The 144,179-nt window shown below is 37.4% G+C and overlaps 2 protein-coding genes and 1 long non-coding RNA gene across 3 annotated transcripts in view; all 3 read right to left on the reverse strand.

Annotated features, from left to right (window-relative positions):
* Positions 1 to 24,514: 24,514 nt before the first annotated feature.
* On the reverse strand, positions 24,515 to 29,594 carry LOC149790470 (uncharacterized). Its single transcript, XR_016423614.1, has 4 exons — positions 29,460 to 29,594; positions 26,915 to 27,032; positions 25,688 to 25,816; positions 24,515 to 24,617 (listed from the first exon to the last, which is right to left on the reverse strand). It is a non-coding gene; the product is annotated as an uncharacterized LOC149790470 (long non-coding RNA).
* Positions 29,595 to 39,863: 10,269 nt separating this feature from the next.
* LOC149790471 (uncharacterized) lies at positions 39,864 to 79,463 on the reverse strand. Its single transcript, XM_089973227.1, has 14 exons — positions 79,391 to 79,463; positions 76,155 to 76,438; positions 72,015 to 72,092; positions 70,618 to 70,741; positions 69,892 to 70,063; positions 67,819 to 67,897; positions 51,676 to 51,756; positions 50,256 to 50,398; positions 49,387 to 49,436; positions 47,861 to 47,972; positions 45,525 to 45,680; positions 42,701 to 42,845; positions 40,961 to 41,071; positions 39,864 to 40,151 (listed from the first exon to the last, which is right to left on the reverse strand). Exons 1-14 carry the CDS (start codon positions 79,461 to 79,463, stop codon positions 39,930 to 39,932), a joined length of 1,830 nt encoding a protein of 609 aa, XP_089829353.1. The 3' UTR covers positions 39,864 to 39,929.
* Positions 79,464 to 121,088: 41,625 nt separating this feature from the next.
* LOC149790472 (uncharacterized) overlaps positions 121,089 to 144,179 on the reverse strand; it is a 46,910-nt gene continuing 23,819 nt past the window's right edge. Inside the window, exons 8-18 of the mRNA XM_089972525.1 lie at positions 142,572 to 142,723; positions 141,630 to 141,664; positions 137,843 to 137,948; positions 137,045 to 137,221; positions 136,527 to 136,668; positions 134,030 to 134,149; positions 131,593 to 131,644; positions 128,590 to 128,703; positions 126,506 to 126,643; positions 123,186 to 123,323; positions 121,089 to 121,399 (exon numbers count right to left, since the gene is read on the reverse strand). Of these exons, the coding sequence (XP_089828651.1) occupies positions 121,173 to 121,399; positions 123,186 to 123,323; positions 126,506 to 126,643; positions 128,590 to 128,703; positions 131,593 to 131,644; positions 134,030 to 134,149; positions 136,527 to 136,668; positions 137,045 to 137,221; positions 137,843 to 137,948; positions 141,630 to 141,664; positions 142,572 to 142,723 (1,401 nt within the window). The 3' untranslated portion in view covers positions 121,089 to 121,172. The remainder of the gene's footprint in view (positions 121,400 to 123,185; positions 123,324 to 126,505; positions 126,644 to 128,589; positions 128,704 to 131,592; positions 131,645 to 134,029; positions 134,150 to 136,526; positions 136,669 to 137,044; positions 137,222 to 137,842; positions 137,949 to 141,629; positions 141,665 to 142,571; positions 142,724 to 144,179) is intronic.

Below are 144,179 nucleotides of genomic sequence, written 5' to 3' on the forward strand. Positions count from 1 at the left end.
ATGAATGCAGGCTTGTCCTCTTTTTCGAATGCAGGTTGTTACAATAACTGTGTATGTCTAAATGAATATGTTTACGCTGACGATAAATAACGCCTCATTAGCATTAGAGCATTCTTGAAAATTTAATTACTGTTCACGACAGTTATAATATTGAAAATAATATACATGAATAGTGGCAAGATCTAGAGGTTTCGGTATTCCTATAAAACCCAGTTTTCTCGAATGGAGAACTTTTACACATTGTTCTGAGTGTCAGACACCTTGACCATAAAACTTTCGGCAAACATTTCCAATAAAGATGATATTTGGAATCAGTGCGTACGTTCTAGAGTGTTGATTCGGAAATCATTTAGCGTCCTTAACTACCATATAAAGGTTTTGTTGTTTAAATCTTCCTGTAAAAAAAAAAAAAAAAAAAAAAAAAAAAGTTGCATTGCTCCACGCTCTGTTGTAACTTTTGGAGGTACTGTATTAGTAAATTAGATGTCTGCTATAACAATATTTATGACTGTTTTTTTATTATTATCCCAGATATATATATATATATATATATATATATATATATATATATATATATATATATATATATAGAGAGAGAGAGAGAGAGAGAGAGAGAGAGAGAGAGAGACGGAGAGTGTCATTTCAATTTTGTTTTAAAATGTATGCCCTCTTGTGAAATTTTGAGTAAACAGATATATGTATTTTAGAGTATGAATGTTATCTTCTTGTAATTATAAAATGTTGCACTTGCATATATTTTTAGCGCATCGAATGTCACGATTGATGTAGTACTGGAACAATAAACTGCTTATTTCTTTTTAAGCTAAAGTTGATTCTGCATCGAAACTTGAGTCACATATCATGTTTGAGCTTACATAGTTATGTTGATATTGTCTCTGCAACCTTGTATATATTGTTCTATGGACCATGCGTCTGAATTAAAGCAATTGATTTTATTTCAATAAATACTGAATTGTCTGAGTCAATACCATCCAAAATCAATGGGTAAATCTAAATGCATTGCAAACGAAATCTTTTGCAAAAATGACGTCGTTAGCAATACCCATTTAACCTCAGGTGTTGCAATTATATCTCAGTATATGACACTGCAGGTTCCCCACATCCCTTCGTTCGTCTACCCTCTCTAATTGGCATTATAGCTGACTTGGTATTCAGGCTGTGATGGATATTCAGTGGACGAACTTTCACTCTGAGAAATGACGAGGTCTTATTCATTTATACTCTCTCAAGTTACTTCGGAAATGAACAAAATTTGCAAAAATTACGCATTATATTTCGTGTAGAAATATAATTATGGAAACATCTGATGGAACGATTTTGGAACAGTCCTGGGAGGTACACATCTCGACCCTCAGAAGTTTACGTGGCAAACGAGTTAATCTTGCCCCTTTCAAAACATCGATGACGTACACAGGACAAGCCTGTATGTTCCAGATAGCATGGACCTGAACAAAATACAGACAGAGTAACATGTCCTTAACCTTCCATAGGACTGATGGCAGGTACATTAAAATAAGATTCGTATAGTTATGTATGGTTTGATTTTCGCATGAAATGAACGTTATATATATATATGTATATATATATATATATATATATATATATATATATATATATATATATATATATATATAGAGAGAGAGAGAGAGAGAGAGAGAGAGAGAGAGAGAGAGAGAGATTGTACAAATAATGATATAAATATTAACAACAGCATGTCGCAAATTCATTCTTCTGATGTTCTTTACTATTTTTCTGCATGCGAGAGCGAGAAAGAGAGAGGGGGTGACTTAACAACTTATGGCAAAACGTTCTCTGATTTATGACCAGTTAAAACCCACATGTAAAGTAAATCACATCAAATATCGATAGACGAAAGACAACAAATATAGGCTGCTAAACTTATTTCATATTAGTTTTAGGTAAGTCATCCATCTATATATTTTGACCACACATACAAGTAAATCAAGGAATTTGGAAGAAATTTCAGCATGAAAAAGTGAATTTTGATTATAACAAAATCTGTGCTTAAGCACTTCTCGCCAATATACCCACAAAAATGAAATGAAATGAAATCAGGATGACATGGAAAAAAAAACAGTTCATGTTGAGATTGAGAGAGAATCAAAGGAAGTGGACAATTCCACCAACAATGAATTGGAACATTTACACACATATTCGGGGACAGATTATGTTTATCCATTCCATCTTCATTCTATCTACTGAAAACTCATGCGACTCCATCTATATATGGACTGGGAAGCCATTCATATATCAAGCCATACTTTCATCAGATTCTACACTCATCTTTAAGTTTAATTTATTCTGGGCACTTTTTCTTTCCACTCCTGTAAATCACCTGTCGATTCTCATGACAATGGTATTATGACACGCAGTCTGATTTCTATGTCGAATCTACAGCCTGCTTCAGAAAGATTGCACTTAAAATAGTTTTTAAGCACTCGCTAGCTGTACGATCCTTACTGGTTTCTTTGAATAAACTAGCAGCTGTTAATAAGGATAAATGCTATACAGTACGGAGCAGTTATAGGGTAAGAAAGCGTCTACACGAGTTTGTTTTGCTTTTTTTTCTGCAATACCTGACACTATTTTATGTAGTATTTTAAATAAAATACCCATCGGTTGTAAACTGTCAGTTTCAGTTTAAACTTTTTATTGGTCTAAATATTAACAAAATATATCTACGGCGTAGTCTGGAGAGTTTATTTCGATGGCAGAAGACAGCGTTGGCTCATGAACAGTTATTGTTATCTTAGATTCTTTTCCTGTGATATTTTTTATTCGACGTTGTAATTCCTCATTGATTTCTTCGATTTGATAAGACCTGGTTGGTAACCCAATGACATTCCAGTCTGGTGTACCATCGGGTTTATTTTTATGTGCAAACACAAACGAATTATTCGCTGGCAATCCACCAAACGATTTTGATTTGATATTGGGCCAACTGTGATATACTCGTAATTGTGCTAACGCGATCTCGTCTGCTGAAATCGCAGTTGGAAAATTAATACTGAATTCTGGTTTAGTTGATGTTACTGTGATCATCGAAGTTCTCATATGTTTTGTATTTTCGACTATCTGTTGAAGTAATTCTGACATTGTTATTTATCTTTTGTCGCTTTAAATGACTGGTGTAGTCTTCGTATATCCTAACCATTTGCGCGAATGCGAAATCTGATATTACTGTATCGTCGAGACTTGATGATATCAGCGACGATAATTTCAAGTAGGCGCTCGTGGCCGCATTGTTTAACTTTTCATATTCGTGCAATTTTGTAAGCGCGCATGAGGATATTTTTTTCGCGATAATATTAGCAACGCCTGCAATTGTCGTTGATGTTGAAACTGTAACTGTGATTGCGATTGCAGTTGTCACTGGTGTTAGCGCTGACAATAACACGCCCGTAGATGCAACTATCGTGGATACCGAATACACTATTGTGTCTAGGATGATTACACGCCGCTTGTATTTTTTTTACTTTTATTGTGCATTCGTTAATGGTATTTTTTAACTCTGATTGCCATTTGCGTACTTGATCGTACCTATATTGCTGAGCATCTGTTGACTCTGACGCCATTTATTATTTTACATAGTAACCAATTGAGGTGTTTCAGCTACAAATTCCAAACACCACCAGTAAGATGTTGCGGTTAATTTCTTGACGGCTGATTCCAGTATAAATGTTTCTTCGGTCCCCTTGTTTAATATGATAGTCACAAGAAAACTTGTCAGTTAAATGTCGCCAGGGATATGTTGTGAAAATTTCAAATTTTGCGGCACTGAACACAGTCTATACACTTCAGTGACTGTTGCTGTATATTTGATGGTGTTGTTTTGTTTAGACCATGTTGCAAACCCGGATGATACTGTGTATACTATGTTGGTAATATGCCCGGGGGTAACTCCAGGTGGGATTTTAATCAAACTGGTTTTGTTAACGATCTCAGGAATCCCACTTACGATATCTTGCTGTGTTTGTTTGATCGTGTCAATGTTGGTCTTGATATCAGAAAGTTTTATGTCAACGGTGTGCGTAGTACCAAAGAATTCCTCTCCGGTTTCATAAATTTTTCTAAAGTTTCTGCGAAGATTTGCAAACGCGGTTACGTGAGCATCATACTCGTTCCGCAACGTGGATAATTTACCGTCAACGGTGTCAACAAATTTTTCGTCGCGGCATCTTCCGGGGATGTTGGATCTCTTAACACGGTTATTTTGTCACCGTTCATGCTAAGTTCACCTGTCATTGTATCACCGGTCTTTTATACCCGTTCCCCTGCAGCCTTTTGCGTATCATCTCTTAACGCCGCAATTGATATCAGCGAATCTTTGATTTTTTCCGCTGTCAGCGAACACAGGGATGTTACCCGGAGTAGCTGCAATAACCCTACGAATTATTTCATGCATTTGATATCGCTAGATTTTAGTTTTCCGTGTCGGTCCTGAAAAATAACAACCTCATCTGGGTCTATCCTGGTCAGGCTTAAAAGATTGTCGATTTCATCTTTGGTCGCATATTTTGAAAAATCTATATCGGTGCGCTTCACTTTTCTATTGAGAATAGATCTTCCGTAAATATCAACCATTATTTTTTAACGATTGTTTAAATGTATACTCATGCACGACTTTGTGGGGTGGTTTAATTGATTTTGATATCCAGGTGAGAACATTTAATACTTCACGACCACATATCGGAGGATCGGTCAGTGTTTGTGTTGGTAGCGTTGAGTACCAAACTTTCGATGGGATGTCTTTTGTATATTTTAAAAATTCAACTGGCGGTGCTAACCCATACGAATCAAAATAGTTAATTCCACGTGGATCGATCGCGTAAGCAACCCACTGAGTTCCTGGACCGTTACTGTTATCGAGATTAATAATTCCAGTTTCTGGATTATTCGGTTGTTGTGGTACCTGATCTCTCATAAAGACACCCTTGAAATTTTTTATATTTAATTGTTTAACAGCATCGAGTAAATCAAAATTTGACATTGGTGTAAAACCTAGAACCGTTTTGGGTACCATGAAGGCTGAGTTCCTGGAAGTCTTAACCCGCGTCCCTTTTTTTTTTGGTATCCTTTTCCAGTTGCTTTCTTTAACGCCATTCCAGCAGCTCCTAACGCGGAGGCCTTGGCGACAGCTGGGCAGCAGCAGCTATCAGTGCTGGTATCGCGGCGAGAAGAGGAAATATACCACCGGTTTTAATCATGTCTTTGACGGCCTTTGGAGCAAAACTAAGTTGAACCCCAGTTTTTGCCTGTTTTGCTTTATTGAAATGATTAATTTGTGTTTTAGTCAGTGATAATTTGTTTACGCCGCCAGCATATTGATCATTTTTTAGTGTTATCGTTGCCCCACATGTGCTCGCGTTTTACGATTGTAATTTTTTTCGCCTGACCAGGAGTCAGAGTGACATTAACGTGACTGTATGACATTTTATTTAATACGAGATTGATCTAATTGTCTACACATTGTTAAAATAATGTCTACATGTTTTTGAAAACATTACATGTTTTCCACTGGTGCATCACTGACTCTCATTCGACCACTAGTGCCTTCGAGTAACATGTCCTTGGTACCGCGATTGCTCTATAGGGACCATAAACAATTGGAGGACCATCTGCAATTTTGGGCAATGCACCTACGCGAGCTCTGAAGTGTATATCAACGACAGATTGTTTGGATAAATCAAGATGCTCCAGCGAAAAGTAATAATTCGGGTACAAATTTGTAAAATCAAACTGTGATATTTGCGTCCCAGTATCTATATTTATGTTACGCGACAAAAACGTCAGCCAGCGATTATATGCGCGCTACATGATTATGTGTAAAACTTAATGAAATATCTTCAGATGGTTCTTGTTGCCCGTTTATTCTCAATGAAACTTCGGTGACGTCGAGTTTATCAAATATCATATGCGAATGTTCCTGTTTATCCAGTAGACGATTATCCTGCAGCGCAATAAAAAATATGTCGTGGCGCAGAAACCCCTTGTTGTGATGCTATATGCCAGGTAAATATATCTCTGACGGAACTTTGGATAGCGTCTGTGGTTACTGTTAACCACGATAACAGTGATTTACCGCCTTGATTCATAAAATAGAGTAATCGCGGTTCTTCTATGACCGATGGAGTTAATACCGGCATCCACAATGAAAGTTTTGTTATATTTACCATACCAGCATCAGCAACACCAGCCCCTCGCCAGATCGCATCATTGTCACAACTGTGTGTTTAGCTCCAAAGATGACCTTTCTAACATCTCTGCAAAATCCGAAGATGTGAGAGAATGGAATCGCGCACGAAAAACTGTTATTGTTTCCTGACAACATTGCTCGGCGTGTTGCAAATCCTAAGTTGTGAGTCTCGCTAACACTCATAACTACCGGCCCCATATCTGCGTCATTAGCAGCGTTAGAGGTTTTTTTTTTTTTGTGTTCCTATAATATATTGAATATGATCGGCACTGTCGGTAATATCTTTGGCAAACATCATTGATGGACCAGATGATCTTGTAAAGTCGTCAGAATATCTTGCTAGACCAATTATTGTTGTAGCAACATCGACATCCTTCTGAATCGATTCAATATTTCTTCCATCAATCATGTAGACAGCACTATCAGTAATGCCATAATTCCATTATTGACAGAACCAACTCGTGTATTGAAACCGTATGCAGTATTATCCGCCTTTACAAGTTCACCTTCTACTTCAATAAACGCCTCAGATGGCAAGAAATATCTATTTGTATCATGAACTTGAAGTTCGATACGCCCTCGTTGATTTGGGTTTCGTGCGTCATAGGAATAAAATTGATAATCACGCACTGAGTTATCTCGCTGGACCGCCTCATCTATATTGAATGCTGGGTCGGATATGTATTTGAACATTTTATACTATTGCGTATTTTTCCAAATGGTAATTATCTTCGTCGCACACGAAGTCCACTTCCTGCTATCAAATTTGCTGTAATATTTCTTTGTGCGTCAGATTCCTGATCTATCAACGCTGCTAATTTCTGATTTACAGCCTGATTTATCACCTTACTAACATCCGCGGGCATAATTTCGGTGCTTGGTAATTTCACCGGTGGTGGCGAACCTCTTTGAGGTTTACGCATTAGTCGCGTTAGTCTTTCTTTGATTGCCGAGAGTGCCTTACCAGCAGCACTAACAATTGCACCAGGAGCTGTTTCACCAACAACATTAATGGCTTTCACTGATAACTGTTTTGCAAGAGGACCCACTTTTGGTGCTAACCCAGCACATAAACCCTGAACCACATCGCCAAGTCCGTCTCCATAAGTTGCTGTATAAACTGGTAATCGTGAGTTTACTGCTCTGACCTGCACGGGTATATAGTGTCTGTTGTATATGACCATGTTATGTTATTTACTATTGTTTAATAGCTGTGACTTTAGTCACTATAATCGTCAACGAGTTCATCAATGAGTTCTTGGTAAATACTAGCATCCATAACACCACCTTGAAATAATCGCAGACAAATATCAGCGGCTTCATTAATTATTTATGGTGAGTTGTTTCCAGCGCGTTTTCCTTGTTATGAGAACTTCTAACCGCGAAACGTCATTGAAAATATTATCAGGGCAGGGAATAAAATCACTCCCCAAACCTTTGCCGGATGTTTTTTACATGCTAGTCGGCTGTGTTGTTATCGGTGTTGCTTTTAACGGCGTTGACAGATCTGCGGTCACAACAGGGCTTGCAACGATCCTTGCTTTAACATCTTTCTTAAATTGTTCAAACTCATTATCGTATTTATCCGTGACCCGCTGAATATCTTTATGGGTAGCAAACGCCAACCGTTCCCATTGGTCATACTTTAACGGCGGTGAACCCGGCTCCAGGTAGTTTTCATAATTATTAAATTCACCTACAAGATCAACCGCGTTATCGTAATTTTTCATCTTAATATTTTTTGCTACATCCTCCTTGATTTCTGCCTTACCAGGTTTGTATTCCGGCGGAGCTTCGGCTCCAGGTAGCGTTTCTGACGCATCTACAAAAACTTCTTCGGGTGGCCTTGTTGCAACTCTCCTGATAGCAGTGATCGCCCTAGTAGCTGCTTCAGCGGATCGTACAGCTGCGGATGCTAACCGTCTTGTTGCAACATTTTGTTGTTGAGCAGTACGCGATAATGATGTGGTAACAGGCTTAAACAATAGATCAGTTGATTCTGTAAAACCTTCCTTAGCTTCTTGTTGTAATTGTAAATTTTTTTTGAAATCCTCCTTTACAGGGATATATTTTTTAAGTGCTTCTCGCTCTCTGGCTAGTCTAGCTGTGTAAGATTCCGAGTGTACCATATTATTATATAACAATATTTTAATTTATGACAATAGACGCGCGAATGTTTTTTTTTTCGTACATCGATAAACGCCTTGATTTTCGAAAAGGGACGCAGGAAGCAGCAGAGAGGGCAACGACAACAAAGGGCAGCAACGACAGCGACAATTGCGTTTACATAAAGCATCATCGCGGTTTTATTTCGGCATTTGGAACCTTTAAGATTCGCGGTTTTATAAAGGGCTTATTTCGGCATTTGGAACCTTCTAAAAGTTGTAGGATTCGCCCCCCCCCCCCCCCCCCCCCCGCTGCTCTTGTTTTGAGCAATATTACATAGTTCGTGAAGTAAAGACAACTGTGGTGTCAGAGATAGAGAAGAAACTGGCACTAAGCTGGTTCTCAAGAAACATTTATGATTATGTATTTGTTTAAATGGAGAAATACTACAGATTGATTCTCTATTCCTTGGCTTATGATGACAGTATTCATATTGATATTCACAAAATAATGGCATGAAAATTTTAAATGAATTTGTTTTCATTCTTCAAAATTCTGAAAAATATTTGAACTTGTACCTCTTTTCCGTCCTTACTAAACATGAACATTTTAATTGTAATACCAGTGTCTCTAGATAAAAATCCTACCTAGAACAGATGACCTGACATTGATAATATCTCAGTGATCACAATCACATACATATTATCAATACGTCTAGTATCACTGAGTCAGTGAGTGATACTCCCGTCGAGTCTCTAACCTCGAAAATATATTACACAACAAACGTTGTACAAATATTTTGTAATAAGTTTGGTATAATGAATGACAGTACGTCTGTATAATCCGATTCCTTGGTATAAACGTCTGCCTTTTCATACAATCGTTTTCGTGTGTTTTTAAACCCAAATGTCGTATTGTTGTCATTGTTTACATTTTGTACGTACCCATGTGCCGGGAAGAGTTACCATTCTTGCTGGCATGGGTGACTTTTGAAAAAGTCGTATCGTGGGTTTTCCGCAAATGTTCGCACACATTTTACCATTATTCTCGTAAAAAGAACTACAAAGTATTTAAAAAGTAGGCGTAGGTGAGCGTATATGGTCGTTTATTTAGTTTTCCAGAGTTTTGAAAAATTCGTTTTTCGTTTTTCTTCCCCCGCTGAATACGTTGTAGAAATGGCCCAATGTCATATACGCTAAATATAGACATTTGACCTTTCAACCATGAATACATTCGGATGTAATAATGTGGGCCTTTTACATATTAAAGCGGAGAAAGTACTGGGTGTAATGAAGTTGACATTTTGAGAAAACGTTAATCTTGATCGCCAGTGCCCTCTAGCGGCGTCCACTGTTGCTACTAACTATTGAATAATCAACGCTGATATTTTAAGCTAAACTGCGCGTAGCGTAATAAATTTGGTAGCAATGTTTCGCTCAGGCATTCGACTTCATACTCCTACTAAAACGTTTACGTAGTATTTATAAATTTACGGAATGCCAGACCATTTTCCCACGCTATCGCTCGACATGACCATGATCGCGCCCATTTAATATGCTAGTGCAACGCAAAAAATGGAATACTGTCCCCGTTATAGTCAACTGAAAATCATTTTATACCTAGGTTCAGTACCTCATTTTCAGTCAGCCAATGAGAAGACAGCATTCCATTCTGTGCGGTGCACTTGCATATTAAGTAGGTGCGATCACGGCCGTGTCGAGCTATAGCATGGGGAAAATGGCCTGGCATTCCATAAATGCATAACAGTACGTCAAAGTTTTGTATGCATACAAAGTCGAATGCCTGTCAGAGCAAAACATCGGTACCAAAATTATTATGTTACATGCAGTTTAGCTTAAAAGGTCACGTGAAGTCGCGTGAGAAAGTGCGCAATCCGGTTTATTTGAAGGTCGTGTTTTTTTCGGAAGCACGTACTTGTCATACAAATAGTTCTAACCAATCAAATGGAAGCTAAGAGAAGGGGACTTTTTCCAAGTTTGCGGAGTTTCAAATGTACGATTTTCAAACTTAATTCTGAGGCTGAAGAATGTCTCAACCTTGTATCTGTCTATCACCAAGTTTTCACCTCTAAAAGTCAGCCATATCTCCCAGTGGTATGTTTAAATGAAATAGCCCTTAGCAATTTTTAACTCAAGAAAAAGCCAGCATTTTACCATCCTTTCCTTAAAGTTGGGAAATGATGCTGACAATTTTTTAAAATTCTGCACTATTATGAATCAACATAGACTCAAATGAGGCTGGAACTATGTTTTCTTGAGGTCTCCTGGTTACAATTAGAGCACAATGTCACAGTGTCCCACAACATGCAAGAGGAAATGAGTAACAGTGTCTGTGATGACTCTGTTATCATTAATTCCAACAATTAGTCAAATCCCATTGTAAATCACTGTCAAAACAAATGCTGTCATTTCTATGTCAAGCCCCAATTAGATCCTCTCACTATGACCTGCAAGAAACAGTTCAACCACTATCAGCTGGCCTCATTGATCAAATATAATTATGTCAGTGATTTAAGATGAAATGTTAAGCAATTTATTTTCTGTTCTTGTAATGTATATATAATTTGTATTGTTTGATAGTTTTTTCTCTCCATGTTATAACTGTATTTTGGACATGAAATTGTTCAAAATCAAGTTCATTTATTCTGTAAACAACATAGTACATAGCTGACATTTCTCTTTGAGTGTGGATTAAATATTTAGATCATTATCAATAGAGGTAAGCATATTTGAGTCTGGCTCTAGAATATTGGAGTTTCTCCATGAAAATACTATATTTTAGTAACAGACCTTATCTTGTTGACAACTTAAAATGTCTAAAAATGAACTTTTGACCCTCATCCTGGTTCTGTTTTTCTGTTTTTTTATATATCTTGTTTACTTTAGAAATTACTTATTCTTGCTTCAACATCTTGAGCAGAATCATTCTTATTGTTGTGTTTAGTATTTAATTTCATGATTCAAATTATTATTCACTGGAGACCGCTCCGGTGACCTAGTAGTTAGAGCGTCCGCCTCGGATGCGGGAGTTTGCGGGTTCGAGCCCTGGCCAAGTCATACCAAAGACTTACAAAAATGGTACTAACAACTGCCTCGCTTGGCACTCAGCATTAATAGGTTAGTGTTAGGACTGGTCGGCCTTGTGTCAGGATAATGTGACTGGGTGGGACATCATGCTACATGTCTGCGGCATGATGCCCCAGTGCCAGACTTCACTGTAACTGTTACACTGCAGATATTGTAGTGATATTACCGAAAAATTGTAAAAGTGATATTAAAAATCGAAATCGCACACACACACATTATTCACTGGAAGTACAAAGTGCTCATCAATAATATTCTTGGACTGGAACATTAATTTGGAATGACAGTGGATTCAAACAAGAACATTTTTGGTTTATATTATTGTGAAATATATTTCTTCTCTAAGTCAGAAAAAAACATGACCTTTTACATTTTGACCTCAAAACAACCTATTTTATTATTCCATGTGCAATTCAGACACAAAGTTTGACCTAGACTTGTGACCTAGACTTGTGATGTAGAAATCATGTTATTCTGAAAAACAATTCATATTTATTTAGTTACCTTTACCTTTGACTTTTTCACCTCAAACTGATATTCTTCTGAACCACAATTTGAGGTGATGTATAAAGTTTGGTACTGATGCAGAACCAATGTTACTGTGCATAACCATTTTTTCTCTTAGTCACAATGACCTTAACCTATCGACCTCAATATAAATATGCTTCTTCGTCACCAAAAATGCAAGCTATCCACATATTTTACTCCAGGCAGGTGATGCATAGGTAATTCTAGCATGCAAAGTCATATTCATACTTTAGTAGTATAGATGTTGACTTTTGATCTTTTGCCCTGCGAAAAAAAAAGCTTCTTCCTTATCCCAAGTGAAAGCTGTCCACCAAGACTGGTAACTGTAGTTTGAGACGAACTTTACTTATGGTGCAGAAATGAAACTGATAGTTGGATGCACAGCCAAATGGACAAAATAGTTTCAAATATGACATATAAAGAGAACATTATTTATCCAGATTTAGGCAAGATTTTCATGACAATGAATGAATGTTGATGATATCTGACTAGCAATTGTCTAAAACTTTGGTTAAGCTGGCAAACTGGTGCATACTTCCCAGGCACAATCTACAAAACTTCATTCAAGATACTGGCATCAATTCCAACACTTCTGAAAGCCTTCTCTAGATATCTAAATGTGGCTTGGCTAGCATTCCGCTAAACCCATGCCTGTAGAATCTTAAAACACTGGGTGGGAACATGAGGACTCTCAATTTGTATCTGTTCATTTCTGGCCCATGGGACATCCAGCTCCAGGCCCAACTGAAGAAACTCTTTCCCAATTTTCAGGGAAAGTCGACTGAGGTGCTTCTCTGAGGGAACATGTTCCAACAAATGGAGAGGTAGGCATGAAATAGAACCATCTGAAAAATTACATATATATATATATGTGTGTGTGTGTGTGTGTGTGTGTGTGTGTTATACAAGGAATGTGTCTACAATAATCCAGAATCAGACATTAATGACAATGCAAGTCATGCTAACTTAAAATATTCTTGATTACAAACCATAGTAAATTACTTATATATTACAATAGCATTTCAATACATATTTACAATAGTCCTCATATTATATTCATAACACCATTATATACTACATATCAAATCAATGTTGTAAACTGCACATCATGCAATCTTGGATAGATATACAAAAATGCAATGTATTGACAAAGCAACATCTCTACTCCTTCCTCAGCAACCAGAACAAAATGCTGTAACTGATTAAACATAATCAGATATGAAGAAAACAAAACCCATTATGGCACATTATGTAATCTTAGGATATAAATAAAAACTGCTATGTATCGACAATGCAGTGTCTCTACTCCTTCATCAGTAATGGTTATATGGTGGGGTAAGTTAAGAACACCGTTATCATCATTAAACCATCTCAAACTAAATCCTGAATGGGCAGAAGATTCCTAAATGTAACTTTATCTTGTTAACAAGGGTATAAAAAATTGACCAATCATATCAGTTGGGAATGTTGCCAATCAGATTAAAGATCCAACTTAAATCCATGTCGCTAGTGCTTAATACAAGTGGGGACAACTTATAATACATTAGCAAATGATAATTTAATACAAGTGGGGACAACTTACAATACATTAGCAAATGATAACTTAATACAAGTGGGGACAATTTACAATACATTAGCAAATGATAATTTAATACAAGTGGGGACAACTTATAATACATTAGCAAATGGTAACTTTCACTCTTTTATAATTTATCATGTCAAAATCTTAAACAAACCTTTGTAATAAAAGTTCTATGGAAAATGCTTTATTTGGGGGATCACATGTAACTTTAAAAAACTTGTATTAAACAAGTGGGGACAATTTACAATACATTAGCAAATGGTAACTTTCACTCTTTTATAATTTATCATGTCAAAATCTTAAACAAACCTTTGTAATAAAAGTTCTATAGAAAATGCTTTATTTGGGGGATCACATGTAACTTTAAAAAACTTTAAACTCAAAACTTTAAAAGAAATTAATAACATTGTTAATGATGACAATGTTGTTACAACAGAAAAAGGAATACCTAAAATTTACAATTCACTGACGGGTTAGAATAGAAAGTCTGGAAAAGTTATGTGAATTAGATCTGGTTTGTAAATAATATATGCCTCCCAACTCCACCTTCTTGCAGACCAAACAGTTGGTGAAAGAACTTCCATTTGGGAAAAACTGAAAAAAACTGCAACAATGGAAATAAAATCTAATCTGATCTAAAGAGTTAAAAGGAATACGAAATAACATTTAAAATTGGAATAAATACTAGAAATTCTAATCAAGTTATATACACATGCATACAAACATGCAGGCAAATTTAATTTGCCTATGTTCAGTGGCTTGTGCAAATCTTGCTAACAATCTTCTTTGGATGGACAGGGAGGTGGATGGACAGGTAGGTGGATGGACAAGTAGGTGGACAGACAGGTAGGTGGATGGATAGCGCTAAATCAAGGCGAATGTACAGTTACACAGCAAGCAAAAGGGAGGAAAATAAAAAGGGGAAAATCAGCTGAGCACACTGGATCAAAAACATAAACAAGTTCTACTGGCAGTAGGACAAAATACTGTTTTCAGTGGCTGTCTACCACACCCTAAATTTTAGTAGAAACAACTGTGACAACTGTAAGATAAAAAGCAATTTCGAAAAATGTATTTTTTAGCATTCTATCCACACATCACATACAAGTCATGAATGGAGACTGAAACTATTCCATCAGTGCATCAACCAGACAGCAGTTCGTCTTCCTGACTAATTACGATTAAGATTTGTTACAAAATAGCTGACACGTGTACGCAAGAAGCTGTAAATTGATTACCTTATTATTGTAATTTGGATAGCAAAGACGAAAGGCAAGATATATAATATATTCAGGTGTTATAAGTAATTAAGGAATCAATGGTGGTCCATCATTGCCCATGAGTTTCTGCTAAAAATTAGCTGAACTTTGCAGATATCAGATAAAAAAGAGAGACTAACAAATAATGATGTTGGCAAAAATGTTTGTGAGAGCATTTTGGTGGTTTTTTAAAATACCTTTTAACTGTTACAGTGTTTTTCTAATTTGTTTTAAGTTAAATATTTAATGGAACCTCTTATCTAATGTTTGGTCATTTCATGTTATAAATTTGATGAGTACATTTACTCCCAGATAGATAAAAAAAAATTACCATTTGTAGAGAATTTAAAGGCACTCATGCAAGTTCATTCTATGACATCGGGTTAAATTCTGTTCAGCAGTTTGCTAGAGAAATTAACAATTAATATAATAATGCTCTTTGGTGGATCTCACTCACACACACACACACACACACACACACACACACGCACACTCAGAGTAATCTTTCAGATGAAAATGCAACAATGCCTGGTCTATCTGACAATTAGGCATCATTGTTCATACATCAGAATGCATGATACAGACAAATTATTTCATTCAAATCAATTCTTGTGCCATTGCTGCACAACAAGGCATCTACATTTTGAATCATCTCCAACACATTAGAATCTCCAATAAATTGAAAGGTCGAGAAGTAACATAGAGTTAACATAGAAGAAACATATCCATACCAACTGCATTTTCTCCAGAACAGACCTGTAAAATATGAAATAATTGTATACAAAATCGGAAAATTTTTAAATACTTAAATACTCTATTTTAAGACGTGAAATAATTGTACACGGAATCTGTAAATTGCATGGACTGAAACTCAAAGACTGTGTTTAATAATAATAATAATAATAATAATAATAATGAGGACTTTGTATAGCACCTAATCTTTTCAAGCTCTAAGCGCTTTACATTAGACAACACCTACAAGATATCTAAAAACAAACCAATAAAAAAACCAAACATATAATGATATGATTACAAGCAAAAAAGTTTGTTCTTGCAGTAAAAAAAAAGTGAGTTTTGAGAGCACTCTTCAATGGGATCACTGTGTCTTTGTGTCTAAGTTCAGTGGGCAATTCATTCCACGTTGCTGGGAACTGGTATGCAAAAGAACGCTGTCCATATGAATTTGTTTTCATAGTGGGAATAGTGAGTATACGATTGTCAGAAGAAGAGCATAAGTATCTTGCTGGTGTGTACACGTAGGTGAGGTCAGATAGGTATGTTCGACTAGAGTCCATCAGTGAAACGCAGCACAGGGAACAAATTTTGTATTTGATTCTGGATTGAATGGATAGGCAGTATAGGGTACAGAGCAGCAGGGAGGTGTGCTCTGATCGTGGTACTCTAATATATGTTATGCCTCCAATCCCAACTATAGTTGTGCTTGTAAAATGTCTTTTCAGTAATTTAAGGCTTGTACGTTTTTAGCGAATGCTAGTATGAAGATCTGCAAATTTATTTTTCAGCTATGTTGTTATAAAAAAAGGTAAAATATTCCCAATAGTTCCTAGAGCTCAGTCTTGCAGCTGTAATGAATAAGACCTTACACCTCAAGTAATAATGAATTCATCAAATTACCTCAAGTTGAGTGTTAAACGTAAATTTGTCATCAGCAAACATCATAAGACTTCAATATGATTTGTCGTCATATCCAGCCACTTGCACCTGCTTATGTTACATGAATATGGACCAATCCACCATGCAACAACACCCCCCCCCCCGCCAACCTTTAATATCTGAAATACAGCTACAATCCCTTAATCATTCCACAGTTAGGGTCAAGATATGATACAGCTACAATCCCTTAATCATGCCACAATTAGGGTCAAGATATGATACAGCTATCCCTTAATCATGCCATAGTTAGGGTCAATATATGATACAGCTACAATCCCTTAATCATGCCACAGTTAGGGTCAAGATATGATACAGCTACAATCCTTTAATCATGCCACAGTTAGGGTCAAGATATGATACAGCTACAATCCTTTAATCATGCAACAATTAGGGTCAAGATATGATACAGCTACAATCCCTTAATCATGCCACAGTTAGGGTCAAGATATGATACAGCTACAATCCTTTAATCATGCCACAGTTAGGGTCAAGATATGATACAGCTACAATCCCTTAATCATGCCACAATTAGGGTCAAAATATGAAACAGCTACAATCCCTTAATCATGCCACAGTTAGGGTCAAGATATGATACAGCTACAATCCTTTAATCATGCCACAATTAGGGTCAAGATATGATACAGCTACAATCCTTTAATCATGCCACAATTAGGGTCAATATATGATACAGCTACAATCCCTTAATCATGCCACAATTAGGGTCAAGATATGATACAGCTACAATCCATTAATCATGCCACAGTTAGGGTCAAGATATGATACAGCTACAATCCCTTAATCATGCCACAATTAAGGTCAAGATATGATACAGCTGGTTCATGGTGAGCCTTCAGAATAGTTTTGCACAAGTGGCTAGATATTTTTCAAATAATTATAATTTATATTTCTTTTCTTAAAATATTTCATTTTCTTTCATTTTCACTTACCCCATCCTTGAACCAGAATCTGAGCAGGTCATTTGAAGTGATCACATGACTGTCATCATGGCAATGGCAAGCCAATTCTGCATTCTCAAAAATTTCAGACAGCTTCTCAGTGATAAACTCTCTGATTTTGATACAGACCTTGGCATTTGGTGCTCTCGCTTTACTTCCCAGTCTGGCAATCCTTGCAAAAATGACATACTCCTTAAAGTGCAAGGTCAGTCTGTGCGAAGGGTCAAGATAAAACACGCAACAGCCATAGAAAATCATATTCTCCAACTTCCGTTTGGCAATCGGCCAACAAAGCCAAACAAGCAGCAAGAATCCTGTGGAAAATGGGTGGCGGTAAGAACTTTTCCTTGAAGACGTAACAAAGAACCGATGTACTTGGGGATTTGGTTCTGGGCAGATAACTTCCTTAGGCATTGTCTGCCGAAGCATGCATGGAACGAGGAAGCAGTTTTCAATCTAAAAAGTACATAAGGTGTGATTACTGTATGCACTTCATCACAGACTGGTTGGCAGTTTTAAAGGCATTTTCAGCACCTTTAATAAAATAACACCTAGGCAGCTGGAATGCTATCAAACCAGTGTCCCTTTGATTACATGCAGTAGTTTTTGTTGCCATCAAATCAGATGTGTTATAAGACCTGGTTATGATAGTTATGATCGCGGATCCACATCAACTTGCCGATCAGAAGTATCACAGAAAAAATCAAATCGATTTACGGAGGATTCGGCGCAATATTATTATCTGATGATAAAAAAAATACCGATCGTTCCGATTATACACTGAGGTATCCGCGCTAGCCTGAATCAGATTTTATTTCCGATGAAACATGGAGAAATTTAATCATTGATTACTTCGATGGAGGCGGCGGTAAAGATATTCCTATAACAAACAAACACACCGAGATGTTAAAATTTCACATATGGAGCGACAACGGGTGGTTTAAAATATTTGATAATGAAGATGATTTATCAATCTGACGCTGAAACATGAGATGTTCCATCGATGACTGAGGAAACTTTACATATATATATATATATATATATATATATATATATATATATATATATAAGAATTGTAAAGTTTCCTCATCGACAAAAAACACTCAATAGAATAGTTATTTTGTCGATCTGACATTGAAACATGAGATGTTCCAAGGAGATGATTTTTTTCTGTGATACTTCTGATCGTCAATTATTTTGTGTGTATAAAAGATCCTCATGTCGGGAAATATTCCGTGCCAGTTCTTCATGAGAGTGTTGTACTTGGCAAGCTGATGTGGATCCGCGATCATAACTTCGATGTACATCTTGAGATCTTAACGCGACACCGTTACACATGTTTGTGATAAATCGTCAGGAACAATATCTGATAAATTCAACATAGTTAGGAATTCTCTGATCAGATTGATTTTCTCACGAGGGCTGATTTTATCGGATCTAAATATTTTGTTGTCCACGGCGCGACCTTTGTTAAATTTATCAACGATGACGTGCTGGGCTAGTTTGAGATATTTTGATTTCTTATAAAGTGATTCAATTTCATCCGATGGAAATTTCTCAATGTTGCACTGAAACAGATTGTTGAGATATTTCTTTTATCGCCACGTACGGTTCGAGAATCTGATTAGGATTATATCTGTGGTATTTCCTTGTTGGATTTTTGTTTTCGGTCGAATTATCATCGGCAAGTCCAGATTGTTTTATTCGATCACCGACATTGGTATTCAAAAAATCATCAACGACATGATCGTGATTCATTTTTATATTTTTCTTTGACAACCATACGTCGTAGTTATCATGTGGTTGTTCTATTATTTCATACCCGGAGTTCTTCATCATCTCGATCAATCGTGCCGTAAAGAATTTCTTGGAATTATTTTCCTCGACAATATCAGTTAAGAACGCAACCCCACACGGATCTGATAACTCATCTGAATTTGGAGCTCTATGTAGTTTTATTTCGCTGGTAAGTAATTTTTCACGATCGATTATCAGTCTTCGTACATCTGCACAGGTCAGTGGAAGATTTTCACGGTATGATTTACGCACGAACGAATAATGAATCTCACTGACACATCGAAATCTATGTAGAGCTTGCTTAGTTGCTTCGACAGATCCAAGCTCGTATGAGAAAACAAACATCCTCGTGAATCTCGGATCAGTTATGCTGATACCAACTTCAACAGCGAGATTGAAAAGAACAGCATTACTATCATCGTACGCGTGATTGATGTCGGCGAAATCCTTCTTCTTCTGTGATGGATCGGTATCCACGTGATAATATCGCACACGATATCCATTTGATTGTAATATTTTTGCAAGACCCTCAACGGAATAATCTGTACTCGATTTATAATGTGAAAATATTACAACCTTCTCATCGGGGTGAGATCTCATTTCGTCCAGGAGCAGTATCAGATTGTCCTTGTGCGAGTTCTCAATGATAAATTTTTTATCATGATCTGGTTTATGCTCGTTAATGATAAATTTCATATTCGGCCTGGACAATTTGAATAAATTCAGATCATCGTTGTTCGCGTCGGCATCAAGGACAATTACACGACCCGATGTGTTTAACAGCAATGAAAACTTATTCCAGTAATTTCTGTACGATGATATATTTTTGAAAATCTGTCTGCGGATTCCGTGCCATTCATCGATGATTAATACATCCGGAACACCTACGACCATATGTAAAGATTCGACTTGTACGATTACTCGCCGTGCATCGCCTGGTTTGAACACAATATCACCGACGATGTCAAGGTATGATTCTGCACCATAATCCCATTTTATTTTTCCTGTAAATGTTCTTCTGTAGCTAAAAGCCAAGAAAGATTGTTTTGATTCGACAGATCTCCACGCGGCTTCAGATTTTCCCATACCACATGCTGACCCATCAACGTAGTCACCGTAGATAATTTTACATCCTGAACCACCCTCACGTAACGGTAGTTCAGTATAAATATAATCAGGACTTTTACCAACTAAATGACCGGGATAATTACGGCGACGGAATTTAGTTTCATCAAGTATTTTATATGCTCGACATCTCGCTGTTGCTGCCGTAAACCATTAACAATCTCGGCAATTGCTAGGTTAGTTGATTTACCGTTAATAAAATCGTCAATCTGATCGTTGATGCTGTCACGTGGTATCGTTATTTTTTTCCTGACGATCTGAAACAACCAATCACGAACACATCTGAATGAGCAACAACGAAACAATCAACACATTTTGATTCGATGTAACCATGAATCTCTTTGTATCCGTGGCGGCGTTGACAAATATTACAAAAATGACCGGGTTTCCTCGATATCGTGATGATGTTGTTGCACGATGATACGATCTTCGTTAATTGATCGTGTTGATTTGTCAGCGCATTTGATATTTTGATTATTTCATCTTCGGTAAGAGTGTCATTGATGACCTGTTCGTGTTGTTCTTGAGCACTGACATAATCCTGAATTGATGTTGGACACGATAACAGTTCAGATGGTTTAGATGCGTAGTTTGATATTAATGTATTACACGCTGTTGGAGTTTGTTTACAAGATCACGTCGTGGCCAGCTTGATGCTGTGAAGTCCAGCTTGTCTGTCAACGGCCCAATCAGGATTTTTCTCATCAGCTGCTTTGTTTAGCAATTGTTTGTGCTCATCGAACGTTACACGAGTTGATTTAACGAGTACGTGATATCCACTATTTGTTTCGAATAAATATATTTTATTCCGAGCACAATCGCACAATCGTGAGAAATAATCAATTATCTCATCTGTGTTGAGTTTCTCATCAGATGGTTTATACGATGGTTTATCATGTTTGTACGTCAATACCGCGTTGCGATATTTTGTATCAAGGTCAAAAACAGGATATCTTGTTCTGTCACGCGGAATGATCTCAGTCACGGACGATCTGCCAGCGAATTCATGTGCGACGATATTAAAATATTTATCGTCAGTAAAAACATAAAAATCCGAGAAATGTTGTATTATGATCCCACGCAGCAGATAATCACAATAAACCAACAACTTAATTGCTTCTTGTTTGTTATCAACGCGAACAACCTCGCTGAGTGACGTCATAAACTGCTCGCAGTATTCGTTAAGATGATACCAGCCGAATTGAGCAGCATCACGTAGCTCATCATCGGGAATATTATCAAACATATCCTGGATATAATCATGATCAGGTTGTATATAATCGAAGATGTATTTGTCGTTATTTTTTTTATTAAAATTTTGTCTATTAATATAGTGACCAGCTAAATTGTATGTATCGTTATTTTTTTTTCGTCTATCATTGTGTAATATAGATAAGAATCTATCTAATTAATATTGTAATATATATAATGTCATTTCGAATTGGAAAAAATAAATGTAAATGGCTTCCAGAAGGATCAACTGAACTTTGTAACAGACGATGTCACAGGGAATACTGCGGACCTCACAATCAAAATATCAGAAGAGGAGCGTTGTTAAAACCATGTATTGGATGTGGACGAGGATTACGAGGACACACTGAAATTTGCAACAAATGCAGAGAAAGCGCATATAGAGCGTTAGTGGCGTCTTACAAAAACAGAAAAAATAAATACTTTTCTAAGCGAGAAAAACCACCAACACCGCAGGAATATATACAACGCAACAGACGCGTTACTGAATGATGGTGAAACATCAGATTGATAAAATAACTGTTCTATCGAGTGTTTTTTGTCGATGAGGAAACTCCACATTTCTTATATATATAATATTTATGTAGGGTTTCCACACTTATCGTTCACGTGGATCAAAGCGTCAGATTGACGAAATAATTGTTATATCGAGTATGTCGAATTTCTCCAACACTGCAGGATCGTAATTGTTAGATCCTACACAAATTATATGAAAAACCTCCAGCGGAAAATGGAGTATCACCGTACCGGATAAACACTTCAATATGTGAAATTTCAACTAAGCAGTGATATGATCATACCCAGTATAATCATACTTGATCCTGTGTTTGTAATTCCCATAGATGATAAATGCTCCGTTTGTTTGAGATTTAATGCTGCATATGGAACCCCTAGACATTCAGGACATTCCTCGGGACATTCATGATCACAACAATATGAATCACATCTTGGAACTGTTATACGCGGACGACAGCCAGATCTCCCGTATATATCAACAGTACAGCCTCGCCGTTCTCGTTGCACAATTGTATCATTGCTGCAGTACCACTACAACAATCATGAGCATAATTATATTCATGGAATTTTTCATTCTCAAGGTATTAATCGCGATAAAAAATTCAAATCTAACAACGTTGAACAATCACATATTTTGATTTAATGTCACACAAATACCATCCGTGATCAGGAATTTTAGTTGTGTTTAATGGAGATGTTGCGAAATATTCTGCGGCGGTGACATGGATAAGAAACTTCTTTTCACGAGCGCAAGCTACTCCGCATGGATTTATAACAATAAACTTACACGATCCTAGATCCCGATATCGTATGGGTCTCGATGAAATATTTGGATGAATATCAGCAGGAAGGGCGCGACATCACGTTGACGTAATTGCGTAAAGCGCGTGCATAATAAACTGGAAAAATCACGACCGACAATGGAGTATTGTTAATTAGAAAAATTCCGGAGAGATTTTCTCAGTAAAGTGTCGAAGTTTTATAAATCCATCGACACTTTTTATTTTTCGATCATGCGTAGAAAGGCTCATTTTCGGTTTTGGACGCTCCTACAAAGTGGTCTGTTCACCCTCTCTGCTGCTAAAAGACTTGAACGATTAATAACCTATCTACTTTTAATCAGAATGTATACTAGCTGCTCGGTTGTTTATTCGTTTGTGATTAAATTAATACATAATACTTGTCGCAATAGTCGTCAATTCATAAATTGCTGCTTGCCATGCAGTCAACTTTAAGGGGTACATTACAATGTTCTAGTTTTCTTCAATGATGAAGTTTTCCATCTGGAATGGTTTCACTTTTTGCGAGGTTTTCTACCCCATTTCTTCTGATACTTTATTGTTTTGTCATGTTTTCAGCATCTGTAATGATCTTGTAATTATTATACTACAACATCTATTATGATCTATTAATTGTAATGTTGTCAGTATCCCTAATTGTCATGTTTGCAATATATATCATTATTTAGTAATTACCATGTTTTCGGTATCTATCATTATTTAGTAATTGCCATGTTTTCAGTATCTTTTTTACTTAGTAATTGTCGTGTTTATCAGTATCTCTAATAATGTATTAATTGCAATGTTTTCAGTACCTCTAATTATTTAGTAATTGTCAGGTGCAAAGATTATTAGTATACTCGTAATTAAACAGAATCTAGAGAGACACATAGTATTACATAAAGTACATTAAGTCCATCTTAATTTTCACTTTTACATTTAGCGAGATTTAGCCTTCTCATACAGAAGTCATTAGTTGGGACACAAATGACCTGTCTCCTGTAGAAGACGGTAGGCAGTAATGAGATGACCTAATTCATAATGAAGTCTGGATAGGGTAAACAAATGGCATATCTCCTTCAAAAGTCATTAGATCGTACACAAATGGCCGGCCCATTCCCTATCGAAGTTAATAGATGGTACACAAATGGCCGGCCCATCCCCTATCGAAGTTAATAGATGGTACACAAATGGCCGGCCCATCCCCTATCGAAGTCAATAGATGGTACACAAATGGCAGCCCAATTCCCTACAAGTCAATAGATCGTACACAAATAGCCACCAAATCCCTTACAGAAGTCAATAGATAGAACACAAATGGCCTATCTCATAAAAAGTCAGTACACATTATTTTCACTCATAACATCTAATTTAATTTTTTTCTCTCACTAATGAATTATATTCCATCTGAAGTAATGTCGAATGTTTATCAGTGTGGTACCTTTTTCTAAAGTGTATCCCGTTCTACTGTATGGATTCTTCTATCCGATGTTATATAATGTTCTTTTCTGTTTTAATTGTATCATTTTTGCTTGAACTTTGTGAAGTCTGAATATTCTCTTATTCGATCACACGTTCATTTATAACTGACGCATGTGCTTGCGTTTGTTTTTGTTATTGCTTTTATTCAAAATAAAATTATGTTTTAAAAAGTTACATCAAATCACCATCGTGAAACGAATTGCTGAATGTTTGGTGGCATCTGAAATAGAAAGTTAAAAGAACACCATGTAAAATTTGATAAAGGTTTCAATATAAACAAAACCTAAAATTTCCACCAATATTAATATCATTGCTCTTCTAACACAACCAACATTGGCGCAGTTTATATTGTGAGAAGATTAATGTTACTACTGTTACTATCATCATCACCAAAATCCGTCAATCTACTGCTATACTGATGAGATAATTGTTACTAATAGAATGACCAAAGCTAGGTAACTAGAAGCTGACTTAATGAACTCCTGTTATTGTTATTACCGCGATTACCAATAAATATTACAGCGCAAATTAATCTACACACCGTTCCTCTAACAAAATGTATCTTATACGATTGCCTATAAATGGTTTATATTATTGATGTATAGAAATTGTACACTACTTGTTATTAATAACTATTGCATTTGTTTCCTAATATACCGTTTTCAAACGCCAAGCAAAATTAGCGCGTGTGTGTGTGTGTATGTTTGTGTGTGTGTGTGATTTGGATTCTTGACGCAGCTTTAACAATTTTCCAGCCATATTATTTTGACGCCTGCAGTGTGGCAGTTTATAGTGATGTCTAGGACTGGGGCATCATGCCACATACATGTAGCATGATGTCCCACCCATTCACATTGTCCTGACACCAGGCCACCCAGTCTTAACAATAACCTCTTAATGCTGAGCGCCAAGTGAGGCAGCTGCTAATGCAATTTTTTATTAGTCTTTGGTCTGACCTGGCCGGAGTTCGAACCCGCGACCTCCCACATCCGAGGCGAAGGCTCTAACCACGTAGGGCACCGGAGCAGTCGAAGCAAAATTATCTAGTAAATATATTGCAATTGAAATACTGGAATATCATAATTTTCAGTCTTTTCTCGGAAAATAAATTCCACACATTTGTAAAACCATACACCGGTAATAAGAGGAAGAAATGGTTGAAGGTGAGGGTGCGAGGTGTGTTCCCGTAACTTTGAGCAGACGAGATAATTTTTAACGCGATACAGTATCATCAAATTAAAAGAATAAGTTAGGTGAACGTTTTTATGATACAAAACTGGAAGTATTTACCTAGTGCAGAGTACAGAAGGATGGAACGTGAACCGTTCTCACGACAGGAGGAGTGGACTGCTGCAATCGTTCAGACGATTTCCTTTATCGTCAAAGTACTCATGATGGCATCCACCGCAATAATTCGATCTTAATAATAATAATAATAATAATAATAATAATAATAAAATTACAAATATATTCACCATTACCAATTTACCATCAACATTAATAGTTTCAACATGATCATTATTAGTACAATAACAAGAAGAAGAAATTATTATTATTATTATTATTATTATTATTTATTCAAGTGAAAATAATATTGATTAAATAAACTATAAACGTAATATTATATAAAATAATAAAAAATGGTGTGTATGTGTTGATTTAACGCTGTTTATCAGCGCATTGGCAGGCTGTATATGGTGTCCAGTACATTCTGTCGAGAATGAATAACCAAATATCCACTGGAAGCTACTAGCAATCTTTCTCACATCGCATGCACACGTTTGCCAAGCCTGAGACTCGAACGCAGGCGGACAGAGGTGAGATGTGTGAGTGATATGTAAAGGCAAGTGCCTTAGACCATTCAACAAGTAAAGAATCAGGATGGAAAATTTTACAGAAAGAATACAATGTATAAAAAGTGTAAGTTATATGATATTTTAAATTGCTTATTTACCGAACTGAATTTCATAAATTTTACACTGACATGTGATGTTATCTCTCTGGATATATAAATTGTTTTATCTCACGATGACGGTACAATTAACGTTTTAGCAGACGAGGATATCGAGTATATCCGGTCTTTCGTCTAGTATTCCCACCTTAAGCCTTGATTAGTTTAATTATTAGAGTCTATATTCTATGCATGTTGGTATGCATATAGAATAATTTTAACTTACTGGATATAAAGGACCATAACAAAATGTATCATATGTATTAATCTACAAAACATATATATATATATATATATATATATATATATATATATATATATATATATATATATATATATATATATATATATATATTCAAATAAACCTTTCAGCACCGGCATTCCAATTCTATGCAGTCGGAATGAAATTAAATCTATGAAGATCTCTCTGGGTATCTGCAATTAGTAGTTACATCTAGAAGTTATTTAAACTGAAACAAGACAGTATGTGTGATTATATATATGTGTACGGTAGCTGCAGCAAGGAAAGAACGTACATATAGCTATTAGATGCCGTTAATACGTACACGCAGACTGCATCCGGGTGTTGTGGGCAACTGCTTACTGAGCATGGGTCCACAAAACAGTGCACCACAGATAGAGTCAGACACGGTCTGACGGCGGCCAGGGAGACGCCGCAAGCGACTGAAATGAATGACTACATATGATTTCCATATAATATATATCTATTTAAGAAAACAATAATTATATATCAGTATAAATTATGACAGAAAACACCGGTTTAGTAAGATCAGAATAAATTTGACCACAAGGGAGGGTGGGATTGCCTGCACTACTAAGAAACGTATTGGTTTCTAAACTTGTGTTTACTTTTCACAAAGGACACTTGGTGTTTCTGTTTTCCGTTTTAACCTAGTCCATAACAATATTATTACATAATATAAATAAAACAAGTATTGACGACTTTCTTAACCTATAATAACTCTGTAATTACTCTACAATGCATGTCATTTTAATGTATGAGACCCAACGCTTCTGTTCAAAGAATCCAATGAGGATTATTCAAGTTAGTGGTGGTTTTCAATCTTGGAAGCACATCGTTACATCAAAAGTGCGCAAGAGACGACAACGTGGAGGATGAGTTTAGAAATTTGTTGCAAGTATGGCGTGATATATGATCGGTTTTGCTGTTCAAATGTAGAAGGAGGAACCAACGACGAAGTTGCAAGATCTTCCTGTTGCTAGAAAATCAAGACATCATGTATGTGTCGATAAAAGTTTTTTTTTTTTTTTCTGGATAAACTACCTCTGTCTTCGAAAGTTCGTGGAAATGTTCCAATTCTCTCTCTCTCTCTCTCTCTCTCTCTCTCTCTCTCTCTCTCTCTCTCTCTCTCTCTCTCTCTCCTTAGCGATCACATGCAATGACCTGTCCTTAAAATCAGAATTTTTTTGTCGGGAAGTGGAAAATAGCAGATTTTGTTATAAAGAAAATGTACATTTCTTACAAATCTGTTTATTGACTTGTTGCTTTTCTGGTCAAAATGTATTAACAGCTGAACCTCAACCGAATCATGCCGAAGACATAAAAATGGTACTAACAGCTACCTCGCTAGGCGCTCAGCATAAAGAGGTTAGTGCTAGGACTGGTCGGTCTGGTGTCAGGATAATGCGACTTGGTGTTAGACATCATGCGGCATGATGCCCCAGTGCTAGACATCACTATAAACTGTCACACTGCAGACATATGTAGCGATATTTCAGAAAATGTTTTAAAGCTACGTTAAAAATCCAAATCACACACACACACACACACACACACACATTTTTGACTTTAAGATGTTAAGTTTAGTGCCGCTAGAATAGCAATGTATAGTCTCAGCGAGGTTGCATAACTGCCATTTTTTTCTGCAGCAAAATACTTGTTCTTTGTGTCTCATTAAGTTCAAAATTAAGTTCAAAACCTGCTTTCAGCTCATTAGGCTTAGTATCTAAATGTTGGTAATTAGTGAGTAGAGAGTGGTAGCCTATCTAAAAAATACGTGTCTTGTTTATTATTCAAACATTACTGATTGAACAAAATCAATGCTAAACAAGAGCGGATATTAGCAACTCCGAAGCATAGGAACGTCTTCACGGGAAGCACCCCAAGACGAACCATTTCATCTATTAATTTGGCACTCACTACATGAAGGCGGACGTATGGGGTCTATTCTGCACATGATAGCCAGCGGGAAGGTAGGGATCATTGAAAATAAATCGGTTGTAACACTCCATATACAGAGAAATATGTCTTTTAAAAACAAATCCGGCTGTTTTATACTCACTGTTTACAATTCAGTTCAGTCGCTATGACGTGATTTATACGAATTAACTGGATAAATGCGTGTATATAAACGCTGTGAGCTCTGGTGGAGATTCTTTGTGAAATGAAGCGGTGTTTCTCCAGGTAATTATGATCAAAGAATGTGCTTAGGCAATCGCAAAAGATGTCACGGGAAAGATAAAGAGTGAACAAGAATTATACTAGACTTGATAAATCAATTGCAGTTTACGACCTGCCCTTAGTTGTAATCTCAGGCTTTTTTGTAGGCAAAACCGATACGATCTCAGAAGTAGCAAACTAACCTTTAAGAATATTGTGTTTGATTTGTTGTTGTTGTTGTGGGGTTTAACGCCATTTTTCAGCACACGATAGGCTATGCATGGCGGCCAGTATTAATGGTGGAGGAAGAACCCGGGAAAACCCCTGGAAGAACCACCGACTCTCGAGAAGCTACTGGCATGCTTTCTCACATATCCACATTTGCCGAATCCTGGACTCGAACCCTCGCAGACAGAGGTGAGATGGCAGTGATCCGTAACGGAGAGCGCTTTAGACCACTCGGCCACTCGGGGCCCTGTTTGATTTGTAACAGATAAATGCTCCAACATATCATCAGTGATCATCCTTAAAAAGACCGCAAAGGGCCACTAAAATTTTGTCCTTTTAGGGTTTATTTAAAGGTTACATATGGAACTGCAATTAAGAGGGAGAGTTCTTGCATGGTGCCTTTTATATGCAGGAGATGTTCAAGTTTGGTTCTTGTACACAAATCTAACACATATACTTACCTCCGATAGCAGCACACAGAATTATTGCTGATGTTCCCTTCATTTTCGTAGAGATGATATCTATAGACAGTGGAAGCATAGATGTCAAGCGTTATATAAAATAGATAAGGATGGTCAGTCGATGAGGCTCTTCCGGGGGATGAACAAAGTGGTTAGATGATATCAATTGCCCTGCATTTCAAAGTAAGTATAGCATACAAGCTTGACAAGTCTCTAACCATATATAAATAGGTGTGTGTGTGTGTGTGTGTGTGTGTGTGTACACGCAACAGAATTATATATATATATATATATATATATATATATATATATATATATATATATATATATATATATATATATATATATATATATATATAGCGTGCTGATGTAGCTATCGTTTTATTAAAGAGACTTGCATTTTATTCTAATTCCTAAAGAATATACAAGTTAATAAAATCCTTTTCGGACGGATCTTTGCAGTATAATCTGTCAAGTTGAAACTTTAACAAAAATGAAAAAGTGAAATTCATTTCACCAAAACTCTTGGCAGTACAAGAGGAAAGACATAAAATCCCTTATTGTACGAAGATTTGTGCGGGGAGAAAATCTTAGACTACATTGCTTACATTAGTTTATATTTGATTTCTTTTTGCATTGCCACAAGATCTTTGGCCAAAGTTAAACCTACTCAGATAGAAAAGAAAGAGATCATGCTTTCAAATCGCCGAGAAGAAAAGAAGGAAAAATGGAAATAAATAAATGTGGCACCATGTAGGATATCCATTCAAGGATATCTCCAATCTGTTCAATAATTCTTTCTTACACTTTTGGGTAAAGGTATCCATGCATATATGTTCCGCCTATTGTGTCATTGTCACAGTTTGTCTGTTATTCCCTGTAAGGTGTGTGTGTGTGGGGGGGGGGGGGGGGTAAAACCCAGGCATATTTATTTCCAATAAATAATGGTGTTAGACATAAATGTTATCTTGTCCCCTTTCTCTCTAACATTCATTTCGGTGAAATGCATCAGAGATTCTAAACATCTAATTTAGGTCGTGACAATAATTGTGTGTGTCTGAATCAATGCGGCTATGATGACGGTATGCCTGTAACTCCCCCTACCGTTAGAGCATTCCTTCCTGAAATTTGATTACTGTGTATGACAGTTATGCTACTGAAAATAATATATGGGAATAGTGGTAAGATACGATCTGAACCTGGGGGTATCGGTATTCCTGTAAAACCCAGATTTCTCGAAAGGAGACATTTTGCACATTGTTCTGAGTGTCAGAAACCTTGACCATATAACTTTCTGCAAACATTTCTGATAAAGATGATAGTTGGAACAATAGCGTACGTGCTAGAGTGCTGATACGGAAATTTGGCGTCCATAGCTACCATGTAATGGTTTTGTTATTCAACGTTTCCTGTAAAAACACTCGTTACTCCACGCTCTGTTGTTACTTTTGGAGGTGATGTATTAGTAAATTAACTGTCTGCTACAACAATATGTATGACTGTTTTTTTTTTCTTCATTATTTGCCCAAAGAGAGATATAGATACGGAGAGTGACATTTCAATTTTGTTTTAAAATGTGTCCTTTATTTTGAAATTTGGAGTAAACAGATATATGGATTTTAGAGAATAACTCATCTTCTTGTAATTATAAAATTTTGCACTTTATGTATTGGGGCGCATCAAGTGTCACGATTGATTTATTACTGGAACAGCAACAAAAGTTGATGTGACATCGAAATTCTACTCACAAATCATGTCTGCGCTTGCGTAGTTATGCTGATGTTGTCTCTGTAACCTTGTATATATTTCTGCTTGTACCATATATCTGAATTAAAACATTTAATTGTATTTCAATAAATACATAATGCCACACTCAATCATTGTGTGAGTCATTACGATCCAAAATCAATGGGTACATCTAAACACTGCAAACCAAATCTTTTGCAAAATTACGCTGTAAGCAATACACTTTTAACCTCATTTTTATCTCACCACATGACACTGCAGGTCCTCCCTTCGCTCGTCTACCCTCTGTCATTGATAATTTAGGGGATTTGGTATTTAGGTTGTGATACATATTCAGTGAATGAACTTTCACTATAAGGAATGACGAGAACTTACTCTTACATACTCTTTCAAATCACTTCGGAAAAGTCCAAAATTTACCAAAACCTACGCATTCTATTTCATGCAGAATATAATTTAATACCATATCTGAAGTAAGTACTCATACATATTTTTGAATAGTCCTGGGAGGTACACATGTCGACCCTCAGAACTTTACGTGGCAAACGAGTTAATCTTGCCTGTTCAAAACATCGATGACGTACACAGGACGAGCCTGTATGTTCCAGATAGCATGGACCTGAAAAAAATACAGACAGAGTAACATGTCCTTTACCTTCCCTAGGACTGATGGAAAGTACGTTAAAATGAGATTCGTATAGGTATATGAATTTTTACTTTCGCCTGAAATGAACGATCGTATATATATATATATATATATATATATATATATATATATATATATATATATATATATATATAGAGAGAGAGAGAGAGAGAGAGAGAGAGAGAGAGAGATAGATAGATAGATAGATAGATAGATAGATAGATAGAGACAGAGAGATATTGTACAAATAATAATATAAATATTAATAACATCAAGTCGCATATCAAATCTTCTGATACTTTTTCTTTTTTCTGTATGCGAGAGAGAGAGAGAGAAAGAGAGGAGGCGTGAGCAAACAACTTTGGGCAAAGAGTTCTCTGATTTATGACCAGTTAAGAAATGTAATCCACATGTAATGTAAATCACATTAAATATCCGTAGAAGAAGGACAACAAATATAGGCTGTTAAACTATTTTCATATTATTTTTCTGTAATCCATCCATCTGTATATTTTGACCACACATACAAGTAAATTAAGGAATTCGGAAGAAATTCCAGCATGAAAAAGTGAATTTTGATTATAACTAAATATTTTCTTATGCACTTCCCGTCAATATACCCACAACAATGAAAAGATATCCGGATAATATAGACAAAACAGTGCATGTTGAGAGAGAGAGAGAGAGAGAGAGAGAGAGAGAGAGAGAGAGAATTAATCAAAGAAATTGTGTAATTCCACCAACAATCAATTGGAACATTTACAAACATATTTGTGGCAGAGTGAGGTTATCCAGGGGGAAAAAAAAAAAGCTTTGTAAAAAATTATTAAGTGATGCCTTGATTCTAGCCACAGGAAACGCATACAATTCTATCATAATCATGATTTCGTCCTTCTACATTTGAACAGTGACACCAATCATATGTCAAGCCATACTTTCGTAAACTCATTTTTCAATTTGATTTCTTCTCTGCATTTGTTGCTGTATACTCATGTAATGCACCTGTCGATTCTCATTACAAATATATTACGATACACAGTTTGTTTTGATTTCGAATCGACAGCATGCTTCCGAAACATTGCACTTCCTATTTTGTTTTTAAAGCACGCGCTAACTTGTACGATCCTGACTGGTTTCTTTGAATAAACTAGCAGCTGTTCATATGGAGAAATGCTATGCAGTAAGGAGTAATTATAGGGTAATAAAGCGTGAAAACGAATTTATTTTGCTTTTTGTTGCAATACCTGACAATTATTTTATGTAGTATTTTAAACAAAATATCCATCGTGTGTCAACTGTCAGTTTCTGTTTCTGTTTAAACTTTGTTATTGCTCTAAATATTAACAAAGGGGGTTGGGCTACAAGCTATTGCAACTAGAACAGGCCTTTCCTCTACAATTGATAAGAACTGTACATGGATAGAGGCAGAGAACATGATTTCATACAATAATATGTAAACATACCTGATTCGGGAAAAAAATAGGTCAGAGAGAGAGAGAGAGAGAGAGAGAGAGAGAGAGATGAATACAGTAATGATCGTGACAGATTGGATAAGAGTACATATACCTGAATAAAGACAGTGGCTAAAAGTTAAGACCATTATATCTTTCTTTATGAAAATGGCAATAATTAACTGAGCTGAGAAATCAAATTACGAATAATTCTTAACAACGTAAAGTGTTTCGTGGCTTGAATATATGCTTGGAATAAGTCGAAAAGGCGGCTATTTACGCTAGCTGAAAAAAAAAAAAACCAGGTGATAACGAATTATTGACAGTCGCTCGTACATAGAGAGGATTTAGACTTTGAACCAATTTCCAACGCTGATCAGTATAATATTTACATGTATGTATATTATAACATTCATTTTCGATATGATCACAACATGCACACACAGGATTATCTATCAACTGATTAGAATGTAGGTCAGTATGTAAATTACGACTGCTATGTCTTATTATAGTTATCAAAATAGACACTTTCCTGTGACCAACGAAAAGATGGATGGGCATGCATTTGTGTTGTCTCAGCCTCTATTTTAGTCATGAAGAGATAAAAGTTTCTTTGTCCTTTTACTGAATCTGAACGTGATTTCCAAACATGAATAGAAGTGTAGAAATGACTTTCTACTTATGTTGAATCTGGTATAAATTCGATTATTACTGTTTCTGACATCATACTTGTTTGTCTCAACAACCAGTGATGGTATAAGGATGGAAAATAAGAATAAGAGAAACCTTATAAAATTTTATGAAAGTAACATAACTTTTCAAACTTTCGTCCATCTGCCAAGGTAGATAAGCCAGTTTCTTCATACATCTGACGACACTTAACACTTCTAGTGAGATCAGTCAAAATTATCACTGCTTCTAAATGTGATTTTATTGATTTAAGAGTCTTCAGGCAAAAAAAAATACATGCTATACAACATCAGCATATTCAAGTAAGCGACGGGGTGTAGGTCAAATATATCATTTCAAAATTTATATCTAAGTATTTTCAAGGCAGTTATCATTTTTGAGGTGAACATAAATATGCTCAAATCGATGAACCCATTTTTTTCTCTAAGAAACAGCAAAATATTTTTTACAGATACGCTGTTTCAGGTATCTTATTCATCAGGTAGAAATGTAAGTTATGTTTTCCGTCTTTATCCGCCATTTCCAAAAGAATAACCAGACAAGGCACAGTAGCAATATTCAAACATAACATAATATAGCCACCCATACGTATTCATAAACAAATAGATAATAAAAAATTAACTGTTTTACATTTCTCAAGAAGAAACAACGAAGCCATGTAATTCTGAAGGCCACAAAAAATTTACAAATATCAATCATTGTTACGCCGCTCAAAGTAATATATTGTGCTAAGTATAACCCTTAAATTTGATTTTTCTTAGAGTTCTAAACTAATTTTAATATATCGAATTTGTGTATCATTTGCCCTGGTGGGTCAAGTAGGGCCACGGATCTTGTATGCCAATGTTCTTCCTTTTGGTGTTAGACTCTATATAGATTATGTATTTAACGTGACGGCTATTTACTGACATGTATGCTCTTGATTCATTAGTATCGTCTGTTCCAAATTAAGAAAATTTGCTGCCTAGTAACATCAACTCTGTTGAATACTGTACTTTTTATCCATGCTGAAACGTTGCAGAGAAGGTTCCACCATGAATAAATAGTGCATCATCCATAAACTGTGATATTAAATATCTAGTGATAACAATGTTTAACCCTGTGAACGTCTGTTTTGTTTTCTAATACGAGAACTCAGATTTCTGCTCATAACACATATAGGTATGGGGATACTGTATAACCTTGTTTGCATCCTCTAGTAGTACTAAACAAATGAGAAATAAATCCATCTCAAGCAGCTGGTGAAGATATACATTGAAACGAACTTTGAATGCAGCTTGGTATCGTTGGACCACAGTTAAAAATGAAATGACTATAACCAAATATTTGTAAGAAATATAAATAATATCCTTTTCAATATCAACAAGAAATACTGTTCCATGTACAGTATATCTATATTCAACGTAAAGCATTATACTACATTTAAAGAGCCCGTTTGATCTTCAGAAATCAGGAGAAGAAAAAAAACTAATTTATTGTTGATTCCATTTCTGATGTAACCTGAAATCAGTTTATATACAATAGTTCGAAGGGATATTTGGTATCTATTTCGCTTCAAAACTGTTTTGGTTTATCTTCATAGGTATAAAGGTATTCATTCTTTGTATAAGTATTTAGCGACATGTTCCATTATACTATGCTTTATGAATTGCCCTTATTGACAATTTCCCAAAACCTTTACAAATAAAACATTATAAAAATTTCACCTCTCAAACCATTGGGTCCACGGGTATTACTATTTTCCATTCTCTTCAGACATGATAAAAATGTCTTCTTCCTATTTTCCGTGGCTATGTATTACAAGATAACATATAACTTCTTGACTCGTTCCCTGACCGTACATTACAAAAGAACACATCACCTATTGACTCGTTCTCATAGTTGTACACTGCAAGATAACATGCAAGGTATTGACTCTTTTGCTGACATTCAGTTGTTGTGCATAACACGAGAACATTAACTGCTTTCCTCATTATGCATGGTAGTGCATTGCAAAAGAACACATAACATGTTGATTCTTTCCGTGGCTGTGCATATAAAGAAAAAATATAAGATGTTGGCTCATTCTCCTTGGTTGGGCATTACAAGAGAACATGTTTTCTCACCCATGCGACAGAGAAATCTACTTGTTTTGCTAACCTTACTTTTCCTGTCTCATTCTAGTCATCGCAGACCAGTCATCTCAGTCACGGTGTCCAAGCGCTCAGAACTACTTTTAAATACAAAAAAAATTTGTTGTCTTCTGCTGTGCCTGATATAGTTGTACTAAAATCAAACAAAAACAACAACAGCAACAAATATATAACAAAAAACATAGTAACTTGAGTTAAATCCATCTTTGAGAACACACCATACAAAAATATTTCGAAAGAGACAAAGACAAACGCATATGATGTCGAGCTTTGTGGTATTGTGATTGTTCGTTCCACACAGCATGGTCAATTTTATCCTATATGCCGGCCGAGCTCAGTACATTTTTAAATGAGCGTCATTAAATATAGCTAAAGCTACCTAACTAGTCATAAATACTTCATGTGAAACAAAGTATATACTGTTAGCTACATTTAATGATGTTGAACTGAACATGACTGTGCTACAGATAGGATAAAATTCTCAATGATGTGTGAAATGAACAATATAATAGAAAGCACTGCTCCATGCATATAGGCTATAGACCTATATACTTCATAGCCCCCCAACTCTCTTAACAACTACGGAAAACTTAGTAACAGCCAGAAAAGTGTTATATAAAACATGCTTTTTTCTAATTTTGTTAAGCATCTCCATTATGCCCGGTTGAATCAAAAATATTCCTACAATATTTAATAACAAAGTAATACACTTACCAGCCAGAAGGAATCATTTGTCCGTCAACACATTAATCCATAAGCAAATTTCACTGTAGCACTTGCCATACTTCCAGAACAGAAAAATAAATCTTCAAAGAATCCGTGAACTTGAAAGTTTAGCACATGGTTATCCACTAGAGTCCGTTTTTGGAGGGTCTATTATACACGAGGGTAATTTTACAATCAATATTAAGGACAACACAAGTATGTCACACACAGTTTCACCTCCTCCAAATAAAAGAATAGTTATATACGATAGTGACACAGATCTCAAATTACCCATGACTAATCTAAGGAAAGATGTTACTCTTCGTTACAGCTTGTACTAAGTATAACTACAGTAGAGCTGAGTAGCCAATATCGTTTTATTATTTAGAATATAACTTTTCAAACTTGGAACTGATGAAAATAAAACAGTTTCCTGTAATAATTGTTAATTATTTATTGTCAATTTCATATAGCATCCATATATTAAATTTGATATACCTCATTATTATGCGACATTTTGTTGTTATTTTCTTTGCTGATGCGTATAAACTGTGCATTTCGGACGCAACGGTCACACCACAGCCCCCATTAACATATTTATATTCATGAGCATCATGTAAACATTGTACGTGAATACTAGTACAGAATTCTTTTTACTTCAAAGGAAAATACTGGGTGAAAACAATAATCTACGATGGGGTTTGGACCGAGACAAGGCAATCCCAGTCGCGGGTTTGTATTAAATGTCTCCCCACTAGGGAAAGCCTCGTGAGGAGACAAATAATATAAACCCTTGACTGAGATTCCCTTGTCTCGGTCAAAACCCCAACATAGATTGTATATAACTTCTGGATTCATTACCTATGATTGTACGTTAGAAGAGAACATATAAACTGTATGTATGTATGTATGTATGTATGTATGTATGTATGTATGTATGGTGCATGGATGGATGGATGGATGGATGGATGTATGCATGCATGCATGCATGCATGCATGCATGCATGCATGTATGTATGTATGTATGTATGTATGTATGTATGTATGTATGTATGTATGTATGTATGTATGTATTGTATGTATGCATATCCCAGTGATGTTTATTCAAAGGCTGTGTGATTTTGAGAAAATAGGTTGTCTTTTTTAGATAAGTTGAAAAGTGATGAATATGTCGAAGCAGACCATTAGATCTTTAGATTAAAGTAGACGCACGTATCTTATTTGGGCAAATTAGTGTTTCGTGCACATTAATGATTACTCGTGCTAATTACCCTTCCAAATGCAATTTTGTATTTAAACGTATTGCTTGGTAAAATGTAGCAGGCAATCGTTATTACTGACTTAGACGGCAAATTATATCGTAGATGTTATTTAGCTGAGTTCGGAAACAATTCAAAAATGATAAGTTTTTCTTCAGTGAACGCAATAATATAAATTCTCATGATCGATAGGAAAATGACATTTTACTATCTGGGAATAAACAAAAAACCAATTTTTTCTATTTTGTTTTTGTTCATTAATAGCAAAATATTATGTTTTTAAGTAACATAATGTTGCACTAGAGAATATATATTTCAGTATTGTTAAACTAACTTCATCGTGCTTTAAATTCTTTAGCAATGCAGCAAAGATCACGGAAAAGGAAGGTGAAAATTTAGACAGCAAAACATATACTGCAGTAGATCTTTATTTTACACTGGAAAATGATGACGATTCCCACTGTACAAAAGTACGCTGGTCCTATTATCAATAACGATGACTTTTGAGGACGAAAAAATCATTACAGGGTTGCATCAATGATAAAAGATATATGTAGCAGACATCGCAGATTGTTCTTGGATTCATGATATTCCAAGACCAAATTAAGTCTTCACCGATAGTAAGATCTAATGACGAGAGGGGAGTAATGATCAATTCCCAGAAGAATAGCCGACAGGAAAAGTTTGTTCTATGTTTATTTTAAAAGGGGAAAATAGCTCTTCAGGCATATCTTCAGACGTATTCAGACATATCCTCAGATGTAACTACGCACTGAGTATCCAACTCTCTGTGTATCTACATGCACATATCCACCTACCCACACAAAGTTTAAGGGCCGAAGGAGGCGAAACAGTAGGAAGGTTGGAGAGAAAAGGGAAAGGAAGGGAAGGAAGAAGACGGAAGGACAGAGAACAGCTACAGTGAAATTGGAGGACCAAGAGCTAAGCAGGTTATGCAATTATACAAGGCAACGACTTCGATTGTTCACTCTATCATATGATGAACAAATTCAATCAGTAAACAGATCGGCTATTTTTATAAATACATTTGAGTATTGCAATTCGGTGAAAGATTTATTTTAAAAAAGTGTATCTTCCTAGTGTATTGTATCATCACCATTGTTTATATAATATATTACACTTTTTTGATTTTAATGTACGGGGGCTCGAGTCATTATGTTCTATATATCCGCTCAGATCTCTATTTATTCTACCTATAAGTTTACTCCATCCGGGCAATACAACCGAGGGCGATCATCTCCTAGATAACGAGAACCTCATAAAGCGGACACCTTGAAAGAAGGTACAATTCGCCAATCAACCCACACCCCTTACAAGAAGGGGCGTTACAAAGTTGGCGGGTTTTACAATGTAAAATTGATATTTCCTCAGATATGTTGAAGAAGGAATTTAAAATCGGTCAAAGCTATGATTTCACGTAATTCGTTGCCAATTTCGCAAGTATACAAAATATAAAAATTATCCATGCGTGTTGGCTATTATTATCCGCTACATTGATTCGCTTATTGCCGAGTTGTGATGTAATACTTTGTATTTAGTTTCTTTTAATTTCCTTTCAGCTGATTGATCCCAAATTTCCATTTCTATCAACCCTCTACTATCAGTTGGGTGTGTGTGGTGTGAGTCAAGAATCATCTTATTTCTCAAGAAGATTGTTGAATTGATGCAGTTACGAATAATCCCAATACTTTCGGGGATGTGGAAGCTGAGCCGAGGGGAAAGGTATAAAGCACATGAAACAGGAAAATAGTCAATTTAGAATGATTCTTCTCTTTATTTCTGATTAGAACAAGAGTTCAGCCTTAAGAGTCCATACTCTTTTAATTGAAACAGAAAGTATCTTCGGGCGAGAGAACGCCGGCCGCTGTATCTCGTGTAGTATAAGCAGTTCCGGCGTAGGTACCGACTTTAGATAGTATGACAGGTGCGTCCGCTCCCAAAATAGTCTGGGTCACGTTCACAACGTTCATTGGGTTGATGGTACCGGGTGGGCAAGTTGGCAACAACTCAGAACTATTAACGCACTTCCCTCGGTCACAACGCTATTACATAAATATTCGAAAAGAAACGAAACGGTGTGTGATATAGATTAGTAATGAGATTTACTGTTACGAACATCCTTAGTAGAAACATTACACAGATAAGAAAGAAAGGATTATATAAACAGATGGACAAAATTTGTACCACAAAATGGAGACTGAGATCCGTGGTTCTTTTTACTTCGTCCGAAAAGCAAACAGTTACATCATACATGTAAAAATCCTCAAACAATAACATTTCTGTACAGTGTGTATATTACTTACTCAATAGTGCAAGACATAGATCAAATACAGTTTTTTCTTGAACACACACACACACACACACGATTCAATGAATCAAGTCTTAAAAGCTTTCCAAACGCTTAACAACTATACGGATCCCGTTTCCAAGGCGGTGACAAAACGACACACAACTGCAAATACAAAAATGTAATCAAAATATGCATTTACATACTGCTTTTTTAAAATTCATTTTTGTAAATATAAATTATATATTTACGTATTGTATTTGTTACTATTTTTCCTTTGTGTCGTCCGCCTTGATCGCAACCCATTTATTTCGAAAGCGTTTGGTCAGTGTCACTACGAGAGAGAGAGAGAGAGAGAGAGAGAGTAAAAGAATAGTAATTATTCAAAGAATAGTAATAGAACAGTAATTATTCAAAGAAAGCTGAGAGATATAGGCAAGCTGGAAAACGTTCTTAAGATAGAACCGTATGGTTACACGGGAAGCAAGGGATCCGAAAGAAGCAGGCAACCGTTAGGAAATACGGGAATATATATATAGAACAAAAGCAAATATATGGACATACCATCATGACTCCGCACTGGGAGCTTTGTCTAGGAAAGATCTGATAGCAGTAATTTGGATCATTGGGATTCCAGCACCAGGCTCCTTCAGAACACACTTTGGAATCAAGGGCCTACATGAAGAAAAAAATTCTCTATACAAAAATGTTAGTCAAGAAATTTCTTATTGATGCCTTGATCTGACATCATTCATTGTGTACGTTAGGACGCGTTCTTGCTATTCACATTCCTAATTTTGCCTTCCGGGCTAATTTACGATTCGTTGTTGACACTGTCATAAATCTTTACGGTCAACACAGAAAATATAAATCCGTGTTAAAACTTTCTTTTGGGTGATGTCCTTAAACGTTTTCGGAATAAGAACCAATATAATTTGGGTCAGATATTCCAGAATAAATAACATGCACATTTAATATTGTTTATACTGCTACATCCAATTTAATGCTAGTGTGACCTATTAGTTATTGTTTTTCTCCACAAACAAGATAATATTCGAGCAAGTAATAACCCGACGTTTTTGTGCTCACACCAACTCTTGTAAACAACGAGCCTATATGACTAAATGGTCACTATAAAGATTCTACAATTAAACAACTGGAGCTTTTCTTCCTATATTAACGAAACAACGTACTAATCTTTCTTGTTAGCAAACAGTGAAGGATGTGTATTTTTGTACAGTGCCAAATTACCAATTAGGCAGAGTGGGCACCTGCCTATGGGCCTCACGCCTCTTAGGAGCCCCGCGACAACGGATCGAATAACATATTATAATTTTTGTTTAATTGCATACAATATCAATTTGTTTAATAGCATTAATAGTTGTTAATATTTGTTTTGTGTAATAAAATTGGTTTATTAAGAGTGTTGGTTGGTAAAATTAAAAACGTAATAGGAGATAATTTGCGGGGGGGGGGGAAGATTTCGATTGCATAAGGGCCTCAACAGGGTTTAATCCGGCACTGTTTTTGCAACAGTATTTTATCTCTTTTTGAAGCATTGTTCATATCAGTCATACGATTCCTTAAAATTATTTTCATCCAGGGATGTTTTCTAAGTTTACCTGTCCCTACAACCGGTAGTCACGGTCAACCTTCAGTTTCAAGCAGAGAGAGTTTACCTGTCCATACAGTTGGTAAGCAGCCAGAAACAGTTTACCTGTCAATAAAATCGGTAGGCAGGGACGATCTACAATTTCCAGAGACAGTTTACCTGTCCATACAATCGGTAGGCAGGTTAGACCAACCGTTTCCAGAGACAATCATATATTGCTGACATCAACATGTTTTAGAGACTAGAATGACATCAATACTCCTTTCAAAACCACTAAAACAATTAAGACAAGTAATAGTTTAGTTATATTGCTGCCATATCAAATACTGGGCATAATCAATACAAAATAGTGCGTTCGTTAGCGGTATTATTTTACTGTAGGCTGGCCCCAAATATGTCATCTTTATATACAAATTAAATACTTATTTGCAAGTTATTATTTTTATTTCGACTGGGACGAATACAAATTATTTCTGATTCGACCGATTAACAGAACTGCAATTGCCGTAATGTTGATACGGGGTCTCAGGTTTTTACACATAAAATAAAAATGCGAATGTTTAACGTCTAATTATAATTTTCTTTCTTTATTTCCAACATATCGCTGAAGGCTCCTAAACTTTCAAAGAAAGCAAAACAAAGCAAAACACTGAAATATTGGAGTTTAAGGTTAGGCTAGATTTGAAGCTTACGAAGCATTGCCTAGCTTGATGACTGTTGAATTGGATTTGACACTGGCTGTCGATAGGCAGGAACAATCCAGGGTCCGAGAAGTTCTTATATATCTCCATGAGGGTCGTGTTGAATGTGTTTTCTTGAAGACAATTTACTGCCATACTGAAAAGAACGCAAATTGCTGAACACTAGTTTTATATTCTAATCGCCCTCGATATATCTGGACCCTCAGTAGCACAGCCGGTACAGCGCCGGACTCGTAAACCAATTCTAACTTGTTCTAAAATACCCACCCCAGGCCAGCCTGACTCGGTATGACAATGGCAAACGCACTTAGCTTGTTTTAATCCTAAAGGCAGTTTGTCAGGAGGAAATTATTTTCTTGACGTAAATAACAAACAACGAACACTATTTGCAGACGAAAAAATCTTACTACCATAGTAAAGGTGCAATTGCTTACACTTAAACAGGACAGAAGCAAAATAGAAAAACATAAAACGCTACTCATAATGTGTATATAGAGAGAGTTGGAAGATGTAGTTATTTTTCCCGGACATTCAGTGTAATTAATATTACTCTACACAACAAAGAATACACTAGTTGGATTCACTATGTTGCAATAGAATAGACAAAGTCGAGAAAATTATAAGACAAATTAGAGACACAAGTATGAAAACATGCAAATGTACATACAAATGGTCAAAGAGGGAATGTCTATCTACAGTTTAACGAATAAAATATAGCTGTCAAATATTTGAATCACAGCTTTATAGTTAAAATTTTTAAGAGTTACAATTTCATAGTGTATATCAACGGCTACAACAAGCAATAGTTAGGATTCAATGACCAAAGTTTTACACAAAAATATGCTGAAGATGATTCTGTTTGTGGGCTGTATAAAAACATGTAAGCATATACCTTAATAAAAAGATATACGTCCTACTATAATGGATATTGTTAATGTATGTTACAATATCTATCTCTTCATACTTATGTTCAGGGTAACTTCCTTTTTTTCCAGGCAATTGCTATTACAAGCGGCGATAAAGTGGTACAATTAACATAACCCATATCGGAATTAGAGACGAAGATAAAAAAAATAAAGACAATTATGAAATTCATGTAGAATATATGTAGAATAACATGATACTAGAAATTAAGAGGTTACGGTGACTTAGATTTTCTTTGAACATTGACAAAAAAAAACCACCCAGAAAGAACGACTTCCCACTAGGTCTTTAAATTGATGATGACTTAAACTCCACCACAAAACGATAGGATCAAGTGTTCAAATGTGATGCATCTAAAGAAAAGTATGTACAAAATGAATTAATATTCAGTTACGCTAGAATCTGAATATAATAATTTTAAAGATGTTAAGCACTGGAGACGAAATGTAGTCAATAAATTAACTGTTATTAAACAGCGTTGTCGTGAACAAGTTAATTCAATCTCTGGGCCGCAATAATGAAAAAGATTTTTTTAATTAAACTATGCCTCAAACCCTTCTTACAGCTGTTCTAACTTTGCTAGAAATAACATACAAATGATTAATACTTTATATCAAGAATATTTTTATCCAAACGAAATGTGTAAAGAACAACTACGGTATGTGCAAGTAAAATTTATTTTCATGCCCAAGACGTTGGAGGGGAAATAATTATTGCAGTTGCAAGGGGAATAATCATTGGACACGTCTTGGTGTTTGTATGAAAACAACAACAAAATTATTGAAACACTTTATGGCGAATTTATACTTTATTGTTACCAAAAACCTCTGTTTTATACAGTGATGAAGAGGGGCATCAAACTTATGACTATTGTGGCTACCAAATAATAACATATTTTATATCACTGAACGAAATAAGAACATATCCGGATTGTAAAGACGATATATAATCTTTCCCAGTCAAGAGTTATCATGATTAATACATAAACATCCATTAACATTCATTGACGACCAAACCAGTGGCCAAGTGGTTAGATACGGGATGTCGCGGATTCGAACCCCGACCGAGTCATACTTACACAAAGGGTACTAACATGTGCTTTTCTAGGCGCTCAGCATTAACATGTTGTTATTAGGACTGATCAGCCTGGTGTGAGGATAATGTGATTGGGTGAGACATCATGCTACATTTCTGCGGCATGATGCACCAGTGCTAGACATCAATATAACCTGCCACAATGCAGGCATCGTAGAGATATGACTTAAAAAATTGATAAAGCTACGTTAACAATCCAAATCACACACACACACACACACACGCGCGCGCGCGCGCGAGCGCATTCAGTGACAAAAGACAAATGCGAAAAGTTTGCAAAAAGATATATTATAAAAATCACATTAGAGATGTAGAGAAACTGAGCACTCAACACATTAGGGATTTACTGCGATTGAGCACTCAACATATTATGGGTTTACAAAAATTGAGCACTCAATATATCAGAGATTTATTAAAGAGTGTATACACAACATATTAGGGATTTACAAAGATTGAGTACTCAACATATTAGAGGTCTACAAAGATTGAGCACTAACTGCATTAGGTATTTACTCAAATTGAGCACTCAATACATTAGGGGTTTACTAAGATTGAGCACTCAATACATTTGGGATTTACTGCGATTGAGCACTCAACACAGTATGGATTTACAAAGATTAAGCACTCAACATATTAGGGATTTACAAAGATTGATCACTCAACATATTAGGGTTTTACAAACACTGAATACTCAGTACATCATGGATTTACTAAGATTGAACACTCAACACATTAAGTGTTTTAAGTTTTCCTCTATTTACCAAATACGAACTTATTCATGAATATAACATTTTACCTGTCAATGTAGCTAGAAATTGTTGCAGCTGCGCAACTAGACAAAGTCCAAGGGTTACTCTCTCTCCCGGTCATGTTAACACCCCCTCCATATCTGCTCATGAGGTAAAAATCTCCGTCGTTACACCCTTCGCTTCCGTCATGGGAACTTCCAAGACTAAAAAGTAACGCGTAGAAATTAAATATCTATAATGAAAGGTCAACTACAGGTATAAATGTCACAATAGCAGACCGGTGCATTTTGTTTGTTTTTTTTTGGGGGGGGGGGGGGGGGTTACAATTATAGAATCTCTAGTTGGATTGTTTTGTTGCTGGGGATGCTGTTGTTGATGTAATGGGGGGGGGGGAGTTGTTGCTGTTTCTTTTGTATCATTTTTTAAATAACAGAATTTAGCGGTGCAGTAGTCAAGTTTTCATAGCATTTTTTGTTCTCATTTGCCGTTAGAGAAAAACACCAATTTATTTAGTTTTAATCTCACGATAATACTATTCTCCTTTAAGAAACTATACATTTTTTGCACTTATGCTTTCAATATAAGTAACATTTATTCTTTAAATCAATGTCAAATTTATGAATTTAAATCTAAGGAACATTTATGCTTTAGATCAAAGTCACATTTATTATTTAACTCTAAGTCACATTTATGCTTTAGATCAAAGTCACAATTATGCTTTAAATCAAAGTTACATTTATGCTTTAAATCAAAGTCACATTTATGCTTTAATCAAAGTCACATTTGTGCTCAAATTCTAAATCACGCTTAAACTATAAATTTGATAGTGCGATGGCGTCACGATTGCTGCCTGGGTATAGAGAGTGATTCACAACTTCCTAACACTTCACAAAATATAATATAAATTCATTCTGGAGTTGCTAAATTACCTTACAAAGGATAAAAATAATTGATATTCAGAGTGGAATAAGTGCACTCTTTACGTGAAACAGTACGTGACCAATACAGTATATCAAAGGTCGATCTTACGCTTTATCTCTCAATCGATCGACTGATTTATCGAACGTAAATCAGCATGTAGCTCTTATATGCCGTCAATTTTCTTTTTGCTTTTTGAGTCTATGGATGTATTCAGATTTTCTTTATCCAGTATGAATGATAGATACCTTCTGTACTGATTCACGGCACTAGTGTCATTTATAAGGATTACAATTCATGTCAGCCGTGAGGATCCAATTTATGACGTACCCAACTTTCCACGTTTCTGCAATCGTCATTTTCTTAGCAAATAACGCATTGCACGTGGGCGCGAATTTACCATATAAGGAAGTGGTGAATATTATACTAAACTACGGTCGACAACACTGGATATCAGCCAGTAGCGAGAACGAAAACGACAAAAACTAATTGGACTGTTTTTAAAGTGTATTACAAAAGCTTACATGGCTACTTATACTAGAATGAATCTTGAAACTCTTTGATAATTCCTTTAGACCTCGTCTTGTGAACTTGTGAAAATTCACCAAACAAATAGTAATTGCAATTTTCGACTTTCGTGTTTATTGTTGTTATTGTCTCTGTCTTGTGTGCCTTTGACAAAGATTCAATGGAGTAGAAATATCTAAGGCTAGTTAAAAACTGGTTTAGCACTCTTCTTAGTTTCTTGCACACACACACACACGCACACACAGATATATATATATATATATATATATATATATATATATATATATATATATATATATATATATATATATATATATATATATATATAAGTGTGATCATTAGAACTCAGAAATTTAAAGTTACTGAATTTTTAACATCATGGTGTTTGCATAGTTTTTTTTCTAATGGAACTGAATCGTGCGTACTATAGACCTTATGGGATTGTGGAAAACATGCAAGATTTACTGACCTCCGAGACTGAAGAGCTTGATAACGTGCGACAAACTACGTACATCAGAAACTAAAGATTGGACAACTGCAGTACCACCAAGATTATGGGCTATATTTCGTTTTGCAAACATATGTTCAAACATTTTACGAAGAAATTGACTAGGTACAAAATACAAGGAAGACATATATAAGACTGATTTTTAGCAAGTCATGAAAAGAATATACATTCATGCGCCAAGTGTTTGGATTTCATTTGTTATACTAGTAACATACATATGTGTCCATCGAACATTTAAGCGGAGGGATAATATCCAGAATTGTTTTATGAACCAGATAGCAGAGGTACTTACCTATCGACGACCGTGTATAGTGACATTTGAGGTATATATTCCGTGACGGAAGGCCCGAGAAACTTCAGCATTGTATTCAATGTAGGCTGGATATATTCTAATACAGTTTATTAAGAGTAGTTTTCATTTGCACAAACCTGTGTCCTATTTCATGAGCGCCGGCCCAGTCCAGTAGACCCCAACCAGGGTCTTCAATTATGGAGGTGCTATAGGTAGGTACTTTACACATGGAGCCTTTGAACGCGACTCCTACACATGAACAAAATAGAAACGTTTATATCTCAGCATTTGGAATATTCTCGTCCCATTCCGATGCAATGAAAGAGATTCTGAAGTAGCCGCAGAGTTACTACCTGAGATGGAATTTCTGGCAAACGAACACCTGGCTACATATGCAATGAATAGATTCTTATAAAGTCATAGATGTTAAAATAAATTAACTCCAGACCACATAACTCACGCAGGACGTATTATAACATAGGGAATTTATGACTGGTTATAAAATCAACAATGATGGTGTGGACATTCGAGAAATTTATAGCCAATGCCCAATATGGTCGTTGCCAGATTGAGAAAAAAAAAAAACAACAAGCAAATAAAGACAAATTTTTAGAAAGAAATACCAAAAGGTATATATATATATATATATATATATATATATATATATATATATATATATATATATATATATATATATATATATATATATTCCCCATTCAAAGCATACATTCATCCGATCCCCATTTATAGTCCATATTGTATTCAGTAGCTCTTCGAAAAAGACCTATAAAGTTCTTTGAACTGGCGCATTCTCTGTAAGATAAGACTCTAATATATCAAAGCAACAGACTGAATATTCGTCATTCTTTGTGTTATGAATATATAAAGTCAAAGTCTGTTGAAGGTATTTGTTTGTAGTTCACATTAATGAGTCCTATAAATGGGGTTCAGATATTTTTTAATATTTTTCTTTACCCTCTCTCTCTCTCTCTCTCTCTCTCTCTCTCTCTCTCTCTCTGTTTGTGTGTGTGCGATGATAAATTATATATCTAAATCTCTTTTTCAACATTTGGAAGTAGATATAATAATTTTTGTCTCTTGTACGTAAGCCGTGATGGCTTAATGGTTAGCTTGCTAGACGCACGACCAAATGAGGGTTGGTTCGAATCGTACCATCAGATAAGACTGGGAAAGCTAATGTAGTCTGTCCCTGGACTTTACTCAAACTGACTTGGTACTAAATAACCACTAGTGTTGCAGTGTCGTAAAGCACAAACACAAAACCAAATTCATCCCTTGTAAGAATACAAAGAATGATCAGTATGTCCTAACTGGAAAGCGCTTCAAAAGTTAACCCGGTTTGACACAACATAATATGCAGAACATAATATCTGCGCCTTTCTTCATTTAGAAATTAGAGGCCGGAAAGCAATAATCAGTATGTTGGACCAAATCGCTTATGTACATGAATTACTTCACCATTAATGGAGGCTAGTTCTACGATAACGTCAGACCTAACGGGAAAACGAACCGTATTGAATACATTGGTGATAATGCAGTCAGATACATAATGTTCTACACAAAGCATGGATATTTTACGTAAGATCGTCTCTATAATTAAACGGAAATGCAATAAATAATTCTCTCTCTGTCTCTCTCTCACCTATAGGGTCTGGAATTAGGATACCATTTATCACTGTGCCAAGATCGTGCCTGAAAAATTTAAATACATTCTTTTATTAACAAAGCCTTAGGAACTATTCAGTTTGTTTGGTGAACGAGTGTTTTTTCTTCTTCTGGTTGTGCATATAAATTCAATTCAACTCCATACATCGAAAATTATTATTTGAAACAAATAATCCCAATATTACATTTTGCCGTCTCCGTTTTTATCTAAACTTATATTTATGCTATATCAGGAATAGGTAGAGACTATGGGACAAAATGGATCTTTTCAGCTTACTGCATTTAGTGTACTAAGGACGTTTTAGAAATAGTGTTGCTTGTCGGTATTCCCTAACTGCAGTAAAAAAATATTAGAGATCAAAGCATCCGATAAATCTTATAATATTTTTTTTAATACAACAAATTTATTGGAGGTCACCTATATTTGCATAAAAATCTTATAAAGCTACCTGTATGCATGTCACGTGTCTCTAATAATGACAAATGCAAACCATGCCAATGGGGTCCCGGTGTGCCGAAGGTTCTAACGTGCTCGGCTTTACCAATCACTTCCATCTCACCTTTGTCTGCTCGGGTTCAGGTCTGAGAAAGCTTGCCAGTAGCTCCTTGTAAAAACCGTGCTAAGGAACGTCTATGTAGAGACGAAATATATAGATAGAAATAGGATCTAACTGACGGACATACAAGACGAAATCAAGATCCCACTTTTGCAAGAGTTAAGGCGCAACAATGTTTTGTACTCAAATGAGATTCTAAATCAGTCACTGCGCAACCTGGGCCACCCACATTTCTATGAAAAAAAATTGTATGTTAAAATAATATATTTTTTAGCAAAATGAGATATACCTGGTTACACCCATTACGTGATCATGGGGAGGGAAGAGAGCTCTATTATTAAAAGTCCAGACCGTAAATGCATCAAGAGCTTCATCCGCATCTCTTATTCCGTTCTGCAAGTTGCTATCTGCCCATGGAGAATCGCTCTCCCCCTGTGAAAACACAAAACCATCGTGAAAACATGGCTGTTCAGCGAGAAGCATTCAGTATTCCGAAAGGTTTTAAAGGTTGGTTAACATGCTAATGCTTTGCATTAGTACATAGACATTACGTTTGTTGTTAGAAGGAACAGCATTCTGGAATTAAATTATGCAACGCTCTTTTGATGGTGAAATTCTTAAGGTTATAGAGAGTATATAGTCTTTATTATATGAATGCTAAACCTTAAAGACTGGGGCCCCGAGTGGCCGAGTGGTCTAAAGCGCTCTCCGTTACGGATCACTGCCATCTCACCTCTGTCTGCGTGGGTTCGAATCTCGGATTCGGCCAATGTGGGTATATGAGAAAGCTTGCCAGTAGTGGGTCGGTGGTTCTTTCCGGGGTTTTACCGGGTTCTTCCTCCACCATTAATACTGTTCGCCATGTATAGCCTATCGTGTGCTGAAAAATGGCGTTAAACCCTACAACAACTACAACAACAACCTTAAAGACTTGCGATACTCTAATCATTTGATAAGTAATGTAGGAGTTTGACAAGGCGAAATATTATATCACCTATAGTATTCTTCTGGGTTTTAAATGACCTTCTAAATGGTGTTGGTGCAGCATATTAACCTATAAATGAAGTATCTTCAATAATACACGTTAAACTAAGCGACATAGATTTTAAAGTCATCATTAAAGTGTGCTTCATTCTTATACACTGATGATGATATTATTTGTCCAAGTTACATGAAGAATTGCAAGCTGTACATTCTGAGGCAGAGTAAACTGAGACTTACCTCGTGGTAGATTTGTTATTTATTAAATACAAGACATCAATAAGAGCTAGGAAGGGGAGTAAAGATTGCCCTGAGAGTATGTTTGCCATGGCACAAAAAACCCCAGTGAATGTATAACATAAACCATCTGTTGGTGTGTATCAGTTCTAATCAAGTGTGGAATATCTGATTACTTTTACTGTCAAGCGATATTACAAAGCTAATTAGATTAAGGCTTGCACTACAGTAGATACGTCTGATTTGGGGATTTATCAACAGCGTTAATTTCGTCAACCAAAGATGGTAACAAAGATAGCAGAAAATAAAGACTTAATCTGAATATTCTGTATACATGATGTGAAATTCAGGCGGATTTTCACATCATTTACTGACGCTCGTTTCAGTGTGAGTATCCATGTCATCCAAATTTGAAATAGCAAAGTTGTTTTAACTCACGTGTGTTAGCGGAAGGGTGGAAAGGCTTGAGAATATTCCGACTGTGGCGTTACCTTTGCAGTGACGACACCGTTGATCATGAATTCTAATGACACTCCAGCGAGCTGAAAGAGGCTTTCGTATCTTAAATTCATCTGAAAGATAACAGATCATATTAGTACATGGTTGTGTTTTGTTTGTGCGGTGACCTAGAACAAGTTTCAATTATGTTGCCTGGTAAATCTCATCGTGGTCCTGCGACTGCTTTGGATCGACCAACAAAGTGAATGTATGAGGGGCATATGCTCTTTTTAACAGAGGCGAGATGGTGGAATTGGGAACATCTTCTGATGTAGTTAATGCACTGAATGAAGTTGGCGGATATGATATCGCCATCTCTGTTCCTACTCTATCATTTAAGTAGATGAAGAAAACTATGTATCAAGCTGACATGTCCTTGGCTTCAGCGTTATTATTAAAACCAGATCTTTGTTTACCTTGGGTCACAGTTTACATACTAGGGTCAAAACATAAAACTTATACAAATATAAATCTTGCCCATATCAGCACTAACCAGATTGTACAACTTGTGTTATGTACGCTAATTTGGTGTGAACTAAAACATGTATCATAGCATTTGCGTTATACATATTGCAATAAACGTCTACACAATTAATGAATTATCATATATTCACTTATACGGTAAACATAATATTCTACAACAAAACAAGCCTGTTCGTTTGATATTTTGATATTTGAACCTGACTTGTGTGGCTTCCTTTTTTGAACTTTCACATTTTTTCTTGCGGGAGGCGGGGAGTCGGAAAGGGGTGGCTTTGAAAGTAAACAGCATGAAATTTAAATATGAGAAATGATGTTTTGTGCATTTTCCTATTGTTTTGCCGTGGTTAGAAAAGCAACAACAAAATCATGCAAATAAATACGTGATATATAGTTATTGACAATACATCTAGGAGCAGCAGGGAAGTTCTACAGACCAGACGTTCCAGACCAAATAAGCCTTCCTACGAGAACTTTCTCCGTAGAAGCCTCAGATTTCAAAAATAAGCCTTCCTGCGAGAATTAATTTGCGTAAATTCACTCCCGATTGCAATTTTTGTGTGCAAAAATCATTGATTTTGGACAGCAATTTTAGGGGGGGGGGTAGGAGAAATTTATTCCATCGATGAAGTTTGCAAAGTTTGGCTGCGAGTCTCATAAATAAATTTGATCAAGACCGATTCGATATCTACTACGCGGATCATGAAGATTAATCGTGATAAAACCATGCGGCGTTGCCTGGGCGCGGCTGAAGAAATTTTTAAATTTGTTTATGTCCATATCGCCGTTGCACCAAGTCTGATGAATATTTCTCAACGTGTGAGTATCGACGCCATTGAAAACTGATAAGATATTGCAATTGTCCCTAATTACCTTTGGAATTTGCGTATATCGCTGCGTCACGTAAATAACATCGGTGTTCTTGTGTCGGCCACGCGAGAATATCCTAGCCGGATTAGTTTGCTTATCCAGCATAACATCATCGAATACGACAAGATTATTAACATCGCCATCTAAATTTTCCACTGATGGAGTTTCATTGATGTCTGTGATAAATTCTATCGTGCCTTCGTCGGTATTGTCGCTAAATTCCTTTAGTACTTGATAACAACGCTGATCATCAACGGACGGTGCAACCAAATACAACTTATCCCATTTTAGCCATCGCATTATCAAATTTAGCAACAATTGCGTCTTTCCAGAACCGGACGGGCCAATGATTATCATCCTTATCGAATTCGGTAACACCGCGTTGTGTTTCACCTGCTCGCGTCGCTTCGTGGCTGAAAAATCAATTACATTCATGTTACTAGAATACATGGATCTATATTGTGTTAAGTGTCGCACTCACACAGCTACGATAAATCCAATCGAAATTGTCACACGCAATAACAGGAACGCAATTGCAGGAGAATGCGAAGTTTGTAAGACACGCAAGTTTAAATTTGTAAAAAAAAAAATAGAAGAACCGGAGGAGACATTGCCGCCTCCTTGTCAAATCTACCCGGAACTCCCTGGGCGAAATATCCCGGAGAAAAACATCTGCCAGGATACAATTACTGCGGACCCGGCACAAGGCTCGATATAAGACTCAACGATAATAATCAACCAAATCCCGGCGAAGATCCAGTAAACGCCATCGATAACGCGTGTTACTATCACGATCTTGCGTATCGTAGCGGGGATTTACAACAAAGACATCTCGCTGATATTAGGCTAATTCATGCAATAGACGCGATTCCTGACAAAAGTTTCAAAGAAAAATTGGCAACTTGGTTGATAAAAGGCGCAATGAAAGGTAAATTAGTACTCGGCGCTGGTAAATAATAATGGAGCAAATATATTATTCTCCGCGAGGTTTTTGGCGAGGAAAATCAGCAATAGCCAAACTCGCCAAGGTCGCTAAAGTAAAACAATCCGTTGCTAAATCGTGGTTATCGAAACAGGCAGTCTGGCAAATTTATCTTCCTCCGCCTAAGAAAATACCGTACGCGAGTTTCTCAGTCAGTGTCCCTAATGAAGTTCATCAGGCTGATTTAATGTTTCTTCCTCATGATACCGTCGACGGAGTCACATACAAATACGTGTTAACGGTTGTTGATATCGCTAGCAGATACAAGGAAGCCGAGCCGTTATCGAATAAAACAGCAACGGAGATCGCTAAGGCGTTTAGCGAAATTTATTCACGATCTCCATTAACATGGCCGAAGCTTCTCCAGGTTGATCCAGGTCGAGAATTTCTCGGCGCGGTTACTTCATTGATGAAAAAGAATAATGTTAAAATCCGTCGTGGTATTGTAGGTGTTCATCACAATCAAGCTATCGTCGAAAGATTCAATAAAACGCTTGCAGAACGATTATTCGGATATCAGTACGCGCGTGAATTTATTCAAGATAATCGATCTCATGATTGGGTATCAAGATTGCCTCATGTGATTAACGCGCTAAATAACGAAGTAACACGAACAATAGCAATGAAACCTGCAATTGCAATTACAAAATCGAATATACCTCTAAAGCGAGATTCCACAATTCCGCCTGTGCTAGGTAGCGTCACGGTCAGGTATTTATATAAAGAAGGCGAGGCTGAAGGAGGAAGAAAAAGAGCAACCGATCCAAATTGGAGCGTAACAACACACAAAATATCAGCCGTAACAAGATCATCGGGAAGACCAGCAATTTATTTCCTAGATTCGCTAGCGCCACAACGCGGATTTACCAAGGAAGAATTACAAATAATACCGAAAGATACTCAACTACCGCCAGCGTCATTAATGTGATTTACTCGAATTCTACCTAACTGAGATAATTTTCTTACTCTTGACACGGCTAAATAAACTAAATTTGACCAGGAAATTCTATCATCGACGATCCAAACTTGGCCATCCACGGTTAATCCCTGCGATGAGTGTATCGTTGTTGCATATCCAAGTTTCCATGGCGATCTTTCTGCGTTTATCGCGTCATTAACAAGATTAATATCAACAAGAATAATATCGTTCAAGACCAGGATCTTTTCCTCTCCGCAGGGTAAAGTAACACTGATATTTTGTTTTCTGGTATCAGCGGGCCTGTAACACAACGGCACCTGCAATGTTGGAAATTTCTCACAATGAAGTTTGAATAATTTTTCCTGAATAACATCACGAACAATTTTCCTACTAGCAACGATCAGATGATCGGGACGCCATAAATTTAGAAAAATATCCATCGGAGTCTCGTCAATTATTTTTCTCATCACATCGCATTGAATTTTATTCGGTTGTAATCGAATTAATTTCTTAAATTCAGTCAGTAAAATATCATCGGATCTATAATCGGCGTTGATTTCCTCATAATAGTCAACAAAGTTCCTGAGCCATTCGTGAGGAGATTCACCATCAATCGGATCAGGTTGGCCATGATCTCCGCACATTATCACGGCTGTATTTTTCTCCTCCAGCCAGGTTAGGAACGATTTTAATACAACTAAATTTACTGTGCAAATTTCATCAAATATTATGATCTTGTTGATATATTTATTTCCCATACGAGCCGAATCCCATAATCCACCGCTGTATTTGAAATAACTATGATACGTACCAGAATCAACGCCGCGTTGCCTTATTTCTCGCGCTAATCTGTGAGTTGGAGTCAACACTATCATATCAGATTTCGCAAATAAATTTATTGCTCTCGTTGTTTTACCGCTACCACCAGGACCATTCATGTAAACGAATTTGTTACGTGAAATCGGGTCAAATGCGGATGCAGCCGTCGATATTTCCTCGCATTTATCTCGATGAAATTTATCGCAATCTTCGACATCGGCGTCCTCACAGTAATCTAGGATATCTTCGTTTTTTATCCTCCAAGTGCCCCAAGAACCATCAGCGATTAAATTTTCTAGCCTATACTGATATTTCTTATCGATATAAAACGAGTCCGTTGCGACCCTTACCGCGATATCAGAAAATTTATTTATCATCGACAGTAAATTTATACTAACATAAGCGAGCATCGATGATCTCAAATGCGTATACTGCGCTGATTCTCCGTCGAGATAGCTAATTACGGTACCTAATTTTTCTCCGTCAATAATAATATTCTCTCTGTTGCAGAATATTCCTCGCGACACTGTATCGGCTATAATAAAGTCCATCTCGGCATCGTTGATAAACAATCTAGCGTGTCGGTGTTTATGATCAACGGATCCTCCTTGAGTAAATTTGCCAATTATTTTTCTTCCGATATCTTTCGCGTTTTCACAATCCGTCGGCAACCATACTTCAGTTTGTTTTCTATACGATATAATCGCCTCGCTCACTGTCAACGATATTAACATTGACGAATCCAGCATATACCTCAACAACACTATAGGGACCCAACGACGCTGCGATAAATGCCGACCAAACCAAATATAGCAAATTTTATGTAAATTTTCAGCAAACTCGAATGAAGTGACACAAGCGAATCCGGTCATGACAAAATCAGGCAACGGCCCGTTAATTGCAACTCTCGTCATTTCGTTGGTGGGATGGCCAAATTTAGCAAAATAATCCGCACAATCGCCATATCCGAGGAAACTTCCAGGATAGCACGCGCTCATATCAACGGATATCATGTCTTCGAAATAATATTTGGTATTCCACAATCCGCCATGGCCATACTCGATACAGCTAAGTTGAATATCAGTGAGGTATTCGTTCCTTGTAGGTTTCCACGAATTTCTTTCTCTGGCGGCGTGAGCGGCAACAGATGGAACAGTAAAACAATTCGTTAATAACTGATCAGGATTTGACGAATATTTCACCGCGATATTTTTCATAGATTCATGCAATTTTTCATCACGGTAAATATCTCCTCGCGGCAGGATAAACTGATCGTATTTTTCTTCGCTCGAAAATAACCAAACTGATATCGGATCAGATGCGGCTAATATTTTGATATATCGGAACATGGCATCGGAATTGTCCTTTGCGCCATCCGCAGATTTACTATCTGTGGGATAAAATTTAACAACCCGATCTCGCGGGAATATCATTACCGATTGCGACCACGCATGTGAATTATGATCAATAATCTCGATTGGTACTCCTCGAGATCTATACGGCGACGAGTATAATATTTCTCCCGATAGCGTTTTCACGGTAATAGGAAATTTAAGTTTCTTGCTCAACACAGCAACATCGTCAATTGATGCGCCATCAACAACTGTCTTCGCCCATGAGTTAATTTTATCCAACCTCAACTGAGTCAAACCAGATCCACGACGAGCGTTTTTCATGTGCTCGATAACGCGCTCGGCAACGCAATTTATCATCGGCGATTCTTTCATCGCAGGTAGATTTTTCATGTCGGGATTATTATTTAGCCGATAAATTCCATAAACAACTGCACTAGATGGATACGCCCTGGCATAATAAGGACCGTCAATTCCCAATAATAATCCTGGCTTCGAATTTTTATCAAGAATAACGTTTTTCTTACCGCCACGCACGGGATCTCGTTTATCGCGAATAATCCAAGTGTCGTCAGGCATTTGTGCAATGAATTTTATTCCGAAGATAAATCGCTCTTCCTTGTGTTCGAATTTTATATGCTCGATTATCTTCTTGGCCCGTTCCAGATTCATCGTAGCATCAACAGCGTTAGTTTTCCATGTCGACCAAACATGAATCCCCCCATCATCGAGGAATTCTCTCTTAGCACGATCAACCTCAGGAATGATATATTCTGCCTCATCAAGATCAAAAATATCCATTATTATATTTTAGACAAATGTTTAAATTATATAATGCAATGCAAATGGATACCAATCGGATCAACAAAATCATGCGACAAATCCTGCAGAGGCGAATATTGTGGTGCTCACATATATGCGATTCGACGAGGTAGTAAAGGACCACAGCGGTGCTTAGTTTGCCAAGTTGGCACGCGAGGGAAAACTCGATTGTGTTTATCCTGTGGAGGGAAAAATTATCGAGAATTACGGAGATATTATGAAAAAAGATCCTCGTCGGTGATAACATGCGAAGAAGATTATATTAATCGATTCAAGGCAAATTACGATTTAAACAAATGGAATATTGTATATGGAAATGAAATCGACGATTCCTGCAATGAAAATCACACACGAGTATAAATCTCATCCAACCATCAGTGGATACGAGGCGTCATCGGATGGTATTGTCAGAAATATCAAAACAAAGAATCCTGTTGGTAGAGTTGATAACAGTGGATATCTTAAATTTTCTGTCGGCGAGAATAAAAAAAGGAGAAAAATGTGTTATTTATGTCACAGATTCGTGTTCGAATGTCACAAAGGACCTATCAAGATAGGTCTTGTTATCGACCACATTGACGGAAATAAACTTAACAACAAAATATCTAACCTTCGCGCAGTGACGCAGAGCGAAAATTGTAGATCCGGTAATTCTGGTGGTACAAGATCAGCTAAGGCCGTCAAATCGATAAATCAGGAAACAAATGAAGAAATTATATTCACGTCGATGAGCGCCGCTGCGAAATATTATAAAATTAATTCAGCATCGGTGAAATTCGCGGCAGAAAAAAAATATAAAGCAACATTTTCATATAATCTCGGTGCGTGGATCGAATTTTCCTATATCCCAATAATATTTGATTCGGAGAGCGACGAAGAATAATTAAATATTACAGAATTAATATAACATGAACGAACAAACCATAAGCAATATTATCGAAGCCATCGATGACCTGAAGAAAAAAATAAATCTTCCATCAGAGTTGGACACGAATAAAATCCGATCCGAATTCGAAACAATCATTCAAGGAAAACTCGAATACAAATACACGCTACCATCCGAATACAAATTAATAAAAAAGATCCAAATCGCGATGTATCAATCACTTGCGACAGTCAGCGATGATCGCATCGAGGATTTTGTTAAATTATCGACGCTAGTGGAGAAAGCTAGATTGATTTTATCAGAAGCATACGAATCAAAAAAAATTACAAGCTCGCGCATCAGACAACTGAAAAAACTTGTCGATGAGAGCAAGGCCAAGGAAATATCCTCCTGAATATTTCCGCAAACAAAAAAAAACAAAAATTAAAAAAATATATTAATTTTGAAAATTTCCCTGGATTTTATTTATTTTTTTGGCCTGTTTTTCCCTGGCAGATAGATTTACGATTTCACCAGCAGATTGATACTAACAGTTTCCCCGCGTATATCAAGCAAATTTCCTTTCTGGTCCGTCAGTTTGAAATTTATCTTCGACAACAATCGATTATGACATCGCAGATAAAACGGATTCACCGGCTCCTTTATTATCAAATAACCCGGAGAGGCGCTAGGTGAAAACGAATACAATATAAATCCCTGCTGTGCTTGATTTGACTCTGACGAATCAACATTGTAACTCCCCTCGACAACATCCGCGTGAAGATAAATCGCGATAACTTCCGTTATATTGACGATACCTGGCGAGATATGCCGCCCGCCCTTGGTCGGATCATTATCGTGTCTGAGAAACAGCGCTAATTGTTTTTTCTCTGCCCACGCGGCATGTAATTTCGGAAATAACTCATCGATGGTATCAGTGACAGATTTTCTTAGTTTATCAACGTCGTAACCGGGAAATTTGAAATTTGGTAGCGTTTCCTCGGTTAATTTATGTAATTCCTTGAATTTTTTCTTATTGCCTGAATTTTTGATCAATGTAAATTTGGTAATAGGAAGAATATAATCGCCGATTGATATATCGTCGATGATAGCATTAATAAACATTTTATGATAATATTCAAGATCGTTCGCAATTCGATTCAAGCGTCTCACGTGCCTTGGGAGTAAATCACACCAACCTGTTTTATTTAGGATACATTCATTGAAAAATGATCGAAAATAAGAAAGTAACATTTTATGTACTATATTAAATTCATTGATGGTTTTTTTTACATAATCGCCGTTTATTGGGTTTATTATAATTTTTTTATATTCACCAATATCTATCACTGTATCCGAGGGGGGGATTTTGGGAAGAACCAACCATGAAACATTTTCCACCTTAAAATTAAAAGAAAACACAATACGATCGCGTTTATGTTGCTCCATGAGATCAACGGCCTTATCGATTATATCAAAGCCAAATACAGATTGTGATCCCGAAGCCTCGTCGGTGACAAAGTCGGATTTTTTTGGTTCTAATGTGCTTGGTAAATCCAACGAGGTAAACCCGGGGGTTGTATCATCCGATGTTTCCACAGGCGGAATTTCGGGCCAACCTAATATAGATCTAATCGATGATTGGTAAATATCTACTATGTAAGGTGATTTAACTTCTATCATCGATGATAGCGTTGGTTCGTGCGCAGATATTTTTATTCCCGGAGTAGCATCGCCGGTTATATTTGATATTCTGGTAGTAAATTCCTTATCCAGCTGATCAATTTCGTAACTACCTGTTGGTATACCGACATATATCCAATCTGGCGTTCCATCGGGTTTGGTTTTGTTGGCAAAAACAAGCGAATTATTCGATGATAATCTGCCGAATGACGTCGATCTAACATTAGGCCAGCTATTGTAGACACGCAATTGTGTTAACGCAATTTCTTTGACGCTAATTGGTGTTGGAAAATTGATGCTAAATTCAGGCTTGGTTGAGCTTAATGATATTAGTGTTGTTGTCGGCGGTGTCGTGTTTGTCACGATCTGGGCTAGCTCGGACATTATTAATATTCATTTGTTCAATCTCCGAGTAAATACTGATCATTGCCGAAAATTCTGGATCGGAGATAACGCCATCATTGAGACTCTCCGAAAGCAGCGATGATAATCTCGAATACGCGTCATTGATCTTGGTTAGTTTGTTTTTGTACAATGATAACTTTTCACTCGTGCACGAGGAGATTTTTTTTGCGATGATATTGAGAACACCAGCGATTGTCGTTGTTGACGAGATTATTATCGTTGCTACGATCGGCGCGATTGTTGTTACCGCGGATAAAATTATTCCCGCACCAGCGACTACCGCGGATACCGTGTACACGGCGACGTCAATGATAACTAATCTACGCTGGTATTTTTTTATTTTTGTTTGATATTCGTCGAGGAGCTTTTTTAGCGAATCTTGCCATGATCGCGCCTGATTGTAACGGTAGTCAGATGCGGTCATTTATTAATCTACGATAACAATTACAGATTACCTTGTGTTTATCCCGGAATACCAACTGTTTCCCATCCCGATAAATATTCGAAAATTACAAAATAGGGAATCGGTCCTGTGGTGGTTCTGTCTGGTGGTTCTAGATCGCATACCATAGCGCTATCTTCACTTAGCGAAACAATAAAAAATCCAGGATAAAATTCGTGGATTTTACGGTTTTGTCCTTGTATCTTAAATTTTATCTCAGAGATAACATATACTCGATATACGCCAGTAATTGGCACGGTGAAATAAAACCCGATACTGTCTCCAGGGTCCCAAGTATAATTATATGTCTTAAACACAAATGGCACATTGCAGTTAAGATTTTTTGTTACCACCTGATCCGGCACGTGAAAACGTGCCAATTTTGGAAGATTTAGTGGTGATATTTTTGTGTTAATATCGCTAATTTTTGTAGATGCGTCGAGAAGATCCTCGTTGATTTTTTTTATTTTCTCATCTGTCGATTCACGCATCGCGTTAAACCCCTTAGTAAATTCGGGAACAACAAGATCGCTGAGTTTATTAATTTCCTTGTTGAGATCGTCGATTGTTGCTCTCTGACCTAACGAGATATTTATTTTGGTAATTTCCTCGTTAATGGATTTTACTCTCTCGATGAGATCGCTGTGTGATGTTCTATCGGCTTTTTGAAAAATTAATGCGCGTGCCGATTCAATATCTTTGTTGATTTGGGCGATATCTTCGTTTATTTTCTTTGTTTTCTCGATGAGATCGCTGTGTGATGTTCTATCGGCTTTTTGAAATATTAATGCACGTGCCGATTCAATCTCTCTGTTGATTTGGGCAATATCTTCGTTTATTTTTCTTGTTTTCTCGATGAGATCGCTGTGTGTAGTTGAGGAAGTTTCGATGAATTTTTTTATATCCTCGTCGAGTTTTTTATTGAGATTTTTTGATGTATCGTCTAGTTTTTTAAGATCGTTAGTTAGCTTGGTAAATCTTTTTATCATTCTGTCCTGAAGATCGTCGTGTAATGCTTTATCGGCCTTTAGAAGCATCGCCGCTGATAGCTCCTTGTCGGATTTTTCTACATCCGCGATATTGGCCTTCAGGGGTAACTTCGCTATAATATCGGCGATATCAGCAATAGATTTTAATACCATCTCCGATTGACGAGTAAATTGACTAATATGATCGCGGTATTCGTCTCGCTTGATTATATCAGTTATTTTCACGTTGCTGGTTTGTAATCTTCCTTCGGTATTTTGAAAAACAGCAACTTCACCAGGATCCACCTCTGACAGCGATAGAAGATTGTTAATATCGCTCTTGGTTGCGAACTTTGATAGATCGACGTCAGTCACTTCTGCTTTTTCCTTCCTGTAGATAAATCTACCGTAAATATCAACCATGATATTTATCTACGGCGTATTCAAATACAATTTTGTGATACGGACCGGATGATTTTGAAATTGCGTCGAGGACGTTAATTGACTCTGGGCCGCATATTGGTGGATCCGCTAATGTCTGCGTTGGAAGTGTCGAATACCAAACCGGAAGTTTCAGCGAAGACACATAGTTGATAAATTCATTTGGCGGTGCTAATCCGTACGAATCAAAATAAACGACTTCGCGAGGATTAATCGCGTAGGCAACCCAGTGTGTGCCAGGGCCGGTATTTTTATCGAGATTTATTATTCCTGTCTCGGTAGGGTTTGGTTTTTCTGGTAGTTGATCCCGCATAAATACGCCTCTGAAAAATTTTATTTTTTTTTTCTTTACTTCGCTGATTAGATCTAAATTTGAGGCTGGTAGACTCGACTTAGGCCGGATCCGTATGGGGGGCGTCTTAGATAAAGGCCGGATCCTTTTCGTTGTTTTTGCAACATTCTCTCGATTAGGGGAGAGAGGGCGGGAAGTAACCCTCCCTTTTTTTTACTGTATCGTCCTCCCACCACTTTTTCTCCTAATTTGGAACCTATGCCCGAGAGCGCGCCTAATCCTAATGTCTTTCCAATAATCGGAAGGGCCATTTTTATCAGAGGGAGAAAAGGAAGAAATCCGCCTGTTTTGACCATATCTCTGATGGCGCCTATGGAAAGGCTCACATGAACGCCAGAATTTGCTGATTTGGCCTTGGTAAATCGTTCACGTTGACCTCTAGTTAGCGACAGTTTGTTAGGCCCACCGTGAATCTGATCGTTTTTCAGTGTTAATTTCATACCGCATCGCTTTGATATCGCTGTTTGGAGTTTTTTTATCTGACCTGGGGTCAGAGTTACACTGACGTGTTCGTATGGCATATTAATAATCGCTTAATCTAAATTTAGAAATCTTTGATTTTAAAGTTACATTTTCTCGACAGGAGCGTCGATGATTCTCATTCTACCACTGATGCCTTCCAAGATCATTGTTCTATCGCTGAGAATTACCGCGATCACTTTGTGATTAAGTCCAGCTGTGTTAATTCTGGCTTTGAAATGGATATCAACGACGGATTGTTTTACCAGGTCGAGATGCTCCAGGGAAAAGTAATAGATAGGATAATGAGTATTAAAATCTAGCTGCGATATTTGCAATCCCGTATCGATATTTTGATCGCGACCCATGAAACTTAACAAGCGATGATACGCACGAGCCGTCGAATGATTTTCAAAATCAATTGATATTTCCTCGGATGGTTCTTGTTGGCCGTTTATTCTCAGTGATACATTTGTTGCTCCAATGTGATCAAATATCATATGACTGTATAATTGATGATACCTATTGGTACGCAAAAACGCGATAAAGATATGCCTAGGTGCGGAGGTACCTTGCTGCGATGCAATACGCCAGGTAAAATCACCATTAATATTGGTAGTTGTGGAATCTGTTGTTGTTGTCAGCCATGACATGACAGATTTACCGCCTTGGTTCATAAATGACATAAATTTTTCTTCTTCGATTATTGACGGGGTTATCGCTGGCATCCACAAGGTAAATTTTAGTAATCTTACTATGCCGTTATTATTCGTGGCATCATTGGGACCTATCACGCCAGTAGCGTAATCGACGGCACCTTCTCGCCAGATAGCATCGTTGCTATTTTCCTTTCTGATAAATGTTACGGTGTGTTTTGCTCCGTAGATAATTTTCCTGAAATGTCTGCAAAATCCGAATATATGGGATAACGGGATAGCACAAGCGAATCTTCTGTTACCTGGTGATAGCATAGACTTTCGCGTGGCAAATCCGAGATTATAATCAGGATAAGGTTTAATGATCATATCTTCGATAGCAGCGGGAGCAGCATTAGGAGCGGCGCGATCGTTGGGTTGTCTGATAATGAACGGCCTACTTTCGGGACGATTAGTATTATCCTTGGCAAACATCATACTAGGGCCAGCTGATCTAGTAAAATCATCCGAGTATCTAGCTAGGCCTATTATCGTCGTTGCTAAGTCAACATCATTAGTAATTGACTCAATCTCTCTTCCATCAATCATGTAAGTTGCGCTCTTGAATAACGCCATAATACCGTTGTTAACAAATCCGACTCTAAAATCTGCTGCATAGGCGGTATTATCCGCTTTAACAACTTCCCCGATAACTTCGATATATGCCTCAGATGGAAGAAAATATCTTGTTGTATCGTGAACTTGAATTTCCAAGCGATTAGGCGTATTTGGTTCAACTGCATCGTACGAGAAATACTGGAAATCTCGCACGGATGTGTCCCTACCTACAGGCTCGTCCATGTCAAATACTTCATTTGACACTTGTGCGAACATTTATTATTAAGAATATCATCTAAAACGAAGACCACTGCCTGAAATAAAACTTGTATTAGCAACTTCATTTGCGAGATTTGTCTTAGCAACTTCATTTGCGAGATTTGTCTTAGCAACTTCCTGCGCTATATTTGTCTTAGCAACTTCCTTTGCTAGATCGTTTATTTTTTTATTTGCCGCGTCGTTTATGACTTTGCTGACTTCGGGTGGCATTTCTCTGGTGATAGGTAATTTGACGGGTTGTTTTTTTCGCACTAAATTTAATATTTTACTTTTGACAACATTGAAGCCTTTACTGGCCAAATTACCGATACCAGAAATGGCGGTCTCGCCGATCTTTCCTATTGCTTTTGACGCGAATTGTTTGATTGTGGGTCCGATTTTAGGTATTACTCGCGTAACGAGACTTCCAATGATATCGCCGAATCCATTGCCGTGTATATATTTGTACACGGGCAATCTAGAGTTTACTATGCGGACCTGTTTGGGTCTGCGTTGATGCTTGTGAACAATCATGTTATTTCAATTGTGTTGTTTTAATCGATGAGCTCATCGACGAGTTCCTTGTAAATGTGAGAATTAATGATGCCACCACGGAATAATCGCTGACAAATATCTGAGGCCTCGTTGATTATTTCACGAGAGTTATTTCCGGCTCGTTTTCCTCCGATTAATACCTCGAGGCGAGATACATCGTTGACAACGCTGTCAGGGCAAACGGTATATCCGCTTCCTGTTTTTGGTTCTGAAAATGACGATGGCGATAACGCTTCCTCGAATACTTCTCCTGACGATGTCCCTGACGACGTTAATGGTGATTCTAAGGGGAGTTGAAAGGAAGGGGGGGGGGGGGGAAAACCCGGGATTAATATATCACTCTTCCTTGTAGATGATAGACTTTCCTTTAGCTTCATTGATTTATAATCACCAACATCCGATATAAATTTTTCAAAATTTTTATCAGAATAGTCTATTGGTTTTCCTAAAGTGCCAAAATAAATTATCGCCAGCCAATCAACTTCTTCGACTTTATCAGCAATAAATCTTCTCAAAATAAATCTTCTATTTTCAATAGAATCATCCGCAGCCATCTGAATTTTTGAATCATAATTTCTAAGTAAATGCAATATGTTCGTGTTCAAATAATTATCAGCGGTTACACTAGTATCAAGATTTATTGGATGAAGTTCATATTCTTCCTTCATCCTTATATCTTCGGAAAGTTGTGCCTTAGGTTGTGCTGGTTTAACTATCGATGCCTGTGATTGAATATCTTCTTTTTTCCTTCTTGATTTTCTCTCTTTTTTCTGAGGTGGAATTTTTTCTTTTGGTCTAGCTCCTAATTCCTGTGGTTGAACTATCGGTTCCTGTGGTTGAACTATCGGTTCCTGTGGTTGAATATCCTCTTCCTGTGGTATTACTTTTCTCTTCCGTGTTTTAGTTTTTTCTTCCTTCTTCTGTTGTTTTCTTCCCTTCGCGTGCTGTTTTATATCTTCCGCTAGTTGTTTATTATGATTATATCTATCGTCTGCTGCTTCTAAAAATCTTCTAAAAAATGGATCCCTTTCACTCGCCTGTGTTTTTTCCGCATAAACTTTATATAACATACCATACCAATTATTACGGGTTTTATATTTTTCCTTTCCTATTTCAGTCAAATATTCATTTCGAATACTAAACATATCTTCCGCAAATTGACCAATTCGATCTATGGTATACAGTGTCGAGAGCGGTCGTGATATTATTTCCCATCCCTCATCGGTGAAATTTTCTCTTAAATTCTCGATACTAAACTTCCCTTTTTTTACTCCCGGTTTTCCTAATACGGTTTTTCCCTTACTTGCTCCAGAATCAATTGCAGGTTGTTGCCCTTGTGCTGCTGCTGCTATTGCTAATCGATCGGGTAATGTTCGTGATTGTTCCTCAATACCTTTCAACATGGGAAAAATTCCCTTTTTCTTAGTATCCGGATCTTTTTCGTCACCAAATACAACTTGCTCGATTGTTCCGGTAACTGGCTCCAACCATTTCGATGATGCCTCGGCAATTCCATGTTGTACATCTTCGTAATCACGAACATTTCTCTTAAATAATCGTTTTGTCGGGATAAGCTTCTTTAATGCCGCTAATTGCTCTCGCGCTAATCTGGCAGAATGAGGCTCTCCAACTGTACTAGCTTTCGGACTCATATTATTTTCAACTATATTGTTTTAATGCGAGGTAAAATTAGGATTAGCAGCCAAACTTTGCAAACTTCATCGATGGAATAAATTTCTCCTACCCCCCCCCCTAAAATTGCTGTCCAAAATCAATGATTTTTGCACACAAAAATTGCAATCGGGGGTGAATTTACGCAAATTAATTCTCGCAGGAAGGCTTATTTTTGAAATCTGAGGCTTCTACGGAGAAAGTTCTCGTAGGAAGGCTTATTTGGTCTGGAACGTCTGGTCTGTAGAACTTCCCTGCTGCTAATTGAAAGGCATGGTAATATGAACAACAGGGGAATGACATATACAGATGGAGTAAGGAAAGAAGAGTAAACATTTAGAGACTGGCTTGAAAAGTACATACAGACAAAAGGCTGAACGAAACAAAGCATACACAGAGACAAGACAGAAATACAAAAATTATAGCAGAGAGGTAGGACAACAAGAAAACTGAGACAAGGTAAAAGGAAACATATAGTACAAAGACATGCATACAGACAGACAGACAGTCAGACATGGTTGTCTACAAATCGAAACATACCATGTTCATAACAAGCATCAAGTATAGTCTCAATGCACGATTAGCTTCAGCTTCGTCACCGATCGCACGATCCAGCCAACTGTATACAAAGAAATATCATTTTACATTGTTATTTCAAAGAGAGCAAAATCTATGGTACCTTTGCAGACCGAGTTACAATTCAAAACGATGGCATAGTTTAGTTGTACCCTTACAAATCAGATTAATCTTAAATACAGTATACTGTTTCCACGCCGTTACCATGCATATAAAAAATGCAAATACCAAGTTTGGTGTAGTTAATAATATCGGTTTTTAGGTAGCCTCGCACATGGTCTTTCGGAGTTAATCACATTATACCCAGACGCTAAAGTGTGCGTAGAAATGCAAATGTTTGCTTAAGACGGCAGAAGTACTTCCAGTTACGATTGTACACATGGGGCATGAATTTCTTAAAAGATTGGGAACAGTTGTTATTAAAAGAAAACCGAAAAACCATGTTAAAACATCGTGTGCCCATATTTGCGATCAGTACCGTTTCGAACTTTACGGTGTCGTTTGCATCAAGGCCTCGACTTGAAACTACACAGTACGGTTTCGTTATAAACAATTTCTTTCTCCCATGATCTAGGCCCAAGAACAAAAAACTTGAATCAGATATATTCCACATTTATGATATTTGATTGGGCCGGGAATATCGATTCAAGCCAGTGAAAAATGGAGCCTGTGCCTGAGTATGTTTTCTTCAATGATCGTAGACCTAAGCTAACTTGCGTTAAACCATTTTACGAACTTGCTTGTTCTTGGCGTTGCCAGTCATTACGTAATCGGCGCAGTTTGAATCAAATGAACATTATTTCTATTTCGATGTTTCATTTTGGATAGTCTATACCATAAAAAAAATGAAACATGTATGAATAGATGCCAATTCATATCCATGAAACAAATTACCGATTTTTGTGTTTCGCCTATAGAGGTTAAATTTTCCAAAAACGTATGGCTCACGACATTAACTACACGAATAGAACCAGTTATGGAAACCAAACGGCACGGCGCTGTATCGAGACCATAAAAGATCGTGAAAAGACACGAAAGGTCTTGTATTATACACTATGATGGGCACTTCATATTTACATCGCAAAATATCTTCCCTGTATTTTTGTATTAGTACTGACTTTTAACACAGTCGTGCATTGGTACGGACGAAGAGCCTTTAAGGAAACAATCGATATTTCTTTGCAACATATCTTCTTAAGAAAGTACTGTATTAGGACTAGTGTTGTATAAAGACGTTCAATTATGTGGACGACGTGCTCCTAATGGAATCGTCAGTATTTGCGTTGAGAGTGATTAACATAATTTAGAATCAATGGACTTTGATACCTTCCTCCGTCACGTGATACAGGGTAATGTACCCTATCACTATCTCCCCCGTCACGTGATACAGGGTAATGTACCCTATTACACGAATATGATTAAAACATTCATATTTATCTGTCAGCAATAAGCTGAGTCCTGCATTCTTGAGAGTTCAAGAAAGATCAAAACATACCATCAGATTACACCACCTCTTCATCTTGGAAAAATGTTAACATTTCTTTTTTCCCAATAACGATCCAGTTTAATTACCCAGATTTGAACCAATTCTCGTGGAAAAAAAGGTACAACATCAGTTGTCTTTAAATGATACGAATATGTTTTACGTATATCAGAACTATTTTTGCCAAAATAATTATTTTTTGGTTCAAAACATTTGGACTGGTTGGTCACGAGTTAGCAACATATTGGAGATCTTCGGCTGTGATTCCATCATCGAACTCCGTTCCAGTTTCACGATGAACATCAGATTTGTATACATATTTTCTGTATATGTATATATGCGTTAGCATTGGAAATCGTTTGGCGAGGAGCGCCCTATATTCAATATCATCATCATCTTTAATCTGCAGTCATTACTTGCAATTAGACCTATATCATCATCCGGTGTAACATGTCGTATGTGTTTGCTGCAAAATCTAAAGGTTTCTATTGGCTTGACAGTTATATTTACATTCAACATATTTTGATTAGAATTTTAAAAAAGTAAAGAATTACAATTTCCAAGTGCTGTAGTCCACGACAAAAATTAGTTCCACGACGTTGGCTTTAGTGGCCTGACGTTTTCTGCGTCTTCGTATGCTTTGTCGCATACTGTCGGTCAGTGGGGCCTCTTGCTTTCGTCGTAATGATAGAGGCACTGGAAGTGGGGTTCCATTTTTGCTCAGACCTGGAATAATTGAAAGAAAGATACAATACTAGTATTTGTGTATTTCTGTACAGTTATGGTCCTGCATTGCCATAAAGAGAAATTCATAAATTTTATAATTGTGTATTACGTGGAAAAAGAATCCTGCTCTAATTAGTGCTGGAAAAATAGCTTGTGTTTTTCTAATGTTTGAATCTTTTAAATATTTTCCAGCATTTTTCGATCTAATGGTTTTATAATGAACTAGGCGACCAATAATATACGCAAGGCATCTTCTGGATTGATGCAGTGGCGCCTTTCATAATTTTGCGAAGAAGTCTTCAAACGCAACGTAACTTTTACAAACTGCACATAACAGCGAAAAATTCCCAAACTGGCAGATCTTACAATACTCTGTGTGTGTGTGTGTGTGTGTGTGTTGAGAACGAGAAGAGGAATAGAGCTATATCATTTGAATTAGAAACAGATATATATATATATATATATATATATATATATATATATATATATATATATATATATATATATAATAGAGAAAGTTATGTTAGTTCATGTTTTCGAAAATATAGGCTTACCTATTTGACGTTCGTCTTGTTTCAACTCAAAGCTCTTTTTCGGTGCCTGCAGTTTCGTAGCGAATGTTGATTCGTTCGCTGACACCATAATGTACGCATCTGACCCATTATAGAATACTGCAGACTAGGAAAAAAAAAGAACAGTGTTATCTATTATACGAATTGGTGCTAGCTGCTGCAATTCCACCGGTGGGTCAAAATTTGCAAGGAGAAATGAGGCTATGCGACAGTTATACCTAGAGTAATGTTATCACGTTGTCTAAAGGGCTAATTTGAAAACAATACAAATAATAAGAGTGTGTTTTAACTGGACATATGTATGAAGCTTTGCTTTATCACTCCTTTCCCCTCCAACCTCTACTGTCTGCTTACCACCGACACGTGATGATTTAAGGTTAAAGCTGCACCTGCCAATCTCTGTGACGGGTTGAAACACAGGCCAATCAGCGAGTCAGGTCTTGACTGCACCTGCCAATCGCTGTGTCGGGTTGTAACCCAGGTTAATCAGCTAGTCAGGTCTTGACAGGAAAGAAGCAACATTTCTAAATCGCACATGAATACAGACTGAGTCTAAATTAACATTTTACACGATACTATTTCAGTTATAACCTTTTGAAATATAAGCATGAGATTCAACAAACGTAATCTAAGTTAGGTGATAAATAAACAGGAATTATTTGAAACACCTTGAATAATGTCATATGCCAAATGGATTAAATCGCATCGCCAATATCATGCCTAATTAATAATAATAATAATAATAATAATAACAATAATAATAATAATAATAATAATAATAATAATAATAATTATTATTATTATTATTATTATTATTATTATTATTATTATTATTTACAATTCTGAGCTGTGTATGCATAACGGAATATACAAGAAACAAACAATTAGATACAACTACATGTAAAAGGGTGTTAATAGCTGATAGATTTTCTTTTTGTTTTCATTTTAATTAAGACATTTGTGTGCTTATATTAGACATATCTGATAGGTAAAAAATTATGAAATTTTGTCTCTACTGCCCTCTGGGGGAAAAAGATATGCCTTATGCAGATGGCTCTATCATGGAAAGATGATGACAGACAAGTTTCGGACATTATCCACTACTACCTATTTTCAGAGGTTCCATAACGGGACGACTCACAGACGAACGCACAGACGGCTGCAAGACCAATATTCCCATGCTTAACTCAAAAGAGTGGAGATATATTAAACGAATCTGGAGAGCAATTTGTGGAGACAATGCATGTAAATCATAAGAAAGATGAAAGTGTTTGATAGCATAATCTATATTTCTTGAACTATATTATCATGGAGATCATATGGTGAAATTTCGCTTTTATTTATATATGACCAATGTAAAGCAATAACAATAAACTTACTGATTTACAGGCTGACGCTATACATTCCAGTAAAAGTCCAGTGTCGGTTCCATTCAAATCTCTGAAAAATGCAAAGGTCTAGCGAAAGAAAGAGATAAGTGTTAAAGTATTTAAATTTTCTCTCTCTCTCTCTCTCTCTCTCTCTCTCTCTCTCTATATATATATATATATATATATATATATATATATATATATATATATATATATATATATTCAATTTCAGTTGGAGCAAAGCGATCAAAGCCATCAATATTTCCTTTTGTATCTTAAACGTTTTGAAAATTAATTTGGCCTGAAAATTTAGCCATAATAATAACACTTATTCCTACTGAAATGCGAACTTTACATTATTGTTACAATGAGCAAAACTTTAGTTTGTATTGCATTAAGAAAGAAAACTACATAATGTTGGCATATGAAATAGCGGATATGTGATATAAAAGGGAGACAACTCTCTAGATAGTGGAAATCTCAAACTATGCTCCGTGAAGTGTTGAAATGATCTGACAGGCAACGAATCAATCATCCGATGCAGGTAAATTGAAACTGTATGGATTTGCCTTGGAAACAAGAATAAACTGCAAAAAAAAATATAGCCTATGATGACATAAACAGGTCACAAAGTTTGTTCGTGTGACAGTAATTACATTTTCCGAGTTGATTATTTGGTTAGGCGAGACAGACCAACATATCCCGCCTTTATGGGTTCGTGTCCCTTAACCGGAAACTTTGTTCCTGTGTTAAAGACCTAGCTCTAAGCTCTACAACGACAGCAAACATGACAAAATCTGACTCTTACTGACATGTGTAAACAGAAAAATCAACACAAAAGAAACTATAGATGAGAAAAACTATGATCACTCGCCAAATCTGAGGCAAAATTGCTTAAATATGACTTTCTGAACGTTGTTCAGATGAAAAAAAAGAAGACTATATTCTTAGCTCTTAATATGATTTGTGTTACCGAATTAAACTTGCTCATTCTGTAGAAATAACATTTGTCGTAGTTTTCTTTACATTCTGACCTTGTTTTCGTATCCAGTATATTTTGTCCTCTTAGAAAAGGTTTAAAGCTTTGAAGCTTTTAAATATTTGTTATTTATCAAAACAAAATAATGAAGATAATATAAAATAATAATATAATATCTAGGCATTCTTTTTATTCAGCGTGTCATATCCATAACTTGCCGAAGGTAAACCGCCAGTGTTCTAATGCGGCTGCACGATCAAAAGCACAGAACAGTTTATTCACAAAAATTTCAGATTTCCTACAATGCATGCACGAAGTGATGATATTGCTTGTGGGTTTTTCTCCATGAACGTTATGCTGGTTATATTCGAGCTTGTGTCTAGTATGATTAACGTAAAGAACCTAAAATAATGTTGAAGCGAATATAGAATCCATTGAATCTCATAGCAAATCAACTTCCACTAATTATGATTAATAAAAGAGATAGCATTTACTCTACTGTCATGGCGTGCATGCGCTACTTTTACTACTCAGTGCTTTTAAGCTATGTAATAGAAAGAAGCAGAACCAACAAGTTTAATAAAAGTCAATAAATAATTCATTTGTCTAAACATAGAAAGTGAAAATTCAAAAGAAACTTAAATAGTGTCAATTAGACGTCAGATAATCCTAATGTTCTATCACATGCCCTAATGTATAGAATGTGTCGAATAAATTCCAAACGGCTTGAATGTATTCATTTAACACAATATTATAACCCAAAATGTCTTTCAATGAGCCCTCCATAAATCCAAAGTAGTGTATTAATCCAAAAAGTAAATGAGCACATTGTAATTCCAAAGAATACTTTGAATAACTGATTCCTCTCAAATTATATCTGAACATAACTAAAACCTCTAATCATAGATTCCCAAAGACTGATATGAAACAGGAAAGAATTACTATTAATTTAACTTGAACTGCAACGCAATAGTATTTTCCCTTGAACTAACGGAATTTTCTATTAATTCTTAAGCAAGGATATGTCTTGAATTTATAATTTAATAAAGAGCTTAATTACTTCTAAGATTCAAGGCAAAGAATCAGGTAAGCATAAACTCCGATTTTATAACCCTCAGTCACGGACATGATAACAGCTAGATACACACTATAATTTAAATAGATATAACACTATATGATAGCATTCATTGCTTTCCCATTTTCTTTGCTTGGGAAGCTTTCACGTGCCTATTTGCAAACACTACGAAAGAATGTCGGTTTAAATGTTTACAAGAAAACAACCTCAAAGAATCGCTAGAGACATAAAACTGGTTAACTTTTAATAAAGAACACAAAGCAAATATGGCGCATCTAAGATAATTTTTGTATGATAATGTATTTATGCTGATGTATTGGTAATCTTATCTATGTGTATTACGTATAGACTGCATACGTCCACTTATGGCATGTATCGTTTTAGTAGTAGAGAGGAAACGATAATTTCTATGCACAAGACCTTACAGGCAACAGTCATATGTTGCAAGCAAAAAACCAGCCACCTAAGGACCAATATTTACAACATTTCGTAACGTTCTACGTTTTGTTTCTTCTATTACTGCGGAGCTAACTTTAACATAGTTTACAATAAACTTAGTAACGATTTTTGTTTCTTTCATCTACTTCGATCGGGTCTTAGTCCCATTCATTCTGTACAGTTTTTATTCAATTATTATTATTATTTTGTTGCTTTCAACATAGTTTCAGATGTGTTTCAGATTAGCCCCCCCCCCCCAAAAAAAAACACAACAATTTAAAATACGGTATTGAATAATTTGCAGCTAATTAAAGACTCGAGTTTAAGAAACTAATGATTTTATAATTAAAAATGGAAAGGAGCAAAAGCAAAATTGAAAAAATACGCATGTTTGCGAAGTCAACGAAAAGAAAAACATTTACGTGAAATTGAATTTAGAGAACAATTTTGAAAATGTTCATTGTTAAAATGAAAAAACCAAAGAGGTTAAAACGAGAGCAAGATAATATGGTCGTGTCACAAGTTACAAATACGTTTTAAACAGGTCAATTTAACTACGTTACTTGATACTGATATTATAATTGTTGCTTTACTTTTGGTATTAACGAATACAAACAGCACAACAGTCTCTAGTTTCAAAACAGTATTGAAACGCAGTTAAATTATTTATAGTTCCTAAACAGCATATAAATGTATTTCCAAATTGTTGTAAACAAATCAAACTTTCACAATACTGAATTGTTAGTGAGAACAAACAATACAATTAACACTGGTTTCCGGTAAATATTTGTTCCATTCCTTGCAATGTCTCACATCTGGGTCTAGAATGTGTTTTTGAAGATTTAAATAGTGAATAGTGCAAACAAGTAGAATTGATGTAGTAACGACGTATTTTTTTTATTGCTTTGCGCCTTCTTTTATTTGACCGCAAGACAGCAAACGGCATTCAGCCAGACAAGATAATTAAGAAAATAACAGAGGAGAAGGTAACAAACGGCAAGGTGAAATAGAGAATATAATTAACACGGTTTATTATACAACCGTTAACCCAGCCTTTACAGTTAGTACATGACGAAATAGCGCTCTCTGCCATTAATGAGTAAGCTGAAAAACATTCATGACACGGTTAGTAAGGCAACAAACTATAATGAAATTAGTAAGGAAAAATTTACTTTGATAGCTACAGAGTACACCAGATACGAGATCACAAAATGAAAAAATAACACTAAAAGCCTAGACATTGCGTTTATCCTACAGTTCACAGGATCTAAACTAAAAAGAGATAGAGGTACCGCTTGCATACTGACGCTAAAATATACGTAATTTAGGACAGCAATAATGCCACGAATATTCATTAAACCTAGGTCCTGAACTAAAGAAAGCAGTCTGAACTAAAGAAAGCGGCCTGAACTAAAGAAACAGACCAGGCGAAATTCCTTCATGAGGTTGCAATATACAGGAAAATAAGAAGAAGAAGAATCTGCAGTAGAGCTTCGAAATTTTAAAAGCGCTGAGAGGTCAACAAATTATTCGAGTTTTCGGTTGCTTCTAGTTCTTCGACTAGAGAATTGTTGGCACAGGAAATGAGTGAGTTGTCGTAGTTTTCTGCAGTATTCGAGTAATCGGTGTTGCTGTAATATAAATTCACTGTACTTACCGCAGGGTCGTCTTGTCCACTTGGTTCTTCGACGAATATTCCATTCATGAGAGCAAAGGTCTTCATGACTGGTTTCACTTCTTTCCAACGTCCCAAAATCACTTTGTGCGTGATATTGTTACCATCTCGGTCAACTAATCTGGTGTCAATAGCTAGGGCAATAGAATCGACACGTTCGTGATGCATTTTCTTCTCGTGTTCAACTTCACGCCAAGCAGAACGTTTAACTCGATAGTGTGATACTTCATTTTCGCGAATGTAATCAAGATGTACTTTTATCTGGGCTAAGAAGAACAAAAGACAAAAACAGAATCAATATACCAGTCAGTAAACATTCAGCATGATCATACTCACTTTACACATGAAATGTGTTATAATGGTGAGCCTCATAATGAGACAGACTTATAATTGTAATATGCTGGGGGGGGGGGGGGTCCTTATCGAAAGATTTCAATCCTCGCGTGAATCCAGCTAGCAGTCATTTGTTATTCCCTGATTTCCACGAAATTCTATACAACTACTGTTGTAAACTGGAAATTCCCGCACTAACAGTTTATAAACTAGTTTCTTCTAATTAATGACCACAAATCTCACATCTTAACAATTTGCTTTTGCCAACTTCACAACTGCATGGTCTTTCCTCATTAAATTTCCATAACGTATCGCCAGTATTTCACGCAGTGAAAATATACATTTCAATCCCCTAATACATGGAACTATTTTTTCCTACGCTACCTTAGGCCAGTCAAATCATGATTTTAAGTCTCATTTTGCCTGTAACTCTACACCATATTTATCATCATAGCAACAATAAACGGCGATTCCAGATCACGGAGCAGTCCCTTCTCAATTATTCCATTATGCAATTTACCAGTACCCAATCATAAATAATGCACATGGAGTTACACAATCAATCCACAAAATCACATTTCAGTAGAGACTACTGAGCTCAGGGACACTTACGGCTTTTACCTGAACTGACTAAAACTAAATCAGGCCATCATGCAATCTCACCAACATTGCACTCCGTAACGTCTGCTCATAGCATTTGGCTAATTATTCGGTTTCACGACTATATCCCCAGCACCTACTTCCCAAAATCAAGCAAGTAATCATAAAAATCTAAGAAATTATTAAAATGGAGAGCTGTATACAAATGCTCATACTGCAAATTTATTAAATAATGAAGTACATGATGCATATAACATCCCTACCATTTGACAAGATGGGATCCATGAACATACATGCGTTATATAGGAACCCCGTTACAATGAAGGACCGTATAAGCTTTTCTTATATTTCGTTTCGATGCTTATCTTACCAGTGTTGTACAGTTACGATTTATGTGACCTTCTTCATGATTACTACATCATTTATTTTGAACATATGTCTCAATGTGAAAATAGACGTAACTATATATTGTAATTACATATAATTGATATAAGTATATGCATTACTGTATTGGACTAAGCAGAAATATGAAATCATATGCAAAATAAACAAGCAAAATATATTTGCTAACTTCTAGAACTACACAAAATATGATAAAGTGGAAAACATTTCAATATTTTTTTTAAACAACCCTTAAAAATATGCATAAGAGGACAATCATATGTGTCTTCGCATCATTGTGTTTAGCTATTAAAACAATAGTAGTCACTGATATTATGATGGTAAAGGACTTAACACGACTTCTCAAGGCTGCTCGTGCTGTACGTCGACTGTTCATTTATATCTGGTTTATCCACTAGACCACAGCTGCAAACATTTTACGTCTTCAGTGTCAGTCAAATCAAACGTGGTATATTTGTTTGAGTCATACGAGTACATTCTTAAAAAAAAAATCATCTCAGCACCAAATCTCATGGACTTTGCTCTTGTATAATTGGCGTAAAGTTCATAACATTTACAATCTATTTATAGATAAGATATTTTTCAGTGAATTTCCTGTGACATTTGTTTTCAGATAAACATGCGTGTAATGCTCAGTCCATTAAGTAAACTAAAATATTAAAAGCATGCATTATATGATATATTTTTAGCAACTATCAGTGGCTATACGTATCTATCCTATTTACCTGTTGAACAATTAGCAGGTTACCCGAAAGTTTAATAAGCCTCGTTATGGGCATTAGAGACAAGACCCTCTCTGGCTTAGATCTCTCAATGCCACATACATTCCTTCTTTATTTCCTGCTTTCGGAGATTAATAACATATAGAATTGATACAGACACGAGAATAACAAGGACAATATGTACAATTACATATATGAATCACAAACTCGTACATATAATCATACAAACACACATAGAAATTACATATTCACACATTAATAACATTAAGGACAGACGCACTAGACATACACACACAGATATGGAGAGTGCAACCCACAGAGCAATACATATTTGCATTTTGACAAAGAGAAGGGAAACTATGCAGAGTAATGAAAATATAAAAACTAAAGCGGAAAAGATAAGAGACGAATGAAGTCATTATCCAGAAATGGACCTAGCAGATATGATTAACATGGTAGGATGTTTTGAGAACATGACTGACACATGCAGTTTTGAGTATTTTCTTAATTGCACCAAAACCTGACCCCTTTCTTCCAAGTTAATTTGGAACTAAAAACAACGGACTTAACACATTTAAAACTGTGCCAAGATATAACAACTGTATTTAGAGCTTTTCTTGTTGAAAACTGTACAATTGTTTGATAAATGGCTTCGAATTTGAAAACGAGTAAAGTCAATGCTCTAGGTAGTAGGTGGGCTTTGTTTTGTACTTGAAATATTGTCAGGTTTTAAAGGACTAACTTTGATAAATCGTATTTTCGTGGAATTAAGGAAAAGGGGGAAAATAGGACGCATATAAAAAATAATATAGTTTAATTTCTAATAATGATTCATGTGATAAACGTATCCTGGATGTAACGCCCTATTATGGGGACGAGAAAGATGAACATGTGTTCCACATTCGGAATTGTAAAATTTTTAGTTATTCTCTCTCTCTCTCCCTCTCTCTCTCTCTCTCGCATCTTTTAAACTCTGGCCATGACTCAAAATAGGCGCCTATACACGGTTACATTGTTGTTGTTTTTGTAAGTGATGGCTTATGTCGATGTCGAATATACTATGTTTTAATGACTTGCATATATACCCTTATTCCAGAAATTATTAGAACTAAGAGCAGAAGAGAAACTATGAGAAAATAATCTATCGTTATAAAAACTCACTTTCATAATTTTCTTCCAGGGGTAGACTGTATACTGTAGCAATCAATGCCAGAACGAGAAGCACGCAATTCATGGTTGTTATCCCGCCTCTGCCGCCCTATCATTAATATTAGAGCAAGCAGAATGTTTAAACCTTTTCAAAGCAAATCTTTATTACTTTAATTATGTAACTGTTTTTATTATAAAGGCTTGCAAGTAACAGGTGGAGTTTTTATAGGACCAATCCAATGCATCTTCAGTACGTAATAATAGATCAGGGAATCAATACAAGTGCAATAGATTCAAGTACAACGTGGACTCTGTGTATGTATGTATGTATGTATGTATGTATGTATGTATGTATCTATATATATATATATATATATATATATATATATATATATATATATATATATATATATATATATATATATATATATATATATATAATAATTAACTATCTTTAACGAGGATAACACATTTGGTCATGGCTGACCCATCTGCCATGTGGTCCTCAGTTTTTGTAATAAAAAATAATTAAAAAAATAGAAGACCATGCACATAACAAGTGTATCGTCGCACACTCATTCGTACATATTTGACATGAATGACTATGTGTGACTATACTGGGAAACATACAAATATATATAAATTATGGATATGATTATAAAGTTTTCTATTCAGAGCTTTTAGTATGTCATTCCAGCTGGTCTATAAGGAATTTCTTTAATGATATTTTAAAAGAAGCAAGGGAAGTTGAATTACGTATCCTCATTGGTAAGGAATTCCATACAGTAGGTGCTGATACAGTAAATGAGCTTTTGTAATGACTGGTTTTCGACCAAGGAATCTGGCGATCGTTGTTAGTCGTCGATCGGAGATTACGCTCAGTATTCGATGATCTTAGTTCAATTATGTTAGAGATATAATCTGGAGAAAGACCGTTTAAAGACTTGTATGTCATGATTCCTTTAAAATAAAGAATACGTTTTTGTATAGGTAGCCATTTCAGACGTGAAAACAAAACATTTGATGGAGTCATAACAGGACGTTTCAGTATTATTCGGGCTGCCCTTTTCTGGAGTCTATCAATTCTGGACAGATTATAATTTGATGTGTTTCCCATATGGTGCAGCCGTAATCTATCAGTGGTAGTATATAACCCGAAAAAAAATTTTCAAGTGATTGTGGAGGTAGAAATTTCGAAAGCAATTTTAATAGAGTTATTATTTTGACTACCATTGCACATAAGTGATCGATATGAGCATTCCAGCTGAGGTGTTGATCAATGTAGATACCAAGAAATTTTTGATTTTTGACAATAGATACGTCTAAACCATTTTGAGTTAGAAGTAAATCCATGTTAGTAGATATACGCTGCCTTGTTCCAATTGTCATACATTTCGTTTTAGAGATGTCAATATGCATTTTGTTTTGATGACACCAAACTGATATATTATTGAGGTCAATTTGAAGTTTATTTTTAATGCATTCTAGAGATTTATCAGATAAATGAAATGTCGAATCGTCAGAGAAAAGATCTGTGTTAGCGTGCGCTGGATACAAGGCTAAGTCATTGATAAATAGTAGAAAAAGAAGAGGCCCTTATATCAATCCTTGAGGAACACCACTTAAGATTTGACTTGGTTCGGATATATGTTTACCCGTGCAAACAACCTGGTGTCTGTGTGTGAGATACGACGTGAACCAGGCAACTGAGTTTGGAGAAAACTTGTAGGCTGAAAGTTTTTTAATGAGCACTGAATGAGCACTGAATGGTCAACCAAATCGAATGCTTTTTTAAAATCAATGAAGATTGCACCAGTAAGTTCACCTGATTCTACTGCCAGTAGCCATTGGTCTATGAATTTTGTCAATGCAGTCTGACATGAATGATTCTTTCGAAAACCTGATTGTGATTTATGGAGGAGTTGGTACTTGTCAAGATATCTGAAAATATGCTTGCTGACATGTTTTTCCATATTTTTTTAATGTACGGATAGAACATATATGGGTCGATAGTTGGATGGGTCATTCTTTTCTTTTCCCTTATAAATTGCGAATACTTTTGCTAACTTCAATGATTCCCGGAATTTATTGGAAGTGATGCTACAGTTAATTATTTCTTTCAACGATTCTGAGATTGATAAAGCCGACATTTTCAGAGTTTTGGGGTGAATTCCATCTAAACCAGCTGATTTGTTTTGTGTCAAGTTTATTTATAATATCAAAAGTGTCATTTATTGTTATTAAGGGAATGTTGAAACTAACATGATCGGGTACCCTGTCATTCACAAATTTAGTAAGTTTGTCTAAATTAGGCTCTGTATTCTCAGACCTGTCAAGCGTTTGGGAGATATTAGTAAAAAAAAATGGTTCAGCTGGTTTGCAATATCGAGCTCATCAATATATTTAGTGCCATCAACTATAATTTCACATGGAGCTAGAGGCGCAGGTTTCGTTGAAGTTATATTTCGTAAGTGATTCCAGATCGATCTGTTATCGGAGTTTGATGTGATGGCTTCTTTAAAAAAGGAGCGTTTGTGCTTTACAATGATTGATTTGACTTTGTTTCGCCATAAACGATAGTTTGTAAAGTCTTTATGTTTATGGTAGTAGTTTCGTTTGCGTTGTGCCTATGCGATTTCATTAGTATACCATTCTGGTTGTTTTGATCGTTTAATTCTCTTGATGCGAATGGGGGCGTGTTTATTTAGGATAGTAAGAAAACAGCGATTCCAGTTAGACAAGTCATAATCTGGGTCTATGTTAGGGAAATATATTGTGTTAATGTTTTGTGATAGTTCGGAGAGAAATTCATTTTCAGAAAAGTTTTTGAAACATCTGTATTGCATGTAGGAGTGTAAGTTGTTTTTCTTTCCGCTCTGTTGCATACGAGTTGCACATATAGGGTAGTGATCACTAATAGGGAAACATGGTACGTTTATCTCGTAGAGATTGGTTGCATGGGTAGTATAGATGTGGTCGATCAGAGTAGAAGTACAGGCTGTTATTCTTGTTGGAGCATACATTACCTGTGCTAGGTCGTGCAGTTGTATCATATGTAGCCATTTAGTGTTAGTATCAGAGATGAGGTCAATATTAAAGTCTCCAATGATAATTACTTCGTTGTTGGAAGATAAAGCAGCCTCTAACTCGTTTTCAAATTGGTCAGTCCATGAGGAGAGGTAGTTTGGGGATTGGCATGCTGAGCAGATATAGAGTGATTTTCTACTGAGGAAACTTAACTCGATCCATATTGATTCGATAGTAGAATTTTCAAAATCTGTTCTTCTCTTGTATGTTATTTGAAATGTACATGACTATCCCTCCTCCTATGCCTTGTGGTCGATCTCGTCTTTCCAAAGAAAAGTTGCCAATAGAGATAGCACTGTCAGGTACATTACAATCTAGAAATGTTTCACATAGTCCAATTACTGCAAGGTTGGGTTCATTTTGTATCGTTAGTCTTACTTCATCGATCTTTGGTAAGATGTGTCTTACATTGATATTGATAAGTTAGTTGCAAACCTTTCTTTTTCAGACCAAAGGATGTACAGTTTAAATTTTTCTCAGTCGTTATGGGAATGAAGACAGATTTATTAGTTATTCCCGAATCCGTGGGAGAGACCTCATAACCTTGGCAGTCGGAACAAATATCTCCAAAACCATGATACTTATTATTGGTTGAGGTGTATGTATAATAAACATTGTTGTTGTTGTTGTTATAGGGTTTAACGCCATTTTTCAGCACAGGATAGGCTATACATGGCGGCCAGTATTAATGGTGGAGGAAGAACCGAATAAACATTGTATCTAGATGGACATACCTAATGGTTATAATTATAGTTAGGTACGCCACGTCTGTCATGAGCGTATTGTTGTATGATCGAAGTGTCACTTGTCCAAGGCCTTGTATAACGTTCTAGTCTGCCTCGATAACCATGCCATGTATTCCGTATATTCTGTTGATGATTCTATTCCCACCCATTTCGGGCTAGCATTGCAAGTCTGTGGCTATTATGTTGCTTATGTCGGTATTGGTATATATCTATCTATCTATCTATCTATCTATCCACCCACACACCCACATACATTTCGATCCGTCCATCCAGCCGTCCGTTCATCCGTCCGACCGTCCGATCATCCATCTATCCATCCATCCAAATATATGTATGTCTGTCCATCCGTCGGTTTTATGCAAGTAACCATCTATCCATCTCTATATTGCTCTGCCTACACATTTATATGATGGTTAACATAGATAGATAAATAGATAGATAGATAGATAGATAGATAGATAGATAGATAGATAGACAGATAGATAGATTGATTGATTGATAGGTAGGTAAATAGATAGATAGATAGATAGGTAAGTAGGTAGGTAGGCAGGTAGGTAGATAGATTGTTGTTGTTCCAGGGTTTAACGCCCTTTTTCAGTACAAGATTGGCTATACATGGCGGCCAGTATAACTGGTGGAGGAAGAACCCTGGAAAACCCAGGGAAGAACCACCCACCCAGGAGAAGCTACTGGCAGGCTTTCCCACGTACCCACGCTAGCCTTGGACTCGAACCCACGCAGACAGAGGTGAGATGGCGGTGATCCGGAACGTTGAGCGCTTTAGACCACTCGGCCACTCGGGGCCCCAGGTAGAAAGATAGATAGATAGATAGATAGATAGATAGATAGATAGATAGATAGATAGATAGATAGATAGATAGATAGATGGATGGATGGATGGATGGATGGGTGGGTGGATGGATAGATAGATAGATAGATAGATAGATAGATAGATAGATAGATAGATAGATAGGCAGGTAGATAGATAGGTAGACATATAGATCGACAGATAGATAGATAGATAGATAGATAGATAGATAGATAGATAGATAGATAGATAGATAGATAGACAGATAGATAGAGATGGATGGATCGATGGATGGATGGACAAAAGGGAGGCGGTATATACATACATCCATCCATCCATACATACATCCATCCATACATACATACATACATACATACATACATACATACATACATACATACATACATACATACATACATAGAAAGAATATAGTGATAAAGATATCTGCTAAATTTTCTTTGTTCAATAGGAATGGTGGGGTGAGGGGGTCTTACATTTTTTAATCAATGTGTTTCTTCCTGTGCAATATGTGATTTCCTTCGCCCATCGGCATGAATCATATTTACAAACCAGAACAAAGCAGCATTCAGAACAGCTGAACCTATAACACGAAACAGAAAACAAAACGTCTTCTGAAGATCAAGGAGTCGATATCCTAAGAAAATCTAGTTAATGTGGTAAATAAAGCATGAGCAAGCACGGATACATTTTTTTTTTCTTTTGCGTGTATATGTTGATTTACGAAAATCAAATGAAACAAAAGAAATTATAAACATGTATTCGTTATGAATGTAGTCGCAGCTTAGGCAGGATGATGTGTTTTGGAAGAAAGAAAAAATTCTCTTCTGCGCTTTTCAGAACAACTTTGCTAAAATTTAATTATTAATATCTTTTAAAATTTTAAGAATAAAACTGTGCTCTAATGTTACATGTAGTACATTTAATATTTACAAACAATGTTCTTTTTTGTGAATGAACGTAAGCAGGCAGAGAAACGAAACTACTGGTATGACCTTGGGAGGAAGGATCCTTTATCGTTAATACATAGTATATAATGTTTTGAATATATATATATATATATATATATATATATATATATATATATATATATATATATATATATATATATATATATATATATTGATAGACAGACAGACACATATATAGATAGATAAATATATACACAGATAGACAGACAGACATATAGGTAGATAGATAGATAGATAGAGTTCGATAGATGGGTAAGTAGGTAAGCAGATAGATAAAAAAGACAATGGGGAGATATCTACAAAAACAAACTGATGATAATATATTACAATAGTAGTGAATAGGGGCTGTTTGGCGTCAGTGGGAATTAGCATTAAAAACCACCCTGGACCTGTTTAGCGTCTATGTAAATTTAACATGGGGAAAAAATCGTGGGCCTGTTTAGCGTCAAGGGAATTTAACATGGGAAAAAAAATAATCTTGGGCCTGTTTAGGGTCAAGGGATATTGAACAGGGTGGGCCTGTATAGCGTCAAGGGAAATGGAACAGGGTCGGGACCCTATTTTAATACGGTCCCGACCTTATGGGTCTATGGAAATGGAACATGGGAAATTGAAACAGGGAGGGTCTCTATTTTTTTTTTTTTTAAATGGGGTAGGCAATGAAAGTGAAGATCTTTTTGAGACCTTTGAGTGGCCCTGAAAAGGGCCTTTGGGTTTCTTCTTCTTCTAACTCTTCCACTTCTTCAACCATCTTCTAACTTTTGCCATTATTCCTGTCTTCTTTATTTCTGACTCAGGCATCCAGTCAGGATGGCCTATCGCTCGGAATTTCTCCTGTATTTTTATCCAGTTATAGTTGAGTTTCTAAAAGCTTTCTTTTCTCTTTCTATTTTCTTCTTCTTTTCTTTCCTTAGACCACTTTTCTTTGATGTTCTTTACCTCTTCCGTCAGCACTTTCCTCATTACTTCTTCCGTTTTTGTCAACTGGTCGAACCCCCATTTTACGTATCGCCACTCCATCCAATACAATAGTTTTTCTAGGAAGCACCTGACTTGGATGACATGATCCAGTGCTTCCTTCAAACTTCCCACTCTGACATAAGGTGGGTCAATAAATCCTCTTGACTTGTTGACTTCTTCTTCTTCTATCATCCCTGCAATGAGATCTCTGGCTACCTTTAGTCCTTTGACTTGAGTAGTTAACAAGTCTTGCCTATCTCCATCACTCCATTCCTTTTCTATTTTTCCTACAACATATTCAACATCCATTATCTAGAAATAGAGATCTCTTAATAGATTGAATAATTTTGTCACCTCCATCTTCTTTGTTTATTCCGTGGAATGGTGTGAACGACGAATACTGTGGGTTCTTATATAAAAAGCGCGGACGTGAAGGAAAACATCCCCTACTTTTCTCATCTCATATTATCTACTATTCACATACGCGAAGCAGCAATAAACAAATCCATAATCTACCATCCACACAAACGTACTTGAGCGCTTACAAAACCCATAATCTACCATCCACACACGCAAAGCATTAAAATCAAACCCAAATCTACTATCCACACAAACTTACTTGATCACTTACAAAACCCAATAATCTACTATCCACACAAACGTACGTGAGCGCTTACAAACACAAACACATACACTCACACTAGGAAAAAAGAGTCAGTGTTTATATTCACACTACTCTACATACACACATTGGCAAATGGATTACTATCTCTTTTCAAGGTTTTTTGGCTAGCCCTGAAAAGGGCTGTTTTTTAAGAACTCCACTACGCCTGGTTAATGATGGCACCTTCCAGGCCTGGCACCACACACACATCTTCTACCCCAATCTTTCCAGTTGACTCTCTTAGATGGGAGTGCAGAGGCTGGATGAGTAGCCTCTTTACCCCAATCTTCTGTCTCTGGGATTCGGAACACTTCTTCTTCCCTCTTTCTTTCCTCCTCCTCCTCTTTTATTCTGCCTTCTTGTACGAAGCCCTCCGCTGCCAATTCATTTAGTATGCGCCTGGCATATTCCAGGTGCATCTGGAGGTCTAATAGTTTAGCTAGTCTGGTGTTCATTCTCTAGTGTTGATCAATCAACAAAGGTAGCTAGACTGCCGAGCGATTTTGAATTTATACGAAAAGCGCGGACGTGAAGGAAAACATCCCCGAAGACAAAACTTATATTACCTAGATCATCACTTAAAACGCACGGACGTGAAGGAAAACATCCCCCTAAGACCCAAAACTTATATTACATAGATCATGACCATGCAACGTGCAGACCTAAAAGAAACACTCACTCATTTTTTTATACTACCCATCACTATTCTAAAAAATGTTCACAAACCACTTAAAGAAAATGCTTATACACACACTTTCTAAGCAAGATAAAGAATTCATTTTCTTATACACGCACTTTTATTTTTTCAACTTATTATGGGCAATCGATTGTTATTTCTTTTCTAGAGGTTGGGGTAGCCCTGAAAAGGGCTGTTTTTTATGTTAACTTGAGGCTATGACAATCTTTTAGGTTCTAAGATTGCGACGTCCTCTGACGATAGGCTTTCTCCCAGGATGAGGTCTGCTTCTTCGGAAAGAGAAGAAGAACTCTTTGGTATCGATACGACAGTCGACAAAGCCTCTGTCAGGTTCAGGTTGCTGCTGCTGCTGCTGCTGTTGTTGCTGTTGCTGCTGTCTCTGCTGTTTCTGAAGCCTGTACTTCTATGTCCATTCTTCTTTCTCCCTGTTAATTTCTTCTCTGAAGAGCTCTTCTATCAGGTCTTCAGTGACTTTTAAGATTCTCACATTCTCTGTCTCTTCTGGCTTCGGTATCAGACTGTGTCTGAGCCTATGCAAAGTCACGTAGGCGTCGTTTAGCTTAGCTAGTCTGGAGCACATCTTCGTAGGAGGATGAGTCGACAATGGATGGTTAGACTGGAGACTTCCCCGGTTTTAAAGTCAAAGCGCGGACGTGAAGGAAAACATCCCTATACGGTTTTCGAGTCGGAACGTTCAATGAGTGTTATGAGAGAGATAGTAAGGAGTCAAAGAGTATGAATCATGATTCCTATAGCAAAACAAAAGACAAAGGCATTTTCTTCTTCAAAACACAACATTTTTATTCAAAATCACTTAACACTAACAAGTAACAAAGTTTTAACAATAACTATTCAATTTAACATCAAACATTTTTTTCAAATCACAAACATTTTTTCAACTAACACATTATTTTGGACAGGGCTGACAACGTTGTGAATGAAATTGCGATTTCCACTGTTGGAAGTCATTAGTCCATTCATGGACACTACGTTTCCTAGCTTGAGACAAAAGATAAGTATAATGGTCACAGAACCATTGATCTACTTTCACATCGTTTCTAGAAGAAGAACGAGGATCAAAATGAGTCACTAAATGTTCTAAAGAATAGCCCAGACTGCGATGATGCAGAAAATACACACAATATTGTCCACACACCAAGGAATCTGTGCCTTGTAATTTCACATTATTGATTCGGGTGCTCTGAGCATTTCTTCTCATAAAGTCAATGATATCGTCTTCCAAAGGAGGCAATATATAGGAATCAAAATATTTCACACATCCTTGTTGAGGAAAGTAGACGGCTACCCAGTGGGTTCCTGGGAGATGACTGTCGTTCGTGTTGATCACATAAGCTTGATGGTCTTGAGGCTTGCGATGAGGAAGTTCATCTTTAGCACAGACGACAGGATTCCAAGAAGCAGTATACGAACTGTGGTTCAAAAGGTAATAAAGTTCCCAGGTATCCATTTATTTGTGTGGTTTTCTTCTTCTTCACAGGTAATGATAAGTGATCAATTCGATCTTGACTTTTTGCTTGAAAATGTCTGACAAGTAAAAGGCGTTTAGCTCCTACTTCTTACTCTGGTCAAAGAGAGATTCGATGCGACGGCACTCCAGAGACGTTAATGGAGGAGAATAATGTTTATCCAAGCCTTTATACCACTCATTCAACACGAATTCTATCTCGATGAGATCCCAAGCTTTGTCCAGATATTCGTCCAATTTTTCTTCTTGACTTAACATCAGACATTTGTCGTGTTGAATTTGACTGGGATGATCGTTGTGACATCCATAGCACTCTTCCTTGATCAATTCTTTCATTTTATCTGCCAGGACTGTAGGAAAACAGGAGATTAAATGGGCTTCTTGTTCTGGCCATCTGGACTTCATCATGATGACTTCTTCGTCTTTGTCTTGGGATTCTTCTTCTTCTTCCACAGTCTCCTCACATTCCATCTCCAAAGTTTCTCCACTTTGTAAAGAGGGATAACATTCTTCCATGGCTTCTAATAATCTAGAATTACTTCTCTCAAACTGTTGATTTCTATCGTATTATCGAATTCTGCATACAGGATGACGTTCACTGTCTCTGGCAGCTCTTTTGCAAACTGAAGTTCCACACGAATCTGACCAGATTTTGTATGGTGGAAATATCCCTCGTCACTGCCCTGGTCAGGGGTGAAATCAAAAGCCCACAAAGCATAGCCTCCTGCATAATCTTCGTACGTAATGCCGTGACTGGTGTTGGTTCCTAACTGACCGGTAGCTTCGTACAGGGACAAGTACGATCTCAAGTAATTCTTCTTCGCGGAACTAAAGTCAGGTTCGAAAGGTCGGGTACACAATGTCTTACCATCGCGAATGACTTCGATTTTCTTCACGTCGAAGTGATGAAAGTTGAAAGGATTTTCAGTGAAGGCTCCGTTGAAGGCTAAATTCTCGACCATACCAAGGATTAAACGCTTGGGTAACTGTCCTTGGAACAGATGATCTTCGATCATGGAATGATGGCTAGCGGGAATGGTGAACGTTTTCACTTCTACGCGTCGTATTGGATACTTGTCGGTCGTTCTGCTCAACGTCTGACTGATGTCGTTTCCCACTTTAGGTAACACTTCCACACGTCGTACGTAGAGTTTGGCCTCCTCGATTTTGCTTTTGGGATTGACGGCAGCACTATCAGCCAACAAATGGAAAGAGGTACTGCTGCGATTTAGTCTCAGGCGGACATTCACCCCGTTCAGCAAATACTTCTCTTGTAACCACATGTCCAAATGCAAGCGATCCATCAGTTCTAAACTCTATCCATTTTTGATTTTGTCTCTTCGTTCTACAAATCCCTCATTGTGTGGTGTTTTGGCTGCATCCGGTTCTTTTTCGTTAAAGTCGCCCGCATCATCAGGTTCCCATAGTACGCAGGCATTGAGATGGGTGTTCTTGGCGTCTATTCCGTACGTCAAGAGATTGTCCAGGTAGGCACGATAAGGATAAGTATCCATGCTACTGCTGACCAGTTTGTTATTCAAGTACAAGTCCACTGAGCTGAACAAGGAATGCATGAAATTGTTGACGGGAGCTGCTGCTTCAGTGTCTATAGGATCTCCTCCCTTATCTAGAACTTTGACTTTCAAGGACGAGTAACTGCTATTCAGATCGATGTAATCTTCGGGCTGTCCTTTGATTTCAACTCGATGGGAGCGGAATCTGTCAGTTAGGAGACAGGGTGAAATTCCACCCATTGGGACTCTTGCATCGTCATCATGGTGGGGGGCATGGCAAACAGATCCAGTTCCGACTTAGAATATGCGCAAGACTCTCGGTGCATCATTTTTGCTGTTTCTCAATAATTTAATAATCAAAAACGTCTAAGTCTCGAGCGGTTCTTCTTTTCTTTGTCTTTCTAGCTTTAGACGTGTGAAGTCTTGTAAAAGGGTGTTTTCTTCGTCGTCTCTTTCTGCCTTGTCCTTGCTGTGGCGTCAGGGAAGCAAGAATGCCTGACTCAGAAGCGTGCAGGGCATTTATAGGTGTTTCTCGTCAGCCCAAAAGGTCTTTGCCTGTTTGCAACAAGACATTTTTGCCCGCCCTCAAGAAGGCTTCTTTGGGGTTTTGTTTGTCAATGATGACATTTTGGAGAAATTCTTTGCCTTCGGTCAGTGCGGCATCTTTCAAGGCGTGCAATCCGCGTGTCAACATCGGTTTCAACACCGGAGCCACAGAACGAAAGGCTGATTTCAACATATCTCCTAAACCGTGTCCTCGCTGTCGAGCAACGCCTCGGTACACTGGATACATGACTTACGAGTCGTTAGAGAACCGTTTTCGAAAATGGAGTTTCACCGTGACTTTTCCTTTGGTGAATGGAATATTTTGTCCCAGATCTCCTTTTATAGCAATGTTAACCGTGTCCAAATACGACTTACTGACCGGCAAATAGTGAGGATGTACAAATTCGCGGTGTACGTGATAAGTGTTTCCACCTTCCTGGTCATTGGTCGTGGTACTATTCACTTTGAAAGGAATGACACGCAGTAACGGTACGGAGGTGTGTCCCACCACGTTGTACTCCACCACATCGGAGTACACGAAGATCAAATTCAGTCCCTGGTTCAGTTCTACCGGGAAACGAAAATACCTCGCAAAATGCCCGTTGTTGTCAATGTCTGCTATGTGAATCCTTTTGGTCTGCTTGTCCGTGACCATATTGAGGTCTCCACCCAAAATGTCATACAATTCAGGGCAAAATTGAATACGTATACTTTTTTCCTCACTTTCAAATTTGATTAGTAGACGATGAGACAGTTTATGGTACTCAGTGGTGACACGTTTCTTTAGTGCGGTCAGAACTTTGTCAAATGCTGCATGGAATTTGTCAGCGATTGTCTCCACCATATGTTGACCACTAAAATAATGGCCTGAGTTAATTTTAAAGCGATAAATGTAAAAAGGAGGAGAAGTGTCACTGCTGCTGCGGGTTACTGTGTCCTTGGGAAGTGATTTATGTTGATTAGTGGTAATCATGGCTTGCTGCACTGTTTGGTCTAGAATTTCGACGTCAAAAGTATTCTGACTTTCAGTGATGTTTTTGATTTGTGTTGGGTAAATCATTTCTACCAAAGCCACTTCCCAATGGGCTTCGTGATCTAATTGGATGGCCTGAGGTAATTTGGCCGTGTAACAGCAAAAAGTGTTGTTGGGAAACACCTCCATAGAACTGTCACTGGGTAAGGATAAGTAAAATTGGATAGGGTAACTCATAATTCCAGAGTTCTGTGGCTGTCCGAGGGGTTACTGGAAGTCAGAGGCGTGTCTCCGCCCAAAATGGGGTTCTGGTTGTTGTTGGAGTGGTGACTGGCACTGGCACTGGACACAAGGTTCCCGTGGTTCCCGTTGGAAGAGAATTTCAGGGAGGGATTGGGAAGCAGGTAACCGATGCAACTGCTCAATAAAATGGTCCACAATTGTTTGTCTCCTTGTTGCAAACTCAAATTGGCAATGGCTGCCCCGATAACACAATACACCACGAAGATTTGGCAGAAAAAGACGATTTGCGTTTTAGGCACACGTTCTCCACACCACACCCACAAGGGTTGTTTCTGTAAATCTTGCAGAAAAGAACTGGGTGAAGGAGTGGTCGCAGCAGCTGCGTCTGTGTGAAAGGGCATGATGGTCATATCTTTTTATAGTCGATGAATTGCGAAGCGTCGATCCAAGAATCAAAACTGGGTGGATATCCTTTCCAACGTACTTTGACTTCTTTGACACCTCGTTTGCCTACTTTACGGGTTCTGCGTTCGAGAATGCTTTCGATGTCGTACACGTCGTCTTCTTTTTTGGTGACACGTTGTAACTCGGGTAAATAAAACGTTCCTTTGAGCACTTCTCCGTTCATGTCTTCCAATTTATAGACGGCAGGATGACGGCCATGCACTCGTCCAGTGACACGAAACAATTCGGTAGTCCAGTTAGGTAAGTGATCTTTGTCGAAAGTACGTTTGGTTTTGCCAATGTGTACCCAATCACCTACGTCCAACACTCCACTTTTCTTGGGGACAGCCCTCGTTGGGGACGTACCAAATAGGTGATCAGACACCAGCACTTCGTTCTCGGGAGTCACCTCTTGTGGGGCACTTCCAATGCTTCGATGATAAGATTGGTTGTACGCTTGCACCAGGTGCGGTAAGATGTCGATGTACTTCAGAGTGTGGTGATGCGTAAAATATTTCCACATGCGTTCTTTCAAAGTGCGTTGAAAACGTTCCACGAAGCTGCCTTTGGTTTCAGGATTATCGGTGGTAATAAAATGAATGGCATGTTCCTTTAATTCTTTTTGGAAAGCTTGGTTCAGAAATTCGGTACCTTTATCCGTTTGCCATCGAAGAGGGTGACGACCACTTTGTTTCAACACTCGCTGCAGGGCTCTCACTAACTCACTGCTCGATTTGGAAGTCAAGGGCACAACCCAGGCAAATTTGGAAAAGACGTCGATGACACAAAACAAATATTTGTAGCAGCGATTGTAGCTAGCCAAATGAGAGACATCGGCTAAATCGGCTTGCCATTGATCAATGCCTTCCACTCGGGTGAGACTTCTGGAAAACTTGCGTCGAATGGGTTTGTGTAAAGTGTAAGTAGCTTGTTCTTGTAACCATCGTTGCACTTGTAAACGGAGACTTTTCAGTCGAGTTTTGGCAGCACGATACAATTTTTGAACTCCTGCGTAACCTGCAGGATGAGAGGGATCGTAGTAAATGCTGGCTAAGACTTTTTCCATTTTTTTGTGTTAATAAGACACCCACTCTTGGAGGACGCTACTCTTTTTCTCTTGGGATATTTTCTTGGATTGCAATGCTTTGCGTGTGCGGCCGGCAATAGGTGTCGAGGAGGAGGATGGCTGGACAGGGGATATCTTTTCTTGTTTCACGTCTGTTTTCACCTTCTTTTTCTCTTGTGATGAAGAAGGGGTGGTCATCATTTTTTTAATCCATCCAATTCTGGAGGTAGGCGGTGTTGTTAACTTGCGTACTTTTTCTGGTAGAGTTTGAAACCCTTCTTCTTCTTCTTCTCCTTTTCCTGTCTTGGTCACTGGTAGTAGTGGTGGTGGTAGTAGTGATGGTGCTGGACTTTTCATCAAGGTCTTAAAATCTTTCAGAGTGGGAAGAGCTGTTTCGTCTGAGGCTTTCTGGTAAAAGAGTTGCAGTCGTTGCAAGAGTTGACCGTACTTTTGCGATTTTTCTGTTTCGGACAAATCTTGGCGATCCATTAAGGACTGCAAGTCGTGTTGTAACTGGGACATCTCGCTCAAATTGGGATTGGGAGGTATGCGGGGTGCGTTGTTCTTGCCAACGATGGTATTCCATCCATCGTTTGTAAGGTACTAAAGCTAGTTTTCGTCCTTCCATGGGATGTCAGGGGTCAATTCTGAGACTCCATAGGGCCTTTTTATCTTGCTCCAACCAGTCCTCCCGGTACGGTTCCCAAGACTTCTTTCAGCAATGGGCCTAGCAAGAGGGGTAAAATTCCTCCACGTTGGACCAACATCTTCTTCTTTTGACGAATGGGAATTTTCTTTTGAACCATTTGGCGAAGAACGTGACGATGTTTGCCTAAGCATTGTTTCTGGTGTTTCGACAAAGGGATCGTGCCTTTCAACACGTTCAAACAACATTCGCACACGGTATCGATGACCTCTCTGGAGGCCGTTTGAATGAGTTTTTTTCGCAGGGGTGGAGAAGCTTTGGACAGGACAGATAACATGTCCCCATGTTTGACTAAACGTGGAGGCAGTCCTTTCCTTTTCTTTCCTTGGGGTTTAGAAGAGGACTGTTTTCTGGAGGGTGACATCTTTGCTTGTGGGTTCCGGGACATTCACCAAACATACACTAACGTCGATGACTTAACACACGCTCTTTTATCTTTTTTTGGGGACTATCGCTTTGTCATAAAGGTGACAATGTTTTTTCTAAAATCGCCAAGGAATCCTTCCTTTTTTGACGCCTCTTTTTCTTTGAACGACAGTATCTTTTCTTAGGGTAGCGTCGATGCTTGGCTAAGCGCTTTGTCGGATGACTAGTCTGCCTTTGTCTCTTTCTTTTTTGACGATAGTGACGGTGTGCACTTCTTTGAGGTGACATCATTTGGAAGTTCACTGATACCCCTACTTGGTCGCAGGCTTTTTTATACTGGAAAGCGTCGCCACTGATTGTCTTTACGTCGTATCAACTTGAGGACAGGCATGACACGTCGTGCAGGGGTACGTAACGGACTAAATCGAGCCAGTTCGTGCTTGGACAAATCCAGTAAACTCTGTAACATGCCCTATCTTTCTTGAACTTTGATTTTGGGAGAAGGTACTTTGTGAGCAGCGGCCACTGCCGCTAAATTGGAGGGGTCTGCCACTGGGGAAGTTCTTGGGATCATCAACGGAGACGTTCTTGGTGTGATCAACGTCTGCAAGTACTTTTCAGTTATTGGTGTCAAAAAGGGAGAAGTGGATGAACCTGAGTCTACCGGAGACGCGGTCACCGTCGTTGCAGGTCGTGGTTTGCGAGTATAAGGTTGCATTCTGGCCGAAGTGCCTCTCTTGCGACTAGTTTTCTGTGGGCTTTTCTTTTTCTGGGGACTTTTTCTCTGCTTCTTTTTCTGGGTTTTTTTCTTTTCCCGGGGTGGTGTCTGGTAAGAGGAGGGTCCCGCCACTGCAGAAGATCTTGGAGACACGGGTCTCCTTGGGGACCTGATCTTACCACCGTGGCTCTTTTTCTTCTTGGAGCTTCGTTTCACTTTTTTCTTGGGAAGAACTTTGGGAGCATTAGGATCCCATCTTAAGAGAGAGCGAATGATGACACCTCCTAGAGTACCGCTCCCTTCAGGTTTCAAAATGATTTGTTTTTTGGTTTGAGTGTCGATGCGGGTATCGGCCAGTTGGGTCAAAGCGACTTTGTTTCGATCAAAAAAGCGTTTGGTTTGATGAGGAATCTGAATGATCCCTTGCAGTAATTGACGTGCCGTCACCGTGAACCATCGTAAGACTTCTCTGAGACTAGCTTCTAAGACACGAGCCCGTATTTGTGGATTTTTTTCTCGACTGATGCCATACAAGGCACGAATCAATTTGACCGGAAGATGCGACTGAAGGGACGTCATGTTCAAACTGTGTGAGACAGATGAAAAGTTTCTGAGGTTTTTATAGATTTTTTGTAGGGGTTAAGCCTAGGACAGAGACGTGTACAGGACAGGCCCTCTGTCTTGGCACCAGTGGTGAAGCAATTGGGCACGAAATCGCAAATCATCGGGGGTAGTATGTTTCAAATCGACGAGTAAATAGGCGTGTGGAGTTTGAGTGGCATCGTCGTACGCCTGAGTCAGCCAAGGTGTTCCTAACTGTTTGGCTAAGACTTGCACTTGCGATTTATCTCGAGGGCTTTTAAACAAGACCACGTAATGCTCATTGAGACTGATGGTGCGATGGGCTTTACTTTTTGAAACAAATTTTGGGTGATGTAAATGACACTGGCATTACGATGATGCCCTTTGCGCGTGAACCACAGTTTAATTTCTTCTTCGTCTTCTCCTAACATGTCGAAAATGACCAAATGGGTTTGACGAGGGTCAGACACGATTCCATCGTCTTCTTTAGGAACACCTTCCACAAACACGATGGAATCGCCTTGACTTTCTCGCAAGAGGCTGTACGCCGATTGCCAATCTTTGTAACACCACACGATGCGTTGAGGTGGTCGATCGATCAAATGATGTTTATGTTCGATCAAACGTTTGACGAATTCGGTTTTGCCTGAACCGTTAGGTCCAGCAATGAGCATGTTAAAGGGATGGCGAAGATACAAAGCCTCCAAACTGGCACGATCTAAGTGTTCGTCGATGACTTTGACAGTGGAGGAAGAGGGAGTAAAGACAGCAGAGGTAGCCATAGTGTCAGGAATGTCACTTGTGACACGAAAACAGACAAGACAAGAGTTTTTATACTATTTTCAGGACACGTTTATTGAATGTTTTAAACATGAACACGAAAGACAAAAATACATAAAAGCCAAAGGCTTAAGTACAACGATAAAAGGCACATGAAAACCATCAACGTGGAATAGAAACAAGTTTCTGTACAACATGTTTTGGGTAATGTTCTGACCAGTTCTATAGGGGGTAAGGTCACACAAGTGTCCTCCCGAAAGGGTATTTCAGGCATGTCCACGAGAGTCCTGTCCTGGGTGACGGGTTCTTCTGGCACTGTCACTAACACAGGTTGAAAAGTGACTTTTTTCTTTGGACGTTGAAAGGAAGGATCACAACTCTCGTGCATACTGGGCCGCTTCTTGGGTCCAAACCTCAAAATCCCCTTTTTTCCAGGCACTTACATCGGTCCAATGGGGGTGTAAGTCACAAGCTACACACACATCGTCATACACGTCTTCGGTAGCTAAACGTTGACGAATCTTTTTTTCCCGTAGAGGTCGAGAAGTATCCAGATAAAACGCAAGGCTTTGAGCAAAATGAGTCTTTCATGACCATTTAAAGGCACCACTTTCATGTTGAATTGGGTGGTAAGTACTGTTCGTAAAGAGTCCACAAGGAATCGACTGGTAAACGAAATTCCAGAAAACAAGTCACTAAGACACACACCATGCGTCGTCCCAAATTGATTGGATACAGTTCTTGTAATAATTGATGGTAATGATCCACGGTTTGAATATGGTCATTGAGTTCCTTCCACGGAATTTGTTCAATCACTTGTGACATAAGCCGTGGCATGGATTCCTGTTTTTATAGTCTCTTTATTTCGGAAGCAATAAAGGTACTTTCTGACTAGAGATCTTCGTTCACTAGTTGGGAATCTAAATCTTGCAAACTGTAACCTACACTTCAGAGTTCGTTTAGAAGTTTCCTCTTCCGCTAAGCAGATTCCACGTAAAATATGTTGGTAATCTTGCTCAATGCGTTGCTCTAGGTGAATCTCGAAGTAACCAAAATGATGAACATTTCGTTCATTCACTAACTCAAAGTGTTGAACAAGGTCTGACCACTGAAACAATTTCTGACGAATCAGTTCTTTTACACCATTCAGGTACCAGTGGTTAAACATCTGGTGACGTAACGGATGCAACTGTTCTTTACGTTTGACTTGTATTTTGACCAGCTCTCGGTAAATGCGTTCTCTCAACTCCACAGGCAAAGCACGAATGTTCTCTTGTAAAGTATCCATGAATAGGACATACTAAATCCTCTTTTGTCTGACACAAGAAATGTACCATTTGCACAGACATGGTTTTACTTCAGTGTCGAATTTAAATCGTTTAGTCACTAATTTACACATTACAATTCGTTCAGAAGTTTCCTCTTTCACTAAGTTAACATTGTGCAAAAGATGTTGGTAAGTCTTTAACTCTTCGTCTGGAATTCGATGCAGTAAGTTTCCAATGTAGTACATAGAATCATCAATAGCAAACCAATCCTTTTTAAAACCAGGGGGTCGGTGATCAATGTCTGTCCAATGGAACACTTTCAACTGAATCAGTCCTTGTATAGCATTCAGGTACCAGTGGTTCAAACACCGGTGACGTAACGGATGCAACTGTTCTTTACGTTTCACTTGTATTTTCACCAGTTCTCGCTAAATGCGTTCTCTCAACTCCACAGGCAAAGTACGAATGTTCTCTTATAAACTATCCATGAATAGGTCAGTCAGTACAATTCACAATCTTCTCCTAGAGCAAAAGTAATCACATAGAAGTAATTTCTGACCACTGCCATTCAGGGTAACGTCCAAGAATCTCATTGAACTCTTTTGATGTAAACGGTCTAACGCGATATAAAAGGATGAATGCACCCTTGACCCAGAGAAATCTAACACACTGGTTGAATTTTTTCACTTTCCTCTTGTGAATTTATCGGCACAAAAGTTCTACAGTTACCCATTGAGATTTCACTCTGGCAAGTCCCTGCCAAACTTCCTTGCAAATCTTCTCTTGCAGTTCTTTAGGTAATGATTCAATATCATTTTTGAAATGAAGTTTAAATACTGGTCTCGGTTATGTCCAACATTTGATTCCTAACCAATCTGGTTTCTTCTTCAACGACATGGTAAGTTACTTCAATGTCTCGGTCCCACTAAGGGTAAGTAATGACAATTCGGTGACCATCGAGCATGTTCCAGGTAGGCTGAATCTTGTGGTTCCCAGTGGTGAAGTGACACACCGCAACTGAAGCACTTGACTTTATCCCCTTCACCCAAGTAGAAAAATCCGGCTCTGGGTAATTCTTCCGGGGTCGGTCCTCCCAGATACTTAGGCCATTTTCCTTTGAACGATTAAAGACGATTTTCAAAGTCGCAGTATTCCGACAAACGCACAGGAAACGAATATTCGTCTTTCACAGGTTCGTTTCGATGAGGGTTGGGTGACATGGACAGGAGTTTGCTCAGGGCTGGATGACATCCGTACGGGGGTAGACGTGAAGGCTGACATCCACCTTTAAAATGAAACCCATTAAAGTGTCCAAGAGGACGAGTGGCATCGCTTTCGCATCCCTCAGGTTTGACACGCACAGTATCACTTTCCATGATAGGGGTAGTGACACTAAAGTTCCCATGATGCTTTACGGCATCGCTAAAGTCACAGTGTACAGCATCGCTTCTATCGCAAGGTTCACAATCGCATTCCACTTCAGAGGCCCCAAACTTGAATTGTGCCTGTCTGAACTTGTTTTGTGTTTCTCTGAAAGTATTTATCTGGTTCGCTTGGTCTTGCTAGTCACAATGAACTATCGATCTTGACCATAGCCACTTTTTATACTAGTCGCAATGCAGTCTCAAGCTTGTACATCGTTCCTTTTTTATGTCTAGTTTTGGAAGGTACAGTCTCTAAGGTACCGTCATAATTGTACCGTAGTGTAATGGATGGAAAGGCCATAGAAAGGTAAGGGCAGTGCGGAGACCATCGAGTATGTTCCAGAATAGCTGAATCTTTATAGATACATAGATCCATTCGTAACTTCAGTCCGCAAGCGAAACACTGTACTTCGTATCCCAATCCAGACTCAGGTCCCAAGTAGACAAATCCTGTTATAGCTAAAACATTCGAAGAAGGTAATCCTTCCCTATCCGTAGGCCATGCTTGAAACGTTTCCAATCGACGGGCACAATCACAATAGTCAGGTAAGAAGACCGGAAAATGGTAGGGTTTGAACTTGGAGTTCTCACTGGATTTCTCACTCGATTCTTGCTGTAGCGAAGTCATACTTCTGGTGGGTGGCTATCCTCTTACAACCAATGTTTTATACCGACATGTCCATACGGCAAAGTAAAGTGGTTGGGAAGCCGCACTCGCTTCTGGTACACGATTTGATAGACTTTTTCCAAGGGTCGACTGACGATGGGGTGAGTGGGTAAACGTACAATCTTGTTGGGCTGATAGGTGGTCACTTTAAAGTGTTCATCTCCTCTAGACTGCATGGCTTCTTTCAATACGCCAAAGTTCACCACTCGACTGGTACGATAATTCAGAGTCAATCCTTTCACTTTACACTTCGTGTGCACTTCTCCTTGTTTGTCCCTGTATTCGTAGACGTAATTTTTAGGACCGCCACTCGCGAAACTTAGAATCTTGTCGTCGGGGTGCTCGTCTGTCCAGGCTCCTAAACGGTCTCCTTCGATGTCAGGGTGCTGTTGACTCGGGTGATCGATGTAAATGCAACTGTCCGTGTCAAAGTACAGGACGCGTTCCCCTAACAGTTCTAAAGCTTCGTACAATTTTAAGCGAGCATGAGCTGTCACGTAAGCCGCAATGATGACATTCCAAAGGGATCGGCTTCTACAAAGTCCAGATCTTCTTCGTAATTCACTAAGATCAAATCCTCGCGAACGACGTCCACGTGTTTCATGAATTTGGTTTTGTCGTGAATCATCTGAAAGTAGCGGGAAGGGTCTGTCAAATATTCCGTCTTGGGTAAACACGACCGTTGTGCCATTTTACCCCACAAGCAATTTAACATCACTTTGGCAAACGATCGCCTGCCTTCGTTTTTCTCGATGTGATCCAAAGGGATGCTTTCTTGTGCCCAGTATTTCTCTTTGAATTGTATTTGGTCTTCGAGAGTGACACCAGGAAGGATATCCGCTGGCTTCTTGCTTTAGTTTCAAAAAGGCATCCACGTAGTCTGCGAAAATGCCTTTCTGACTGGGGTCACCCTTGTGGTATTGTTGTGTCTTGGAAAAGTGACAAATTTCGTACACTTCTAACAGTTGGTATCCCACGTCCAGAGCTTTGAACAATTCTACGCTGACCCACGTCCCCGTCAAGGCCCGTTCTTCCTGGGTGTGATGACAAGGCTGGTCTTGGTTGCACGTTTCAGCACAAGTACGGCACAAGGGAAACATCAGTTTGTCTTGGCTATGGTGAGGTAAGACGGGATGGTACAAGTCGGTGGGAGGCAAAACATTGCACTTGATCAAGCCTTCGTATTGTCGAATGTTTTTCGGGTCGATGTGTTCCGTTAACAATTGTGGGTGCCCTGCAGGAAAGCGACAATATTTGCACACGTAGGAATACAGTGAACACATGTCCAAGTATTTGATTTCTTCTCCTTTCTCTTCGTCGACTTGGTACAGCAAACAGGTGGCATTGGTCCTTCCTCCGTACAAACTATCCCTCGGGTTCAGGGGGATCCATGAACTGGTAACTTTCCACGAGGCGTTTAAACTCGGGATCGGTTTTCAAACGGTGATCGTACTCGTGTTCCCACATTTCCACCACCTGGTATCCTTCCTGTTCTAACTTTTGGCGTCGCTGACAAGTGGCCTGGTACAAGTCTTCCATGGTTCGTTGTAAAAACTTATTTTTAGTGCCACGATCAGGGTAACAGACGGGGCATCAGTGAAATAAGCAACCGTTAAACTCGTACACGATCTTGGGGTTTTCTAAGTTCCAGCCATCGACCGAATGCGTTCCAATGGTCTTTTCGCCCCCTCCGTTGCGGACATGCTGAATCTATTTGTCTTTCTTGTCGCACAAGTAATGTAACCAGCGTAGGGCTTTTCAGGCATGAATCGTTGCCGGTACACTAAGGAACACGCTTTGGCAATGGTGCAAGCTTCTTTCGAAGGATCGACCCCTCCGTGTTCCATGAACAGTTCTCGAAATTTTCCACAGCATCGCCGTAAAATGTCCACGTCGGAACGACAATACTTTAACACTTCTTCCTGAAAGTCGAAAGGGTCAGAGGCATGGACCTGGTACCAAGCGTAGAAAGCTTCTCGTTGTTCGGTACGCATGTTGTCGGGGTCGTAATAGTGAGTCTCAGGCAAATGGGGTATAACGGCGTGTTGATTGGCTTCCGTATTGAAAAAGTGTGGAAAGTACCCTTTAGCCATTTCTGTCATTCCAAACCTTTTAGGCATTCGACTCAAAGGCATGACCAAGTAACTCATCGAATCTTTAAACTGCACTTGTCCCACTTGCATGAAAATGATTTTGGCTCCGTTCAAAGTGACTTTAGGACGCTGGGTACCATGTTCCGTATAGTATCTCAAAAGAAACTGTCCATCGTATCCGGAGAAATTGTGAGCCATCACCGTGGCATGACGATGACAATCTCCGTAACGTTCGATGTCCTCTTGACTCCACGTCTTGTCGATGGGGTCTAAGACCCATTGAGCGAAATCGAAAGACTTTTTCACGCCCTCCAGAAATCTTACCGCAGTTAGTGCAATGACTGAAAATAGGTTCTTGAATGCACTCTCTAACGCTCGATGAGCCACGCAGAAATTAGGAATGTGAATGCCGGTCTCTTGCATGCATTTCACACGTAGGGAACAATCTCAGGAGTTGACAAGCACATTTCTGCTGTGAACCTTGCGTCTTCAGATGTTGTTGGTAACAGGCAGGGCTGACAAACGTGCGCAGACAAGCAGGACAATGTACTCGTTCTTGCCCTTCGTTCAGACAGGGTTGAGAGGCCAAACATCCTGAGCATTTCGATCCACAAAATGCTTGTGTTGCTCTCGATTGTTATAGCCGTAGTCACATTTCTCACAGTAATAACTGTATCCCAGGAATGGGGTGATACTGGTAATGGTATCGAAATGTTCATCGTGATGATAGAGGTGAATGTATTTTCCATCCTTAAAGTCTTTCCCTCGAAACAACAGAGGCCCGCGCACTTCTTGAGGGTGCACTTTCAAGGTGTAGCATGGAGTTAGGACATCTTGCAATTTTTGCATTTCAGGAATGCCACAGGGTTTGTCTTTGGGCAAGCCGGCTTGTTGTAACAGGAGTTCTGCTTCGTTTCGTTGTTTGGCTCGGTCCGATTGTTGAATTAATTTGCCAGGCTCTTTTCCATTCTGCCGTGTCGTTTTTGTTGGCATAGGTTCGTCCCACCACGATAGCCCTGGCTAAACACATCTGGTCTTGAGAATTGTGAAATTGGACGAGGCTCTATTTGATGCTGCGAAGACCGTTCACCAATAACACCTTATTGCTTTGTCCGATCCCTTGAGGAGGAGAGACGTGGGTCATGTCCAGTGTGGCTTTTCCATCGGTGATGTCAAACTGGTCGTTAGATTGTTGCACGTGTTGAATCTTGTCCATGACTTTGGAAGCGGTCAGTTCTGCAGGTCTGCTAAACTCGATCCAAACAGGGGATTTCAAATCGTCGTATTGTATGGAAAGTCTCAAGCGATCGTCTTCTTTGGGTTGACATTGTCGCTTGAGTGAGGTGAGCAAAGAATCCCACATCTCGGTGATGAACCCTTTTGCTTTCTCTAACGGTACTTCGGACTTGAAATCTTTAAACTTCACCGTGTGTTTGTAAGCCGTGGTTCTAAATTTTCTAGAGGGACGCTTTTCCGTCTCTCGAATGGAATAGCATTTTTCAGGGTTGACTAAGGGTGGTGAACTTTGTTTGGAGGAAAACTCTCTGGGTTTGGATTCTGGTTCACTCATGTCCTCTTCAAAATCACTGGCATGAATTTGTGCCAAGACTTCAGCCCTGGTACGAGGCGATAGATCACGTTTCTGCCTCTTAATTTCTTCTTCTTTCTTCTCAAATGAATTGGATCGTTTCATCTTGATAGCAAAACGTCAAATGACTAAAATTTAAACACCATGGGCTACTTTATAGTCATGGCAGACCAACGTATATAAAGGGCATGTGTCTTGTCCTTTCACTATTCATTTCACTCTCAAACAGAGCACAACGATGGAAGAGACTACACAAATCGAACGTTTCATCAGAGCGTTGCGAGGGATCATTAGAAAATTTTCTTCGGACTACTCTCCTTCCTATCGATATAAAAGTCAAGATACTTGCTATATCTGTCAGAAGAAAGGGCATGGGTCTTCAGAGTGTCCAGACCGTCAAAAAAGCAAAACAGGGGCTAAAAGAGACAAAAGTCAAGATACCTGTTATCATTGTCAAGAAAAAGGACATTGGTCTCCAGATTGCCCTAAGAAACAACAGGAGCAAGAAGAAGAGGAGAGTGATAGAGAAGAAGAAGAAGAGGAAGAAAGCAGACAGGTGAAGAAAAAGAAACAGGAGAAGAAAAGAAGGGAAGAAAGTGAGGAGGAAGAGGAGAAAAAGACTGTGACGGTGAAGAAATTCAAAAAACAGAGAGAGTGAACAAAGAGACAGAAGAAGTCTATGAACATTTTAAAGTACTATGTTGTGAATTGTGAATTGGATTGTAAATATTTATAAAATAATAAATTAGATATAAAAGGTAAGTTTCTTTGGGTTTTGATTTTAAAATAAGAAGCTATACTCACGCACTCATACACAGACACGTACTATAAGGGTAAAATGGTGTTTTTTGAGTTATTGGCAATTGAAAGTCTATCTCTTTTCGAGAGACATGGGTGGCCCTGAAAAGGGCCTTTGGGGGTAGGGGTGCGTTTAAGCAATCAACTTTAACTGTCTTAAGCCTTTGCCACGGCCAAGGCCTACTTCTGGACTGCGTACTGTTGATGATGATGATGATGTGGTTGAAATCACTAAGGGTGGTACGGTAGGCTTAGTCACAGGGTTGGAGTGTTTAGCTCGGGAAGGTCGTATTCTCTTCGGTCGTAATAAAGAAGTCTGATACATTTGTTTCAGACTTCTTAACTCTGCTAAAATGTCTAACAATACTGTGACCGTTTGACTTTCACACCCTTTTTTCTTTGCTGCTGCTGCTTCTTCTTCTTCTTGTTTCTTTCTTACCTCTTCTTCTTGCTGCTGTTGCTGTAGAAGAAAAGCCTGTTCTGCTTCCTTTTGCTGTTGTATAAATTTCTCCAATTCTTCTTTCTGTCTCTGTCTAAAATTTTCCACGTGTGGTAAAGAAGGAGAAGGTGGCGAAGGTTCCGGAACAAATTCTTGCGAAGTAAGAAAATCCACAAAATCCCATTTCACCTCTTCTGAAAGTAAGTCCGGGTTCCCTTGGGTAGTCTCCACGGCTGGTGCACCCCAATTTATCGTTTTCTGAGTTTCCGTCATGTTGAAAAACTGTCACATGGATTGACTGCGCACAGGTGCTAGCGAATCTATATAGAACATGTGACGTCACAGACTGCTCTCTTCGGATTGGACGTGGAGTGACTGAATTTTGTAACGCGTGTTTGGATTGGTGAACTAACTCAATCCGTTTCAATCCCGCCTCTCCCTATAAATAAGAGCATTTCACTGCATTCCTTCACCTGTTCTCGGCACCCCAACATGTGGACTACCGTGGAGTCATCAACTATCATTTCATCCATGTTGTTCCGGACGGACATACCGATATATGTCCGATCCAAGTGGACAGTTGTCCACAGGACAGACACCAGCCTGTGAATAAGAAGGATATATGTGGAGAGGAAAGGATGCCTAAAGAGAGTATTAGTATTCAGGCGCAGCTTGAGAAGAAGAAGATCTCATAGATGCCCTTTATGTTAATATTAAGGGTATATTAACATAAAACCTTCATAGGCCTCGAAAAGACCTTGACTTTCATTGTCTACCCCTTTTTTTAAAAATGTCTGTTGTCTATATTGTGTGTGTGTGTGTGTTCTATCCCTCTCCCCTGTTCCATTTCCATAGATCCATAAGGCCAGGACCATATTAAAATAGGGTCCCGACCCTGTTCCATTTCCCTTGACGCTATACAGGCCCACCCTGTTCAATTTCCCTTGACGCTACACAGGCCCAAGATTATTTTTTTCCCATGTTAAATTCCCTTGACGCTAAACAGGCCCACGATTTTTTCCCATGTTAAATTTACATAGACGCTAAACAGGCCCAGGGTGGTTTTTAATGCTAATTCCCATTGTCGCCAAACAGAGCCTATTCACTACTTACAATTGATTTGCCATAATTTAATTTCGAACATATATAAATATCTTAGTTTATTTTAGTGTTCTTTATTTGCCATATTAATGTCTTTGCAGTATTTTAACTTATAATACACTTTTCGCGCATTAAACCCGTTCGCAAGTATTCATCTGAAATAATTTCAGTTTACAATCCCTTTTATCAACATCGTTAAAAAGGTACATGCTAATATCATTTTTCATTTAAGTTCCAGGTAGTTTCCTAGATAATAATTTTACGACCAACTTTCTGTTATTTAATGTCCATCACCGGCTGTTACCTTGTAATGACGAATATAAAAGAGTACACAACATATGCAGCAGATGGACGACGATTACACATTCGGGGTTTAGCTGTACTCAAATAAACTTTTCTCAGAGGTAAATATATAACGGTCAAGTAAAATTATTCCATAATCTTTTGCTCGTTGACTGAATGATGGTCAACAACATAGGATGAGCAATCTAAATGATCCTAACAAGAAATCAAGTAACATCATTATCCGATCCTTTTTTTTTTCTTCTCTCTAATTCAAATAAACATCTGTACTGCTAACCTGAGAGAGAGAGAGAGAGAGAGAGATAGAGACTTGTCGGAAATTATTTTCTCCCAAAAATGTTTTTGGGACCACGCTTTACCGGTGCCCACTCGTCATTGGTTGTCAGATATCTTGTGTAATTCGACCTAAAGGATTGACAATTAACTCTCTGTTCTATATTATCCTTATTGGCCAAGTACAATTATTATTTCAACATTGTCTATAACTTTTAACAGTTCAAGCATCTATTCTGATGATTTATGCTATATGTCCTTGCTTTGCGTAGGCATAAATAACTTAATCTAGCTACAACTATTACACTGTGTTCTTTATATGGATATGTGCGTGGAATAGCGTGTCAAATACGACACAGTCTATGAGACGTTAAACGAAACGGAGAATAACGAACTTTATGAAAGATCACTTCTACCTCCTAGTGCTATTTCTACCTTTTCTTCTTTCTTTTTTTTATTCTTCCATTTTGCGGGATACATTATTTGTAGAGCATTTTTAGATTTAAGCTTGTAAAAGCATTCTTCAATCCCATCCCCAATATATATATATATATATATATATATATATATATATATATATATATATATATATATATATATATATATATATATATATATATAGACTTATGCTGAAATGTATGTACCTGTGTATTGTTCATTGTTCAAAATTGTATTTTCCCAGTATAGTCGCACATAGTCATTCATGTTACATAAGTATGAATGAGTGTGCGAGGATACATTGTTATGTGCATAGTCTTGTATTTTTATTTTGTGTATTTTTATATATTTTTTTAACATCGCCGGTAACAAAAACTGAGGACAACATGACAGATGGGTCAGCCATGACCTAATGTGTTATCGTCGTTAAAGATAGTTTATTATTATTATTATTATTATGGATGATCGAGGATGATTTAGATTTACAAGATTGCCGCTATCGTTTAACCGGCTTGAAGCAGCTGTTCCGTTTTATAGTGCCGTTTTCATGATATTTGTGCTTGTTGCCTGTTTTCATCTTCGTTATTGTGTTCATTATGTATTGGCTGTTAAATTCGTATGTGTTTCTTCATCTCCTTGTTTTGGAAACGAGAATAATTAGACGTTTTCTCAAGTGCCTTGCTCCAATGTTTTTGAACAAACCGCCATCACGTGATACTCGCCAGTCAACACGTTTATTGTACGATGGACCCTCATTAATTGCTCTAAATGTTCACTCCTCGGCTCTCCACACTACATTGTGCTCTAGACTAAACGAACTGGGACTACATTCATCATTACCTAAATGTAAACAGAAGCGAAAAAAGAAACGTTGTTTCAAAGCTGGCCGACGTAGAACAGGAAGAAGAATTCCAGTTATCTCTCTTATTTCTGCACAACCATTAAAAAAAATTTCGACCGTTAATTTAGATAACCTAATTCAAATCCCTATTAATTCGTCAACCTTTGTGTCAACTATCCAAGAAATACCTCTGCGCATTGCATTATTCAATGCCCAGTCAGTAGGACCACCGGAAAAGCGCACAGAAATAGTTAATTTTATCAACGACAAAAATGTTGACATATTTTTCGCGACAGAAACATGGCTTAAAACATCAGGCGATGAGCCCAAGTGTGCGGATCTAACACCTACTGGTTACTCCATCAAGTCGTTCCCCCCGTAATTCTTGCGGAGGTGGAATTGCTGTCATCACAAAGAACTCCATGATAAAACATCTTAACTATACCACAACATTCAATTTCGACCACACATCGTTTGAACTAGTCAAAACCACACTCACACTGGAGCAAAGGTCAGTCCATTTTTTCTGCCTATACCGCCCTCCTCCTAGTAGAAAAAACAAGCTGGCTGACTCTCTCTTTTTGGAGCAGTTTCCGAATCTCCTGGACTTTGGAAATTCAATAGGTGGCAACCTGATTATTCTTGGAGATTTCAACTTTCACTTTGGCTGTCCCGGAAACTCAAATACATCAAAACTCATAGATTCCATTAATGTTTTCAACCTCAAACAGTCAGTTAACCAACCTACACATAAACATGGTCACATTTTTAGACTGAATTCTTCATAGACCTGATGATAACATTCTACGGTCCTCCCTGGTATCCCATGACCTTGCATCAGATCACCTCTGCATTATTTGCCATCTTGACGTATCAGTCCCTAACCCTCCACCTTTATCTGCTACTAAGAGAAACCTCCGTATGATAAATAGAACCAACCTAATGTACGACATCCAAGCTAACCTAACAACTTACTTACGTACTACCGCAGAACAACTCGATAACTGTCTGCGTTCATTACTTGACAAACATGCCCCAGCTACCAAGTGCAGAGTATCAATTCAAAAGTGTTCTCCATGGTATAGCAGTGTTAGGGACCAGCTTCGCACTGCTAAAAGAGACCGCCGTAAAGCTGAGAGGCTCTGGCTTTCCACTAGACTCACTATTCATAAGCAAATCTATGAAGTCGCTAAGAAGAATGTCACAAATATAGTCCATGCAGCGAAATCAGCCCACTACACTACTAAGATCATGGAAAGTTCCAGCTGCAAAGAGCTCTTCGAGATTACTAACAAGCTGATGTCAGGGAACAAATCAACATCACTTCCAACTGCCTTCTCTCCAGTCGACCTTCCGGACATGCTTGCAAATTTCTTCCGTGACAAAGTACAAACCATTAGAGATAAGCTTGACACCACAATTTCAACTGACTCGTCGTCACCATACAGTTATGATACATAATTTGAGCGGCAACCATTAGCAGCATTAGAACCTGTCTCTATGGATTTCGTACGTACAATCGTGATGAAGAGTACACCAAAGTCATGTGAACTTGATCCAATTCCAACATCACTGCTGCTTGAGTGCTTAAATCCAGTATTGCCTTCACTAACTCATGTTATTACTACCTCTCTTTCATCTGGGGAATTCCCATCATTTTTCAAAACTGCCATTGTAAAGCCTGTGCTGAAGAAACCAACACTATGCCATAACGATTTAAAGAACTACCGCACAGTTTCTAATCTCCCATTCATTTCAAAAATCTTAGAAAAGGTTGTTCTATCCCAGCTTGTATCTCATCTAAATTCAAAATGTCTTTTTAGCAATGTACAATCTGCATATCGCCCTCGCCACAGTAATGAAACTACTCTTCTAAAAGTAGTTAATGACATTCTCTCTGCGTTGGATAGCGGAAAGATTACAGTCTTCACCCTCCTTGATTTGTCTGCAGCATTTGACACAATAGACCATGATATATTACTTCACCGTCTCCAGCATGTATTTGGCATTCATGATACAGCCTTACTGTGGTTCAAGTCTTACTTCGTCAACAGGACACAAATTGTATCTGCAAATGGAATACACTCCAACCCAGTCGATCTCTGTTGTGGTGTTCCACAAGGGTCCGTTCTTGGACCTGTTTTCTTCATTCTATACACTCAGCTGCTCTCAAGTGTCATAGATCATCATCCAGTGTCTCACCAATTGTACGCTGATGACACCCAAATATACAAATCTAGCCACCCAACTGAAGTTGATGCCACCGTCCAAGGTGTAGAGAGGTGCATTTCTGATGTGAAATCATGGATGACTTCTAACAAGCTGCAGATGAATGATGATAAAACTGAAGCCATTCTGATCACAACACAAAGACTTTCTCATTCACATCCTTTACCTCAAACAATAAATATCAACAACACCAACATTAAATTCACACAGTCAGTACGAAACCTACGTGTTACTCTGGACAGTACTCTCACATTGCACCAACATGTCATGAACATATGCAAGGCTGCATATCTTGAGCTGAGACGCATCAGCTCAATTCGCAAATATCTTTCAGTTAATGCAACTAAAACACTTGTGTGTTCATTAGTACTTTCAAGACTGGACTATTGCAACTCTATTCTGTCTGGTTCATCTCAATATCTGCTCCAGAAACTTCAAAAAGTTCAAAACACAGCTGCTTGGATCATACTTTGAGTACCACGATCAGAGAACACCTCCCCGCTGCTCTGTAGGCTACACTGGCTTTCCATTCGATCCAGAATCAAACACAAAATTTGTTCTCTCTGCTACGTTTCACTGTCGGACTCTAGTCCAACTTACCTATCCGACCTCACCCATGTATACACTCCATTAAGATACTTACGCTCCTCTTCTGACAATCGTATACGCATTATTCCCACTATGAAAACAAAGTCATATGGACAGCATTCTTTTGCATACCAGGGCAAAGCAACGTGGAATGAATTGCCCACTGAACTTAGACACAAAGACACAGTGATCACATTCAAGAGGGCTCTCAAAACTCACTTATTTCGACTGCAAGAACAAACTTAAAGACCTAATATTTCCTACCTTAAATATTCTAAGCATGTTTATTTTTTAATGTTTTCTAAGTTCATGGTGTTTGTTTTTGTAATCATATCATTATATGTTTTTTATCTTATAGGTGTTGTCTAAAGTTGTAAAGCGCTTAGAGCTTCTAAAGATTAGGCGCTATACAAAGTCCTCCATATTATATTGAATTTTGCTGTTTAGCTCACCTGACAGTATGGCTAAGTGTGCGTACGGTATGGCATGGCCCTGTCTCTACCGTATGCCATCAGTCGACGTTTACCTGACTGTAAGGCCAAGTCAGCGTATAATATGACCCTGTTTCTATCGTATGCTATCAGTCAACATTCAGCGGACGGTAACGCCAAGTCAGCGTTTGGCATTGGGCCGTTTCTATCGTTTGCCGTCAGTCAAAATTCATCTGATAGTAATAATTCAGCATATAAAATGACCCTGTTTCTATCTTATGCCGTCAGTCAGAATTCAACTGAAGGTAAGGCCAAGTCAGCGTATGGCACGGCCCTCTATCTAGTTTATGCCGTCATTTAAGAGTCACCATTTACTGTTTTAAACCTCTTCTCAAAAAACGGCTGGAGCAGTTTGAACTAAATCTGACACAAAGCCACGTAGCATAAAATAGCTTCCAAATTAGCATAATTAAAACATGTTGTTAATTATAAAAAGAAGATAAAACCGTTTAATCGACTCTCGACTTGTAAACCGTTCAACCGAATTTGACCAAACAAACATTTACCAAAATATCTGGGGCTCCCAGTGGCCGAGTGCTCTAAAGCGCTGACCATTCCGGATCACTGCGATCTCACATTTGTCAGCGTGGGTTCGAGTCCAAGAATCGGCAAGCATGGGTACGTGGGAAAGCCAGCCAGTAACTTCTCGTGGGTCGATGGTTCTTCCCTGGGTTTTCCAGGGTTCTTCCTCCACCAGTTATACTGGCCGCCATGTATAGCCAATCTTGTGCTGAAAAATGTCGCTAAACCCTAGAACAACAACAACCACAATATTTATATGCATATACCAATTAAATACAAACAGAGCATTGTGATTATAAAATAGCCGAGATTTGAGTAGTATGTGCTTTTCGATCCTTAAATATGCAAAACTGAAGGCTTACAACCAGGTGAATCCTTCCTCAACCACACAAGAATTTCTTTCGCTGATTCATATTTTACGACAACCGAAAAATATTTTATTGGTTTGGATCAAGTTACGTTATCGAAACTATCTAAAATTTACAGACAAATGTCTAAAAAATATAAGTCGTTTATTTATTTCTTGATTTTCTTATCTTTTTTGTATGTCTTCTAATGACATCAATAGTGAGTGTGTGTGTGTGGTTTGGATTTTTGACGAAGCTTTAACAATTTTTCAGTCATATCGCTACGCTGTCTGCCGTGTGACAGTTTATAGTGATGTCTAGCACTGGGGCATCATACCGCAAACATGTAGCATGATGTCGCACCCAGTCACATTATCCTGACACCAGGTCGACCAATCCTAACACTAACCTCTTAATGCTGAGCGCCAAGCGAGGCAGCTGTTAGTACCATTTTTGTAAGTCTTTGGTATGACTCGGTCGGGGATCGAAACAGTAGACAACATATGCAGCAAATGGACGACGATTACACATTCGTGGTTTAGCTGTACTCAAATAAACTTTTCTCAGAGGTAAATATATGACGGTCAAGTAAAATTATTCCATAATCTTTTGCTCGTTGACTGAATGATGGTCAACAACATAGGATGTGCAATCTAAATGATCCTAACAAGAAATCAAGTAACATCATTATCCAATCCTTTTTTTTTTTTCTCTAATTCAAATAAACATCTGTACTGCTAACCTGGGAGAGAGAGAGAGAGAGATAGAGAGAGAGAGAGACTTGTCGGAAATTATTTTCTCCCAAAAGAGTTTTTGGGACCACGCTTTACCGGTGCCCACTCGTCATTGGTTGTCAGATATCTTGTGTAATTCGACCTAAAGGATTGACAATTAACTCTCTGTTCTATATTATCCTTATTGGCCAAGTATAATTATTATTTCAACAATGTCTATAACTTTTAACAGTTCAAGCATATATTCTGATGATTTATGCTATATGTCCTTGCTTTGCGTAGGCATAAATAACTTAATCTAGCTACAACTATTACACTGTGTTCTTTATATGGATATGTGCGTGGAATAGTGTGTCAAATACGACACAGTCTATGAGACGTTAAACGAAACGGAGAATAACGAACTTTAAGAAAGATCACTTCTACCTCCTAGTGCTATTTCTGCCTTTTCTTCTTTCTTTTTTTTTTATTCTTCCATTTTGCGGGATACATTATTTGTAGAGCATTTTTAGATTTAAGCTTGTAAAAGCATTCTTCAATCCCATCCCAAATATATATATATATATATATATATATATATATATATATATATATATATATATATATATATATATATATATATATTTAGGCTTATGCTGAAATGTATGTACCTGTGTATTGTTCATTGTTCAAAATTATATTTTCCCAGTATAGTCGCACATAGTCATTCATGTTACATAAGTATGAATGAGTGTGCGAGGATACATTGTTATGTGCATAGTCTTGTATTTTTATTTTGTGTATTTTTATATATTTTTTTAACATCGCCGGTAACAAAAACTGAGGACAACATGACAGATGGGTCAGCCATGACCTAATGTGTTATCCTCGTTAAAGATAGTTTATTGTTATTATTATTATTATTATTATTATTATTATTGATGATCGAGGATGATTTAGATTTACAAGATTGCCGCTATCGCTTAACCGGCTTGAAGCAGCTGTTCCGTTTTATAGTGCCGTTTTCATGATATTTGTGCTTGTTTCCTGTTTTCATCTTCGTTATTGTGTTCATTATGTATTGGCTGTTAAATTCGTATGTGTTTCTTCATCTCCTTGTTTTGCAAACGAGAATAATTAGACGTTTTCTCAAGTGTCTTGCTCCAATGTTTTTGAACAAACCGCCATCACGTGATACTCGCCAGTCAACCCGTTTATGCTACGATGGACCCTCATTAATTGCTCTAAATGTTCACTCCTCGGCTCTCCACACTACATTGTGCTCTAGACTAAACGAACTGGGACTACATTCATCATTACCTAAATGTAAACAGAAGCGAAAAAAGAAACGTTGTTTCAAAGCTGGCCGACGTAGAACAGGAAGAAGAATTCCAGTTATCTCCCTTATTTCGGCACAACCATTAAAAAAAAATTTCGACCGTTAATTTAGATAACCTAATTCAAATCCCAATTAATTCGTCAACCTTTGTGTCAACTATCCAAGAAATACCTCTGCGCATTGCATTATTCAATGCCCAATCAGTAGGACCACCGGAAAAGCGCACAGAAATAGTTAATTTTATCAACGACAAAAATGTTGACATATTTTTCGCGACAGAAACATGGCTTAAAACATCAGGCGATGAGCCCAAGTGTGCGGATCTAACACCCACTGGTTACTCCATCAAGTCGTTCCCCCCGTAATTCTTGCGGAGGTGGAATTGCTGTCATCACAAAGAACTCCATGATAAAACATCTTAACTATACCACAACATTCAATTTCGACCACACATCGTTTGAACTAGTCAAAACCACACTCACACTGGAGCAAAGGTCAGTCCATTTTTTCTGCCTATACCGCCCTCCTCCTAGTAGAAAAAACAAGCTGGCTGACTCTCTTTTTTTGGAGCAGTTTCCGAATCTCCTGGTCTTTGGAAATTCGATAGGTGGCAACCTGATTATTCTTGGAGATTTCAACTTTCACTTTGACTGTCCCGGAAACTCAAATACATCAAAACTCATAGATTCCATTAATGTTTTCAACCTCAAACAGTCAGTTAACCAACCTACACATAAACACGGTCACATTTTTAGACTGGATTCTTCATAGACCTGATGATAACATTCTACGGTCCTCACTGGTATCCCATGACCTTGCATCAGATCACCTCTGCATTATTTGCCATCTTGACGTATCAGTCCCTAACCCTCCACCTTTATCTGCTACTAAGAGAAACCTCCGTATGATAAATAGAACCAACCTAATGTATGACATCCAAGCTAACCTAACAACTTACTTACGTACTACCGCAGAACAACTCGATAACTGTCTGCGTTCATTACTTGACAAACATGCCCCAGCTACCAAGTGCAGAGTATCAATTCAAAAGTGTTCTCCATGGTATAGCAGTGTTAGGGACCAGCTTCGCACTGCTAAAAGAGACCGCCGTAAAGCTGAGAGGCTCTGGCTTTCCACTAGACTCACTATTCATAAGCAAATCTATGAAGTCGCTAAGAAGAATGTCACAAATATAGTCCATGCAGCGAAATCAGCCTACTACACTACTAAGATCATGGAAAGTTCCAGCTGCAAAGAGCTCTTCGAGATTACTAACAAGCTGATGTCAGGGAACAAATCAACATCACTTCCAACTGCCTTCTCTCCAGTCGACCTTCCGGACATGCTTGCAAATTTCTTCCGTGACAAAGTACAAACAATTAGAGATAAGCTTGACACCACAATTTCAACTGACTCGTCGTCACCATACACTTATGATACATAATTTGAGCGGCAACCATTAGCAGCATTAGAACCTGTCTCTATGGATTTCGTACGTACAATCGTGATGAAGAGTACACCAAAGTCATGTGAACTTGATCCAATTCCAACATCACTGCTGCTTGAGTGCTTAAATCCAGTATTGCCTTCACTAACTCATGTTATTACTACCTCTCTTTCATCTGGGGAATTCCCATCATTTTTCAAAACTGCCATTGTAAAGCCTGTGCTGAAGAAACCATAACGATTTAAAGAACTACCGCCCAGTTTCTAATCTCCCATTCATTTCAAAAATCTTAGAAAAGGTTGTTCTATCCCAGCTTGTATCTCATCTAAATTCAAAATGTCTTTTTAGCAATGTATAATCTGCATATCGCCCTCGCCACAGTACTGAAACTACTCTTCTAAAAGTAGCTAATGACATTCTCTCTGCGTTGGATAGCGGAAAGATTACAGTCTTCACCCTCCTTGATTTGTCTGCAGCATTTGACACAATATACCATGATATATTACTTCACCGTCTCCAGCATGTATTTGGCATTCATGATACAGCCTTACTGTGGTTCAAGTCTTACTTCGTCAACAGGACACAAATTGTATCTGCAAATGGAATACACTCCAACCCAGTCGATCTATGTTGTGGTGTTCCACAGGGGTCCGTTCTTGGACCTGTTTTCTTCATTCTATACACTCAGCTGCTCTCAAGTGTCATAGATCATCATCCAGTGTCTCACCAATTGTACGCTGATGACACCCAAATATACAAATCTAGCCACCCAACTGAAGTTGATGCTACCGTCCAAGGTGTAGAGAGGTGCATTTCTGATGTGAAATCATGGATGACTTCTAACAAGCTGCAGATGAATGATGATAAAACTGAAGCCATTCTGATCACAACACAAAGACTTTCTCATTCACATCCTTTACCTCAAACAATAAATATCAGCAACGCCAACATTAAATTCACACAATCAGTACGAAACCTACGTGTTACTCTGGACAGTACTCTCACAGTGCACCAACATGTCATGAACATATGCAAGCTGAGACGCATCAGCTCAATTCGCAAATATCTTTCAGCTGATGCCACTAAAACACTTGTGTGTTCATTAGTACATTCAAGACTGGACTATTGTAACTCAGTTCTGTCTGGTTCATCTCAATATCTACTCCAGAAACTTCAAAAAGTTCAAAACACGGCTGCTCCGATCATACTTAGAGTACCATGATCAGAGCACACCTCCCCGCTGCTCTGTACCCTACACTGGCTATCCATTCGATCCAGAATCAAACACACAATTTGTTCTCTGTGCAACATTTCACTGTCAGACTCCAGTCCAACTTACCGATCTGACCTCAACCATGTTTACACACCAGCAAGATACTCACGCTCCTCTTCTGACAATCGTATACTCATTATTCCCACTATGAAAACAAAGTCATATGGACAGCGTTCTTTTGCATACCAGGGCCCAGCAATGTGGAATGAATTGCCCACTGAACTTAGACACAAAGACACAGTGATCACATTCAAGAGGGCTTGCAAAACTCACTTATTTCGACTGCAAGAACAAACTTAAAGACCTAATAATGTTTCCTACCTGAAATATTCTCTGCATGTTTTTTTATTTTTTAATGTATTTCTAATTTCATGTTGTTTGTTTTTGTAATAATATTATTATGTTTCTTATCTTACAGGTGTTGTGTAATGTTGTAAAGCGCTTAGAGCTTCTAAAGATTAGGCGCTATACAAAGTCCTCATTATTATTATTATTATTATTTGACTGATCACAGCTAAAGAACATCCCTTATGCGTATCTCATAGACAATCAACATTAGTTACATCAGTATTTTCGCTCTCTGAAGCAGAGAGGTAAATTTGGAAGACAGATAACATTATTTTATATTTTATTAGAATTCATCATTTCGGTTTCAGACGCTAGTAACGCCTATGCTATCGAAATTCGTCTATGCATTTCAGTGACATTCAAGGTTAGTTTTGCTTTGTGTTGCAAAATTTCACATCTCACAAGAAGCAGCTATTTTCATTTACCGTATTTTTCAGACAGTATATGGTTTATTTAAGAGTGACCAGAAATAAATATCATTCCAAAATAGATGAAAGACACGTAAATCTATGTTATCTTTATGTTGTAAGAGTTGATGAGTAAACAATTTTGCTTTCTGCGTTTTCTACATTAAGCGCTGCTTCAAAACTCCAAAAGGAAACTTCGGAATTGTTAAAATTCGAAATCTTGAACGGCGAATCAGTGGTTAGTGTACCAGACTTGCGACCAGAAGGGAACGGTTCCAATCCTTCACAAAGTCAAGTTAGCGGTAGTTGTGTTTCCCCGGCCAGTACACTTTATTTCAGTATTTCCTCGGCATGATAAAACTTTTCATGTGTTAATGTGTGGTAGAACACCAAACTAAACACAATAAAATTGTTGAATCATACGTATAAACGCCTCCGCTTCTAAAGTATAACAAACACTTGCAGGAATGCTTAACGTATACAATAATATATATATATATATATATATATATATATATATATATATATATATATATATATATATATATATAATTTGACATTTGTGTTACTATAAATATATAAAATTTGATATTTGTACCACCATAAAGATATATAATTTGACATTTTCATCAGCATAAATATATAAAATTCTACATTTTTATCACCATAAATATATATAATTTGACATTTTTACTTCATCCACAGACAAAAGTATGAGCATATAACATTTTCTTTTCCTTAATACTGGATTTATTTTATCGTTTGATACCAAAAACGTGGTATTTTAACTAGTAGCGAAGTTACCATTTAAATAGATTGTTTTGGTATCACAAGATGAAACATATCCAGTATTAACATTGGAGAAAAGAAAATGTTCGCTTATTATATACAAAAAAAGTTCCCAAAAATTCGAAGTTTACAATATTAGACTTACTCTTTGGTAAAACACGCCCACCCCTACCCCTTTTGAAAATTCACCTCACTTTAATAGGCTGATCATATAAATATATGCAACTAAAAGAAAGTGGAAGGATAGAGTTGACCTAATCTGTCACGGTAAACTATTTGACCCAATCTGAAAATAATTCAAATCCAGTTCAGCAAATCAGCACAGATGGTTTATCATTGTTGCCAAGGAAGTAAGTGGACGTAATTTCAGAAAGACGGGAATGGGGCCGGTTAAATTTCTTTATCAATGATTAATTTTCATGCCTGTGAAGTAAGGCAGTTTCTATTTATTTGTTCAAGCTCACAAAGTGCTTGTTTTTTGTTGTTGCTGCAGGCACAACTTTTGTAGGCACACACAATCAAACGTCTTATAGCAAGATGGGAAATCTTATATTTTCACATGTGAAAATATAAGGATATATATTTCACATCAGCAAATACGAGGATATTTTTCATATGTGAAAAAATAGCAATAAAAATATCTGACAATTATTTCGCCAGTAAGTCTCTATATTTCGCACTTACACGTATAGTGCGGGAAAGATCTCAGCCGTCTAAAGTTCAGTTGTGTTACGTTATAATTATGTATTCGAGAATGTTTTTTTTTTTAAATTAGGTTTTTGAGAGTTCTATTTTTGGGTTATCATAAGTGTTATAGGCATCATTTACGATGGGTGGGGTGGGTAATGTCGATGACCAAACAATGGGCATACCTTTAGTTTCTAGCCAGGGCATGATAGCATCTTCGGTATATAAAAAAGGTCTGCTGAACCCAAAGTAATCGAAACATATCGATATTAACTTTTGTTAAAAAGTGGTTCTGTTCAGAGACGACAAGGCACACCGATGGTTGTTCGTAAAGAAGCAGCGACCGATATTAGGGCGTATCGAGTCGATTAGTAGTAAACACGTGCTTTCTGTGGAAGAAATGGTGGAATAGCTATGGATAGCACAATAATCCCAAGTATATCATGGCAAATTACCCTCGGGTGGCAGACAATAACAACATAACAACATACCGCTACATAAAAATGTCATTGACCGATACATAAAAATGTCACTGACCGATTCGTCAGATTCGACGAAGACAACATTCGACTGATTCAACATTTCGGACGAAAAGTCCGATGTAGCGCGAAGTCATCGGTCACGTGCGAAACAACGTGACTCGCCCTCATTTGAATGCCATTTCTCTATTACCGTCTAGGTCGAATGAAAAATCAAAAACTATTTATTTGCCCCGTGATACTGACAAAGCAAAATACATATGATTATTGAACATTATAGACCTTCTGTTTCTCTTCTTTTACAATGTAATGATTTGGGGGTAAAAAGAAACATCAAACAAAGAAGATAATTAATTAAATTAATTATTCATACATTTCATTGTAACTGAAAACTGACTGGCAGGTACTCTTCACGTAAAGTAATTTTCATCAAGATCTTACGCGGTTTTAGTTAGTATTTGGTGTTTATAACTTTCGTTATAATGACATACTAATGTCCATGCAGACTTTAAGCTCGAAATATGATTTTCACGTACTAAAACAGTTCGCAATGTAAATGAATTTTTTTTTATAATGCCGGCTCCATTTCCAGGAGATATTTGTATGATCGACTTCCTATTGTATATCGTTCAACCTGTTACAAAAGTGAAAACCTTGACCGGCTGCCACCCTGTATGGGAAAAATTAAATGAGAGAAAGCTGCTGTGGACAACTTATGGCTAAGTATTCCAAGTAACTTTATTTAATAATAGATTTGTAAAGGTCCAGTAAAATAATTACGTTGCATTCGTATGCATTAATCAGCTAGATAATTAATTGCCAGATATATTACACTGATAAAATATAAAATTACTTTGAAAGCATCAGTTCCATATGCAGAATTTGGTAATATTTACACATTCAAAAAATCTATAAACTTGTTTTAGTATTTATTTAGCTGCTATACAAATGTATCTCAGAAAGCAGCTATTGTAAGCCTCACATTGGTTTCTTCTTATGTTCAAAATGGCTATATTGTATACAGAAATCTGTTGATATAGGAGTTATATTGAATGATATATTTTTTAAGAGAATTTCATCTCCCTACTACTCGTCTGTCTACCCACATGTCCAGTTATCAGAATATATATATATATATATATATATATATATATATATATAGAGAGAGAGAGAGAGAGAGAGAGAGAGAGAGAGAGAGAGAGGGAGAGAGAGAGAGGGAGAGAGAGAGATAAAGAGAGAGAGAAGTGTGATAATGCCATTGACGGCCAAATGAATGGAGTGATGGGTCAACTGTATTAAGACGAGAACAAAATTGCAGATAATACGTAGATACAAAAAAAAACATATTGACATAAATATGTCTAGAGGGATTCATAAAGGCTTGTATGTTGCGGGCAGAACCCAACCATCAATAATGTAAAGAAAAACACTGAAAAATGTTGTTTTTTTTTTAAATAAAAAAATGTTTTAATTTATTAAACCCAAATCCTGAACAAACTGACATGGGACAATAAGCGAATTATGCAGTCAGTCGTATGGTAAACAGCTACCACAGCAGTGTTCCCTGATAGTTGGTTGTCGGCACGCCTGGTCTCGGTACAAAGAAACATATCCAGAACAGTCCATTCCGCTGATACGGATCATTGTATTATCTTCGCAGCTGGACGTTCGGCTAGAACTGGACACTTGGATTACAGTGATACTTCCTGTTTTCCTAATGGATTTCACTGAGGTCTGGGATGATTGCGTCGCACCTGATATTTATCACCAAAAACATGCAACATGAATATTATATAGATTTCATTTTTAGTACACCGACAAAGCTAACGCTATATAGACAATACATGTAGTTCAATAATTGTGTAAAATTAATTTTAATTAATTAACAACACGATGGTTGGGGTATTCTGATACTCATTATGTGAAGAATTCAATATATGGGCAATATATTGTAAACATGCATAGCGTATGTGTGATATTTGTATTTACGTCCCTGTTTATAGCTTTATTAGACGTTAGTGATTATTTTTCTTTTATGGAGAGTCGCTGTTGTGAAGATAATTCTCAAACCAAGTAAATAGCCAAATACTTGAATGTCAAAATGCACATTATTCAAGGAATTTTATGGCATGGATTTGTTTCGTTATAAGGTCCTCCCTAATATCTTAACATAAAGAATTTTCGTAAATATATTTAGCAATATGAGACAGAAAGAAATCTGAGTATTAGGTATTATTGCCATATTGCGTTGTATGTGTTACGAAATACAGATCTAACGCGTTAAAGAAACCTGCAGTTGAACAACGACTGTTCTCTTGGGGTCTTTTGAAATAATGGAAACAGCAACCTCACGTAGGTGTTGCTTACTTTTTTGCTAGGTAAAATGATATGAATAGCAAGGGGCGTGTTCTATGCAATTATAAAATATCGCCATGTTTTGTTATGCCGTCCACGATTAGGAAATAACCAAGACTTCAAAAACACAAAACTATTTAAGAGAAATTTAATGTGACGTAATAAATCACTGTTTACGAATAAGTGCAAGACGCTAGAGTTTAAAGCCTCAAGTACGTGCTCGACTTGCATAATTCTATGTCAAACAAAAGACTGGTGGATAGTAAAATTCTTTATCTTTTCTAATATACATTTCGTCGGATTTAATTAACTTACTGATGTCCTAGTTCATGTTTATGAACTTGCTATAACAGAGTCATATTTAGTCACATATTTATGTTTTACTCACCTGAATTATTTGAAGTTTAAAGCAATCTCGCCAAGTCATGCTTAATAATGAAACACTAATTGACTGAATAAAAGTTACAATGAAGAAATGGAAGAAGAAAAAAACATTTATCTAATCCTGCTTTTAATCCGACCTGAACTCTAGAATACTAAGGTGTAGAATTGTGTGTGTGTGTGTGTTTGTGTGTGTGTGTGTGTGTGTGTGTGTGTGAGAGAGAGAGAGAGAGAGACTACCCTAGTTGATTCATGCTAAAGAAATATATATGACTGCCTAAAGAACAGATGTTTGCATAAAACAATATTAACAAATTTTTAAAAAATAAATAAATAAATAAATAAATAAATAAATAAATAAATAAACAAATAAATATTGATCGACCTTTGTTGAGGTTAATATTAAGTTTCGTGTAATGGTAAAAGTCTTACTGACTGATGCAGTATGACGTCATCAAAATTCCGATGAAAAATTTACTCTCACGTGCTTCGTCTAATATATGAGTATGCAGCACACATAAATTGAATTTCTTTCTTCATAAATTCGGTAGTGGATCAGTAAATATCGTAGTGGGAGGGGAGGGGCATAAACAAGTTGACAAAGGGGTCTGTGGGATCGAACCAGGGTTGAAATAATATAATTTACCCCATTTCAAGTGTTTTCAGGACTAGTAATACTATTAACCCTCTAACTGTAACGACAGCTTACTTTAGGAAATGTTCAGATCGTTTCGCACTCATTTTTATTGGGGGTGGGGGCTGTTTCTCTCATAAATTTAAACGATTTTTAGATCAAGTACATACTCTGACACGAGCTGCAACAGTATGTCCGGATATTTTCGGTGGCACACGCCTGGGCTCCGTATCTGAGTATAAACTCTTGACATCCAAGGTCGTTGATCCGGATACTTGTATCCTCACATGTGTTCCCTGAGAGTACGTCTGAAAATATGTAGCATTTAATCTTTAACTAAATGTATAAACACCTGTTCTTTTCCGTCTCCTCTGCTGCCGATAATGCTTTTATCATTACTACTACTACTAATACTACCATTACTATTATTATTATTACTATTATTATTATTATTATTACTATTATTATTACCATTATTATTAGCAGTAGTAGTATTACTACTACTACTACTGCTACTATATTGACCACGACTATGATGACAACAATGGCAATAGTGACTTCAGCTACTACTACTATTACGTCTACTACTACTGTTGATGCTGCTACTTATAATGATATAATTACTACTGGAACTAGTCCTCCTGCAAGTTTTGTGACTATCAATAACATAGTCTATACTAATACAAGGATATCAAAATATACTGCAATTAAAATGGACGTACTAATTAACAATACGGCTATTACGTATTTTATCTCAATCGTTGCTATTATTGATGTTGTGGCCTAGTGGTTAGAGCGACCGCCTCGGATGCGGGAGGTTGTGGGTTCGATCCCCGACCGAGTCATACCAAAGACTTACAAAAATGGTACTAACAGCTGCCTCGCTTGGCGCTCAGCATTAAGAGGTTAGTGTTAGGATTGGTCGGCTTGGTGTCAGGATAATGTGACTGGGTGCGACATCATGCTACATGTTTGCGGTATGATGCCCCAGTGCTAGACATCACTATAAACTGTCACACTGCAGACAGCGTAGCGATATGACTGAAAAATTGTTAAAGCTTCGTCAAAAATCCAAACCACACACACACACACACACACACACACACACTATTGATGTCATTAGAAGACATACAAAAAAGATAAGAAAATCAAGAAATAAATAAACGACTTATATTTATTAGATATTTGTCTGTAAATTTTAGATAGTTTCGATAACGTAACTTGATCCAAACCAATAAAATATTTTTCGGTTGTCGTAAAATATGAATCAGCGAAAGAAATTCTTGCGTGGTTGAGGAAGGATTCACCTGGTTGTAAGCCTTCAGTTTTGCATATTTAAGGATCGAAAAGCACATACTACTCAAATCTCGGCTATTTTATAATCACAATGCTCTGTTTGTATTTAATTGGTACATGCATGTAAATATTGTGGTTGTTGTTGTTCTAGGGTTTAGCGACATTTTTCAGCACAAGATTGGCTATACATGGCGGCCAGTATAACTGGTGGAGGAAGAACCCTGGAAAACCCAGGGAAGAACCACCGACCCACGAGAAGTTACCGGCTGGCTTTCCCACGTACCCATGCTAGCCGATTCTTGGACTCGAACCCACGCTGACAAATGTGAGATCGCAGTGATCCGGAATGGTCAGCGCTTTAGACCACTCGGCCACTGGGAGCCCCAAATATTTTGGTAAATGTTTGTTTGGTCAAATTCGATTGAACGGTTTACAAGTCGAGAGTCGATTAAACGGTTTTATCTTCTTTTTATAATTAACAACATGCTTTAATTATGCTAATTTGGAAGCTATTTTATGCTACGTGGCTTTGTGTCAGATTTAGTTCAAACTGCTCCAGCCGTTTTTTGTGAAGAGGTTTAAAACAGTAAATGGTGACTCTTAAATGACGGCATAAACTAGATAGAGGGCCGTGCCATACGCTGACTTGGCCTTACCTTCAGTTGAATTCTGACTGACGGCATAAGATAGAAACAGGGTCATTTTATATGCTGAATTATTACTCTCAGATGAATGTTGACTGACGGCAAACGATAGAAACGGCCCAATGCCAAACGCTGACTTGGCGTTACCGTCCGCTGAATGTTGACTGATAGCATACGATAGAAACAGGGTCATATTATACGCTGACTTGGCCTTACCGTCAGGTAAACGTCGACTAATGGCATACGGTAGAGACATGGCCATGCCATACCGTGCGCACACTTAGTCATACTGTCAGGTGAGCTAAACAGCAAAATTCAATATAATAATGAGGACTTTGTATAGCGCCTAATCTTTAGAAGCTCTAAGCGCTTTACAACATTAGACAACACCTATAAGATAAAAAACATAAAATGATATGATTACAAAAACAAACACCATGAACTTAGAAAACATTAAAAAATAAACATGCTAAGAATATTTAAGGTAGGAAACATTATTAGGTCTTTAAGTTTGTTCTTGCAGTCGAAATAAGTGAGTTTTGAGAGCCCTCTTGAATGTGATCACTGTGTCTTTGTGTATAAGTTCCGTGGGCAATTCATTCCACGTTGCTTTGCCCTGGTATGCAAAAGAATGCTGTCCATATGACTTTGTTTTCATAGTGGGAATAATGAGTATACGATTGTCAGAAGAGGAGCGTAAGTATCTTAATGGGGTATATACATCGGTGAGGTCGGATAGGTAAGTTGGACTAGAGTCCGACAGTGAAACGTAGCACAGAGAACAAATTTTGTGTTTGATTCTGGATCGAATGGATAGCCAGTGTAGCCTACAGAGCAGCGGGGAGGTGTGCTCTGATCGTGGTACTCTAAGCATGATCGGAGCAACTGTGTTTTGAACTTTTTGATGTTTCTGGAGCAGATATTGAGATGAACCAGACAGAATAGAGTTACAATAGTCCAGTCTTGAAAGAACTAATGAACATACAAGTGTTTTAGTGGCATTAACTGAAAGATATTTGCGAATTGAGCTGATGCGTCTCAACGCAAGATATGCAGCCTTGCATATGTTCATGACATGTTGGTGCAATGTGAGAGTACTGTCCAGAGTAACACGTAGGTTTCGTACTGACTGTGTGAATTTAATGTTGGTGTTGCTGATATTTATTGTTTGATGTAAAGGATGTGAATGAGAAAGTCTTTGTGTTGTGATCAGAATGGTTTCAGTTTTATCATCATTCATCTGCAGCTTGTTACATGTCATCCATGATTTCACATCAGGAATGCACCTCTCTACACCTTGGATGGTAGCATCAACTTCAGTTGGGTGGCTAGATTTGTATATTTGGGTGTCATCATCGTACAATTTGTCATCATCGTACAATTTGTCATTAGCGTACAATATGCAATGAAGGCCGATGTAATGGACCTATCATTATTTATGTACCTGCTGTCAAAAGTCCTCGTCTAAAAGCCTAGTTGCTGCCCAAATATTAATTAAACATTTAGGTTACCAAAGTTCTCCAATAGATCAATTCAAGGGGATTTCTTACCTTGGCAAGATTTGCAGCAGTACTGATTAACTTCGCCCGCTGAGCACGATTGTGGACCGTAAGTGGACACAAGGTCTTTACAAAGTAGTCCATTTATCTTTATACTCGTATCTTCACACACCTTCTCCTTTGAGAAATCTGTAGTTTTGTTACAAATATAAATAGCTTTCATAAGAATGGTTCTTTATTTTAGATCAATTGTGCGACAAACTTCGACAATTTGAACAAGTGGCTGAATCTGTGGTTAAAATAATAATCATAATAACTTTTCATCATCATCACCCCCGTGGTTTATGTTTCGTCAATGGCAATCTCAATAACATTAGATCTCCACTGTCCTACGCTAAGATCTGACAGTGACCGTTTCGGGTTCATGATCTGGTGACCTTTGAACTATCCAAAGGAAATGCAGCTTTCAAAAATCTGAAAGTACATCAGATCATTCTGCACACATTGATTTTCTTCAGCCACATTGCTCAATCGCCCAAACACGAATATATAACACTTCATCTGACTGATTTATAAAATAAGCATTTATGGTAATAACAAAGGTCACAATAACATGACCTCTAAGCGGTCGCTGTCAGATCTTCACGTAGGACAGAGGAGATCGAGACTTGAATCAGATTGCTTTAATAGTACATTATGTTTTCAGAAAGGGGAACACGGAATAACTAGTACCTTACAGAAAGACTATATACCCTTGTACATGCAGGGAATGGATATTAACACTGAAACCGCTGATGGATAAAGCAAATTCACCTTCATTACTTATTTCAAGGTTCCAGGTGTAGTTCAGGCGAAAATTGAGAGTACTGTTTTCGTTCTTTATAATACAAATGGGAAACTGCATACATATTTGATATCGAAAGACCTTGTTTGGACTTAGTAGAATTATCAAACTGACCAAGATCACAAACAGAAGACAATAAAAACTGTAATAGAATAGCGTTTTCTTTGCCGTGTTGTGTTTGCACAATAGCTGTCTGTATTTCCCAAATTGATTTGTAAAGGTCAGGAAAGTCGTTTTAGTTATTTTTATACTATACATGCATTACAATATTATTATAAAATTACAAATTTCATGGCAAATAAAAAATTCAACCTCTAAATGTACACGGGTTGCACATAAAATAACACAAAAGGGGTACCGGTGAAGGACATGGTGGTACAAAATATCCTTTTCCAGGCGATTTTACCGAAAAATGTGTTAAATTACCAAGCAAGTGGGACGTAGTTGTTCGCAATTGCCTCTATACCAGGTTTATACAGCTATAGCTAATTACCACGCAAGAGGAGCGTCGTATTGCGCAATGTCCTCTATCCCAGGTCTTTACCGACAGCTGTGGTAAATTACCAAGCAAGACGGGTGAAGTTGTTCGTAATATCCTCTATTCCAGGCTTGTACAGACAACTATGATAGATTACCAAGCAAGAGGGACATAGTTGTTCTCAATAACCTCTCCACGCTATAACCGACAGGTATGATAAATTACCAAGCAAGAGAGACGTAACTGTACGCAATGTCATCTATTCCAGGCATTTACCTACAGCTGTGGTAAATTACTAAGCAAAACGGACATAGTTGTGCACAATAACATATATTCCAGGCTTTTACTGACAGCTATGGTAAATTACCAAGCAAGAGGGACATAGTTGTTCGCAATATCCTCCATTCCAGGCTTTTACCGACAGCTATGGTAAATTTCCAAGCAAGAGGGACGCACCTGTACGCAATGTTCGCTATTATATGTTTTTACTGACAGCTGTGTTAAATTACCAAACCAGACAAATATAGTTCTGCACAATATCATCTATTCCAGGCTTTGACCGACACCTAGAGTAAATTACCAAGCATGAGGGACGTAGTTTTATGCAATGTCCTCTATTCCAATCTTTTACCGACAGCTATGGTAAATTACCAAGCAAGAGGGACATATTTGTACGCAATATCCTCTATTTCAGGCTTTTACGAACGGCTGTGATAAATTTACTGTGCAAGGTATATGTGTATTCATTTAAATATTGAGACGAATGTTCATTTACTTGAAAGGTGCTGTTTTTAAAAATTACTAGTGAATTACCTTTGTTACAGGACTGGCAACATTTATTCCGAAACAGTGGATTTTTGCACGTTATAGCCCTTGCGTCATTGCAGTTAGCCCCTGGGGGAGGCAAATCTGGATATGGACAATCATCTGTAATCAAAAGAGAACTTTTACAGCATCGTTATATATACCGTAAATAATGGTCCATTGTTTTTCACAAAGCATTTCCGAATTGGGTAAGTTCTGCCTATTTGTGAAAAAATTTGCAACTGTTTTGCGGAACTGTTATAATTTAATGTGAATTCATGCTGCTCTTAAAGTGAAAACAAGTGACGTGGATTGTGGTTCCGCGCTAGATTCGATTATTTGCTATATAGCTATCGTTAGCATTTATTTATGGTTTTGTCATTGTTTGCAATAAAACCCGGATGCGGAAGGTCGCGGGTTCGAACCCTGGCCGAGTCATGTCAAAGACATAAAAATGGTACTAACAGCACTAGCATTAGGACTCGTCGGCCTAGTGTAAGGATAATGTGACAATGTGACTAGATGGGAATCATGCTACATGTCTGCGGCATGATGCCACAAGTCTAGACATCACTATAAACTGGCACACTGCAGACATCGTAGCGATATGACTGAAAAATCGTTCAAGCTACGTAAAAAACCCACGCCAAATCACACACACACACACACACACACACACACAATAAAAGCTCTGCGTCTGCGTAGACGTAAGACACATTTTGTAAAAGTACTTAATCTCTGAAAATTTAGGGTAAACATGCGTTCCTTAAATACTGGTTCGAAAGCAGGGTCGCGAAACAAATACATTAAAGAACATGTAGCACATAGTGAGATGGCAATATGAGAATGCCAATCTATGGAAATATGAAATGTACTATATATGGCAATATGGGATTCCCGATCTATGGCAATATGATAGGAGATGCCTGATCTAATGTAATAACGTTTTAATACGAACTACTGGTATAATATTATTGTATGACTCCTCCCCCCCAAAAATAAAAAAAATGTTAATGTGTTAACGGCACAGCAACTTAAACAAAACACTTAACCATACTAAAGTACACACTTACGTACGGACGTAAGGAAATATGTAACATTAAATAGATAACTTCAACATTAGTGATCAGGCACATAAAGAACGTTAAAGGTAACTGCATGTTTAGACTTTTATGTTTAACTAAAGCCATAATTACTCTTTTGTGAATGTAAGATTATAAACAAGATTTTGTCTTGGTATAACTACGCATTTGTCTGAGTGTATGCCTACGATATTGTCTCAGAAAAGAAATAGCTACGAATTTGTCTGAGTGTGTACCTACGATTTTGTCTCAGTAACGGTATAACTACGCCTTTGTCTGAGTGTATACCTACGATATTGTCTCTGTAAAGATATAACTACGAATTTGTTTGAGTGTGTACCTACGATTTTGTCTCAGTAACGGTATAACTACGCCTTTGTCTGAGCGTATACCTACGATTTTGTCTCTGTAAAGATATAACTACGAATTTGGTTGAGTGTGTACCTACGATTTTGTCTCAGTAACGGTATAACTACGCCTTTGTCTGAGTGTATACCTACGATTTTGTCTCAGTAAAGATATAACTACAAATTTGTCCGAGTGTGTACCTACGCATTTGTCCCAGTAACGGTATAACTACGCCTTTGTCTGAGTGTGTACCTCCGCTTTTGTCTCAGTAACGGTATAACTACGCCTTTGTTCGAGTGTATACCTAAGATTTTGTCTCAGTAACGGTATAACTACGCCTTTGTTCGAGTGTATACCTACGCTTTTGTCTCCGTAACGGTGTAACTACGAATTTGTCCCAGTAACGGTATAAATACGCCTTTGTCTGAGTGTGTACCTGCGCTTTTGTCTCAGTAACGGTATAACTACGAATTTGTCTGAGTATGTACCTACGATTTTGTCTCAGTAACGGTATAACTACGTCTTTGTTCGAGTGTATACCTACGCATTTATCTCAGCATAACTACTTATTTATTTGAGTATATACCTATGATTTTGTCTCAGTAACGGTATAACTACGCATTTGTTTGAGTATATACCTCCGCATTTATATCAGTAACGGTGTAACCAAACATTTGAGTAACACTAAAACCATCCTTTGCAAGAGTAACGGTATAACAAGTCTTTGTAATATTAAGGGCAGAACAATCCTTTGTAATAGCAACAGTATAACAATCCTTTGTAAGAGCAAAGTATAACAGTTCTTTGTAGTAGTAACGGTATAACAATCCTTTGTCAGAGCAACGGTATAACAATCCTTTGTCCGAGTAACGGTATAACCACGCTTTTGTTTGAGTAACGGTAAAACCGTCCTTTGTAAGAGTAACGGTATAACCACCCTTTGTAAGAGTAACGGTAAAACCATCCTTTGTAAGAGTAACGGAATAACCACCCCTTGTCAGAGTAACGGTATAACCATCCTTTGTCTGAGTAATGGTATAACAATCATTTATCTGAGTAACGGTATAACCGTTCATTCGTCCGGGTAACGGTTCAACATTGCCTTTGTCTGAATAGCTGTGAAACCCCGCTTTGTCTTAACAAAGTAATAACCATGCTTGTGTTTCAGTAACGGCATAACCACACTTTTATTTTAACATGACAACTACGTATTTGTAAGAGTAACGGCATAATAATTATTTTGCCTGGGTGGCGGTTTAACCATGATTTTGTGTTAGTAAAGCAATAACCACGCTTTTATTTCGGTACTGGTACAAACACGGTTTTGTTTGAGCAACGGTATAGCCAAGCGTTTGTCCAAGTAAAGTTTATGCCTAAACTCGCATCATTTACAAACCTTGCATTTTAGCACCAACAAATGACGTCCACCTTCTCGGAGAAGAACTGTTCTGAATATTTTCAAGTCCTGAAGATTCATCTAATTTTAAATGTGAGCCCCACATTCGGACAATTGTGTTCCGTTTGTTTTGCTTTATTATATTTTCTCATATTTTCATGGAAAAAATCTTTGCAGTATACGTACCTATACCCGACGGTGCTTTCTCATCATATATACATTTCCCAAGATAGCACCACTGAAAAAATGAAGCAATTACTGTTTGTAAAATCGGAATAAGATAAAGTGTTACGTCTAAATAACATTATCTAAATTAAAATTTGAAGATGGTACCTGAATAAAAGCTGTACTCTTTGGTCAGAAGATATTAGGAACTTTTCATCGCAAAGTTATTTCTGGCTTGAATAAAGACCATGCATGACTTCTTGTAAAAGTGACGTTTCAAATCTCTCTCTCTCTCTCTCTCTCTCTCTCTCTCTCTCTCTCGCTCGCTCGCTCGCTCGCTCTCTCTCTCTCTCACACACACACACACACACTCATTCCCACCCAGTCCCCTTCGATACACCCAATCCAGATCACAGTTGGAAATCTCATGATATACACACATTCCGCGGATCATGCTCTGCTTTGTTTACCTTTCCGTAATTTTTATAGCAATTTTGCATAATGTGACGTAATCGTTCATAAGAAGAAGGAAAAACAAATTGCCATGTATAATGATATAGTTACCTATCTTTCTGTTTTATTTCACCCTTCCTCATTACTATTTGCATTTACTTTAGACAATTAAAAGTATTTGGCAGACTATATTCAACAGTCCATTTTGTGGATATGTATGTAATTTTACATCAGATAAAATTATTCTACCCTGTCAACTATGTGCTGGTAGGAATCGGATCACGGGTCATGTACTACACAACTCGTGTGGTAATAAATCTAAGGAAGAGAAGTTAACCCTGGGATAGATCCCGTTTAACATCCAGCACTACTTATATATCTAGCTGATTGCATTGTGCATATGTACACAACGTCTTAATTATGAAGACGAAATTATATGACTGTCTTACTAGGAATACTAATCAGTAGAGAGCACCTCAAAATGTCGTTTTTTTCTCGATATTTTGCGTTCTAATTTACCTTGATGCCGAAAACCTTTACATAAGTTACATACATCAATGTGAGAATTACTTTTCATATATATTTAAATACAAATCAAAGGAATGAAATAGAAAATAAGAGTGTCAGTCAAATGTGGAATCATTGAGAATGAGTTAGTTTACCTATGCTTGTTACTTTACTTTGGTTAGGTCAGTTCTTACAATCTGCGAGGAAAAAGACAATACGTAGTGTTTATTTGATATAGGTGTGCAAGATAGTACTCTATCGGTTAAATGTAATCTACAATTTGCCAAATGGACTGAGATTATATATATATATATATATATATATATATATATTTTATATATATATATATATATATATATATATATATATATATATATATATATATATATATATATATATATATATATATATATTCGATTCTGCAATATTCTTGAATTTTTTTATATCATACAACGTAAATATGAAACGAAAAGATAACGCCCGAAGGGCGTTTTGTAAGCTGTGTGAGTCGGCAACTGACAGTTTATACCACGATAAACTCAGAAAAAACAACGTTAAACTCTTATAATTGAAATTTCAATTATTCGTTATGTTATTTTGTTTGCATCATTAAAAAATAGAAATCTTAATTGAGCGTAGTAATACATGTTTGGGGTTTTTCTATTACGTAGCTATATATAGCACTTGAGATTATCCTGCTTGATCGTTATAAGGTCATCATAATACCACTCCTTCAACCAATGGAAGCCAAATTTATTCAATTTTTTTTATTTAAAATAATATTTAAGAATCTTGTTTTGCTTTAAAGCTTACTTCGCGTCTGCCTTCACTGGCTGTGTTTATCTTATGCTGTACACGTGACTCTATTTATAGAAGTGGAAAAGTAGTTCTCCTTACAGTTCATACAGAAATAAACGCAATTCATTTTGATCACGTGGTAACATTCTGACCAATGGAAATGTTACTTTCCTGTACCAGCTACTGCCATTGCAATTATAACACTTTCAATGCGCATTTGTCTCAAACATGGTAGTCGATTCGTAGTAGACGTAGTCTTGTAAAAAATATGATTCGGTATATTTTGAAATTGTAAAACTTGACCTGTGACGGTCCGGTGGTTAGTATGCCAGACCTGCGAATACATGGGATGCAGGTTGAAATCCTTCCCAGACAAGATTGGGTCGGTGGCTGTGGTGTTATTGAATAATGCAGGCTATTCCTATATTGCCGCCGAATATGACGTTTCATGTATTGATGTGCCCTTACCAAGGAAACAAACAAGCAATACAACTGTTGCAACAGATGCTTCAAAGCCTCAGCAACTAAACAGTAGTTTGTAACAGCAGGAAACATTAAAAGTGTTTATGATTTGAAAACGTTCCGGCATAAAACGGAAACCCGCATGTTAGCGAAAGGAGACTTCTTGTATGGTAGCAGCTTGTCGTCATATTGTGCATCTGCTCAAGAAAAGGAATCTATTGAAGTGCAGCATAATTACCTTCTTATTCCCACAAGTTGACCCCATCGCCGCCATTTGCTCACTGACTATTGCACACTTCTCGTGAGTGGGATCATAGCAATACATCCGGTAACACATCTCATCTGCTGTTTGCGGAGGCTGAATAATACCATAAAAACCTAATACACTGAAACATGCATATGTCAAAACTTAGCTTAGAGTATAACAAGTCACCACGTCACATTTAAAATTGTATCGACTGTTCGCCTTCACCTTTGCTGCAAGCTATGGTTTATTTGGTGCACCCTGACTGCCCATAACATTGAAATAGTGTGAAAATTAAGGGACAAATCTAATCATTTTTGAAGCCTTTGTTCGTTTTTTTTATATAAAAGAAAGACATAGCCATGCAAGCTGGTTATTAACTGCTAAGACAATATAATGGTGTGAATCTCCCAAAAGCACACACCAGGTTTTCTGACCTGGACTGAACGAACTTAACACTCTTTCGGTTGAGATTCTTGCACGCTAGCCACAGAGGCTCTGCTTCTCATCTTCTAGCTTATTTCCGTCATGCTACAAATATTATTTGGACCTTTATATTCAGCAATCTTTAAATTTCAGGTTTGAACATTTCGATCTTTGTTATTATAATATTTAGTGGCTCCGGGCTGTCGGGTGGTCTAAAGGCTTTCGTCTTTACATATCACTCACACGTCTCAAGTCTGTCCGCGTTAATTTGAGTCTCGGTTCAACCAATGTGGGTATGCGAGAAAGCTTGCCAGTAGGTCGGCGACTCTTCTCCGGGTCTTCCACCATTAAATATACTGGAAACCATGTAGAGCCTATCATGTGCCACACAAAAAATGGCATTATACCCAACAAGAAAAACAAACATACCATCGGGTTTTTTTTTCATGCCTTCAGTACAACTGGCTGTATTTTTTCGCAGTAACTAGAAACTAGAAGGTCTTTAATCGTATGTCCGGGTGTGTTGCTAACATTGGTTATGATTTAATCAAATGGACGTGTGGTTTTAATTTTGTTGAACCAAAGTCACCACAACAACCACAGTCATCATAGCATCCGAATGACGTTTCTCACTGAATCATATTTATGCTGACAAAGTACCTAAGCGAACACGTGATTTTCAATGCGCAACAACCAACCAATGACAGAGATTACCCGGTCTATTAATACTAACAACGAGCTAAACGTATATGAATCGGTGCAATGGCAAGTGACGGAATACAGCCCCATGAACTTCCTGACAAATCAACATGGGATGGCAGCGAGTCACACATTGTCCCTGTTCACTTGCATTTGTGCCTGATGAAGTCCTTGAAGCAAAGTGCAAATAATTTAACAGCGCCTAAACAATACTGCATAGAATGTCCAATAATATCGCACAATTCGGATGGGATGACAGTATCATAGACTCTCAAACAGTGGCGAAAACTGAATTTAATTACAATCCAAGGGAAAGCAAATGAATAAATATGGTCTTGTTTTGTCGATAAGGTGAACGGTAAACGAGAAATAAATGTTAATTCTAAAATTCGCCAGTATAAGTGGTTTATTAGCTACGTGTTGGTTTATTAGCTGCGTGTTGGTTTATTAGCGACATGTTGGTTTAGCATGGAATGTAATTACCTTTTTTAACCTTGTACACACTTGTATGGACTTGTACGCATTCACAACAACCATAACATTCTGCGGACGCTGATAAATGATTGCATGACATTACACAATAAAACGTTTGAGCCAGGGACACCTGCAAAATTATTTTTCGGGGTGGGGTGGGTAGAAACCTTGTAGTGGTCAGCTATTAAATCTAACGCATTAGGCCAAACCAAGTTTAAAGGTGAAATCGGGGGGTGGGAACCTGTGGATTGGGGTTCAATGTTGTTTTAGCCAAAAATATTGTTAGTATTCGTTGCGAATTTCGCAGCAGTCACTGTTCACTGCGGGCGATTGTTTACAAACTGCGCTCTAGCTGTAGCAGTTTACTTCCCTTGGGGAAATAAATAGATAAAAATTTCGCATTATGGCTGACGACTCAACATTGTGTCATTAAAATCAATGTATTTTTTGGTGATTATGTCCTCGGTAAAAAAAAGCACACACACACATTAACTCATGTTTATATAAAATACAATCAGTTAACACATTTGAATCAATTAGATAGTTGCATTTTAACTTGTGAAACAGAAAATATCCACCACTGTGTTAAAATCTATTGTCCCGTGACTTTTCTTATGCCCGCCAGTAAGTTATGATCTTGTTGGAGTTCTCACACCCCACTAGAATAAAATATATCAATGACAACCCACAAAACGAATATGCCTTTTTCATTTTTATAATAATAATACATTTTACATTTAGAGGTTGTTCACTTCTTTCGTAAAATATTTGTTTCTTCCTTCTGTAACAAAAAAGATTTACATCGTAAATGGTTGACATGTCAGAACAGTGTTATATATCTCAAAAGAAAACGCAATTGCCCTCAGTTGGTTCACATGAATAACGAACTTACACACATGAATGACTTTTCCCCATACAGCTCTCTGCATTGTGCATGAACATCGGTTACTTCCCCTGGCATAGTCGACAGCAATGGCTTGATAAAAACGTGTATCTGAGGTACCCGTCTCGGCTTTGTGAGACAGTTAGTATGGCTGGAATAAAACGATACGCATAAACCTCATACTCTGTCTCTCATATTATTAGCATGCTTCTTGGCAAATCTTAGAGTTTTGCCTCGTCTTATGTTTCTGTAATATCCAGATTGAAAAAGAAATTGAGAGTCTAACATACTGCCATAAACAACATCAACAACCAAACTATAATCCTCAATATGCATGTTACATAGCTTTTAAAAAACGTCACGTTGACACGCAAACTTTATGTTGCAAATGGGTAGGACAATGTATGATAGAAACAATATTATGAAAAGAAAGAAATCAACGCTAATTAAAAGTTTGATATTAGATTCACAACTGATAAAATGTAAAATGTTACTATAAAAAGGTCGAAAACAAACTTTAAACTCACTCTACATCTTTAGCCCTCAAGAGTTTCTCCATCTGGTCTATGGAACATTCCGAAAACTGAAAGCTGTGTTCCAAGTTCGTTTGATCTATCAAAGCCGATGATGGCGACATGATGCAATTTTTGGATGCGGGACAGTTTTTAGCCACCCCAGATCCGTCATGATCACGAACACCCAAACTTGAAAACAAAAGATTATCCTTTATAAGTTGTTTCACAGCCTTTCCAAAGCTCATATTCACAAAATAATTTTCATGTTTACGTTTCAGACTGTTAAAAGGGTCTTTTTAATATAGGCCAATAAATCAGCCCCATGCCTATAATAATACTGACAGGTGTTTTAGGGGCTGATATCGCCTATTCATTAAAACCTGCAAAAATCTACTGCCACTCTTGTCTGCACACATCTGCAAGCAGCAGTGTTTATTTTATACAGTTACCTCTATTTATTGCGGCTGTTGAGCTACCATCGGCTCAAGGGGTCTTTTGGCGATATGTAAATAATATTTCCGGATTAAATCCAAGTGGAATAGCACAATCCTCTGTCAATGATCTGGCCAGTTTAAATTTCGCGCTATATATGGCTGTTACCAAATACCGGTAAGAGTTTAAACTCAACGCAGGTGTGTTCCAGAAAGATCTGCATGCCGAACAATTGCAGACAGATAGACAGACAGATAGATAGATATATAGATAAACAGACAGACAGACAGACAGACAGACAGACAGACAGATAGATAGATAGATAGATAGATAGATAGATAGATAGATAGATAGATAGATAGATAGAATGGTACTTACTTGTGCCCAAGCTCATGAGCAGCGATTCCACACGGCGTATATGCCCCGTGATCTACAACAAGTGACACGCTTCTAAACGTACAAATATCGCTTAAATAACTGGTACCTTAAAAGAAAAGAAGGACATGTAAAACTCTGGAAACAAGTTTGAATATTATTTCCTCTCTCTCTCTCTCTCTCTCTCTCTCTCTCTCTCTCTCTCTCTCTCTCACACACACACACACACACACACACACACACACAAATTACCCCTCAATTTCTCATCGTTCTATGTTCTATAACACTATTCCTAAATTTATGCCTGGGCAATGGATCACGCTTCTGTAAATTGTGTGTACATCTTTAACAAAATTCGTAACTTACATATTTTATTTCCATGAATATTTACAGCAGTAAAAGGTGCAGTATTACTTACGTGTATACATTCGCGTTGTACGACCATGATTAAAATGTTCTCACGTTGTCTTAAAGGAAAAAGCAACGGAGAGCAAGATTTAAAACAACTTCGAGAGAAACCAATTTTAATATTGCTGAGGTCGAAGGACGAAGCAACATTAGGCGAAATCAATAAAGACATCCCAAGTTCTTTTAGTTGGATGGAAAAAGACGTTGTCCTAGAGATGATAAAATGGACCCAGTTAATATTCTATAATATTATTGAAAAGTAGTACGCGGTGTGTGTGTGTATGTGTGTGTTTGTGGGGGGGGGGGATCTAAATTTTTAGCATAGTATTAACAGTTTTAGTCATCTCGCTATGGTGTCTCCAGTGTGACATTTTATTGTGAAGTCTAGCACTGTGGCATCATGCCGTAGACATGTATCATCGTGTCCCATCCAGTCACAGTATTCTGACGCCAGGCCGACCAGTCCTAAAACACTAACCTCTCTCTTAAAGCTGAGTGACAAGCGAAGGGAAGTTAATGTTGTTGGTGGAGGTTATGGTGCTGGTATGATTATAGTTGTTGATATTTTTCTAATGTGGTTTTCTCTGCAATCAGCTTTTTAGATCTTGTTTAAAGCGATCTTTAAAGTTCGCTGAGATTCGTTTCTGGTAGGTCATGTATCATTAGACCATTACATCACGTGATCGTTTACATTTCGAAGTATTATTTCTTGATTAGAAGTAATATGAAAACCAAACATTTAGAAAACAAATAACGGACGCTTACGAAAAAATGGTGGCGAGTCCTTTATATATTTTCCCAGTTAACAAGTTCTACCACATTTTAATCTCTCTGTCATTAGACAAGACACAAATCTTACAACGATTGTTATTATTATTATTATTATTATTATTATTATTATTATTAAAACAGTATGAAATTATTATTATTATTATTATTATGATTATTATTATTAGTAGAAGTAATAGTAGTAGTAGTAGTAGTAGTAGTAAAAGCGTTATGAAAATGAAACGACAACGACAAATAAAACTTACCGATTTCTAACTAAAGGGTTAAAACTATGAAAATAAAAACAACGATGGTAATAACATTACTAGTACATCACCACCTAAGCTCACACCAAAGGAAAAATGATGACGCAAAGATGATGGTGGATATCATGTCGACGATGGTAATGATGATGACTACGACGCTGACGCTAATGCAGACGACGACGAAGACGATGATGAATCTTTGGTGATTTTTACATTTTGTCAGACAAGCGTAGCCAATTGAACATAATGAAAAACTGAAAACACACTGAAGATTACTACCTACCACATATCTGTCTTTGAGAACTCCAAGCATGCACGGAGCTAACATGAGAGTATTTGAGGGAAAAACCCATGATAATAACCATAGCACCAGGGAAAGAGGGGATATATGGATAAACAATGAAGCACGTTTGCATTAAAACTGTTAAATAAGACCGACATATATCTAAACATCCATTCACCCATCCGTCCATCCATCCATCCACACAGATACATACATACATACATACATACATACATACATACATACATACATACATACATATATACATGCATGCATGCATACATACATACATATATGCATGCATCCGTTTCAAGTTGTATTAATGAAAAATGAAAATGAAGAAACTCGAGGGAGCCCGAATTTAAACGAAAAAGTTGCATACAATCCGAAATTATTTTTCCGAACCTTCTTCGTCTACCTGACCGTTTTCCCTTCCGTCCTCTTTTTTCAGCGCATCTTTAGCAGCGTCTTTTTCCTTCACGTCCTTTTAGACATGAATACAAGAACTTAGGATATCGTGATTTTCATCCCAACTTAGACAAAACAGTAACCATACGTTTACGCTAATTGCATTTATTATTGTTTTCAGATCGACTGTAGCAGCGGCTGCCTGTTACACGCGAAACGGTCCACTTTGGATATCCTCGCCGCGCATCCTTGGGTATAACGCATTTCAGAGATATAGCGATAAGCGGAAACTATTAAACAAAACAAGTGATCTGTACGTAAGGATGTGAATATAACTGAGAGTCTTCGTGTATGTGTATTGACTCTAGATGTTACTTATATTCCACTGCATGGCTACGTCATCTCTGTTTCATGCAATTTTGAGTCAACCTAACGGCTGCAGTGCAAATATCGACTTACGATAAAAGACTACGTTTGATTCATTGTATTATGTAGTTTTAAAAATAGACTATGGCTTGAAAGCGAACCATCGCTTTAATAAATAAGTAGCGTGTGGGCTTGGTGATGAGAGAAGTTATGGTCAGTCCGAGTCGGCAGTAGTACCATGATCGATGAGAAATACAACTAGTTTAGTTCGGGGCACCGAGTTGCCGAGTGATCTAAAGCGCTTTCCGTTACGGATCACTGCCATCTCACCTCTGTCTGCGTGCGTTCGAGTCTAGGATTCGGCCAATGTGGGTATGTGAGAAAGCTTGCCAGTAGCTTCTCGTGGGTCGTTGGTTCTTCCCGAGGTTTTCCCGGGTTCTTCTTCCACCATTAATATTGGCCGCCATGAACATCATATCGTGTGCTGAAAAATGGCGTTAAACCCAACAACAACAACAACAACAACTAGTTTAGTTAAAAAGTCATGTTGAGTAACTGATACCCTTTCAATTAAAAAAACACCCAAAATCAACAGAGATAGTATCTTTACCTGAGTTAAAAATGCAAAGGTGATCTACATCTTTTTAATAAATTTAAATTAACTAAAATATACTTTCAGTGAATAAACATCGTCTACCAACATATCTTGATGCGACAGTTATAACGGTACCGTGAAAAATTCAGCAGATTGAATGTGTATTAAAGTATGATAAGAAATATGTATACCGTTACAATATGGAAATTTGAAATTTGTTTTGTAGGATAAAATAAAACATAATGAAAGGAGAAAAAAAACTATGACAAAGCCTACATGGTCTATTTACCTAAGATTTTACTCATGAATCAAATCTTTAAACTTTTTTCAAATAAATGAGATAATTTTACTAATGCTGAAAATGGAATACACTTTAAATAATAAAAGAACATCGTCTGCAAAGTTCCACAGCGTTTTTTCAGTTCACACTTCGTTGAATTTAAAAAATAAACAGCAAATCCTTAAATGAATAATACAAGTACATATCTTCGCATGCATGAATACACACCTTTTCATGCATGAATACACATTTTGGCATGCAAACAGATTTTCATTTGAATACAAACTCAAATGTGCACATGGGTGCGTTTTTCAAAAAGGTGGCACATTTTGATTCCTCTGGTTTTAATAGCGTTACAGTAACAATTTGCATTCCAAAATACATATGACGATTCAAGGGAAATAAGAAATACTAACCTAAAATGGATCCCCGAGTATTTGTAGCAGTGTATCTGCAAAATTAATCGCTGGAAAGGTTAAAATGTTCTGTTTCTTGTCCTTTTTAAAAGATAATTCCTGTAACGACATTAACCTTAATGGCAGTATAAATTTGACATAACAAAAAAATCAAATGAAATCTTGTTAATGTCTGTACCATCTTATTCTTCACATCAGGTATATGACTGTCTATCCAATGAATAATTTAAAACTGAAATAAATATTATATGTAGACAAACCAAATCCAAAGAGACTTTTATTGAGATCTTTCGTTAAAGTTCATAACACTTGCAACGGTATAATTACACTAGCTGATATGTTTTCAGTCTAAAACCTGTGTCGCAACCAGGGCCGGCCCAAGGGTTTTTGCGCCCTAGGCGAACTATGACATTGGCGCCCCACCCATAGAGAAAATAAAGGACACTTTCCGTTTGATTTGGCGCCCTAAGCGAACGTCTAATTGGTCTCTATGGTCTGGTTGGTACTGGTTGTATGCTTGTACGTTATAGCTTTGTTTTAAAACGGGAGTTTTTTTTCTCCCCCGCCCTTCATATCGACGGCTATTACTGACTTCAAGAGTAGTGTAACACTGAGGTGCTTAGTAGCACTATCGTTTGAAAGGATAGAGACATGTTCTGCCCCATGATGAGTGGCATACAGTGTCATACGGAAGAGAATTCAGTCCGTAAACACCAAGGACTATGCGAATACATCGCTTACAAAACAATATCCACAACAGATCGATTTCTTTACAAAAATACAATTTTTTGTCGATTTGACAGTAACAAAGTGTAACAATTTCATTGACTTTACTAATATTTGTGACATATTTACATGATGTACATAAATAGAATTTATTAATATAAATATTAACACACATTTATATGTCAAACCGCTTGGTTTTTAAAAGGCCATACTTACTCAATAAATAATATAGCATGATTATATTCTGGTAAATCTTTGGTTTTCTGTAAAAATTTTGTAAATCCTTTAAGAGTTGTCTTTCCATCGACCTTCTGTTCCGAGTTATCTGCGGTGTCGTAAGTTTGAATGAAAGAAAGGTCGTTTGGCTCCTGCAAGAGGAATAGAACTGGTGTGAATTCCACCAAGGATACAAAAAAAAAATGAATGTTCGTTTTCGAACATACAAATCGGCCTCCTTTAACCATTTAAAATCATGATTCGACAAAGCATCATGGACTGAGATAACAGTAACTAAATTTTACAAATGTAACATCTAGCTCATAAATGTTATTATTACTTTCATAGAAAATTATAATGATTTGATAGGTGGTATCTGCTCAATAGGAATACAACGAACTAGTTTCGTCACAGTGATTTCTTCATAGTAACATCACGTGGGGGGATATTTTTAAGGTAAAGTATGACCGTATTGTAAAGTATGACCGTATTGTAACAACTGCAGGCTTCCGGTGCAACTCAATCGCGTCGGCCATTATCATATTTCATCGATCCTTTAAATCTTTAAACCATAGACTGAACCAAATCACATAATATAATACATCAGGTCATAGTAGATACTTTTCTATGAGGAACACCTGTTCGTGTCATCGGAACACTTAGAAGCTTTCTGCCACAAAAAAACCCAAAAAAAACCCAAAAAAAAAAAACAAAACACTTTCCAATCATTGTCAGATCTGCTGTGCTCCTGAAGGATAACGATGGGTCCTTTCTCTCATATTTATGGTTATATATATATATATATATATATATATATATATATATATATATATATATATATATATATATATATATATATATATATATATATATATATATATATATATATATGTGTGTGTGTGTGTGTGTGTGTGTGTGTGTGTGTGTGTGTGTGTCTAAGCCTAACCTAATAGCGAGCGCTGCTTACTGCTTGCGACATCATGCTGACATCGTGTGACACCATAGCGATGTTTACAACTGCGGCACAAACGCGTTCTTAGCGTGTGCAAAAGAAAGTACACTACGTTGCAAGGAATCTAATTTATTGAGAAAACAACAAGAGTACTGAATTCCAAAACTGCTGGAATCTTTTGGAAACAGTTATATGGTGTGGCTCTGTTGTAGAACAGATACCGGGATCACTCTCTTTATTCAGAACTTTCAAATCATCTCCAATGCCAACAATTTATTCCGATTTCACGACAGACGTCAGGCTGACGAAACAATTTTCAAGGCATAAACAGTGGAAAATATATACAGAGAGGATCTAAAACGAATGCTTGATTCAAACAAAAAATTCAGAAATAACCTAAATAAGTTACCTTGGGGAGCAAAAGATTCAATCTATTCCACTACTTTCATACATTTCAGTTGAAATGAGCACAGATGCAACATTATATTTTTTGCATCCTTTTCCACCACTGGATCGCTGACGGGATTCCTATATGAGGTCGCATAGTTCACTTGGGTTAATTTAGATGTGACAAAAACATCGAGTTTGACGAGAACATTTTGCATTGTTTCCTCCTAAACCATGTCAGTTCCACTAGTATGTATGCGGTATTGTAT

The sequence above is a fragment of the Sinohyriopsis cumingii genome, chromosome 10 (genome assembly GCF_028554795.1).
Source record: "Sinohyriopsis cumingii isolate HCF-2022 chromosome 10, ASM2855479v2, whole genome shotgun sequence".
NCBI lineage: Eukaryota > Metazoa > Mollusca > Bivalvia > Unionida > Unionidae > Sinohyriopsis > Sinohyriopsis cumingii.

Bases quoted from the DNA above. Each gene is read 5' to 3' on its own strand.
- LOC149790471 (XM_089973227.1), bottom strand. From the start codon at position 79,463: ATGAATTGCGTGCTTCTCGTTCTGGCATTGATTGCTACAGTATACAGT. The intron at 72,093-76,154 runs GTAAGTACAGTG...TTCTTTCGCTAG, and splicing joins GTGGACAAGACGACCCTGCG to ACCTTTGCATTTTTCAGAGA. The intron at 41,072-42,700 runs GTAAGCTTCAAA...TTCTTCATGTAG, and splicing joins ATCAAGCTAGGCAATGCTTC to GCCCTTGATTCCAAAGTGTG.